Source organism: Salmo salar, chromosome ssa13, assembly GCF_905237065.1.
Source record: "Salmo salar chromosome ssa13, Ssal_v3.1, whole genome shotgun sequence".
Lineage (NCBI taxonomy): Eukaryota > Metazoa > Chordata > Actinopteri > Salmoniformes > Salmonidae > Salmo > Salmo salar.
The window spans coordinates 57,028,203-57,172,381 of NC_059454.1; the positions used below are offsets into that span (position 1 = coordinate 57,028,203).

General features: G+C 43.6%; 1 protein-coding gene across 3 annotated transcripts; it reads right to left on the minus strand.

Annotated features, from left to right (window-relative positions):
- Positions 1 to 900: 900 nt before the first annotated feature.
- LOC106567493 (rho GTPase-activating protein 26) lies at positions 901 to 118,881 on the minus strand. Of its 3 annotated transcripts, XM_014136786.2 has the most exons (24): positions 118,265 to 118,881; positions 62,546 to 62,641; positions 61,753 to 61,814; positions 61,517 to 61,588; positions 59,892 to 59,993; positions 59,119 to 59,229; positions 58,625 to 58,729; positions 45,628 to 45,757; positions 45,151 to 45,251; positions 39,587 to 39,681; positions 38,699 to 38,777; positions 38,331 to 38,367; positions 38,027 to 38,092; positions 37,813 to 37,887; positions 36,914 to 36,998; positions 36,473 to 36,531; positions 25,951 to 26,056; positions 23,740 to 23,899; positions 22,894 to 23,041; positions 22,391 to 22,637; positions 5,315 to 5,350; positions 4,786 to 4,881; positions 3,866 to 3,957; positions 901 to 2,020 (listed from the first exon to the last, which is right to left on the minus strand). In XM_014136786.2, the coding sequence occupies exons 1-24, from the start codon at positions 118,416 to 118,418 to the stop codon at positions 1,932 to 1,934; spliced, it is 2,403 nt and encodes an 800-aa protein (XP_013992261.1). In that variant the 5' UTR covers positions 118,419 to 118,881; the 3' UTR covers positions 901 to 1,931. The 3 variants fall into 3 exon arrangements, with proteins under 3 accessions (XP_013992261.1, XP_013992262.1, XP_045549351.1); XM_014136787.2 differs by lacking the exon at positions 4,786 to 4,881; XM_045693395.1 differs by lacking the exons at positions 4,786 to 4,881; positions 5,315 to 5,350.
- Positions 118,882 to 144,179: the final 25,298 nt, after the last annotated feature.

Below are 144,179 nucleotides of genomic sequence, written 5' to 3' on the forward strand. Positions count from 1 at the left end.
CCCCAGTTCTCTTGAACGCACCATACATTGCTAACATAGCTTGTTTGAAGTCTGAGGTCATGGATAGGAGGTGTGTTATCTGGAGCATGCGAACAGGGAATCTACAACGTCCATTATGAGGTGCATTTTTTTATTCCGGTGAAGTGTCGCTTTTATCTCAGCCAGCTCTGTAATCACAATCCTATTCTGTCATATTTAGTTGGGCACAATGTATCAACATTTTGCAAACCTATTTTTTTTTTTTTTTGGGGGGGGGGTTCCTATTGAACATCTTCAGGTGGTCCCTCCCTGTTTCAGGGCTTGATTCAAACCATATCGAGGAAGATCTGCGGTATAGCACGATTGAAATTTAAAGGCAATGTTCGCACGTTCACATAGACTGCATTCCCCGTAAATGCTGCATATGTCAGCTCAATTGAAAATTACCTTTACATTTCAATCGTGCTATTGAATCGAGCTCATAGTCCGTTTTGTTCTGTTTGGTGCCTAATGAATATGACCCAGGTGTGTCTTGCGATAGCTGGAGATCGAATTTCAATATTGAAACAATGTTGCACATGTCAGCGAGACAGACAGCAAGGTTAATACAAATCTGAAAATCAAATGCTAGTCTAAAAGAAATGGGTGATAATGTCTAGATGCTTTTTACAGTGTAGAGCTAGTCTTTAAATTGCCTGGCTGGGATGAGACAGTAGATTGCGCACTCAGATGGAACAGAGTAAATAGGCATTTCAACGTCATAAATTTAGCCGGTGGTAACTTGTTGAGTAGACACCGGCTGGAATGTGTTTTTTAACCATTCAGCATTAGACCCACCCGTTGTATGAAGTAGGGTTAGCATTACTTAGAACAGGTCTATAAAATCCAAGGCACCGAGACATGAAGAAACTAGGACAGCTCTGCCAGTTTGTTTATCTTTAATAGATGACATTCTGTACAACCTTTTGTTCATGATTTATTTGATCAGAAAGAATATTAAGGCTCCCAATGGCCATGAACCAAATGACGACAAATTTAGCAACTGAGATGCTAAAATTAACTTAGTATGCTACAATACAAAATATAAAATTTGCTAGTTAAAAAATGTGATCTTATCAAATGTCATGTATTTACAAATGTTATTACACCCCAAAAGAATACAGTTCAGGATCTCATCTTTGAAAATTATTATAAATACGAGGCTTACATATGAACAAAGTAGTCTAGTTTCACATAACACTCCCCATTTATATACATGTTAAGAAATGAAAATAAAATACAAAAAAATGTTTATTATCCTAAATGAAAACAGTTCTGTTAACTTCCTTTCCAGGTTTATCGAGACAATTTCACCTAGTAGTTCTGAGCAAAAAAAAGCTATTACAAAATCTGTCAAACAGGGAGTAAAGACATTCAGGATGCTCCCACCTCTATAATGTGCAGGTAGGTAAACAGCAGTTGTGTTCTGTCTTGTCTAGGGGAATACCGGGCAAGGCAGCAAGTGCTCACATTTATAGCAGTATTCACTGAAAAACACCCCCCATCATTTAGAGATGAAAGCTCCCTACACAATCATCTTCATTCCTACAGACTGTACTGTACACTGGAAGAGAAGTAGGGCTGCAGAGTGAACTTTTCCCCTTTTCGTATCCCAAAACTAAAATGTCTTCCGAAGCCCCTCCCAACTGATAATAGAAGACGCTAAAAGAAGTGGCAGTGCATTTTAATGACACAAGGACTGTCTGAATATGGGAATGAGCCTTCGTCGCAACAACTCGAATGCATCTCATGCATGCACGCACGCGCACACACACACATCAGTCTGCTGCTGAATTCCAGATTCATGACCATGCACAGCAGGAAGCGCTCTGTGCTCCAGACTCATCCAATAAGTTGTAGGGGCACAGTGCAACTGCGTGGTCTCCCCATTCCAGTACAGTCCTGGTCCAGGGCTACAGAAACTCCACGTAGTTCTCTGGAATCAGGCCCTTCCTGCCGTCTAGGATGCCTTCCAGCCAGCCAGGCTCCCTCGAGGGATGAACTAAGGGACCAGAGACAGATGCACATAGCTTAGCTGTTCTCAACAGTTAACTGCCTTGCGTTATTCAACAGGACAGTTAGAGTCCCCATTTGAAAGCAGAGATCCATATGGTGAGTGGCTACTGACAGCTGGGATGGTTGCACTCGGGTGTCTTTGGGAAGAACGGGAGAAGGGGCGACACACACCGCTACGTACCTTTTTGTGAAGACGGTATAGGATGAACAAGACCCCAGTGTACAACTGTGACCCCTAGCAGCACTGAGACCCCAAGCCACCCTCTTCCTGAAATAACCCAAGCTAGTATGACGTGTGAAACCTGAAGAGCCATATCGGGCTGGCTATAGATAGAATTTACAACTTACAGGGGTAATTAAAATTGTAAATGTCTCATTTAGCCTGTGTTTTCTATATATTTTTTTTTCAAAAACATTTTGAACAAATCAAATATAGGGACTGATAAATGACAGGTTTACTCAGCGTTAAGAGAACTTTTGCAAACAAATGAATGTGTAAACTCTCGATTCGGTCTTGACTGACATAGGGCTCTATTCAATATGTATCACTGAAGAGTTACAGATTAGTTACAGAAATGTAAAGGTCATTTCCTATTGAGCCGACATCTGCAGCGTTTGCCGTGAATGCAGTCACCGCTAATGTGGGAACATTGCCTTTAAATTTCAATCACACTGTAACGCTGAATTTCCACGATACGGATTGAATAGAGCCCCTAGTCTTGTTTTGGTACCTAGGAAGGCTTCGGCAAACCCTCCCCAGAGCTATGGACCTAGGGTGTGCCTCAAATGGGATCCTATCCCCAATATCGGGTAGGCAACTAGATTCAGCCGCGGGACAATTTTTGTCGGGGGGCCGGAACATAATTATATGAATTTGTACGCTGCAAATTGACCACAACTAAGCCCAAAAAGATATTGCATTTGAAAATAACAATTTCATACCTTGATTACATTGAGACACGATCACATATCTATTTTTATTCGTGGGAATACTTGGTAAACAGATTTACTAAATGAAATTCATTTTTATTTTTTGCCCCAAAACTAAAATCTCTCATGGGCTGGTTTTGGCCCACGGGCCACCTGTTGCCAACCCCTGTCCTATATAGTGCACTACTTTTGACCAAGGCATCATTCAATCATTTTTTCATCTTTCTTCCTGCACCTCAGCAACCTGGGTGGGTGTGTGGCTGATTCCCACGCTGCTAAACTCTGCTGTTCCCTAAGCATAAGACCCGGGACACAACCAGATATACACTATAATCCTTCTGGTACTAAGAGACCTGTGAAGACAGTCTACACTGGGTTTTAACATTCACACAGTGTATTTCATAAAATCAAAATAACTATTTTCATCTATAACCCTACTCGCTCAAATTGCAGCTCTGTCTACAGTAAATGTCATTCTGATTGGTGAGAGGTAAATCTCTCCTCAGCTAGCTTTAATATTATTTGTATCTATTTTAATAAGAACATTGGGAAAAAATTAAGACAGAGGCGTGATTCAGTGTAAATAAGGCTGTGGTTGCGGGATGATTAAGATAAGGCACGAGTGGATCACTGGATCCTGGAAGCCTGGCTAGGATCAGATTCATCCCTGGAGAAGATTTTATAAAAAAAGGTAAGGCAAGGTAATGACAAGCCTCAGCCTGGCCCTCCTTGCTGCTGCTGGTCCTCCTCCACCACACACTGGTACCAGGGAGGACGAAGAAGAGGAGGAGGAGGACTACTCACATTGCAGGCCAGCAATCTGACCAATCAATGTAAGGTTTTAGAATAATACCATCCCACATTTTTCACTTAGATAACAGTCACAGTGGTCCATACTCACCATTTTCAAAGATGGTCCCTGCGATGAATGAGAGCTCAGAGATGTGCTCCGCCTTGCAGGCGTAGAGGGCCCTAGCCTTCCTGCCTGGGACACTAAAAAGGGAGAGGAAGAATGACATGTTATAATCCAACTCACCAGGATATCACATTGGGCACTTTGAGTGTCCCTCCACTCCTAGCTATCTCTTGGGAGCAATGAAAGGTAAAGCACCGACTGTATCAGTGTCTCATAACGTCGTCATTGCTCCCGTATGGAAAGTCTTGGTGTGATTACAATTCACTTTTCCCCCATAATCATCGAGCCATATAAATACATTTATATAGTTGGACAAGAAAATATGTCCTTGTAAAGCAAAATGCAGCAATGAATATGCTATAAATCTGGCTGCAAGAGTTACCGTCAGTAGACTTATTTTCCGACAGATATTTACACAGCTTCTAAAAAATGGCCCAAGGTTATTCTAAACCTGTCTAGACCTGACTCAAGGTATTTATAATCTGGAGTTCATCTGAATTACCTGGCTACATGCATAGAAACCTTTGGAAGTCTGATAGACTGGCTGTAAAGTGCATTAACCAAAGATGAGCCCTTGATCCACGTTACTAATACCTTTTTCACACTACTGAGCTGAGCCAAGCTGTACTTTGCAGGCCTGGTTACACATCTGCCGTAGTTGCTGGATTCTTGTTGGGAAGGAAATAATGAATCCGAGCTAGTACAGTGCCGTTCAAGTTGGCATGATAGTGTGAAAAGGGTAAGCCTCTCAGAGTGATCAGGAACTGTCTGTCAGTTATCATGCACGGTGGTGGGGGAGAAGAGGAGGGTGTGCGGCAGTGCAAAGGTCCAGAATTAGCATTGTGGGTAGGAGGTGTGAGCGAAGCTGGAGTGGTGGGCAGAATTGGCGTGTCGTGGTGACACACCTGATGGGGGAGGAGTCACTGGAGGTGGAGGAGGCCGGCTGGGGGCTGGAGGATGCAGAGAACATCGGCCAGGAGGGGGAGCGCGGTGAGGCTGGGCTGAGAGACACACAAACAACAGCCACAATGACTACAGTGACAGCATGAAGTGGCTATACCCAGTATCGAGTGCAGGGACGTGAGGCAAACTGGACAGGCCACATACAGGCATAAAGTGGAACTAATCATCAGCTGGAAGTTGGTTGTTGTTTGTTGGTTTTATATGATGACAATTCCCACTACACTAGAGTGGTTGTAGTTTGATGGCATCTGATATATCTGATTGTGGTCAGGGTGCATTTGAATTATAGATCAGTATGTGTGGGTTGGGGGTGTTGGAACTGGTAAGTGCTTGCAATACTGATGCTAGGTGATGTGTTATTGTGACTGCACAGACACATCTTGCCTCATGCAATAACTGAATTGTCGTGTTATTTGTGATGGATTTGCGTCATTGGTTAGTGACGAAAGGGCGTGAAGAACACATCCATACCTCATTGGGATACTGGTGCGGCTCTTTGGGTTCAGCCTGGAGTCACAAAAGGAGGAGATCGAGTTAGTCATGCTTCTTCACAAATCAGTTGAATACAGTGGTTATATAAGGCATGCCGAAGCCTATATTTAATATATGGGCACTGTGCTTTTACACAGTATATGCTGTCAGATTTAGAAACACGTCCATCGGTGACAACAGTGCAGACCACGAATAACACTTCCCACATAGCTTCCACATAGCTAGCTTTGCCTGCTGCAACATAACACCCTTCAGCAAACTCACTGACCCAATCTGCCCTGCGTGAAATGCCCCAGGACACACAGATACACCAACATAGCAGGCATGTGGCTAGATGGCTGCGAGCCATTCACCATTCAATGAAGGGTTTGTTTGCTGGTATGTGTTAGAGCATGCGCACCACTGCCAAACAGAATAAAAATAGAGTGGAGAATAGTAAGGGTCATCCTCCCTATGCCTCCAGTCATCTCTCCATCCCTCTCTCCCCCCAGTCATCCCTCCTTCCCAGCAATGGAGCTGGAGATTCACTGTGAACCACTTGGAATTCCATCTTCCAGCCAGTGCACAGTCATATTCTCTCTCTCTCTCTCTCTCTCTCTCTCTCTACAGGAGTGTGATATCGACATGCAACCTCCTCCATCCGTCAGTGAGCGCGGTGACATGGGGATGGGCCCTGTCGAGATTGCCAACATGAGAGGTGGTGGGGGAGGGTTGTGCACCAAGGAGCAGGAGAGGGGAGGGGAGGGAAGAGAGGGTTCCCAGCACACACACAGAGCTCACTGTGGGTTGAGACCCGACACTAGAGCAGCACACTAATTTACACTCTACAACCAAATTTCAAATCAAATTTATTTTTATATAGCCCTTCGTACATCAGCTGATATTCTCAAAGTGCTGTACAGAAACCCAGCCTAAAACCCCAAACAGCAAGCAAGAAAGAAGCAACCCTAATTTGTAGAGGTCTTTCAGAGAGCACACCATTCACTAAGTGTGGAGACCATTGATTTAAATAATTACACCATAGAATCTATAGGTAGCCTATATGGGTGTCCAATATATTGCCATTGATGTACAGATCAAGGATAATTCAATTCATACACATCTATTCCCATTATTTATAGGCTGCAACTGATCCCTCTTCAGTGATTCTAGCTAGTGTTGCCATGGTGATGACATTAAGTAATTTAGTGATGAACTCAAACACACTAAATCACATACCAAGGTGTACAGATCAATTTATTTTTTTTACATTTTTTTAAAGATTTTAAACAAATGTTATAATCTACATCAGGTACATCTCTCCCTTTGTTTGTCTACCATGTTTAATTTAAAGCAGCGTCTTTTGAATGCATCTTTCAACACCACTGTATATATCTCTAGCCTCGCAGCACATTTCTCCTCCTCCTGCCAGAGCGGCACGCTACCCCTGAGCTGGCTTAATGAAATTGATCCCACGCTTTTTTTCACAGACTCCATCAATCTCGACCAAATCATTAAATTACATAGTGCCAGGCCCAGAGAGCTTTATAAGATGGGGTTTCAACACTGCCAGACTAAATAAAAATGACCCCCTTACTCAGCTGTCTCTGGTCAAATGTAATGCTGGATATTACTGCTCAGGGTGCCTTGTTGCATGAATAGGGAGGACACAGGAAGGGGATGGCGGGACATACAATTACCAATAGATGTCATGTTTATTTTGATAAATACACTACAGTACCTTGCTGGCCATTCGTCAGGCATTTTGTGATACTCTTTCAATGTCCAAATAGACATTTATTTCTGTACACTAGCTACTGTTTTACTGGGCCATTATGGCTACATTATGGACATTTATTTCTGTACCCTAGCTACTATTTTACTGGGTCATTATGGCTACATTATGGAGTAGAGTACAGTGATGCACTTGAAAGCTAGTATTTCATTTGACACAGGGGGTTTCCATCTCTCTGTTGACCACATAATGATGCTGTGCAGATGTCATACACTGCTCATTGGAATTTATCTGGAAACGTCTTGGTTCTAAATGCTGGACCTGTGTTAATTTGTGGTCGCATTAGACATTGGTCTCCTATGATCTATGAGCTCTACATTACACAGAGCATACAACATTTCAACACTGATAACGCAATAATACTGGTTTATATCTACTGTATATAGTGCTTTCCACTAAGTCTCAAAGGAAGGTGGATCATTTTAAATATGCTATTGGAAGATAAAGAAATGCGGTTAATTCATCTATATGGTCCAAATAATGATGACCCACACTTCTTCTAAAATATTTACTAATCTATCGAGCTCACAAGCAACAAATTACAGTCGTGGCCAAAAGTTTTGAGAATGACACAAATATAAGTTTTCACAAAGTCTGCTGCCTCAGTTTGTATGATGGCAATTTGCATATACTCCAGAATGTTATGAAGCGTGATCAGATGAATTGCAATTAATTGCAAAGTCCCTGTTTGCCATGCAAATGAACTAAATCCCCCAAAAACATTTCCACTGCATTTCATCCCTGCCACAAGAGGACCAGCTGACATCATGTCAGTGATTCTCTCGTTAACACAGGTGTGAGTGTTGATGAGGACAAGGCTGGAGATCACTCTGTCATGCTTATTGAGTTCGAATAACAGACTGAAAGCTTCAAAAGGAGGGTGGTGCTTGGAATCATTGTTCTTCCTCTGTCAACCATGGTTACCTGCAAGGAAACACATGCCGTCATCATTGCTTTGCACAAAAAGGGCTTCACAGGCAAGGATATTGCTGCCAGTAAAATTGCACCTAAATCAACCATTTATCAGATCATCAAGAACTTCAAGGAGAGTGGTTCAATTGTTGTGAAGAAGGCTTCAGGGCGCCCAAGAAAGTCCAGCAAGCGCCAGGACCGTCTCCTAAAGTTGATTCAGCTGCGGGATCGGGGCACCACCAGTACAGTGCTTGCCCAGGAATGGCAGCAGGCAGGTGTGAGTACATCTGCACGCACAGTGAGGCGAAGACTTTTGGAGGATGGCCTGGTGTCAAGAAGGGCAGCAAAGAAGCACTTCTCTCCAGGAAAAACATCAGAGACAGACTGATATTCTGCAAAAGGTACAGGGATTGGACTGCTGAGGACTGGGGTAGAGTCATTTTCTCTGATGAATCCCCTTTCCGATTGTTTGGGGCATCCGGAAAAAAGCTTGTCCGGAAAATACAAGGTGAGCGCTACCATCCTGCCAACAGTAAAGCATCCTGAGACCATTCATGTGTGGGGTTGGTTCTCAGCCAAGGGAGTGGGCTCACTCACAATTTTGCCTAAGAACACAGCCATGAATAAAGAATGGTACCAACACATCCTCCGAGAGCGAGAGCAACTTCTCCCAACCATCCAGGAACAGTTTGGTGACGAACAATGCCTTTTCCAGCATGATGGAGCACATTGCCATAAGGCAAAAGTGATAACTAAGTGGCTCGGGGAACAAAACATCGATATTTTGGGTCCATGGCCAGGAAACTTCCCAGACCTTAATCCCATTGAGAACTTGTGGTCAATCCTCAAGAGGCGGGTGGATAAACAAAAACCCACAAATTCTGACAAACTCCAAGCATTGATTATGCAAGAATGGGCTGCCATCAGTCAGGATGTGGCCCAGAAGTTAATTGACAGCATGCCAGGGCGGATTGCAGAGGTCTTGAAAAAGAAGGGTCAACACTGAAAATATTGACTCTTTGCATCAACTTCATGTAATTGTCAATAAAAGCCTTTGACACTTACGAAATGCTTGGAATTATACTTCAGTATTCCATAGTAACATCTGACAAAAAATATCTAAAGACACTGAATCAGCAAACTTTGTGGAAATTAATATTTGTGTCATTCTCAAAACTTTTGGCCACGACTGTACTCTATTATTATGGTGGGAGATTATAATACAGAATTTTCTCTTTTCAGTCTCTTCCATTTCCACTAACTGAAGTTAACTGTAACGATTTTTCTACTAATAATAGTGTAAAATCAACAGCTGCACAGAAAGACTTGTGTGAGGGCCAAATTGCAGAGGAACTTCTTGATGCAATTACAGTCTTTAGGCCAGGGAAAACTCCAGGGCTGGATGGCATACCAGTTGAGGTATATGAAACTTAAAAGAATTAAAAATATTTAACTAGGCAAGTCAGTTAAGAACAAATTCTTCTTCACAGTGACGGCCTACCCTGGACAACGCTGGGCCAATTGCGCTGGGCCAAAGATGTTATACAGCCTAGATTTGAACCAGGGACTGTAGTGACACTTCCTGCACTGAGATGCAGGGCCTTAGACCACTGCACCACTTGGGATTTTTGATCACTATGTTTTAACCACTCCTATAAAAACAGTAAACTAGCATGGACACAGCAAGTAGGTTTGATTTCACTATCACTGAAACAGGATCCATGTGGTAAGTATAAAGATCCAGTCAATCCAAAAAGCTGGAGGCCCCTTACAATTCAGTGTTGTGAAGCAAAAATCCTAGCAAAATGCTTTAATGAATTAAAAATGAATTAAAAATGAATTTAAAAGCTGTTGTCGAATATTATTCATCCTGATCAGACAGGTTTTTTACATGGAAGATAATATAGACAAGTACATGAAACAATAAAACACTATAAAAAAAATATAGGTAACCAGGTCTGGTATTCATAGCAGATTTTGAAAAGGCTTTTGATAAAGTACGTCTATAATTTAGATACAAATGCCTGGACTATTTTAATTTTGGAGAATCTCTTATACAATGGGTAAAAGTTATGCATAGTAACTCCAGGTGTAAAATACCACTCAAATGTCCTCTTAAATCCGCAATCTGGATCCCTGCACAGCCTATCTGGATTACAATCAAACGTATTGGATCTTATTGGATCACAGCATTTTTTACTTTTACATAACCGTGTAGTTTACTGATAAAATGGTCTGACGGTGAAGTGGACATACTCGGTATTCATATACCTAAAGAAATAAAGGAACATACTACAACACATTTTTACAGAAAGTTTGCAAGAATAGATGAGATCTTGCTACCATGGAAAAGTAAATATCTGTCTATTTGTGGAAAAATCGCCCTGATTAATTATTTAGTCATTTCCCAGTTTACCTATTTACTTACGGCCCTGCCTACACCGAAGAATTTGGCTTTTAAATGATTTGAGCAAAAACTATTTCACTTTATTTGGAATGGCAAGTAATGAATATGAGTTTGGTATTGGTATTTTATTAGGATCCCCATTAGCTGTTGCAAAAGCAGCAGCTACTCTTCCTGGGGTCCACACAAAACATGAAACATGACATAATACAGAACATTAATAGACAAGAACAGAATTACATAAAGAAATAAAAAATAAATACAGTGCCTTCAGGAAGCATTAAGATCCCTTGACTTTTTCCACATTTTGTTACATTACAGCCTTATTCTAAAATGTACTAAATAAAAAAATCCTCAACAATCTACACACAATACCCCATAATGCGAAAACAGGTTTTTAGAATTTTGATCAAATCTATGAATTTTTTAAAACAGTAATACCTTATTTACATAAGTATTCAGACCCTTTGCTACGAGACTCAAAATGTAGTTCAGGTACATCCTGTTTCCATTGATCATCCTTAAGATGTTTCTACAACTTGATTGGAGTCCACCTGTGGTAAACTCATTTGATTGGACATGATTTGGAAAGGAACACACCTGTTTATATAAGGTCCCACATCTGACACTGCATGTCAGAGCAAAAACCAAGCCATTAGTTTGAGTGAATTGTCCGTAGAGCTCCGAGACAGGATTGTGTTGAGGCACATATCCGGGGAAGGGTACCAAAGCATTTCTGCAGAATTGAAGGTCTCAAAGAACACAGTGGTTTCCATCATTCTTAACTGGAAGAAGTTTGGAATCACCAAGACTCTTCCTAGAGCTGGCCACCCGGCTAAACTGAGCAATTTTGGTCAGGGATGTAAACGAGAACCCATTGTCACTCTGCCAGAGCTCTAGAGTTCCTCTGTGGAGATGGGAGAACCTTCCAGAAGGACCAACCTCTCTGCAGCACTCCACCAATCAGGCCTTTATGGTAGAGTGGCCAGACGGAAGCCACTCCTCAGTAAATGGCCAGCTTGGAGTTTGCCAAAAGGCACCTAAATACTCTCAGACCATGAGAAACAAGATTCTCTGGTCTGATGAAACCAAGATTGAACCCTTTGGCCAGAATGCCAAGCGTCACGTCTGGAGGAAACCTGGCACCATCCCTATGGTGAAGCATGGTGGTGGAAGAATCATGCTGTTTTCAGCGGCAGGGACGGGGAGACTAGTCAGGATCGAGGCACGGATGAACGGAGCAAAGTACAGAGACACTTAATGAAAACCTGCTCCAAAACTCTCAGGACCTCAGACTGAGGTGAAGGTTCACCTTCCAACAGGACAACAACCCTAAGCACACAGCCAAGACAATGCAGGAATGGCTTCGGGACAAGTCTCTGAATGTCCTTGAGTGGCCCAGCCAGAGCCCGGACTTTAACCAGATCGAACATCTCTGGAGAGACCTGAAAATAGCTGTGCCTCAACGCTCCCGATCCAACCTGACAGAGCTTGAGAGGATCTGCAGAGAAGAATGGGAGAAATTCCCCAAATACAGGTGTGCCAAGCTTGTAGCGTCATACCCAAGAAGACTCGAGGCTGTAATTGCTGCCAAAGGTGATTCAACAAAGTACTATAAAGGGTCTGAATACTTATGTAAATGTAATATTTCCGGTTTTTATTTTATTATAAATTCTAAAAACCTGTTTTTGCTTTGTCATTATGGGGTATTGTGTGTAGTTTGACGAGGGAAAAAAACGATTTAATACATTTTAGAATAAGGCTGTAACCTAACAAAATGTGGCATGTCTTGTGGGGTAAGTGTTGGTGTCAGATCTGTGTGTAATTTGACTATGCAAACAATTTGGGATTTTCATCACAATAATGTTTCTTATGATACAGTCAGTCTCCTCAACTCTTAGCCAAGAGAGACTGGCATGCATAGTATTTATATCAGCCCTCTGATTAAAATGAAGAGCAAGACGTGTCGCTTTGTTCTGGGCCAGCTGCAGCTTAACTAGGTCTTTCCTAGCAGCACTCGACCACACGACTGGACAATAATCAAGATATGACAAAACTAGAGCCTGCAGGACTTGCTTTTTGGAGTGTGGTGTCAAAAAAGCAGAGCATCTCTTTATTACGGACAGACCTCTCCCCATATTTACAACCGTTGAATCTATGTTTTGACCATGACAGTTTACAATCTAAGGTAAAGCCAAGTCATTTAGTCTCCTCAACTTGTCCAACAGCCACATCATTCATTACCAGATTCAGCTGAGGTCTAGAACTTAAGGAATTATTTCTACCAAATACAATGCACCAATTTGTAAGTCGCTCTGGATAAGAGCGTCTGCTAAATGACTTAAATGTAAATGTAATGTAAATGAGGAATAGGCAATTTATGCAACTGTTATTGAGGCTTTGACTGGCCCTGTTGATTGATGTCTCTGTGTACAACTGGCTGAGTGGGAGAAAAGGAAATGGTTGAGGTCTGAGTCACCAGGTACTTGTTTTTTCTCTTCCTTGCTCTACAGCCCTCCTAATAAAACATAATAGATGAGGAAGAAACAATAACAGCTGAGATCCCCAGAGGAAAAGACCTTGACCCTGCCATGGGGTCATCGCTGAGGCCAACCAAAGGACCTGTAAGGTTCAACTTAACCAAAACAGACAGATGGTTTTCTGAGGTTTGCATAAAATCATAACTTCGCCATCTGATAAAACTACAAATACGACCGAGACGAAACTGAAGGTGCATTAGTAAAAGTTGTATCACTTTCAGAGGCTGTTTTGGATGGCCTGAACCTTTGACCCCTAAGTATGCCTCTTTACTGAGGTTTCCACTGAGGTCAGGGGCAAGCTTTTCCTAGTACTTCTTAGCGTTACCAGGATTACTATTTCTGAGCCATGGTACTGTTAAACAGCTTATCAGATTTAAAGGTTCCAGGGTCTCTGTCTTCATTCAGAAAATCTAATCAAAATCTTTGTATAGTCAAACAAGTGCTGTGTTAAAATAACTTGTATGGCAGTTCGTGGTGCCAACCGTTCACTGTCTAGCATCCTGGCTATTTTGAAGCAGTCTTTGAAGGGTAGTATTGGATCTGATTGGCTAATGGCTAGGTTTTCCCAGACTTGACCACTGTCACTTGACAGGTTTCAAAGAGAGACCCTTTCAGCCACCATGTAAAAGCCAGCTATTAAAGAACAACTCCGCTCCTTTTAACACTTGGGTTGTTATCATGAAGTCTTTAATGATTTCCTACACAGTTTTAGTGTAATTTTATGATTTCATGTCTATTGACTGTTTATTGATGAGCAAAACCAGAAATTGCTGAGATGACTAATACAATAAATTATGGACAGTCATTCTCAGCGATCAATATAACCCGTCGGTAGTTTTATGATCATATTGGAACTCCCTGCTATATGTTGCTCTGGTTGTCTTTGTCTAATAACATCTGTAATTATTTTAAATAGATGCTCAAAAACCTATAGAATGATATCAGAGAGGAAGGGGTGAAGCGAGAGGGATATCTGGGCCCCAAAAAGTTTTTTAATTTTTTTCTTGATGAGGAGTTTTTGTATGGAGGTCAATGAGAGACTGTCGAATTTGGTTAACAAAACATATAATGGCTTATTTGCTACGTGTGGCTTAGTTGATCTAATAGAAGTTTCGTAATGATTAGGTTGTTATGAGTGTACTGATATAAGTAGGACCTGTGACATCCTAGCAACTTTGAGAAAAAACACTTGATATCGGAGTTGTGCCTGGTCGTCACTAGTTACCACAGCCACAAAGTAATAAACCCTGCCTAGTTCTACAATTTTTCTTCTTAGAATTTGATTTTAAACCTAACCTTAATCACACTGCGAACCTAACCTTAACCTTAATTTCCCCACTGTTCTAAACTTTTTAGAAATGGCAAGTTAATTTTATCATCCATAAATGCATCTCAAGTGCAAATACCGTTCAGCAGCTCAAATCAGCAGGATGAGGGGCATTTTTATTAGGATGGACGTCTACCATGGATTGCTAAAATGATGATTATGATTACACTTCCTCAATTGAAATACTATGGGGACACCTATACATTTGGCAGCCGAGCACGAATGATCAGTGTAGCTTTTTATCGTCTAGACCTGATGTTGAAGTATCTTCACGCCTACAATAAAAACCTCCACTCCAGGTTTCCGTCATGAGAGTCAACTGAATGAAAATAAATAAAATGATTACAGGGGGCTGTAGTTAAGACGTCTCTATAGTAATGCAACGTCTCTTTCATAATTACGTGAAACTGTCAATTACTATGGAAATGCTGCGATGTGTTTTTCTATGAATGTGATGTTTAATGCAACTATGATGCAACTATGATGTTGATACTACATGGATTACAATTATCATCATGAATTCTACGGCTACACTCCACTTCATGTTACACACATAGACACTCAGCCATGCATATTGGCTGGGTTATTATTTATTTAGACATCACACATTATAGTCTTACTCTTATCCAGACATCATACACACTCACTAAATCCAATATCACACACATCAATCTACTCAGATCTACTACACACAAAATATTATTACTCAATTTTCTAACATCTGTGGCATTGGCTCACAGGCAAGGGAATAAAAAAAACTAAAAGCGAACAAAAAGAACATGAAAACACCATTTTCTTTGTGAAAATTAACTTGCTAATATTGCTAATACCTGTTTCTTGAATTCTAAACATTAGACATTTGAAATCTCTGTTTTTGACCGTCATGATACCTCTTATGGCAGTAATTTTACAAGCACTAATTATGGTCAATTTAAACTGAGAATAGTATCTAGTTATGGTAAGGGGTGAAATAAGTATAGCCAGTTATAATTGTAACGGCTTAGCAGATTAATAGAAAAGGAATATAACTGGCTATACTTACTACTTTTGATTATGAAAGTGGATGAAAAACAGATTTGGCTCATTAATCTATTTGGTCCAAATCAGGATGATCCACACTTCTTCTAAAACATTTTTACCAATCTATTGTACTTGCACAATCAAATCATTATGGTTGAAGACTATAACACAGTGTTAGGTACCTCATGGAGGTACCTGGACTGTAAAGGAAATCACTCTACAAACTATCATCAATGTGCCCTTAAGGAGATCACAAATATTATGGACACATTAGAAATAGTGGATATTTGGAAACTAAAAAATACTGACCTAGTGAGATATACAGTACATGGAGGATACTTAATCAAACTAGTCGTCTTGAGTACTTTGTCACTTTCTTTCGTGTATCAAATCTTTAAAAAAGTATTGATAGGAGACAGAATGAGATCGGATCACCATCTAACTTGAATCAAAGTCTACTGGAGAACAACTTGTTCTTAACTAAAACAAAATCATTTATGACAGACTTTCTCCAGTACAATATAGGTTCAGCAAATCCCCTTATTGTTTGGGATACCTTTAAATGTACAGTCGTGGCCAAAAGTTTTGAGAATGACACAAATATTAATTTCCACAAAGTTTGCTGATTCAGTGTCTTTAGATATTTTTTGTCAGATGTTACTATGGAATACTGAAGTATAATTCCAAGCATTTCATGTGTCAAAGGCTTTTATTGACAATTACATGAAGTTGATGCAAAGAGTCAATATTTGCAGTGTTCACCCTTCTTTTTCAAGACCTCTGCAATCTGCCCTGGCATGCTGTCAATTAACTTTTGGGCCACATCCTGACTGATGGCAGCCCATTCTTGCATAATAAATACTTGGAGTTTGTCAGAATTTGTGGGTTTTTGTTTGTCCACCTGCCTCTTGAGGATTGACCACAAGTTCTCAATGGGATTAAGGTCTGGGGAGTTTCCTGGTCATGGACCCAAAATATCGATGTTTTGTTCCCCAAGCCACTTAGTTATCACTTTTGCCTTATGGCAAGGTCCATCATGCTGGAAAAGGCATTGTTCGTCACCAAACTGTTCCTGGATGGTTGGGAGAAGTTGCTCTCTGAGGATGTGTTCTTAGGAAAAATTGTGAGTGAGCCCACTCCCTTGGCTGAGAAGCAACCCCACACATGAATGGTCTCAGGATGTTTCCTTGCAGGTAACCATGGTTGACAGAGGAAGAACAATGATTCCAAGCACCACCCTCCTTTTGAAGCTTCCAGTCCGTTATTCAGACTCAATCAGTATGACAGCGTGATCTCCAGCCTTGTCCTCGTCAACACTCACACCTGTGTTAATGAGAGAATCACTGACATGATGTCAGCTGGTCCTTTTGTGGCAGGGATGAAATGCAGTGGAAATGTTTGTTTTTTTGAGATTCAGTTCATTTGCATGGCAAACAGGGACTTTGCAATTAATTGCAATTCATCTGATCACTCTTCATAACATTCTGGAGTATATGCAAATTGCCATCATACAAACTGAGGCAGCAGACTTTGTGAAAATTTCTATTTGTGTCATTTTCAAAACTTTTGGCCACGACTGTAGACGAGGTCATTTGCGTTCCATCAGAGGAAATGTTAGAATTATGTACTAAAGAACAGCTGTTGAAGATCGCTGAACACTACCAGGTTGAAATTAGTGATAAACATCTAAAAAAATTCTGTTAAGTTGATATTGAAGGCCAATCTGATGGAGAGTGGTATACTCGTAGTTAACGCTGAGGCAGCCTCTGCCGAGGACTCCCCCCTCCCCCAGCTGTCTCCCCGTTTCGCTACAATGGCCGATCCGTCTGTTAGCCATAGTAGTCTTCCTTTTGAACAGCAGAAAAAAACTGCTTATGTTACAGCTAGAGCATGATCGTGTTAAGCTAGAAGAGCATGATCGTGCTAAGTATGAAAATGAATTGGAATTTAAACAGGATTTGGAGCGTTAAAATCAAGCTGCAACAAGAGCGGCTGGAATTGGTTAGGGATGGAAAGCTCTCGGGGGAGAGTTTGCTTAGGGAAGGTGACCCTGATTTACCTGGGGGTCGCTCCTCTCTCGGTCGTACCCCGGACACATTTGATATTGTTGGAAACATATATCTGTTGCCAAAATTTAATGAGAAGGACCCAGATAATTATTTTGTTGTTGTTTGAGTGTGTTGCTGACACTAGGAGTTGGCCTGATTCTGATCGCACTTTAATGTTGCAGTGTGTGTTGACTGGTAAAGTGCAGGAAGCATATTCAGCTCTTGATGTAGCCGACAGCATCAGCTATGCTAAGGTTAAAATGGCTGTGTTACAGATTTACAAATTGGTTCCTGAGGCTTACCACCAACAATTTAAAACTTTAAAAAGGGCTGATAAACAGACTCATGTTGAGTTTAATCGCTGGTGTTCTGCCTCTGCAGTTAAGACTTTCCAGGGGCTGTGTGATCTGATTATCCTAGAGCCATTTAAGGACACAATCCCTGATCGAATAGTGACGTATATTAACGAACGAAAAGTGATGACTGTCTCTGAAGCTGCGGTTTTGGCGGACAAGTATGTTTTGACTCACAAAAGTGTCTTTGCAGAGCCACGTATTCGGAGTGAGTGGGAGCGTTCGGAGAGATTTTGTTTTTGCCCACCGAGACACTCTGGTTCACGGGCAGAGCTTCATTCATCTAGGGTTGAGCCTGGCTCCCGTGGTAAAGCTGGCTTCTGTCAAGAGTGTCACTACTGTCAGGGTTCAGGTCATTGGAAAAACTAAGGTCCTGTTCTCAGGGCTAAGGGTAAATGTAGTATTTGCACTGTCCCACATCCGTTCTCTCCTTTCACTCCGTCTCATGCCCAGGTACATGTGAAAGTCCCAATTGACCCAGATTATTTACCTTTCATTACAGATGGTTTTGTGTCTCTGTTAGGAAGTAACAACCCAGTGCCAGTGAAGATCCTGAGGGACACAGGTGCCTCCGAGTCGTTTGTGTTAGAGTCTTTTTTACCCTTCTCTGATGAAACTGATTCGGGAACAGTGTTTAAATTAGGGGAATTGGGTTGAACACTGTCAATTCCCTTGCATAAACTGATGTTGGATTCTGAACTGGTGAAAGGCAAGGTTGTTGTAGGGGTGCGTCCATCATTGCCTGTTGAGGGTATCAACGTTATCCTTGGGAATAACTTGGCTGGAGAGCGTGTTTGGCCTGTTGTGTCTCCACCTCCAGTGGTTTCCGCTAAGCCGTCATTTGTAAGGATTCCCGATGAGAGCACGCAGAGTGTTCTCTGCGCGAGCGATGCCGCCTTCCATGAGCTGTGGCGACCTGGTCACTGCGCCGGCTAACAATAATGTTCTAAAGAAATCTGTCACTACTTTCCCTGTTATCCCGTTATCAGTGCTCCGCTCCGATCTAATCAAGGAGCATTTGGCTGACCCCAGATTATAATCGTTGCGTGACCAAATTGTGCTTGCCGAACAGTTGGGAGATGGTGCCCATGGCTATTTTCTCCAGGATGATGTCCTGATGAGAAAATAGGTGCCTCATAGTAGTTGTTTTGTGGGGGAGGCTATTAGTCAGGTTGTTGTACCAGTTAACTTTCATGAGTTGGTGTTGAGAACTTCCCACGATGATGTTGCTGGACATCTGGGCATGAGGAATACCTACAATTGCATATTGATACATTTCTTTCGGCCTAGGTTAAAGAGTGATGTTTCTGCGTTCATCAAAACCTGTCAATTAACGGGTAAACCTAATCAAGCTATTAAGCCGGTACTGCGGTTTCCTATTCCCGTAGTCAGCCAGCCTTTTGAGTATCTGATTGTTCACTGTGTTGCCCATCTCGCTCTAAGAATGGTAGTAGTTAACTGTTCACTGTGACGTGTCGGACCACTAGGTTTCCTGCTGCCTATCCTCTCTGGGCTATCACGGCTAAATCCGTGCTAAAAGATTTGACTCAGTTTATCTTGCTGTTTGGAATCCTTAAGGTTATTCAGAGTGACCGAGGTTCTAATTTCACCTCTAATCTGTTTGGTCAGGTTCTCCAACAGCACCATATTAAACACAATTTGGCTAGCGCCTATCATGTGCAGAGTCAAGGAGCGCTGGAACGTTTCCATCAAACACTTAAGTCTTTGTTGAGAGCTTATTGTACAGAGATGGATAAGGATTGGGAGGAGGGGTTGCCATGGTTACTGTTAGCCGCCAGGGAGGTTTCACAGGAGAGCACAGGTTTCAGTCCAAACGACCTAGTGTTCAGACATAGTGTGTCTGGGCTTCTAGCAGTGCTCCAGGATGGTTGGAAGTCTCCCAAGCCACCTCAGTCCCTGTTATCTTTTGTGTGTGATTTCCGGTGATGCCTGATTTCCGGTCACGCCGGTGAGATGGCCAAAGAGAAGCTGTCATCTTCACAGGGGAGGATGAAAGGAATATTTGATCAGCGAGCTGAGTCTCGTCACTTTAGTCCAGATGACCAGGTTCTTGCTCTGCTGCCAATTGTTGGTTCTCTTTTTCAAGGTCCATATACGGTTGTGCGCCAGTGTACTCAGCAAAACTATCTAGTTGCCACTCTGAGAATGGAGGAAAGCGCACCAACTGTGCCATGTAAATCTACTAAAACCCTATTATGCACGTTCCTCTGGGGCCGAACAGTGAGAGTCCGCAGAGGACGTTAAACCGGTTCTTTTGGCCGGTACTGATACATCGCTGGGTTCTTCTGTTTGTCATGCTGTGTCCGTGCATGTTGAGGAGGAAGTCCCTGGTCCCGACGATTGCGTACCACAGAGTAGATTGACAAATTCAGAGTCACTGGATGTTTTGGATAGCCTTCTCAGTCCAGTCATGTACTTTGAGAGCTGTCATGGTATTGGCTTGAGGGGGAATATACATGGCTGTGACGATAACCGAAGAAAATTCTCTAGGGAGGTAATGCGGTCGGCACTTCATTGTAAGGTATTCTAGATTGGGTGAACAAAAGGACTTACCACAATCACACCATGAGTAGCTAATCATGAAACATACACCTCCACCTTTCTTCTTCCCGGAGAGAACTTTATTCCTATCCACACGATGTATGGACGGAGACAGTATATCCGGAGTGAGCTATGATCCGTGACACAGAGTATGCTACAGTCCCTGATGTCTCTCTGGAAGGAGATCCTCGACCTGAGCTTGTCTACTTTATTGTCCAGGGACTGAACATTAGCGAGTAATATACTCAGAAGCGGTGGATGGTGTGCACGCCTCCTGAGTTGGACTAAAAGTCCACTCCGAATACGCCGGCAGCATCTTGGAGCAGCCTCTGGCATAAGTTCAATCTCCTTGGAAGGTACAAACAAAGGATCCAACTCAGGAAAGTCGTATTCCTGGTCGAAATGCTGGTAAGTTACCGCCTCTATGATATTCAAAAGTTCTTTCCAGCTATATTTAATAATGCAAAGAAAGTTCTGGGCTAATAACATGAGAAATATACTTTTTTTTAAATACTGCAAAATTTGCTTAGGAGCCTGAAACAAGGTGGCCATGTCAATCGGTGCCATCTAGCTCCTCCTCAGATTTACATGAGCACAAGTTACATCAAGAAGGGATCATAGCTTTCACCTGAATTCAAGGAAAGAACCGGTGTCCTTAATGTTTTGTACACTCAGTGTCTATCTGGGGAAGAGTGTAAAACAATTTCTAGAGTGTGGAAAGATTCCAAGAGCACAATGGTCGCCATCATTGGGAAATGAAAAAAATATGGAACTACACAGACTCTGCCTAGAGCTGGCCATCTGACCAAACTGAGTAACCGGGAAAGAAGGACCTTGGTCAGGGAAGTGACCAAGAACCCAATGACCACTCTGTCAGAACTGCAGAGTTCCTTAGCTGGCATTGGCGAAACCTGCCAGAAGGACAACAGTCTCTACAGCACTTCACTAATCTGGGTGACCAGATGGAAGCCACATGACATCCGTTAGTGGCTCAAAATGTATTTCTTATTCAATCTGCCGTGTCCACCTCCTATTCTGAGCAAGGGAGAGTGAGACTTGTGGTCAGACTCGCTCAGGTGAATCACACTTTTTTAAATGCTGATTTGAATGTCATTGACGAAACAGAAAAGTGTCAAAGAATCTTTTCACAAACATCCTTTCTGAATTTAAAAGTAATCCTAGAAGTAATCATCTACTTTTTCAAAAGTATCTGTAATATGGTTACAATATTTTAGCCTGTAACGTAATGGATTACAATTCCAGTATTTTTAATTATCAGAGAGGACGCACACGTGCCGTGGGTGGGTACCTGTAGTATGTGTAGGTTGAATGTGCCAGAGGCTGCCTTTATGAACACATATCACATCTCCCAGTGAGCAATATTACTTTTGTCTACCCTTGGGAGATTTCACAAGACAAGATCAAATTCCATCAAACATGTCTTCTATCATCACTTGAATTGGTATTATGTCAGACTGTTAAACAGCCATCACTAGCACAGAGCGGCTGCTGCCTACATACAGACTTGAAATCATTGGCCACTTTAATAAATGGAACACTAGTCACTTTAATAATGCCACTTTAATAACGTTTACATATCTTGCATTACTCATCTCATATGTATATACTGTATTCTATACTATTTATTGCATCTTATCCTATGCCGCTCTGACATTGCTCATCCATATATTTATATTTATATATTCTTATTCCATTCCTTACTTAGCTTTGTGTGTATTAGGTACTTGTTGTGGAACTGTTAGATATTACTTGTTAGATATTGCTGCACTGTCGAAACTAGAAGCACAAGCATTTCGCTACACTCGCAATAACATCTGCTAACCATGTGTATGTGACCAAAAAAATGTTGTTTTGATGTCAACGCAGAGAATCCCCCTTGTCTGGTGAGGAGAAGGAGAAAGAAAGAAAGAAAGAAAGAAAGAAAGAAAGAAAGAAAGAAAGAAAGAAAGAAAGAAAGCTGAAGAAAGAAAGAAAGAAAGCTGAAGAAAGAAAGAGAGAGGAGGGGGGAAGAAAGAGAGCTTGTGTGTGTGTGTGTGTGTCTGTGTGAGCGTGCGCATGTGTGTTTGTGCATCGTGCTTATGCATGTGTACTCACAGTGAGTTAGGGCGGCTCTGTGAGTTCTGCCTGGCCATCAGGCCCCCGTCCTGATCTCCGTCAGTGCTGGTCAGGCTGTTGCGTTGGGTACAGCTGTGGCCGTGGCTGCCGCTGCTGTTATGGTTGACCGCTGCTGTGGAGGAAGAGCGGGTGGCTGATGGGTTGTTGTGGGGGGCATTGGCCTGGGCCGGCTGAAGCTGCTGGGGCTCTGGAGTAGAGTTCACTACCACGCTGTTCCTCTTCTCCACTACGTAACAGCAAGAAGAAGATGTACACTGAGTATACAAAACGTGAGTGGCTGAGGAGGATATTTAAGATTGGCGATCAATGTGTCAGCCGCTAAAGTAAATGCTGTCAATAGATGTTTTTCCGCTAATAAAGTCATTTCTTATAAGGAGGACGAACAAATCTCAGGCAATGTGGATGTCTCCTGTCCCGACTGACACTTTGAACATCGAAGAAGGGTGTGTGTGGTAAAGAGACTGTGTTGTGCTCCTGCCTACCTTTCTGGGTGTGTGTGGGTGTGTGGAAGAGGGTGAGGGGTCTCTCGCTGCAGGATGGGGCCTTGCTCTCTGTGCTTTTCCTCCGAGGCTGCAGGTTGAGCTGTAGGTTGGCCGGGCCACCTCCCGGAACTGGCATATCCTTGAATATCTGCACACACAGGACTGGCAAATTCAACCTACACATACACAGAATACCCGTACCCACCCATGGCTAATATAATTACTCACACAACTAACTATACATTAGTTCACACTACTATAAATAGTTTGACAGTCCTATAGTAGGGCCTTTGTGAGAAGAGAGGAGACTAGAATGAGCAGTTATACATAGTGTAATACTTTCCATTTCACTCCCACAATGGTTTCAGTTTTTCAGAGATGTTATCAGCAAGAAATACTGTTGATGCTTATGTTCCCAACACTGTCTTGCAGTCTACATTCCTCTGACAACATTGCTCCCGTTCCATTCAGATAATCAAATCAAAACTCTGGGGCTGATGAATCTCAGATCAATCACTGCTCATGTAAAAGTGGGTCATTAGTTTTCACCGGTATGCTTAGTGAGAAATACTCCTCCACCCTGGCTAACCAGATTATAGTTGTGATTTTTCTCACCCTTCCTCCCTTCCTCACGTGTGCCCTTTTTCAGAATGTGCTTGACTTACAAACAACTTTAGGTACTGGGTATTGGACAGAGGTTGAACAGTTGCCCAACACACCATTGTGTATGTCCAGGGAAAGAGAAATGTGGTAAGCGGTGAGTGATAGGGGCTGGGATTTAGAGACTAGCGCTGTCAACCATAACTGGGTGTTGGACTGTGTTGAACAACTGACTGTCTGACTCACCCTCTCATGGTTCTCGATGAGGATCTCTACCACAATGTTCTGGAACTTGATGTCCATGATGGCGGCCACAGTCTCCTCCTGGGGCCTCAGCAGAGTGGGGCCGAACACCACGCCCAGGTTGGCCACAGTCATCAGGTTCTGCTGGTGGTGACTGGCCACACTGGGGGAGGGAGGGAAGAGCAGGGAGGGAGGGGAAAGAAAGGAGAAAGATGAAGAGGTGTGTTTGTGTGTGTGTGAGAGAGAGAGAAAGAGAGAGAGAGAGACACAGAGAGAGACAGACAGAGAGAGACAGAGAGAGAGAGAGAGAGAACGAGATAGGGAGACAAAGAGAACGAGACAGAGAGAGAAGGAGAGGGAGAGAGAGAGAGAGATGCCCAAGGCATGTTTTTGCATATGATTTTGGGCCCAGAGGTCCTCCCATTCTGGGATCAGGTTTTAATGTCTTTATCCACCATTGTTGCTAAAAAAATACCCTTTTCACCAACAACAATCAATGACGATTCTTCCATGGAACTTACCGGTAGCGAAAAACCAATATGGCTAGCCGGACTTACAGCAGCCAAAAAGATGGTTGTGTTGTGTTGGCAAGAGCCTTACTCTCTGTCAAAGGGCGCTTTCATTTATGGACCCAGCTAACATGGGACTTTCTGTGCCCCATATGCATGGTGCTAAAGAGACAAATGTTGATATCTTCAGTAAATGGGGTCCTGTGTGGGAATGGGTGGGTGCTCAGTTTTTTGTCTGTGTTACCATAAATGTAATTAAATACAATAAATTGATCATCCCAACAACAACAACATCTCGCTAGTGTGCAATAAAAGGAATCGAGTGCCATTTAAGACACAAAATAAGTGATTCTTATTAGAATCTAAGTCTTTCAGCGAGCTGGCTTATTTGGCTCTGTTTAGCTAAAAGAGATGTTAATGTGGCTTCCAAACGGCTCTTTATTCAGTAGCGCTTAAAATATACCTAAAACCATGTTATGTCCGATTGTGACATGCAAGTTCAAATACCTTTTTACCTGACCAAATTACTAGATGGCCTGCAAAACAAATACGTATGCACTGTAAAAATGTGTGGACCAGAAAAGGGCTCTCTCCTCACTATATATTGTTCCTTCAGTGAGGAATTGCAATCTTTAGTGAATGTTTTTATAACTCATTTGCAGATAATTGTTGTTTGGAGCTCAAAAAGCGGTAGTTAAAGTATGCAAATTAGGGAGACAAATGAACGGCTCTTTCAAAGACGCGATTTGGTACCCGACAATCACAAAAAATAGCCGTTCAAAAAGAGCCGTTCGTTAGCGAACGACCCATCACTATCACTGATGTGTTCTTTAATTGCAACACATATCACTAATGCCAGTTGCCAGTTGGCCAAAAACACTGCTGCATCATAGTGCACATGCCAACAAAGTCAAGCCCTTCTTTTAGCTAAGTTTCGAACACTTCAACACTGTTATTATCCAACATCTGCCCATTTCGATCTATAGAAACACTGAAATGTACGATTTCTGGACTTACCATCTCATATGTAACAGCACATGAAATGCAAATAGATATTTAAATAGACATGGTGTATGCAAGTGAAATCTAACCCATGTAGACCAGTTTGGGATTATCCATAATCCTATCTCAGCATGCTGGACAACAACAAAAGAGGGTAAGAGTTTTAGGTCTGCAGCCTGCCTTTGACAGTAACCTACCGTCACCCTGACATAATCCTAATGCTGGAGGATCACTTGAGACAGACAGATGGCTCCACTGCCTCAATTGGACAACAATACCCAAAAGGATAGAATGAGGCCACGACCAAACTAATGCTGTGTGTAAGGGGGGAACACAGGGGAAAGCTAGGAGCCATTAATGCTTACTGCTGTCAACAATACAGTGCAGAGTTCATAACCAAGCCAATCCTCTTATAGGCGTGGTCATGGTCATGGCCGGACCCTTTTACGGTGTTACAAATCCCCCTGACTGTACAGCGCTGATGACCACGACTACAACTGAGTCCCAAATTGCCCCTTATTCCCTATTGAGTGCACAACTTTTGACCAGGCCCCATATGGCTCTGGTGAAAGGTAGTGCACTGTATAGGGAAAAGGGTGCCATTTGGGACTCAGTTGTAGTCGTGGTCATCAGCGCAGTACGGTCAGGGGGATTTGTAACACAGTAAAAGGGTCCGTGGACCCCGGGCCTAAAGTTAACCTACTTTGCCAAGTGTTTGGTAAGCAGGTCCAGCATCTGGCGGTTTTTCTCTGGGAGCCGGTGGATGATGCTGTGGATCTCTGTGATCCTCGCCTCCTGATTGTCCAGTTCTACAGAGAGAGAGGGGGGGAGAGATGGAGGGGGAGAGATGGAGAGAGAGAGATAGAGGAGGGGAGAGGTAGAAAAGAGATGGAGGGGGAGAGAGTGCGAGAGAGAGAGAGAGAGAGAGAGAGAGAGATGGAGGGGAGGGGAGGGATGGAGGGGGAGAGATGGAGAGAGAGAGAGATAGAGGAGGGGAGAGGTAGAAAAGAGATGGAGGGGGGACAGAGTGTGTGAGAGAGAGAGAGAGATGGAGGGGAGGGAAGAGATGGAGCGGAGGGGGAGAGATGAAGGTGAGGTTAGTAAGGACACTGGCTTCCGGTAATCCTCTGTCTAAATAACAGTGACAACTTCATGTATAACACTCTTTTCGCCATTATCATAACATTGGCGCTGTTGCATTTACCAGAAGCCTGGTGAAAATAATACTATAATACCCTGCCCTTTGTTCAATTCACCTTTAACTGCCCACACGGCCAATATACTATACTGCTGCTTACCACAAGAGCTTATCATACTACAGATTTGATCAAAGCACTTATTCCTTGGAGACTGAGTTAAACATACTATCGGTTACAACCTGCACGTAGCTTCTGAATGCAGTCAGCATTATCATTATCCTCCATTAACCTGAGAGCGGTTTGCCTCAGAACACCTTCACTACTGAACCCTACAGTACCTCTGTTCTAGTCTCGTGATACCAGAACAGTCAACACTGAACAACAGCTGGAGTTGAGGCTACCTCTCCCTCTCTCTTCTAGTGTCTTCTGGACTGGGACAGGGCTGCCCAACCGGGTTCAAATAGAATAGAATCAAATCGAATTGGTTACCTTCCAAATAACTTGAGCATATAGTTATATACCATTGGTTCAATTGTGCCAGCCAGGCAAACACAATGAAAAGCAGCTGATGTTCGAAACACAGATACATTTGAAATAAGACAAATGCCATTTGAACCCAGGACTGCAGGTCAGTGCACAAACGGGTCACTGGGCAGGTCTGTGTGTCTGCAGGTCAGTGCACTGTGCTGTCTCCTGGGCTCTGAATCAGTGTGGTCCAGCCAGCTAGGTTCCAGCCAGAGAGCCAGCCAGGCCTCGGGGAGCAGACAGCTGATGGATGGCCCTCATCAGTCACCACAGAGCCAGTTGACAGAGCGTTCACAGGGGAAGACACTACATCATACCCCCACTGTCATCTCCCCACCGCAATCGACTCCCAGTGTCTTCGCATACACACATACCTGCGCGCGTACACACACTCACAGTTTTTTATTGAACATTTAAATAGGCAAGTCAGTTAAGAACAAATTCTTATTTACAATGACGGCCTACCAAAAGGCAAAAGGCATCCTGCGGGGACAGGGGCCTGGGATAAAAAATAAAATAAAAAATACAATATAAATATAGGACAAAACACACATCACAACAAGAGAGACAACACAACACTACATAAAGAGAGACCTAAGACAACATCATAGCAAGGCAGCAACACATGACAACAAAGCATGGTAACAACACAACATAACAACAACACGGTAGCAACACAACATGGTAGCAGCACAAAACATGGTACAAACATTATTGGGCACAGTCAACAGAACAAAGGGCAAGAAGGTAGAGACAACAATACATAACACAAAGCAGCCACAACTGTCAGTAAGAGTGTCCATGATTGAGTCTTTGAACGAAAAGAGATAAAGCTGTCCAGTTTGAGTGTTTGTTGCAGCTCGTTCCAGTCGCTAGCTGCAGTGAACTGAAAAGATGAGTGACCCAGGGATGTGTGTGCTTTGTGGACCTTTAACAGAATATGACTGGCAGAACGGGTGTTGTATGTGGAGGATGAGGGCTGCAGTAGATATCTCAGAGAGGGGGGAGTGAGGCTTAAGAGGGTTTTATAAATAAGCATCAACCAGTGGGTCTTGAGACGGGTATACAGAGATTACCAGTTTGCAGAGGAGTATAGAGTGCAGTGATGTGTCCTATAAGGAGCATTGGTGGCAAATCTGATGGCTGAATGGTAAAGAACATCTAGCCGCTCGAGAGCACCCTTACCTGCCGATCTATAAATTATGTCTCTGTAATCTAGGATGGGTAGGATGGTCATCTGAATCAGGGTTAGTTTGGCAGCTGGGGTGAAAGAGGAGCGATTACGATAGAGGAAACCAAGTCTAGATGTATCTTTAGCCTGCAGCTTTGATATGTGCTGAGAGAAGGACAGTGCACCGTCTATCCATACTCCCAAGTACTTGTATGACTTGACTACCTCAAGCTCTAAACCCTCAGAGGTAGTAATAACACCTGTGGAGGGGCATTATTTTTACCAAACCGCATGACCTTTGTTTTGGAGGTGTTCAGAACAAGGTTAAGGGTAGAGAAATCTTGTTGGACACTAAGAAAGCTTTGTTGTAAAGCATTTAACACAAAATCCGGCGAGGGGCCAGCTGAGTATAAGACTGTTTCATCTGCATATAAATGGATGAGAAAGCTTCCTACTGCCTGAGCTATGTTGTTGATGTAATTTGAGAAGAGCGTGGGGCCTGGGATTGGACCCTTGGGGTACTTCCTTGGTGACAGGACACCTGTTTTTTTTCCTGTTTCCGGTCACAACTTGCAGACTTGTTTACGTGCTGCTTTGCGTTTTGTTGCCGATCTTACTTTGCTACCTGACTACTTCACGGTTTTTACTTTTTAATTACCGTTTATATTTTTAGTTTTTCCCTCACTCAACTTTTTTCATTCAACTTTTTCACCCCGGAGGTTCTATCTGGACATGGTTCGTCAGGACTTCAAACAGCCGAAGCTAAGTAACATTAACATGATGCCTTCTAATTGCAGTCGTTGTACTTATAATATACAGGAGAACGATCGCCTTACGGCGAGGATAGCTGTGCTGCAAGCCCAGCTTCAGCCGCAATCGTTAGGCAAGGGCAATTTCAGTGTAGGAAAGGATGAAACAGCGTCTGTGCCACCAGTAAGTTCAGATAGTAACATTAGTATAAACCCCCTCGCACGGTCCCCGCAGCCGGACAGCTTTCTCATGGCTTCTGGAGGGAAACGCTGTAGGAATGCTCAACCGGTGTCGCTTATTCAGCCGACAGAAACTTTCAACCGGTACTCCCCATTAAGCGAGTCGGAGTCAGAGGCTGAGACTTCTCTGGTCTCTGCTCCTCCCGTTGTGGGGTCTGAGACGCCGAAGCCTCTCACCATTAGCTCTGACAAATTGAAAACCCTAGTCATTGGCGACTCCATTACCCGCAGTATTAGACTAAAAACGAATCATCCAGCGATCATACACTGTTTACCAGGGTGCAGACCTACCAGCGTAAAGGCTAATCTGAAGATGGTGCTGGCTAAGGCTAAAACTGGCGAGTGTAGAGAGTATAGAGATATTGTTATCCACGTCGGCACCAACGATGTTAGGATGAAACAGTCAGAGGTCACCAAGCGCAACATAGCTTCAGCGTGTAAATCAGCTAGAAAGATGTGTCGGCATCGATTAATTGTCTCTGGCCCCCTCCCAGTTAGGGGGAGTGATGAGCTCTACAGCAGAGTCTTACAACTCAATCGCTGGTTGAAAACTGTTTTCTGCCCCTCCCAAAAGATAGAATTTGTAGATAATTGGCCCTCTTTCTGGGACTCACCCACAAACAGGACCAAGCCTGGCCTGTTGAGGAGTGACGGACTCCATCCTAGCTGGCGGGGTGCTCTCATCTTATCTACGAACATAGACAGGGCTCTAACTCCGCTAGCTCCACAATGAAATAGGGTGCAGGCCAGGCAGCAGGCTGTTAGCCAGCCTGCCAGCTTAGTGGAGTCTGCCACTAGCACAGTCAGTGTAGTCAGCTCAGCTATCCCCATTGAGACCGTGTCCGTGCCTCGATCTAGGTTGAGCAAAATTAAAGATGGCGGTGTTCGCTTTAGCAATCTCACTAGTATAAAGACCTCCTCCATCCCTGCCATTATTGAAAGAGATTGTGATACCTCACATCTCAAAATAGGGCTACTTAATGTTAGATCCCTCACTTCCAAGGCAGTTATAGTCAATGAACTAATCACTGATCATAATCTTGATGTGATTGGCCTGACTGAAACATGGCTTAAGCCTGATGAATTTACTGTGTTAAATGAGGCCTCACCCCCTGGTTACACTAGTGACCATATCCCCCGCGCATCCCGCAAAGGCGGAGGTGTTGCTAACATTTATGATAGCAAATTTAAATTTACCAACAAAAAAAACAACAATGACGTTTTCGTCTTTTGAGCTTCTAGTCATGAAATCTATGCAGCCTACTCAATCACTTTTTATAGCTACTGTTTACAGGCCTCCTGGGCCATATGCAGCATTCCTCACTGAGTTCCCTGAATTCCTATCAGACCTTGTAGTCATCACAGATAATATTCAAATTTTTGGTGACTTTAATATTCACATGGAAAAGTTCACAGACCCACTCCAAAAGGCTTTCGGAGCCATCATCGACTCAGTGGGTTTTGTCCAACATGTCTCTGGACCTACTCACTGCCACAGTCATACTCTGGACCTAGTTTTGTCCCATGGAATAAATGTTGTGGATCTTAATGTTTTTCCTCATAACCCTGGACTATCGGACCACCATTTTATTACATTCGCAATCACAACAAATAATCTGCTCAGACCCCAACCAAGAAGCATTAAAAGTCGTGCTATAAATTCTCAGACAACCCAAAGATTCCTTGATGCCCTTCCAGACTCCCTCTGCCTACCCAAGGACGTCAGAGGACAAAAATCAGTTAACCACCTAACCGAGTAACTCAATTTAACCTTGCGCAATACCATAGATGCAGTTGCACCCCTAAAAACTAAAAACATTTGTCATAAGAAACTAGCTCCCTGGTATACAGAAAATACACGAGCTCTGAAGCAAGCTTCCAGAACATTGGAACGGAAATGGCGCCACACCAAACTGGAAGTCTTCCGACTGGCTTGGAAAGACAGTACCGTGCAGTATCGAAGAGCCCTCACTGCTGCTCGATCATCCTATTTTTCAAACTTAATTGAGGAAAATAAGAACAATCCGAAATGTATTTTTGATACTGTCGCAAAGTTAACTAAAAAGCAGCATTCCCCAAGAGAGGATGGCTCTCACTTCAGCAGTGATGAATTCATGAACTTCTTTGAGGAAAAGATCATGATCATTAGAAAGCAAATTACGGACTCCTCTTTAAATCTGCGTTTTCCTCCAAAGCTCCGTTGTCCTGCGTCTGCACAACCCTGCCAGGACCTAGGATCAAGGGAGACACTAAAGTGCTTTAGTACTATATCTCTTGACACAATGATGAAAATAATCATGGCCTCTAAACCTTCAAGCTGCATACTGGATCCTATTCCAACTAAACTACTGAAAGAGCTGCTTTCTGTGCTTGGCCCTCAAATGTTGAACATAATAAACGGCTATCTATCCACCGGATGTGTACCAAACTCACTAAAAGTGGCAGTAATAAAGCCTCTCTTGAAAAAGCCAAATCTTGACCTCGAAGACCTTAGAAAGGCAGGGTAGGATGGATATAGGTCTGTAGCAATTTGGGTCAAGAGTGTCACCTCCTTTGAAGAGGGGGATGACAGCAGCTGCTTTCCAATCTATGGGAATCTCAGACGACACGAAAGAGAGGTTGAACAGGCTAGTAATAGGGGTTGCAATAATTTCGGCAGATAATTTTAGAAAGAAAGGGTCCAGATTGTCAAGCCCAGCTGATTTGTAGGGGTCCAGATTTTGCAGCTCTTTCAGAACATCAGCTGAATGGATTTGGGAGAAGGAGAAATGGGGGAGGCTTGGGCGAGTAGCTGTGGGGGGTGCAGTGCTGTTGAATGCAGTAGGGGTAGTTAGGTGGAAAGCATGGCCAGCCGTAGAAAAATGCTTATTGAAATTCTCAATTACAGTGGGCTTATCTGAGTTTCCTATCCTCAGTGCAGTGGGCAGTTGGGAGGAGGTGTTCTTATTCTCCATGGACTTTACAGTGTCCCAGAACTTTTTAGAGTTTGAGTTGCAGGAAGCAAATTTCTGTTTGAAAAAGCTAGCCTTGGCGTTTCTAACTGCCTGTGTGTATTGGTTTCTAACTTCTCTGAAAAGTTGCATATCGCGGGGGCAGTTCGATGCTAATGCAGAACGCCACAGGATATTTTTGTGTTGGTTAAGGGCAGTCAGGTCTGGGGAGAACCAAGGGCTATATCTGTTCCTGGTTCTACATTTCTTGAAAGGGGCATGCTTATTTAAGATGGTGAGGAAGGCATTTTTTTTAAATAACCAGGCATCCTCTACTGACGGGATGAGGTCAATATCTTTCCAGGATACCAGGGCCAGGTCGATTAGAAAGGCTTGCTCCTTCGAAATGTTTCAGGGAGCGTTTGACAGTGATGAGTGGAGGTCGTTTGACCTTTGAACCATTACGGGTGCAGGCAATGAGGCAGTGATCGCTGAGATCTTGGTTGAAAACAGCAGAGGTGTATTTAGAGGGCACGTTGGTTAGGATGATATCTATGAGGGTGCCAGTGTTTGCGGCTTTGGGGTTGTACCTGGTGGGTTCATTAATAATTTGTGTGAGATTGAGGGCATCAAGCTTGGATTGTAGGATGGCTGGGGTGTTAAGCATGTCCCAGTTTAGGTCACCTAGTAGCATGAGCTCTGAAGATAGATGGGGGGCAATCAGTTCACATATGGTGTCCAGAGCACAGCAAGGGGCCGAGGGGGGTCTATAGCAGGCGGCGACGGTAAGAGACTTGTTTTTGGAGAGGTGGATTTTTAAAAGTAGAAGTTCAAATTGTTTGGGTACAGACCTGGATAGCAGGACAGAGCTCTGCAGGCTATCTCTGCAGTAGATTGCAACACAGCCCCCTTTGGTCGTTCTATCTTGTCTGAAAACGTTGTAGTTAGGGATGAAGATTTCAGAGTTTTTGGTGGACTTCCTAAGCCAAGATTCAGACACAGCTAGGACATCCGGGTTGGCAGAGTGTGCTAAAGCAGTGAATAAAACAAACTTAGGGAGGAGGCTTCTAATGTTAACATGCATGAAACCAAGGCTATTACGGTTACAGAAGTCATCAAAAGAGAGTGCCTGGGGAGTAGGAGTGGAGCCAGGCACTGCAGGGCCTGGATTCACCTCTACATCCCCAGAGGAGCAGAGAAGAATGAGTATAAGGGTACGGCTAAAAGCTATAAGAATTGGTCGTCTGTGACATCCAGAATAGAGAGAAAAAGGAGCAGGTTTCTGGGGGCGATAAAATAGCTTCAAGGTATAATGTACAGACAAAGTTATGGTGGGATGTGAATACAGAGGAGGTAAACCTAGACATTTAGTGATGATGAGAGAGATATTGTCTCTAGAAACATCATTGAAACCAGAAGATGTCATAGCATGTGTGGGTGGATGAACTGAGAGGTTGGATAAAGTATAATGAGCAGGACTAGAGGCTCTACAGTGAAATAAGCCAATAAACACTAACCAGAACAGCAATGGACATTGCATATTGACATTGAGGAGAGGCATGCTTAGCCGAGTGATCAAAGGGTCCAGTGAGATTCAGACAGCTAGTCGGGCCATAGGTAGCAAGCTGGTGGAAGATGGAGGGAGGTCTGTTTTTAGCCACCTCGTGCGTTTCCGTCTGTGGGTTAGTGGGGTTCCGTGTGGAAGGGGGGACCAGTCCAAGTTGGCAAAATAGTTAGTTATAGTGGCCCAAGAAAAGTGTCCGAATAGACCTAATTCAGATCTCAGCCGATAAGACAGCTAATGATTAACGATTAGTGGTCCGCAGATGGGCGATCATGTTACGTCGCGACGGAGGGGCCAGTTGGATAACTCCCTCGGGCAGATAACGTCGGTGGTCCAGTCGTGAAGGCCCGATGGGGCTCCGCATCGGCAGTAAAGCGGGTCAGGATAGGTGATTGTAGCCCAGGGGACACTTCAGCTGGCTAACTCAGGAAAAGCCCACGAGTGGCTGACGGAACTCTTCAGCTGGCTAGCTCCGGGATAATGTGTATTAATTCCGGGACCGACGTTGCCAATAGTCACTCAGGTAGCAGCTAGTTAGCTGCAAGATCCAGGTGTAAATGTCCAGAGCCTGCGGTAGAAATCGGGGAAAGGAGAGAGAATAGGTCCGGTGAGCTCTGGTCTGAGTCGCGCTGTACGAAAACTGGCGATAGCTTTCGAGCTAATGGATAGCTGAGGACAGCTAACCGTGGCTAGCTGAACTCCAACGTTAGCCAGTGAAAATGGCTAACCTCTGGCTAGCTTCTGTTGTGGATTTCGGATTTGAGGTAAATAATACTTTCTTTTTTAAATTGGTGAGGCGGGTTGCAGGAGAGTGCTTTGAGGTTGAGTTTTAGAAGAAAAAATGTAAAAAGATAATGCGACGAAAAATATGTAAATATATATATACACGGGACACGACAAGAGGAGGGTAAAGGACGTCTGAACTGCTACGCCATCTTGGATTTTTTGTAGATGCCAGGCAGACCAGTTTGTGTCAAGAACTGCAACGCTGCTGAGTCCCATTTCTCTAATCACCATAACTATTATAAATGTTTATACTGTTACTGTTGACGTCATTATCTCACATCACTTTAGCAACAGTGGCTTTGTCATTTATGCTAATAAAGCTTATCTGAATCTAAGATGAAGGATATGAAGTCTAAGAAGAAAGCAAGATAGCAAGACTCAGAGACTGGGTTGGGAGGTAGGGTGATTCCCTGTGTGTGTGTGTGTGTGTGTGTGTGTGTGTGTGTGTGTGTGTGTGTGTGTGTGTGTGTGTGTGTGTGTGTGTGTGGGACATGTTTAACTATACTTGTGGGGGCCAGAAGTCCCCACGAGTATAGTAAACAAACAAAAGTTTGACCAACTGGGGACATTTTGTTAGTCCCCACAAGGTCAAATGCTATTTCTAGGGGGTTAGGGTTAAGGTTAGAATTAGTGGTAAGGGGCCTCCCAAGTGACGCAGCAGTCTAAGGCATTGCATCGCAGTGCTAGAGGCATTACTACAGATCCGGGTTCGATCCCGGGCTGTATCGCAGCCGGCCGCGACCGGGAGACCCATGAGGTGGCGCACAATTGGACCAGCGTCGTCTGGGTTAGGGATGGTATGGCCGGCCCGGGATGTCCTTGTCCCACCACGCACTAGCGACTCCTGTGGCGCGCCGGGCGCTTGCACGCTGACACGGTCGCCAGTTGGACGGTGTTTCCTCCAACACATTGGTGCGGCTGGCTTCCGGGTTAAGCGAGCAGTGTGTCAAGAAGCAGGGTCGTGTAACGGAGGACGCATGGCTCTCGACCTTCGCCTCTCCCGAGTCTGTACGGGAGTTGCAGCGATGGGATATCATGAAATTGGGGAGAAAAATGGTTAAACGTTTTTTTTCTTATGAAAGAAAATATTTAGTGGTAAGGTTAGAATTAGGTTTAGGGTTAAGTTTTCGGGTTAAGATTAAGATTAGTGTGTGGTGTGTGTCTGTGGTCATTTAAGTGAGTTTGTGTGTGACAGAAAGTGTATGAGTATGAGTGTTCGTGTCTGGTAGGTGTGTGTTTTCCTGCTGGTGCATGCCTCAGACTAGGTTCCTGATTGCACACAGCCTTCCCTCCCAAAACCGAAGTAGAGCAAAGAGGGGCGGGTGGCTCGGGAGGAGGAAGAGGAGGTGCTCGTAAAACAGAGTTCATCTCGGGGCAATGGCCTGATGTCAACAAGCATGCAGTGCCTGGAGGAAACAGACATCTCAGGGCAGGCAGGTAGGCGGCAGCCAATGACACAGCAGATATGAACGGGGAGAGAGGGAGAGCGGGGGAAGAGAGAGGGGGATGGGGTGAGAGAGAGAGAGAGAGAGGGGGAGGAAAAGAGGAAGAGAGATGGGCTGTAGAGGGAAGGGGATGGAGAGAGAGAGAGAAAAAGGAAGAGAAGGAGAAAATGCAGCTCTGGCTAATGTAAGGACCAATTAGGGGACAGGGAGATGGCAAAGGGAAGTTTGGGGGAGGGGGCAATAAATATATTATAGGCTATATTTGTTGTTGGTTATCTTTCCCATCCTCCATCATCCCAGCTGGCCCCACTGTAAAGCCATTTCCTTTATGGCTTGCCAAGGACACACCCTTACGTCCTGCTTCTCCTTCACACGTCAACCCCACTACTGCCCAACGGAGCTAAACCAGGCCATCAAATTCAAAACCAGACTGGTTTATCAAAACAAAGTCAGCGGAGCTGCTATCAGGAAGAGGAAGATGGCAAAAGAAGTGGAACCAGATCAACTGTTATGAGAGAGAGACAGAGAGAGAGAAAGAGAGAGAGAGAGGAAGAGGGCAAAAGAAATGGAACCAGATCAACTGTTATGAGAGAGAGAGACAGAGAGAGAGAAAGAGAGAGAGAGAAAGAGAGAGAGGAAGGAGGAGGAGAGAAAAGACAACGGAGAAAAGACTCACTGGCTGCCTTGATGAAGCTCCTTTGATACTGATAAGTCATAAGGGGCGCGGGCAGCATTCTGAGGAGAGAAGATACAGAGAGTCAATGGGCACAGCGGCAGGCAGGCAGAGAGTCATGGCCCTCCACTCATCAGGCTGATTTCCCTCTTCATTAGGCAGGCGTAAAACTGGGCTGTTTGTGTATGTGGGTCTCCTCAGTCCTAGCCCTCTACCCCCTCCTCCTCTCTCATCTCCTCTTCTTTATACTAACCCCTCTGCGCTCTCCCATGGCCCTCGATCCTGTCCTCCTTAGCTCTACTCAGCAGGCCAAGGCCATATTGATCAACCACATGCTCTCAGCCCTCTCTCACTCAGTGCAGTACTCATAGAGAGCCTGTGTTCCTTTACTATCTTTAGTCATTTCCATGACTAGACCTGGGCAATGGATTCACAGTACTGTACCTAAGGTAGTACTTGATTGCGCTGGTGATGGTCTTGATCTCCCATTCTGTACTGTCCAGCTCCACGTCAGCACAGGTTTTAGGATCTGTCAGAGGGAGAGGAAAGATGTCATCATCTGTCATTTGAGGAGCTTTGAGACTTCAGACATTTGTGATTGAATCTATCTATTGCATTCTATTTTCCAGTTGTCAGTATATTCTCTCATCCAGTCCTCTACCAGGTCTATGGTCTCCTCCTCCTGTGTTTTTCTGTCTGTCAGTCTCAGAGCTACAGTATATCTACAGTAATTCAACTTGTTTTGCATTATTTATACAGTTGCATAAATTGCCTATTCCCCATAGCTATTCACATAAATCCGCAGGATGGTTTTCTACTGTTTTCTACTACAGTATAGACTCCCCTAACAGGAGGAGCAGGAGATTCCGGCTATCAGAATAAGACAGGTTGTGCAAATAAAACTAATGCATAAATGTTAATTAAGTTCGATTCAATCTTGCCCCGAAATATTACCTGTTTGGATTTGTTTTTGCGGCAAGGACTCAATCTTTCTCTAACACACTCCCTGGGATGCTCTGTTTCTGTTTGTCGAGTCAATAAAGCACTGGAAGAGTGTAGCAGTGAGAGTGTTGTGTTTGTGTGCGTTTCCCTCTAAAACTATTTTCTAGGTTGCTTCGCCGATGATAGTAATGAGGCAAGCAGGGGTGTGACCCAATCCTTACATGACCTGCTTTCATCACTCATCAAACAACACACAAACACACACACACACACACACACACACACACACACACACACACACACACACACACACACACACACACACACACACACACACACACACACACACACACACACACACACACACACACACACACAGCTCCATTATCTCTCTGTCTTACCCATGGCAAGACCCAGGAGTTTCTGCACCCTGGAGTTTACTCCAACAATCCTGTACAGGCCCTGCTCGTCAATGCCTGTGGGACAGGACAGAACAGGACAGATATCTATAAAGATTGTATAGGACCTGTAAGAGTGACCAGTGACACCAGGTTCACAATACAGTAGTACTAGAGACCTGTGAAGCCTGTAAGCAGCCAAGCCTTAGTTCATTACCTCTGGTCTCCACGGCGTAGATGAACTTCTTCACAACATTGAAGCCAACCACATCCAGCTGGGCCACTGAAAGATGGAGAGAGAGGGTGGGGGGGGGGGGAGAGGTAGCGTGAGACAGTGGGAGAGGGAGAGGACGAGAGAGAGAAAGGTAAAGAGAGAAAGAGTGGGAGGAAGAGCGATAGGTGGAGAGAAAAATAGAGGGAGAAACGGAGATAGAGAAGTGAATGAATCCCATCAATTATCAGGGTGCATTCATATGGACAGATGGTAGAGTAAAGCAAATTAATACCAATGTGTCACTTACGGCCTTCACTCTGGCTGTCTCTGTTTAAGTTATAGACCTGGAAGGAACAGAGACACCCAGTTACCACGGTTACACAGCTTAGCGTTACCGCCATCAACCACCACCACCGGTCACAAACACCTATCTGTGAACTGAACACAGGTCGTACTTGCATAAGCCCATGTACACTAGGCTGTAATAAACAGTGTTGTACACAGCATGCCACACTGCCTGCCTGGTGAGTAGTAGTACGGTACATTGACATCAATGGAAGTTGGTACGGACTGAAGTGGCTTCCTAAAGGAGGTGGTGGGCGATGTGGTGGGCTATACGCATATGAGTACACACACACATACGCACAGGATGAGTGAGTAACCCTGGCAACGTACCGGTTCTCTCCCATCCATAGCTTCCATCCACAGCCTGCGGTCTTCCTCCGATAGAGCTTGCATGGTGATCACCCCTGGCCTGCAACACACACAAGTCAATCTGCTGCTTCCACCACAACCATCCCAACACAGACTGACACCTCTGTCAATCCACCCCGGCCCTATCCGAAACTCCAATTAAGCTCATCTCTGGCCAGCATTACCATATTTCACCTGGCCCTGTCAGCAGGCTCACCTTCAGCTGTCAACACAGTACTCCATTAAAACCACACACACACACACACACACACACACACACACACACACACACACACACACACACACACACACACACACACACACACACACACACACTCTCTGGGCAGAGAACACCATAACGCACTCTCTCACTAACAGTCACTCTCAAGTTATGTCTTTGCGATGCCCTTGCGTGCTGAAGCATGTTGAGGCCAGCTTTTACTTTCCTGCTGCTAACAACAACAGTGCACTGCATCTAGCAAACACACACCAACACACACACATACATAAACACTCTGGGCAGAGGACAAACAAACACCATGAATAAATGACGAGGGTTGAGTGAAGGAATGGGCCGATGCAGGAGGAGGGAGATCGTAGAGCTAGCGTTAAGAGTTAGGGAGTCACTGGCTCTGCTGCTTTATATACAGTCAGACAACACCCTTCTACGACCGGGCTGGAGAGGTGGCAGATATCTCACTTAGCGTTCGTCATCTAACATCCACCGCTTGCCAATCCCTATTAAGATCCTCTGTGTTGAGCTCCGACCCACAGTCAGTCAGCCACAGCCTCAGCCCAGCAAGACTCGTGAGCACCACCATGTGGTTGTAATGGGTAACAGCAAGCTAGTAGCCAGCAGCAATGACTCACCTGTCTACTGCCTCCACATCGAAACAGAACCTTTTCTCTATAGAATCCGTCTTCCGCCTTGTGCAGGACTTCAGAGTGAAGCTCTCTTCCTCCCCCTGAAAGACAGCGGAAACCTTAATCAACCTTTAAGAAGAGACATTTATGACACTCAAGTTCAATCAATGTGAAGTGCCTTTCGCAACGTGTATGGAACCAAGTCATTTTAAGATACATGTCTTTGATTCTCATAGTGAATTGTGGACAAGGATGGATGGACTCAAAGGATCTAGGAAAAAACAGATGAGAAACTTTGATGTAGGTTATTTCAGTGCAACCATTTCACAGCCCATCTCCTCCCCATCTCCCTGTCATTCCCTCTCCTCCCCACCTCCTCGCTCCTTCAAAGGGAGTGCATTAGCAACTGAAGTGTCACCACTGTTTGCACAGAGAATCCTGGGAGACACATGGCAGCAATCCTGAGACGGAGCATCAAGCCACGACTCTGATGTGTTCTGAATGATACCTCCTCTCCTCTCGGATCCTTCCTCTCATGTCCATTATCCTTTTCTGCCCTTTCTACTTTACTCCTCTGCTCTCCCACCATCACCTCTCTCCTCCCCTGCTCTTTCTCCTCTCATGTTTTATCCTCTATCCCCTCTTCTGCCCTTTGTCCTCTTGCTCCATCACCTCATCGCCCTCTTTCTGCCATCCTTTTCTCCACAGTACACTTCAATCAGTGTGAGAGGACGAGAGGAACAGTGAAATGAGGAGCGATATACTACCACTGAGTGTTTGTCCTTGCCCACTGACAGTGACAATACTGAGGTGTCAGGGGAAGATGTGTCTACCTACAATCACTATTTCAGATGCATTTTTAAATTTACACTGAACAAAAATATAAAAGCAAACATGTCAAATGTTGGTCCCATGTTTCATGAGCTGAAATAAAAGATCCGGGGAAATGTTCCATACGCACAAAAAAGCGTATTTCTTTCAAATGTTGTTCACAAAAGTTTACATCCCTGTTAGTGAGCATTTCTCCTTTGCCAGGATTCTTTCCACCTGACAGGTGTGGCATATCAAGAAGCTGATTAAACAGCATGATCATTACACAGGTGCATCTTGTGATGGGGACAATAAAAGGCCATTCTAAATTGTGCAGTATTGTCACACAACACAATGCCACAGTTTTGAGGGAGCGTGCAATTGGCATGCTGCCTGCAGGAGTGTCCACCAGAGCTATTGCCAGAGAATTGAATGTTCACTTCTCTACCATAAACCGCCTCCAATGTAGTTTTAGAGAATTTGGCAGTACGTCCAACCGGCTCTCACAACCACAGACCGCGTGTATGGCGTTGTGTTGGCGAGCGGTTTGCTGATGTCAACATTGTGAACAGAGTGCCCCATGGGGCAATTGCCTTTTATCGATGGAAATTTGAATGTACAGAGACACTGTACCGTGACAAGATCCTGAGGCCCCATTGTGAGGCCCATTTTTTAAGGTATCAGTGACCAAAAGATGCATATCTGTATTTCCATTCATGTGAAATCCATAGATTAGGGCCTAATGAATTTAATTCAATTGACTGATTTCCTTATATGAGCTGTAACTCAGTAAACTCTTTGAAAATCCTTGCATGTTGTGTTTATATTTTTTGTCAGTATATATTTGTATTAGTATTTTCTCTTTATTGAGACAGAAAGTCACAAACGAATGGGGAAGACATTCAGGTAAAGGAATACAGATATGAAGGCGTAGGCAGGGTTTGAACCCATACCACAAAGGTCAAGTTACAGTCTGGAGTCGGCAGCACTACCACAAGGCCAGACTCCAGCACACAGATGTATTATGAAGCACTAATCAACTGCAGTCATTCAAATATGTAGAGACAGATGTCACACATGATTTCTGCTTGAAATCATGACTGGGAGGCTGATGCCCCAGCCCTTAGCTCAAAGGATGCCAACATTTCTCTCTCTTCTCCCTCTCTCTCTGCTCCAACAACTACAAGGTCACACGGCATGGTAGAGTGGCATTTGGGGTAGGTAAACAAACAGTCAACCACAAATGATCCATTATATTGACCAGATACTCAAGTAGTTGTTTTAATGTCACGTGCCTTTCTTACAAGCTCAAACCCAACAATGCATTAATCAATATCAATGTAACACTCAAAATAACATAAGGTTAAACAAAAACACATAAGAAATAGAAGAAGATGGAAGAAGAACATGAGAAAGTAAGAAGCTATATACAGGGTCAGTTCCAATACCATATTTACAATGTGCAAGAATACTGGACTGATAGAGGTGCTTCCTTTCCCATTAAATTAATGGATTTGGATATATCAGCCACACCCATTGCTGACAGGTGTAGAAAACTGAGCACACAGCCATGCTATCTCCATAGACAAACATTGGAAGTAGAATGGACTTACTGAAGAGCTCAGTGACTTTCAATGTGGCACCGTCATAGAATGCCACCTTTCCAACAAGTCAGTTCGTCAAATTTCACCATGTCCTACTGGAGCTGCCCGGGTCAACTGTAAGTGCTGTTATTGTGAGGTGGAAACATCCAGTCGCAAAAGTGGTAGGCCACACAAGCTCACAGAACAGGTCCACCAAGTGCTGAAGCGTGTAGCGTGTGAAAGTCTTCTATCCTCGGTTGCAACACTCACTACCAAGTTCCAAACTGCCTCTGGAAGCAACGTCAGCACAAGAACTGTTCGTCGGGAGCTTCATGAAATGGGATTCCATGGCCGAGCAGCCGCACACAAACCTAAGATCACCATGCGCAATGTAAAACGTCTCCTGGAGTGGTGTAAAGCTCGCCGCCATTGAACTCTGGAGAAGTGGAAACGCGTTCTCTGGAGTGATGAATCACGCTTAACCATCTGGCAGTCCGATGGACAAATCTCGGTTTGGCGGATGCATAGTATGCCCCAATGCATAGTGCCAACTGTAAAGTTTGGTGGAGGAGGAACAATGGTCTGGGGCTGTTTGTCATGGTTCGGGCTAGGCCCCTTAATTCCAGGGAAGGTACATCTTACCGCTACAGCATTCAATGACATTCTAGACAATTCTGTGCTTCGAACTTTGTGGTAACAGTTTGGGGAAGGCCCTTTAATGTTTCAGCATGACAATGCCCCCGTGCACAAAGCGAGGTACATACAAAAATGGTTTGTCGAGATCTGTGTGGAAGAACTTGACTGGCCTGCACAGAGCCCTGGCCTCAACCCCATCGAACACCTTTTGGATGAATTGGAACGCCAACTGCGAGCCAGGCCTAATCACCCAACATCAGTGCCCGACTTCACTAATGCTCTGTGGCAGAATGGAAGCAAGTCCCCCAGCAATGTTCCAACATCTAGTGGAAAGCCTTCCTAGAAGAGTGGAGGATGTTATAGCACCAAAGGGGAACTAACTCCATATTAATGCCCATGATTTTGGAATGACATGTTCGACGAGCAGGTGTCCACATACTTTCATGTAGTGTATGTATAGGGCTAAGGTGACGAGGCATCAGGATATATGATAAACAGAGTAGCAGCAGCAGCGTATATGATGAATATGTGTGTGTGTGTGTGCGTGCGTGTGTGCGTATGTGTAGAGTAATTAGAAATGTGAGTGCATGTTATGTGTGTGTGAGCAAATGAAGTGAGTGTTGGAATGTCAGTGTGCGTGAGTGTTTAGATTCCTGTGAGTGTGCATAGAGACAGTGCAACAACAACAAAAAGTACAAGGGTCAACTCAGATTTAGCTATTTAGCAGTCTTATAGCTTGGGGATAGAAGCTGTTCAGGAGCCTGTTGGTGTCAAGCTTGATGCACCTGTACCGCTTGCCATGCGGAAGCAGAGAGAACAGTCTATGGCTTGGGTGGCTGGAGACTAATTTTCCGGGGCTTCCTTTCACACCGCCTGATATAGAGGTCCTGGATGGCAGGGAGCTCGGACCCAGTGATGTACTGGGAGGTCCGCACTACCCTCTGTAGCGCTATGTGATTGATGGCGGTCCTGTTGCCATACCAAGCAGTAATGTAGCCAGTCAAGATGCTCTCAATGGTGCAACTGTAGAACTTTGTGAGGATTTGAGGGCCCACCTTTTCAGCCTCCTGAGGGGGACTAAACACACACCCCTGTGGGGCCCCCGTGTTGAGAGTCAGAGTGGTGGAGATGATGTTGCCTACCCTCACCACACCACCTTGGGGCGGCCCGTCAGGAAGTCCAGGATCCAGTTGCAGAGGGAGGTGTTCAGTCCCAGGGTCCTAAGCTTGGTGATGAGCTTGAAGGGGACAATGGTGTTTAACGCTGAGCTGTGGTCAACGAACAGCATTTCACATAGGTATTCCTCTTATCTAGGTGGGTGAGGGCAGTGTGGAGTGTAATTGAGATTGCGTCGTCTATGGATCTGTTGGGGCAGGATGCAAATTGGAGTGGGTCTAGGGTGTCTGGGATGATGTGTGCCATAACCAGACTTTCAAACCACTTCATGATTACAGATGTGTGCTACAGGGATGTACTCATTATAACATGAAGCCTTGGAGTTCTCAGGGGACAGGAATGATGGTGGTCATCTTAAAACATGTGCGGATTACAGACTGGGACAAGGAGATGTTGAAAATTACCGTGAATATGCCTGTCAGCTGTTCTGAGTCTGCTCTGAGAATTTTGTTAAGTGCTAGCTTGTTATTTTTCTTGTCCTTAGGTGGAATGTATACAACAGTCACGATAACAGCTGAAAACTCCCTCGGGAGGTAGAAGGGTCGGAATTTGACCATCAGGTATTCCAAGACGGGTGAACAATAGGTTGAGACTTTCACTGCGCTTGAGTCAGCACACCATTTGTTGTTGATGAAGAGGCAAATCCCTCCCCCTCTCAATTTCTCTGACTCCAATGTCCTCTCCGCTTGGTGAATGGAGAATCCATCAAGTTGGATAGCCATGGGGGGTATCTTGCTCGAAAGCCATGTTTCAGAAAAGCAGAGAATATTGAAGTGACAAGAGTCCCGTTGGTAGCAAATCCGCGATCGGAGGTCATCCATCTTATTATTAAGTGGCCAATAGAATGGAGGGAAGAGGTGTCCGGAATTTCCCTTCACCTTAATCTCGCCAGGACTCCCCCTCTCTTGCCTCTGTAACGCCGGAATTGGAATTACAGAAAGAGCCCAGGGCAGATGAGTCGAAGTTGAAGCTGGGATTGAGGTAACTAATTGCCGATCTGATGTTCAAAAGTTATTGTCGGTTATAATAAATAATAGCGGATACATTTAGTCAGGAGGAGGCAAGATCAGGTGGGACCATTCTAGACAATGAGTGTGCCGATACGAGTGTGAACAACAAGTGTTTTATCTCAATGTTGTCACGTGTCCTACTTATATCAGTACACTCCTGACAAACTAAGCATTATGAAGCTTCTATTTGATCAAATAAAGCTATACGTAGCAATCAAGCCGTTACATTTTTTTGTTAACCAAATTCGACACTCTCTCATTGACCTCCATACAAAAACTCCTTGCTGCTGGAAAAGACAGATTTTGGGCCCAGTTATGCCTCTGGCTTTACCTCTTCCTCTCTGAGTCAACTCACCACTTTGCCACCAGACTTCTGGTCGAACAGGACCATGGTGACTCGTTTGGGCTCTCGATGGTAGGTGCAGTAGTGCTTGACCCAGGTTGACACGAAAGAGCCTGAGAGAGGGAAGAGAGAGGAACAGATTGAGAAGCAGAGAGGGGGGAGTATTGAACACATTTTGTGGGTTACCATGGTTATTGCACACGCTGGGTCCCCCGTCACCTCTAAGAGCATGATATTCTCATCCTGAATACAATTACTCTTGTTGTTTCTATGGGGAAATTGAAATCTATTTCAAACAACACTGGTGTCTAAACAACATTGGTGTGACTAAAGCGATAGTCGTGACGTTACCGCCACCATGCTTTTCTAAGTGGTAAAAATAAATCACTGAGTAGTGAAATTGTATCCTATTGCAGCATGAGAGAGAGAGAGAGAGAGAGAGAGAGAGAGAGAGAGAGAGAGAGAGAGATAGCAGGATGGGACACTCACGTTTCTCCTGTACAAACAGGTATCCCTCCATGGTGTCATGGCTGATACTCTTGTGCTCATGGGGGTTCTCCTTCATCTTCCTCATCAGACACTCCACCTCAGACCGTGTGCTTTCAAAACGGTTCCGCGTCTGAACGGGGCAGGAAAGGAGACAGACACTGATGGAAACATCCTAACACCCTGCATTCTGTGCAATTCACCGTTGTCTGCAGTCAGTGTGTTAGGGCTAGGTCAAAACCTTATATCACAATATTTATCACATTTATTATGGTATTTTATGTTTTTTAATAATAAAAGTTCTAAATATGCTTTATGAGTAGTTCATGACCCTAGAGTGGCAAAACAAACATTATAATTGATTGTAATTGGGCTTTCTCAATTTTGATGGTTTTATACTGTTCCAACTAAATACATTTTCAGCATTTTCTACCACTTCTGTATTTCCTGTACTTTTGTAATAATTTCCACACTGTGCCACGCAGAGATGCATGATATGGGCAAAACATCTAGGCCTAGTTAAAAGCTGAACTGTTGGAATCATGGAAATAAAATGATTATTCTAATTCTATAGTTCAAATAAAGTGGCAGCACATTGAATGCATTGTTGTTTGACATGACAATGAATGAATAAGCCAGGGAGGAATTATTGACAGGGTAGGAACCAAAGTGTTGGCCAATGTTTCCAGGGGACCCTAATTAGTGAGAGATTAGCAAACTTAGGCATGTCATAACAACAACAAACTCTAAACTTACTTATCCATTCATAACTGACCAAATTATGAAAGACAAGCATTGTCATTTTGAATTCTGTAAAGTGAGTGTTAAAGAGGTGAAATAATTATTGTTGTCTATCAACAATGACAAGCCATCTGGGTCTGACAACTTGGATGGAAAATTACTGCGGATGACAACAGACTATATCTCTCCAATCTAAATCTACAGGAAAGTGTGTGCTCTCAGGCCTGGAGGGAGAAAAAGTCATTCCGCTACCTAAGAAAAGCAAAGCACCCTTTACTGGCTCAAACAGCCAACCAATCAGCCTGCTACCAATCCTTAGTAAACCTTTGGGAAAAAATGTGTTTGACCAGACACAATTATATTTCATAGTAAACAAATGACTGAAAAGAAATTAGCTGAAGGAAATTGATAATAAGAAGCTGTTTTGTTAGACCGATCATAATTTGCTGCTGGAAAAACGTATGTGTTATGGCTTCACATACCCTGCTATATTGTTGATTGAGAGTTACCTGTCTAATATAAAACAGAGGGGGCTCTTCAATGGAAGCCTCTCCAACAAAATCCAGGTAGAGTTGGGAATTCCTCAGGGAAGTTGTCTTGGCTGCTTACTGTTTAAAATATTAACTAATGACCTGCCACTGGCACTGAGTAAAGCCTGTGTACCTACAGTGCATTCGGAAGTTATTCAGCCCGCTTGACTTTTTCCACATTTTGTTGCATAACAGCCTTATTCTAAAATTGATTAAATATATACCCCATAGTGATGAAGCAAAGAAAGGTTTTTTAGAAATGTTTGCAAAATCTTTATATAAAAAAACCTGAAATATCACATTTACATAAGTATTCAGACCCTTTACTCAGTACTTTGTTCAAGCACCTTTGGAAGCGATTACAGCCTAGAGTCTTCTTGGGTATGATGCTACAAGCTTGGCTCACCTGTATTTGGGGAGTTTGTGTACTTTACTCTGTTCATCTTTCCCTCGATCCTGACTAGTCTCCCAGTCCCTGCCGCTGAAAAACATCCCCACAGCATGATGCTGCCACCACCATGCTTCACAGTAAGGATGGTGGCAGGTTTCCTCCAGACGTGATGCTTGGTATTCAGGCCAAAGAGTTGAATCTTGGTTTCAGACCAGAGAATCTTGTTTCTCATGGTCTGAGTGTTCTTTAGGTGCCTTTTGGCAAACTCCAAGCAGGCTGTCATGTGCCTTTTACTGAGGAGTGGCTTCTGCCTGGCCACTCTACCATAAAGGCCTGATTGGTGGAGTGCTGCAGAGATGATTGTCCTTCTGGAAGATTCTCCCATCTCCACAGAGGAACTCTGGAGCTCTGTCAGGGTGACCATCGGGTTCTTGGTCACCTCCCTGACCAAGTCCCTTCTCCCCCGATTGCTCAGCTTGGCTGGGCGGCCAGCTCTAGGAAGAGTCTTGGTGGTTCCAAACTTCTTCCATTTAAGAATTATGAAGGCCACCCGGACTATTTACATTGAACCCCCGTCTTTGTTTTTACACTGTTGCTACTCGCTGTTTATTATCTATGCATAGTCACTCTACAAATTACCTCGATTAACCTGTACCCCCGCACATTGACTCGGTACCGGTACCCCCTGTATATAGCCTTGTTATTGTTATGGAAATGTATTATGTTACTTTTTGATTGATTAGATTTTTTTACTTTAGATTATTTAGCAAATATTTTATTAACTCTATTTCTTGAACTGCATTGTTGGTTAAGGGCTTGTAGGTAAGCGTTTCACGGTAAGTTCTACACCTGTTGTATTCGGCGCATGTGACATAACATTTGATTTGATTTGTGTTCTTGGGGACCTTCAATGCTGCAGACATATTTTGGTAACCTTTCCCCAGATCTGTGCTTCGACACAATCCTGTCTCCGAGCTCTACGGACAATTCCTGCAACCTCATGGCTTGGTTTTTGCTCTGACATGCACTGTCAACTGTGGGACCTTATATAGACAGGTGTGTGCCTTTCCAAATCATGTCAATTCAATCAATTCAATTAACCACACGTGGACTCCAATCAAGTTGTAGAAACCTCTCAAGGATGATCAATGGAAACAGGATGCACCTGAGCTCAATTTTGAGTCTCATAGCAAAGGGTCTGAATACTTATATAAATAAGGTATGTGTTTTCTATTTTTAAGAAATTTGCTAACATTTCTAAAAACCTGTTTTGTCTTTGTCATTATGGGGTATTGTGTGTAGATTGATGACGATTTATTTTGGAATAAGGCTATAACGTAACAAAATGTGAAAAAAGTAAATGGGTCTGAATACTTTCCGAATGAACTGTATGTACGCCATGACTCAACATTATACACATCAGCTACCACAGCAAGTGAAATCACTGCAACATAACCTTTTCACGTGGGAATTCCAAATGTCTCTAACGGTCACCGTACAGTCAGCTGTTTTATGTGTGTGCTGTCAGAATGCACTCACTGTTCCAAAATGTGATTGTTACGCAACAGGACAGTTAACCCGTGCTGCCCTCAAACCAGGGCACGCTGCCTGCTAATTATCTATAAGCTATGTTTAAACTGGTCAATTTAAAATTATTTTCGAACAACAGTTCGAATTGATCTGTGTTCCGTCTCCTCATTAATTCACATAAGAAGTAGCCCATTTCACTGTTGCAGACAATTTATGTTTGAGGCTTTATTGAGCTGGCCAAGCCCAAGCACTTCCCCAGTGTTTCCCCAGATCAAGTATGAAGACAATGTGCATCTCTAGTCAGAACACATTTTCTGTCTGGCGCCTGCATTGCCTTCATTGTTATTTTCCTTAAAAATAATAACTTTGGTAATGTGTCCGTTCCTATCAAAGTAAATGCCTTATTTTCTGTATATCGTGTTGTTGTTTCTACTGTAGCATACCGTATATCTTTATGGAGCATAATGTATTTACAGTTTTTTTCACGTTTTCATGTACTGGTGACAAATCATACATTCCAATTCTTGCATATATTGTAATGGAAACATGATGTGTGTAAAATACGTTTTTGAAGACTGCACTGATTATGATGAGCTAATGCTAAGCTATTTGCCAGCTATGTGTGGCACCATGTTTGTTTACATCATTCAATACATTCTGGTCTGTCAGACCAAAGATGTTATAAAAAATTAGGTGAAGGGATAGTTCCCTTGACTGACTGAAGGTGCTTTCAAGACAACTGGGAACTTTGAAAAATACAAGGTCAAATCACGATGTCCGTGATCTTCAGGTTGGAAAGTCAGAGCTCTAGAAAGAGGTCCAAGTTGCCGAGTTGGAGTTCTGAGTTGGATAACCATTCAAAATGATTTGTCCCAGTCAGAGCTTGTTTTTTCCGAATTCCCAGTTGTCTTGAACGCACTTAAGTCTGAAGTTGGACATTTCCGAGTTCCCAGTTGTTTTGAACGCGGCATCAGATTGTAACTATGGTACCTCAGGGTTGCCAGCTTAGACCCCCCCTTTCCAAGGGTTGTATTTTTATTTAGAATATACAGTTGAAGTCGGAAGTTTACATAACTTAGGTTGGAGTCATTAAAACTTCACAAATTTCATGTTAACAAACTATAGTTTTGGCAAGTCGGTTAGGACATCTACTTTGTGCATGACACAAGTAATTTTTCCAGCAATTGTTTACAGACAGATTATTTCACTTATAATTCACTGTATCACAATTCCAGTGGGTCAGAAGTTTACATACACTAAGTTGACTGTGCCTTTAAACAGCTTGGAAAATTCCAGAAAATGATATCATGGCTTTAGAAGCTTCTGACAGGCTAATTGACATAATTTGAGTCAATTGGAGGAGTACCTGTGGATGTATTTCAAGGCCTACCTTCAAACTCAGTGCCTCTTTGCTTGCCATCATGGGAAAATCAAAATAAATCAGCCAAGACCTCAGAAAAAAAAAGTAAACTTCCACACATCTGGTTCATCCTTGGGAGCAATTTCCAAATGCATGAAGGTACCACGTTCATCTGTACAAACAATAGTACGCAAATATAAACACCATGGGACCACACAGCCGTCACACCGCTCAGGAAGGAGACACGTTCTGTCTCCTAGAGATTAATGTACTTTGGTGCAAAAAGTGCAAATCAATCCCAGAACAACAGCAAAGGACCTTGTGAAGACACTGGAGGAAACAGGTACAAAATTATCTATATCCACAGTAAAACAAGTCCTATATCGACATAACCTGAGGCTTGCAAGCCGAAGAACACCATCCCAACCGTGATGCACGAAGGTGGCAGCATCATGTTGTGGGGGTGCTTTGCTGCAGGAGGGACTGGTGCACTTCACAAAATAGATGGCATCATGAGGGAGGAAAAGTATGTGGATATATTGAAGCAACATCTCAAGACATCAGTCAGGAAGTTGAAGCTTGGTCGCAAATGGGTCTTCCAAATGGACAATGACCCCAAGCATACTTCTAAAGTTGTGGCAAAATGGCTTAAGGACAACAAAGTCAAGGTATTGGAGTGGCCATCACAAACCCATAGAAAATGTGTGGGCAGAACTGAAAAAGTGTGTGCGAGCAAGGAGGCCTACAAACCTGACTGAGTTACACCAGCTCTGTCAGGAGGAATGGGCCAAAATTCACCTAACTTATTGTGGGAAGCTTTTGGAAGGCTACCCGAAACGTTTCACCCAAGTTAAACAATTTAAAGGCAATACACTCAATTAGTATTTGGTAGCATGTAAACTTCTGACCCACTGGGAATGTGATGAAAGAAATAAAAGCTGAAATAAATAATTCTCTCTACTATTATTCTGACATTTCACATTCTTAAAATAAAGTGGTGATCCTAACTGACCTAAGACTATAATTGTACTAAGATTAAATGTCAGCAATTGTGAAAAACTTATTTTAAATGTATTTGGCTAAGGTGTATGTAAACTTCCGACTTCAACTGTACATATGAAATGAGTAAAGCAGTATGTAAGTATCATTAAAGTGACTAGTGTTCCATTATTAAAGTGGCAAGTGATTCCGTGTCTATGTATATAGGGCAGCAGCCCTATTTAAAATAAAGTGATGATCCTAACTGACCTAAAACAGGGACTTTTTACTAGGATTAAATGTCAGGAATTGTGAAAAACTGAGTTTAAATGTATTTGGCTAAGGTGTATGTAAACCCTCCGACTTCAACTGTAAACTTATCCTGTGTTTGCACCACATTTATTGATAAATCCCCCATCATAGTAATATTTCCTGCATCATATCCCCCCACGATACCTTCCCCCATTTCTATACCCCATGGACTTGAAAACCCCCCCACAAACCCCCCCTAAAATGGTTTCATCCCTATTTGGTTTGATGATCTGTGGGATCTGTCAAAAACTGTAAACGACTTGTCAAGTAATGTGCTCCGGTACTTGTATACACTGTAACAAGTACATTGAAGATTTGTAATATGCTGAAAAGTGGGCAAACTAAGTTAATATTTTTCAGGCAATGGGCGCACCCATCTTTGATTTTGGCTTTGTTTATTTGGGTCTTATAGCAAATAGCATTCTGGGATTAGGGAGTTTCGCTTGTCAAACATAAACAAACATGGCTGCCATCATAAAGAATTTAGCTGCTGTTAGCTTAGCTGATATGCGTCTCTTTTCTAAACAATATTACATTTCTCCCTTGTGCGCACCAGAGATGTGGTACATTGTAAACAAGTCTAACTGTTAGGTCGCTAACTTGTTTTGTTTTTTTGTCAGCGCAACCTGTTATTTATTCTGGTTTATTGAATGAGTTAACCTGTCTGGGCTAAAGGGCAGTATTGTCACGGCCGGATAAAAAACGTACCCGATTTAAACGCTCTTTCCCAGAAACGAGAATATCCATATTATTAGTAGATTTGGATAGAAAACACTCTGAAGTTTCTAAAACTGTTTGAATGGTGTCTGTGAGTATAACAGAACTCATATGGCAGGCAAAAACCTGAGAAAATTCCAAGCAGGAAGTGGTCTGTCTGCGATTTTGTAGTTCTCCCTTTGCTTCTCTATCGAAACTACAGTGCCCATGGCGTTATGTGGCACTTTCTAAGGCTTCCATTGGCTCTCTAAAGCGTTCAGAAAGCGGATTGACGCATCGCCTGTCTCTGGGCAGATAACAGCAGCAGAGTTTGTCAGTGGACTGCCTGGTGACAGAGAGATTGGAGATGCGAGACCTCGCCATTTTTTCTCTTCTTTTTTTTGAATGAATACAGCATTGTCCGGTTGGAATAATATCGCTATTTTACGAGAAAAATACCATAAAAATGTATTTTAAACAGCGTTTGACATGCTTCTAAGTACGGTAAAGGAACATTTTGAATTTTTTTTGTCTCAAAATGCGCTCGCGCGTTACCCTTTGGATAGTGACCTGAACGCACAAACAAAACGGGGGTATTTGCACATAACTATGGATTATTTGGAACAAAAACAACATTTGTTGTGGAAGTAGCAGTCCTGGGAGTGCATTCTGACGAAGAACAGCAAAGGTAATCCAATTTTTCTAATAGTAATTCTGAGTTTAGTGACCCCCGAACTTGGCGGGTGTCAAATTAGCTAGCCGTGATGGCTGAGTTATGTACTCAGAATGTTGCAAAATGTGCTTTCGCCGAAAAGCTATTTTAAAATTTGACATAGCGATTGCATAAAGGAGTTCTGTATCTATAATTCTTAAAATAATTTATGTATTTTGTCAACGTTTATCATGAGTAATTTAGTAAATTCACCGGAAGTTTTGGATGGGAATGCTAGTTCTGAACATCACATGCTAATGTAAAAAGCTGGTTTTTGATATAAATATGAACTTGATTGAACAAAACATGCATGTATTGTATAACATAATGTCCTAGGAGTGTCATCTGATGAAGATCATCAAAGGTTAGTGCTGCATTTAGCTGTGTTTTGGGTTTTTGTGACATATATGCTTGCTTCAAAAATGGCTGTGTTATTTGTGTCTATGTACTCTCCTAACATAATCTAATGTTTTGCTTTCGCTGTAAAGCTTTTTTGAAATCGGACAATGTGGTTAGATTAACGAGAGCCTTATCTTTCAAATGGTGTAAAATAGTCGTATGTTTGAAATATTGAAATTATTGCATTTTTGAGGTATTTGTATTTCGCGCCACGCGATTCCACTGGCTGTTGAATAGAGTGGGACTAGCCCATAGAGGTTAAGCTGTGGAAGTGTTCTTTGTGATGTTTGGATGATAAAGTTCATTTATCTTTTACAATAAAAGGTGAAATTTACGAAAAAATTATGAAGACCTTTATTTCCCATCGGTACAAAACACTGTTTAGATGCTTTTGTGACAACAATGCTGTTTAGATGCATTTGTTGCATCATATGTTCTGTTGCTACTGTTCCAATCACAGATTTGCGATGGTACACAGCAGGGACCACTCAACAATGATCACAAATATGTGATCGTACCCGTCAAAGGGTTAACAAAGAGCTGCAGTCGGATTTAAAATGGGTGACAAGTAATAAGCTCGTACTAAATATTTAAAAAACTAAAAGCTTTGTATTTGGGACAAACCATTCCCTAAACCTCAACTAAATATTTTAATGAATGTGGAAATTGAGCAAGTTGAGGAAACCAAACTGCTTGGCGCAACCACAATTGTGCTATTGTGTGTGTTTCTTTTGTTGCGTTATTTGTAACTTATTTTGCACATAATGTTTCTGCCACCGTCTCTTATGACCGAAAGGAGCTTCTGGATATCAGGGCAGCGATTACTCACCTCGTACTGGATGAAGATATTTTCTTTAACGAGTCGGACGCAAAGGATTTACTTCAGACACCCGACAAGGCCCAAAGCCCTGTGATTTGCATGAGCAAGAGACGGCAATATCGGGGACGTAGGTTGGGGTGCCTAGCAAGGATCCGAATGTGAGTACGTAATCTGCCTCTACCATCAGTCCTATTAGCCAATGTACATTCATTGGATAACAAAATAGACGAACTACGATCACGGATATCCTACCAACGGGACAGTGAAAACTGTAATATCTTATCTTTCACCGAGTCGTAGCTGAACGACAACATGAATAACATACAGCTGGCGGGGTTTACGCTGCATCGGCAAGATAGAACAGCCGCATCCGGTAAGACAATGGGTGGCGGTCTGTGTATATTTGTAAACAACAGCTGGTGCACGAAATCTAATAGTAAGGAAGACTCAAGGTTTTGTTCACCTGAGGTAGAGTATCTCATGATAAGCTGTAAACCACACTATTTACTAAGAGAGTTTTCATCTATATTCTTCGTAGCTGTTTATTTACCACCACAAAACGATGCTGGCACTAAGACCGCACCCAATGAGCTGTATAAGGCCATAAGCAAACAGTAGCCGGGGAATTGAATGCAGGGAAACTTAAATCCATTTTACCTAATTTCTACTAGCATGTTAAATGTGCAACCAGAGGGAAAACATTTTTTTTAGATCAACTTTACTCCACACACAGAGACGCACACGTACAACGCTCTCCCTCTGACTCCATTTGGCAAATCTGACCAAACCTGCCTACAAGAAAAAACTAAAGCAGGAAGCACCAGTGACTCGGTCAATAAAGAAGTGGTCAGATGACGCAGATGCTAAACTACAGGATTGTTTTTCTAACACAGACTGGAATATGTTCTGGGATTCTTCCGATGGCATTGAGGAGTACACCACATCAGTCATTGGCTTCATCAATAAATGCATCGATGACATCATCCCCACAGTGACTGTATGTACATACCCCAACCAAAAGCTATGGATCACGGGCAACATCCGCACTGAGTTAAAGGGTAGAGCTGCCGCTTTCAAGGAGTGGGACTCTAACCGGGAAGCGTATAAGAAATCCCACTATGCCGTCCGACGAACCATCAAACAGGTAAAGCGTCAATACAGGACTAAGATTGAATCGTACTACACCGGCTCCGACGCTCGTCGGATGTGGCAGTGTTTGCAAACTATTACAGACTACAAAGGGAAGCACAGCCGAGAGCTGCCCAGTGAGTCGAGCCTACCAGATGAGCTAAATTACTGCTATGCTCACTTCGAGGCAAGCAACACTGAAGCATGCATGAGAGCATCAGCTGTTCCGGACGACAGTGTGATCACAGTGAGTAAGACCTTTAAACAGGTCAACATTCACAAGGCCGCAGGGCCAGACAGATTACCAGGAGGTGTACTTCGAGTATGCGCGTACCAACTGGCAAGTGTCTTCAAAATACTTTTTCAACTTGTCCCTGACTGAGTCTGAAATACCAACATGTTTCAAGCAAAGCACCATAGTCCCTGTGCCCAAGAACACTAAGGTAACCTGCTTAAATGACTACCGACCCGTAGCACTCACGTCTGTAGCCATGAAGTGCTTTGAAAGGCTGGTCATGGCTCACTTCAACACCATTATCCCAGAAACCCTAGACCCACTCCAATTTGCATACCACCCCAACAGATCCACAGATGATGCCAGCTCCATTGCACTCCACACTGCCCTTTCCCACCTGGTCAAAAGGAACACCTATGTGAGAATACTATTCATTGACTACAGCTCAGCGTTCAACACCATTGCGCCCTCAAAGCTCATCACTAATCGAAGGAACCTGGGACTAAACACCTACCACTGCAACTGGATCCTGGACTTTCTGACGGGCCGCCCCCAGGTGGTAAGGATAGGTAGCAACACATCTGCCACACTGATTCTCAACACGGGGGCCGCTCAGGAGTGCGTGCTCAGTCCCCTCCTGGCACGGCACAACTCCAACACCATCATTAAGTTTGCCAACAACAAAACAGTGGTAGGCCTGATCACTGACAATGATGAGACAGTCTACAGGGAGGAGGTCAGAGACCTGGCCATGTGGTGCCAGGATAACAACCTCTCCCTCAACGTGATCAAGACAAAGGAGGTTATTGTGAACTACAGGAAAAGGAGGGCCGAGCACGCCCACATTCTCATCGACAGGGCTGTAATGGAGCAGGTTGAGAGCTTCAAGTTCCTTGATGTCCACATCACCAACAAATTATCATGGTCCAAACACACCAAGACAGTCGGGAAGAGGGCATGACAAAGCCTATTCCCCCTCAGCAGACTGAAAAGATTTGCCCTGGGTCCTCAGATCCTCAAAAAGTTCTACAGCTGCACCATCGAGAGCATCCTGACTGGTTGCATCACTACCTGGTACGGCAACTGCTCAGCCTCTGAACGCAAGGCACTACAGAGGATAGTGCGTACAGCCCAGTACCAATCACTGGGGCCAAGCTTCCTGCCATCCAGGACCTCTACACCAGGCGGTGTCAGAGGAAGGCCCTAAAAATTGTCAAAGACTCCAGCCACCCTAGTCATAGACTGTTCTCTCTGCTACTGCACAGCAAGCGGTTCCGGAGCTCCAAGTCTAGGTAAAAGGCTTAACAGCTTTTTCAGTTCTGCCCACAAATTTTCTATGGGATTGAGGTCAGGGCTTTGTGATGGCCACTCTAATACCTTGACTTTGTTGTCCTTAAGCCATTTTGCCACAACTTTGGAAGTATGTTTTGGGTCATTGTCCATTTGGAAGACCATTTGCAACCAAGCTTTAACTTCCTGACTAATATCTTGAGATGTTGCTTCAATATATCCACAAAATTTTCCTCCCTCATGATGCCATCTATTTTGTCAAGTGCACCATTCCCTCCTGCAGCAAAGCACCCCCACAGCATGATGCTGCCACCCCGTGCTTCAAGGTTGGGATGGTGTTCTTCGGCTTGCAAGCTTCCCCCTTTTTCCTCCAAACATAACGATGGTCATTATGACATCAGACCAGAGGACATTTCTCCAAAAATTACGAGCGTGGTCCCCATGTGCTGTTGCAAACCGTAGTCTGGCTTTTTTATGGCGGTTTTGGAGAATTGGCTTCTTCCTTGATGAGCGGCCTTTCGATATAGGACTCGTTTGACTGTGGATATAGATACTTTTGTACCTGTTTCCTCCGGGTGTCCTTCCTGAGCGTTATGACGGCTGCGTGGTCCCATGGTGTTTATACATGCGTACTATTGTTTGTACAGATGAACGTGGTACCTTCAGGCATTTGGAAATTCCTCCCAAGGTTGAATCAGACTTGTGAAGGTCTACAATTTTTTGCTGAGGTCTTGGCTGATTTCTTTTGATTTTCCTTTGATGTTAAGCAAAGAGGCACTGAGTTTGAAGGTAGGCCTTGAAATAGGTACAGTCAAGTTAGTGTATGTAAACTTCTGACCCACTGGAATTGTGATACAGTGAATTATAAGTGAAATAATCTGTCTGTAAACAATTGTTGGAAAAATGACTTGTCATCCACAAAGTAGATGTCCTAACCGACTTGCCAAAACACACAGGCACAGAAACACATTTTAATATTGTTGTATGGTATTGTACATTTTGTGTTGTGGATATGTAGTGGTGTGGTGATGTTATGTGATGTACTGTTTTATTTTGTTTTTTGTTTATTTATTTTGTGATGTGCCTTAATGTGTCTGAACCCCAAGAAGAGTAGCTGCTCCTTGGCAGCAGTTAATGGGGGTCCATAATAAATACAAATAAAACATAGCTAACATATTCATGTTTCACCTATTCCTCTCTGATTTAAGATACAGTTGCACAAACAACATTCTTATCTAGGCCTAGACCAGCATTAGTACCAGGCTGTATTTATTAGCTATCTACATTTGCTCTGACTCTTAGTACATTTAGCAAGCTTGCTAACTAGTGTTTAGCATTAGCGGCTAACCAGATGTATTTTAGCCACAACTTGCTAAGAAAAGATGAACTAGCAGACTGTAGTTTGCAAACAGTAAGATACACAAACTAATAGTGTAATTGTAGAACGCTTGTGGAAAGCAGCATTGTTTACACCAACATCTTGTTGCATCTATCTTCCCATGCAGACCGCGGCAAGAAAGTGTTTGCAACTCTGTGGTCGAACAACTGCTCTCTCCTTGAGTGACAGGCGGCAGGGCTTGGTGTAGGAAGAGGCATACAGCAGGAGGAGGGAGAAAGACAACTCAAATAGCAAACGGAGTAAACTATAAAAACTGACATAACATGTGCGGAGCTGCGTATCACATTTAACAAACCAAACATTGAAATACCGTTATTGAAGGTAAAGTAAAAACCCAAACCGGTCCATGCATCAATACGGGTATATAGTAAAATACAATATACCGCCCAGCCCAGCCTTGAAATGTCTTTGGTGTGGCAAAATATTATATCTCACCAGCACCTAATGGCTGTAATGTATGGCATTGATATGTATCTTACATTCTGAATGCTGATAGTGAGGTCTGTCTTGAAGTGGTTGAAGTCTTTGGCCAACTCGTACCCATGGTGATAGTAAGTAAACAGCCCTTGAAGAAATGCCAGCAACTAGAATTGATACAAAGGACGAAACGGAAAGGAAACGTGGTTGAGAAACGTAATTCAATTCCATCAACCTAATCTACTGTAATTTGATTTGAAAGGTACTTGTTGTCAGCTATATTTATTCTGTAGACAGTGTCATGGAGAGATGACTAAGCATGTAAGGTGTATAGAGTACAGTAACAGTATTAGGGTTGCAAAACTCCAGTAACCGTCCCAAAATTCCCAGATTTTCCAAAAATCCTGGTTGGAAGATTACCTGAATCAGGAGGGAATAAGCAGGAAATCGGGAGACTTCCTACCAGGATTTCTGGAAAACCTTGGAAGTTTAGGAAAGTTCATGGAATTTTGCAACCCTAAACAGTATAGACAGCGAGATTGACATGCTCACTCACCGGCTCTACGAAGTCAAACATCTTCCTCTCCTGGACCTCCTGCACCTTGAACACGTACTCCAGAGACACCTCGTAGAAATGCTGCCGCACGTGGTCCACCTGACTGTCTGCCTGCACCACACACAAAATGATGGGGTGCTGTTTTAAATGACTTTCAGGTGAAACACTCAGTGAAGTAACGCTGTTTGCTCTCCCATCTGAATGGTCGTGCTATACACCACAAAGCCCGCCACATTATCTCCACCCACTTCAACTTTGCTTTGATCTCCTCCCATTTAGGTGTGAGATACCGGACAACTCTGAGGCGCACTGTGCGTTTCGGGAGGAGTTTCATTCCGAGGGCTATCACCATAGAGAACAATTCCATGTCATTTCTCCCATGGACGGGGGGGGAGAGAGGGGAGACTATTCCTGACTGGCTGTTGCTTGTTTCTTCCATGTTTCATATTTGTTTTAAGTATCTATGTGTGAGCTGTGACAAGATTTTCCTCTTGTAGGACAATAAACGTGATTCTGACTCTGTTTGAACTGACTTACAGCGCACACACACACACACACACACACACACACACACACACATACACACACACATACACACACACACACACACACACACACACACACACACACACACACACACACACACACACACACACACACACACACACACACACACACATACACAAACACATGCATCTTAACATAAACACACGTAATGACTAGCCAACTCTAGCCCATTTTGATTGTGGGAAAGGGGAACAATGTATGCTTACTTCATGAAGATGTGCTTCTTTCTTCTTTGCTGATAGGCTTAGGTGCTTCTCCAGGACAGCACAGTACTTCTCTGTCTCTTTGTCGTATTTCTTCTTGGCTTCCTGTGATAGACAGTCAAAAGGTCACCAACAGTCACCTTGTTTCCAAGTCCTGGACACCACATAGTACAATTAATATTGACATTTTATTGAAGAGGATGTCCCATTGAGGTCAAAAGACCTCTTTCTCAGGGGAAACCTCTATATAACACATAGAGCTCTGTTTCGGCATCATCACTGCCGCCTTCCAATAGAACATCCTTTCCAACGAGTCATGGGTATTCTGGTATGTCCAGGGCTTAGCTTTACAGACAGATTTAGAGGAAAATATTGTGAGACGCAGGTTGAAATCACATCTCCTCTAGTGCTGCTGAAGCCAACAGAGACAGCCCACAGCTGGTGGGAAAACAATAGAGCACTATAAACCCGCACTTTAGACAGACAGACGGACAGACATAACAGGATGTCTCTCCCAGCCTCTCGCACATACTGTAATCAGACAGACAAGACAGACCAAGGTGTCTCTCCCAGCCTCTCTCACAGACAGACGGATAGATAGAGCAGGGTGTGTCAGTAACATACAGTACAGCACTCCTCACCCTGGGGTGCACTGACTGTGTCCACACCTACTACTGACTGATGTCATCATGATCCCTGTCCACCCGGTCGCATGACCCGGCCTTTCATCGCCAGCCAGTTTCCACAGGACGTAGAACCAACCCTCCTCAGAACAGAAGGACGACTACCAACAGCTGCACAACACATCATTACAGAGCATCCTAATGTAAGTAACAAAGGACCCTTCAATTTGCTCTAACCCTTAATAATAAATTAACCCATATCATGTCTGTTATACACTGCAAACATGTTCCAATGTGGGCTCTTTGAGTTCAAGTATCCCTTTTTGGAACAATAAATTATTCTTCAAACATTTAATTAATCTACACATTCTTTTAACTTAGACTTCAAAATAATGATGTGGTGAGAGGTAAAATCAGAAAGAGTTATATCAATACGTAATAAAGTTCACTAACATTTCTTCATTGACAATCAACCAAGTAAATCCTGATGCCCTTTATGTGACACCTGTATTGACCAGATGGTGGCAGTGTCTTATCACAACAGGCCTGTCAGCTCTGGCAGACAGAGCAGAGAGCAGTTTAGACTCAGAGGTACAGTATAGGGAGAGCTCTGAATGCTGTCATCAATGGGGATTTAATAAAGGGATGCTATTCCTTGTGGTGTATACATTTTAGACCTACACAAATGTAACTTCTGGAACCAGAACAACCAGGACAAAGTCAGTTACCTGCCAGACTGAGGGGGAAACTGCTAATATTTGAGTGATCAGTGCATTTCTTAAAAATCTGGTACTGTAGCAGCGGATAGGTTCAAATGTCCCTTGTCTTTCAAGGTTTAAGAGGGATTATGAGATGGCGACATAACCCAAAAAAGACTATAATCCACTTTATACTCCACAAGGGATTGTAAAATCACACAATGACCCAGTAGTAGGGATTATCGGGACATTTAGAGGGGGATACCCCACCCCAGCATGGGGGAGTCAAATCATAATATCTCCTTACCTTGGCAGCACTGATCTGCTCCTTCCTGAACCGCTCCAGTGGCATGATCAGCACATCATCGGCATTCTCAATCTGAGGAGAGATACAGAAAGTCACAAGACAGCTGACAGGAAGACACTCTACTGACATACTGTATAAAAACAGATAGGCCTGCTGCCAAACCTTCACTTATTGGTTATACAACACTTGAATTCCAAAGCAGTGAGCCCATGCTCCAGCATATATCTGACACTCACCATCCGCGTTCTCTCATCCTCCAGGTTCTGCAAAACTCCAGCAAACTCCTGTAGAGACTTTGCTGTAGATGGATAGAGATAAACAGGCCAGCCAGACAGACAGACAGGGGCAGAGAGGGAATACAGAGAGAGGATAACAATATATAATGAGTCAGTGGTCATCATTTGGCTCCATACAAAATCTACCATTCCACATTTGTGCCCTTGCTTGCATAACAAGGCTTTTAATTTGAAATCCTAGGTTACATGCTTGCTTTAGACCATAGTGTGTTTTCAACTAGCAAGCTATTGCCTGTTCCCTTCCCTGCTCTAGGTCTAGCCAAGAATGACTGCATTGTTTTGGGTCAGAGTTTCCACTTGAGATGCCACAATCCTGTTCCAACATTTCCACTTGACAGAATAGTACTCTCCAAATGTAGACCTCAAGTCACTTATAACTTTGAATTCCTACTGTGAAAAATATTCCAGGAATGTACTTTCAACATAATGGCAAGTTTATTCGAGGTTATTACATTTCATCCAACTCCATCCAATGAGCCTAATTGTGTTTATAACAGCCTTCCTGTACCAATTAGGTGCACTATAAGTGCAATTAGGTAGAACAAGACAGCTAGGCCAGAATGTGTACAGCTGAGTGCAGACTAATGGAGTGCATTAGCACTACTACAGTTGATCTGAATGTAGTGCAGCCGTTGGTTACAGTCGAGGGTGGTAACTGTTAATACACAACAATAGCATGCAGGACAGTTGAGTGTGGTACAGCTGAATGTGATGGAGGGCGTTACTAGCTCACCGATACATATCTCGTCGTCCGTCTCTGCGTCTCCTATGCACTGGAACTTAAACTCATTGAGAGACTCCGCAAACTTCCTCTTGGCTGTGGACAGATCTGAACAGGGACAGAGAAAGGGCAAGTCACGTTAACAAAAAGAGGGAGGCATGTGGGCATCTTTAAAAAGAAATGCACGAGATGCTAAAGGCTCCAGCTATTTTGCTCTACTTTGCACAGGTTTTGTGTCAACCATTCTCACACAGCCAGAGAGAGAGAGGGAGGGAGGGACAGAAATTGGCCATGCTTGTGTAAATAGCATGAGCCCTTCCTGCGGCCCTATGTGCGGAAAGATTTACAATCTCTTGCCAGTCCGAATAAATGAAACACAGGCCCTTGCACTTTTTCATAAATACTGGATGCCTCAGCATTTCAAGTAAGCTCTCACCTCAGGAGAGAGACTTCGGCACTGGCTATAAAACGCCAATTGGTTCAGAGTTCACTCTCGTAAAAAGTGAGTCACAACGTGTCGCTGGTATGAAAGCTGATGTACCTCAGGCAGGCCACCTGATCCAACACCAGTTCCTTGTCATGTTTCACTACACCTCTGAAATGGCTCAAATTAGGTACTGTTGTTTCTCGGTAAGGGGAATGTTGGAGACTGTTGAAGAAGGATTAGGTGAGTGACAGACTGTGCTGTAGAGGATAGGTAAGCCAAACACCCTGTCACACAAATAGCAGTACGGGGTAACAGATGTGAGAAAGACTTGGAGCTAGGGCTGGGAAAGGCCTGACTTTTCCGCTGTAGATATATCAGACAGCAGGCCTGTCATGTCATGCCACCTCTCCTCCGTGAGGTTTTCCACACATTTCTCCAGCACGTCCTTCACTGAATCCCTCGCTGGATCTCTCTGTCTCCCTCTCTGTCTCTATCCTGTCTCTCTCGCTCTCTCTGCTTTTCGTCAACTTCAGACTTTTATTGTCACTCTGTAGGCTGCATGACAACATCAACTGAGTGTACAAAACATTAGGAACACCTTCCTAATATTGAGTTGCACTCCCTTTTGCCCTCAAAACAGCTTCCATTTGTTAGGGCATGGACTCTACAAGGAGTTGAAAGCATTCCACAGGAATGATGGCCCATGTTGACTCCAATGCTTCCCACAGTTTTGTGTCAAGTTGTCTGGATGTCTTTTGGGTGATGGACCATTCTTGATACACAGAGGAAACTGTTCAGCGTGAAAAATCCAGCAGCGTTGCAGTTCTTGACACACTCAAACCGGTGCGGCTGGCACCTACTGTACTGCCATACCCCGTTCAAAGGAACGTAAATCTTTTGTCTTGCCCATTCACCCTCTGAATGGCACACATACACAATCCATGTCTCAATTGTCTCAAGGCTTAACAATCCTTCTTTAACCTGTCTTTTCCACTTCATCTACACTGATTGAAGTGGATTTGTACACTCAGTGTTTTGTACACTCAGTGTATATGTTTGGTATGACAATGAACATGACATAGTTAGCTAATGCACAAACAGATTTCTTAACCTTCTTAAACCATCCCCACCCAGGTCGTGACCAGGAGAGTCCCAGCACGGAGCTTCATGGCCAGGGTAACCCAGCTCCTGCACCCCCTACCCCAGGCCCCATACCCAGACTGGATATTGGCATGGCCGTGGCGGCCTGAGACATGGATTGGATGTTACAATTTATACGAGCATTAAAAACTCAGCCTGCTCCAGAAAGTATGCTGCCATAAAACAGGCTTCCAGGACTTCCTTGAGAGGTTGATTCATTGGGAGAGGTCTGGTCAACGTTTACGACAATAGGTCTCTTAATGGGTTATTTCATGCACCTATGCATTTCTGGGAGTGTCTACACTCTTAGAAAAAAGGGTTCCAAAAGGTTTCTTCGGCAGTCCCCATAGGACAACACTTTTTGGTTCCAGGTAGAACCCTTTTGGGTTCCATGTAGAACCATCTGTGGAAAGGGTTCTACATGGAACCCAAAAGTGTTCAACCTGGAACCAAAAAGTGTTGTCCTTTGGGGACTGCCGAAGAAACCTTTTAGGTTATAGATAGCACCTTTTTTTCTAAGTGTGTAGGGCCCTGTCTGACATATTGGCACTAGGGTTGAGCTTCTACGACATGCCACTCCAAATATCGCGATATCCAATATAATTGTTTTGCGCATTTACTAAGTAAATAATTCCTGACTGCAATATTTGTGCTTATTTACGATATTATAGTCGCATTCTCATTAAATAATCTTTGTGTGACTAAAAAATAAGGCTTAGTTAATTGTTTAGACTTAATTTTCAACATATTGATACAGGCAAACTGATAAAACTGCACAGTTTTGATTTGTAAAGTTCAAATACAGTAAAGTCTAGCACATCACGATATAGCGTCAACGTCAAATGTCACAATATCGATTTAATCCTATATCGGCCCAACCCAAATTGGCATATGACCCGATGAAGTAAAATAAACATCCAATACGTTCTGGCTAATGGACAGCGACACATCTCAGTCACACTAGCATTATTCTGTGTATTGGCATCAATACATATACACACTACATTTTACCAGAAGAATCACTCATCGTCAAGAGAACTGAGATGCATGCTGAACTCACAATGTTTTTCCCAAATCAAAACCACATTGTTGGCGCATCCGGTTCATTCTAGCCATTTACAATCGTTCCAACACAAATGAAATAATATGAATCACCTCTGCAGCCAGTTGGGTTTTTTGGAAAGAGATCCCTTGTGAGAGATGCTCTAACTCAATCACAGTGCAAAGGAAAACACCATCAACAAATGAGTCCCATGTGTCCAGCTGGATAACTGCCTGGATAACTGGCTCATACAGAGAGGAGCATTGATAACACTGTCTGGGATTTCTGTTCATTGCAAACTATGGATCTATCTATACAGTATATGTCAATTGCCCTGTTTACCTAAGCGCAACATTAGCATTAAGCTAACTGCTGCCACTGCTGTTCCGCCACTGGACGTCTGGATGTCCTGAGAGGCCAGAGGAGGAAGGATAGCGGCCAGGGACACTCGCTAAAAATAAATGACCCTATTGACACCCGCCTCTCCAGCCCTCTTCCCCCACTTCAGCAACAAAATTACCCCCATTCTTCTCCTACGCTATTCTCTGCTTCCTGATCTCCGGCCCGCGACACAATGGTGCCGCACAGTCCCGCTCTCTAGCCCCCGGAACACATTCTCACAGTGACAGACACAGGCCGGGAGAGAGGGAGAGAACGGGAATCCGCCAGAGTGCCTGCACCCAGAACAAAGAAACGTAAAATATGACAAACGATAGCAGCAGTACACATTGACCGTGTCAGTGAAAGTCAGTCCGCAGCAGGGTGGAGTGGGAGCAGCGTGTGTGGGGTGTATGAGAGAAACATGGATGAATCTTATCACAACTCTTTAGGCTGTGCGTGTTTTAGGCTGGACTGGTTAGGGAGTGGTTAGGGGCCTGGTAGTACCAGCAGCGCTGTGTGGTTCAGGCCCTGATATGCCCTTTCAAATGTGTGTGTGTGTGTGTGTGTGTGTGTGTGTGTTTGTGCACGTTTGAGATATGGCCATGGTTCGTTAATGATGTCCCCATCTATAGTTCACCACACAGTTGGTCTAATCTCACCCTCAGTGCACCCTCAATGAGCATGGCCCCTGTGTTGCAGATGCATGACATAGAGTTGAAGTCGGAAGTTTACATACACCTTAGCCAAATACATTTCAGTTTTTCACAATTCCTGACATTTAATCCAAGTAAAAATTCCCTGTTTTAGGTCAGTTAGGATCACCACTTTATTTTAAGAATGTGAGCTTCAGCTTTTAGTTCTTTCATCACATTCCCAGTAGGTCAGAAGTTTACATACACTCAATTAGTATTTGGTAGCATTGCCTTTAAATTGTTTAACTTGGGTCAAATGCTTCGGGTAGCCTTCCACAAGCTTCCCACAATAACTTGGGTGAATTTTGGCCCATTCCTCCTGATAGAGCTGGTGTAACTGAGTCAGGTTTGTAGGCCTCCTTGCTCGCACATGCTTTTTCCAGTTCTGCCCACAAATTTTCTATGGGATTGAGGTCAGGGCTTGGGTATTGGCCACTCCAATACCTTGACTTTGTTGTCCTTAAGCCATAACTTTGGAAGTATGTTTGGGGTCATTGTCCATTTGGAAGACCCATTTGCGATCAAGCTTTAACTTCCTGACTGATGTCTTGAGATGTTGCTTCAATATATCCACATAATTTTCCTGCCTCATGATGCCATCTATTTTGTGAAGTGCCCCAGTCCCTCCTGCAGCAAAGCACCCCCACAACATGATGCTGCCACCCCCATGCTTCACGGTTGGGATGGTGTTCTTCGGCTTGCAAGCCTCCCCCTTTTCCCTCCAAACATAACGATGGTCATTATTACCAAACAGTTCTATTTTTGTTTCATCAGACCAGAAGATATTTCTTCAAAAAGTATGATCTTTGTCCACATGTGCAGTTGTAAACCGTAGTCTGACTTTTTTATGGCGGTTTTGGAGCAGTGGCTTCTTCCGCATCTTTGCTGAGCGGCCTTTCAGGTTATGTCGATATAGGACTCGTTTTACTGTGGATATAGATACTTTTGTACCTGTTTCCTCCAGCATCTTCACAAGGTCCTTTGCTGTTGTCTGGGATTGATTTGCACTTTTTTTTGGAATTGTGATACAGTGAATTATAAGTGAAATAATCAGTCTGTAAACAATTGTTGGAAAAATTACTTGTGTCATGCAAAAAGTAGATGTCCTAACCGACTTGCCAAAACTATAGTTTGTTAACAAGAAATTTGTGGAGTGGTTGAAAAACTAGTTTTAATGACACCAACCTAACTGTATGTAAACTTCCGACTTCAACTGTACCACAGACACACACATGCGCGTACACACACGCACGGATACACACACACACGCTCCCTGCTGCTGGCCTAGCTCTGTATCATTAAAGATTGCTGGGGAAATACCAGTGAAACAAATACAGTGCTGTCTGTGAGTATGTGCATGTCCGTGCATGCGCGTGTATGTGTCTGTACAGAGGCTCCCTCAGTATAAAGCCCGGGCCCTGTAACCATATCAACAGGATATCCACAAGTACCCAGAGTCCTATGCAGCGCTTTGTTGCACACGGATCTGAATAGCAGCACTATTCATTTAGGAAAACAAAGGCATATTACAGCAGCAACTAGGGCTGTCGCGGTGACCGTATTACCGCCACACTGGCAGTCATGAGTCAATTCCACATGACCGTTGAGTCACGGTAATCTCCTGTTATGCACTCTGGACATGCTTTGGTAATAACTATCAAGCCCTGATGGCCTGGTGCTCAGGGCTCTGTTGTCCCTATAACTACTCTGACATCAATGCAAATGCAATGGTAAGTCACATCAAACACTTCTCATCAAAACAGTATCATGCTTTTAAAACTCCCGTCACTGTGATGATCAATTTGAAGAAATGTTCAACTGCAGGTTGAAACAGTGGAAAACATGGTCGTTGTGGACGTTGTTTCAAAGCCTAACAGAACGAATTTGACAGCTTTCTAAGGTGAGGATTCATTCAAAACACTCATATGTATACTAGAGCTTATGCATAGGCTTATGAGCCCAAGCCCGAAAAAAATAAAAAAATAAATAAAAAATCTGATTGTGCCGTTATACAATACATAGCCTACCACATATCACGAATGGTAGAAAAAGATCAAACAAAACTGATTTAAGATGTCTTTTGCACATAATTGGCCTAGCCTTTACTCCAAAATTATACAAATTAGAGTAATCGCCTTTGTGTGTAGACTATGTTACTGTGCATAATGGATGGACTGATTACCTTATGCTATGCTCCAAAATGTCTATCCCTGAGTCTGGGAGAGAACAAATAGCCCTAGGTGATGCTGTTGGTTCATTGATTGTGCAGGGCAATTTTGAATAGCCTGGTAATAGAGAATGTCTTATATTTTCAGAATTAATAGGGTGACACATTACCTTTAGGTACAGAATATGTCACCATCTCCTCCTCCCTCTCCTTTATTCCGTTCTCCAGCATGCAGAGGGGCTGTCAAAAGTTTTGTGAAATATGTTTCATTGCAAAAAACATGTTACTGTCAATGTTCGATTAGATTTCACTTGGTTTCCCAAATGAAGCACCGGGTACCTGCAGGAACAGGGTTGGAGAGCCCATGGCATACAGAGTACTGGGTACCTGCAGGAACAGGGTTGGAGAGCCCATGGCATACAGAGTACTGGGTACCTGCAGGAACAGGGTTGGAGAGCCCATGGCATACAGAGTACTGGGTACCTGCAGGAACAGGGTTGGAGAGCCCATGGCATACAGAGTACTGGGTACCTGCAGGAACAGGGTTGGAGAGCCCATGGCATACAGAGTACTGGGTACCTGCAGGAACAGGGTTGGAGAGCCCATGGCATACAGAGTACTGGGTACCTGCAGGAACAGGGTTGGAGAGCCCATGGCATACAGAGTACTGGGAACCTGCAGGAACAGGGCTGGAGAGCCCATGGCATACAGAGTACTGGGTACCTGCAGGAACAGGGTTGGAGAGCCCATGGCATACAGAGTACTGGGTACCTGCAGGAACAGGGCTGGAGAGCCCATGGCATACAGAGTACTGGGAACCTGCAGGAACAGGGTTGGAGAGCCCATGGCATACAGAGTACTGGGTAGCTGCAGGAACAGGGTTGGAGAGCCCATGGCATACAGAGTACTGGTAACCTGCAGGAACAGGGTTGGAAAGCCCATGGCATACAGAGTACTGGGTACCTGCAGGAACAGGGTTGGAGAGCCCATGGCATACAGAGTACTGGGAACCTGCAGGAACAGGGTTGGAGAGCCCATGGCATACAGAGTTTAGACGGAATATCACCTGTTGCGCAGAAAAAAAGTGATTGATGCTTGGAGTGAAATAAGTGTTGTTATATTTATTTCTCAGCTGCTCATATAAAGCACATGCTCTGCTATAAAACTGAAGCAGCCTACCAGGCATCGTTGAAAAATGGACCGGCGGGGAAGCACGCGGCCTCCATTCCCTATTCGAGTGCATACAGATTACACATATTTTTTCCCCTGCTCCTGTTCATGCCATTTGATAAAGGGACATTCTAAATAAAAACTCATTTTACATATTAGTAAAGAGAAGATTGCATTTATAATAGTCTGATCATCAATAGCCTTTAGTCGCATCATGCAGCCCATATATGTTTTGATTTCTAAGACATTCCAAGGTTTGTGTCATTCAGAACTAAAGTTGCCAAATAAGTCACTGGACAGTTGTACGGCATTGTCCAGTCCCAGCCTGCCCGCCTGGCAGTGACGGTCGACCAGGAAATATCCTTGTCTGAACTCTTTGAGAAGCTTTTTTTTTGCTACTTTCTCAAATCATCAATAGTCTATAGTCATGCAGCCCATATATGTTTGGATTTTCTAAGACATTCTAAGGTTTGTGTCATTCACAACTAAAGTTTCCAAATAACTAAATCTAGCATATAGGACCTGTTTCAAATGATCACTTTTATGCTCAACATAGCCAGTTCATACGCTCACTTGCTCTGGAATGGGAAAAATATCCTTTCTATTTTACTCAGATAAGTTCAAATATATTCTTCTTACTATAAAATCATATAATATAAAATAATGACACGGGAGTTAAAAGCATATCTTGCCAGCTAAACGAACAAGCCTATAGCCTATGGCATGGAGCATAGCCAGATAACATACAGTATGCCAACTCATATTCTGTTCTTCTGAAATACATTTTCTTCATACCATAATGATTCTTTAGACCTGACAAAAATACATAAATGGATTTATTGTGGTGGTGTATATTCAATTGATTTATTATACTTTTTTAAATAGATGTTGCAAAGGTGCGATTACAGCTTGTATGGGTGGAGGTCTGAAGATACTAAACGTGGTTATGTTAATCAACGGTCAATTACTGTGAGACTGGCAGGCTTTTGCATGACAATAACCAGCTGACAGAATTTCATGACCGCCACAGCCCTAGCAGCAACACAGCATTGGATGTGGCTCAACTTCCGACTTGACCCAGACAGCTAAGGAAACATGAGAACAGTGCTAAGCTGAAGGAAGGGTGGCTACATCACAGTCATTTCAGTTAGGGCTTAGATATGTGACTACAGTCACTTCAGCTAGGGCTTGGAAATGTGACTACAGTCATTTCAGTTAAGGCTTGGATATGTGACTGCAGTCATTTCAGTTAGGGCTTGGATATGTGACTACAGTCCTTTCAGTTAGGGCTTGGATATGTTACTACAGTCATTTCAGTTAAGGCTTGGATATGTGACTGCAGTCATTTCAGTTAGGGCTTGGATATGTGACTGCAGTCATTTTAGTTAGGGCTTGGATATGTGACTACAGTCCTTTCAGTTAGGGCTTGGATATGTGACTACAGTCATTTCAGTTAAGGCTTGGATATGTGACTGCAGTCATTTCAGTTAGGGCTTGGATATGTGACTACAGTCCTTTCAGTTAGGGCTTGGATATGTGACTACAGTCCTTTCAGTTAGGGCTTGGATATGTGACTACATTCACTTCTGTTTGGGCTTGGCAATACAGTTGGGTGAAAAAGAAAGATAAGACCACAGTCTTAGGGCTAATACAAGGAATAGCATCAGCACTGTGACATTCTAGGACACACATTGAAAAGTACACTACATGTCCAAAGGTATGTGGACACCCCTTCTAATTAGTGGATTTGGCTATTTCAGCCACACCCATTGCTGACAGGTGTATAAAATCGAGCACACCGCCATGCAATCTCCATAGACAAACATTGGCAGTAGAATGGCCCATACTGAGTGACTTTCAACGTGGCACTGTCATAGGATGCCACCTTTCCAACAAGTCAGTTCGTCAAAATTCTGCCTTGCTAGAGCTGCCCCGAAGTGGTAGGCCACACAAGCTCACAGAGCGCCGAGTGCTGAAGAGTGTCGCGCCTAAAAAACAACTGTCCTCGGCTGCAACACTCACTACCAAGTTCCAAACTGTCTCTGGAAAAACCGTCAGCACAAGAACAGTTCGTCTGGAGTTTCATGAAATGTGTTTCCATGTCCGAGGGACCGCACAAAAGCCTAAGATCATCATGCGCAATGCCAAGCGCATGGAGTGGTGTAAAGCTCACTGCCATTGGACTCTGGAGCAGTGAAAATGTGTTCTCTGGAGTGATGAATCACTCTTCACCATCTGGCAGTCCGACAAACAACTCTGGGTTTGGCAGATGCCAGGACAATGCTACCTGCCCCAATGCATAGTGCCAACTGTAAAGTTTGGTGGAGGAGGAATAATGGACTGGGGCTGTTTGTCATGGTTCAGGCTCCTTAGTTCCAGTTAAGGGAAATCTTAATGCTACAGCATACAATTACATTCTAGACGATTCTGTGCGTCCAACTTTGTGGCAAAAGTTTGGGGAAGGCCCTTTCCTGTTTCAGCATGACAATGCCTCGTGCACAAAGTGAAGTCCATACAGAAATGTTTTGTCAAGATCAGTGTAGAAGAACTTGACTGGCCTGAACAGAGCCCTGACCTCAACCACAGCGAACACCTTTGGGATGAATTGGAACGCTGACTGCGAGCCAGACCATATCGCACAACATCAGTGCCGACCTCACTAATGCTCTTGTGAATGGAAGCAAGTCGCCACAGAAATGTTCCAACATCTAGTGGAAAGCCTTCCCAGACGTGTGGAGGCTGTTATAGCAGCAAACGGGGGACCAACTCCATATTAATGCTCATGATTTTGGAATGAGATTATTCAACGAGCAGGTGTCCACATACTTTTGGTCATGTAGTGTATCAAGGCGTAGATAGTTATAGAATTTCAGAATATCACAGAATTTCCTGAAAATTATCCTCACAGTGTGTCCCTAAGCTGTCACTCAGATAGAATACCAACATGAACCAAAATCATCTCGTGTTACTTCCAGCTGACAATTACAGATTTCTCTGACGTTTGTTCATTTAAACCCACATTTCTATACATAGACCTTCCATCAAACAAAGGAACATAACACATAATGAGTATTCTAACACCCATCAAGCTAAACAAGAGCATCGCCACCCAGTCCCTCTAATCATATCTTGCTGACTTCAAACTGACTGAGCAGAAATTGCAGCGCTGTGAAATTGACCCAAAAACAACACAGCCCAATTCCACAGTTTCCTCTCCAGAGAGAGCAAGGGAGAAAGGGAAGGAGGGGTGAGACAACAGACAACTTTGTTCTTCCTCCTCAATCTCTATGGCAATGACCTTAGCATCCCATTAACTTAAGGAAACATGTAATGTATCTACAAGTATATACAAGTACAATCTTGGAGTTTTTTGAGTCCTTTCGTTTGTATCTGTTTGTCAGAATGATGATTATAAACTGATCTGGACACAGACAACACGTGTTTCTGTGACGTGGCCCAGGGAGGAAACAGAGGTCTCAGAGCTGTTCTCAGAGACAAATGGGAGGTAAGATGGAGTGGAAATGAGTGTATTCCACTTCTGGGATGTGCCAGGTGACCCTGCCAACAGGAAGTAAGGGGTCAGGGGACATCATTATATTCTGCTCTGTCAGCTCTATCAGTCACAGCCAGCTCTCTCTCTCTCTCTCTCTCTCTCTCTCTCTCTCTCTCTCTCTCTCTCTCTCTCTCTCTCTCTCTCTCTCTCTCTCTCTCAAGAGGAGGCTGGTTACATGAATGGGGAGAAGTCAGTGTTGGGCCTGTGCTCTCTTTTTGTGGGATTGTGACCTTCTCATTACCCAGGACATGATGCACAGGAAATTCCCCCAGGGCCGTTTCTAGCTTTTATGGAGCCCTAAGTGAGATTTGGTTGGGGCCCACCCCATCTTGCAGGCACCCTAGCAGTGGCCGCTTATGTTGCTTATGCCTAGAAACGGCACTGACTTCCCTTTATATGACCCCAGGATGACTGAGTTCAAACTGTGTAAAAGAGAACAGCATAACATGCCACCAGTCCCAAGTAGGGCTGGCACAATTACTGTATAACTGTGTAACCGACAGTTCTCTTTCGTTTTCGTAACGGGTCGCCATATGACCTATGGGAACTCTTTCCCCTTCACGCGATGTGATTGAGATGCTTAATAGCCTAGTGGTTAGAGCATTGGGCCAGTAACTGAAAGGTGGCTAGATCAAATCCCAGAGCTGATAAGGTAAAAATCTGTTGTTCTGCCCCTGAACAAGGCAGTTAACCCACTATTCCTAGGCTGTCATCGTAAATAACAATTTGTTCTTAACTGACCTGCCTAGTTAAATAAAGGTAAAACAAATAAAAAAATATCAAAGATGTTTACAGTCACGCTACACCCTTACTGTACCCACATGACCTGTCACTATAAAAGGAGGTGTGGTGTGAAATACTGTCTTTTCATCACTGTCACGTTTATGTGTTTTATAATCCGAGATTGCTATTAATCCCTTTCAGACTACTTTCTTATGGAATTACAAGTTGATTTTTTTTATCTAAACTACTCCCCCTCTCCCTCGTTATTGTGCCTTCCCATTCTAGCTATTTTTTAGTGCTTTTTGTCAAGCAGTTCTATCTTTGTGTGTTAGCTACTGTAGTTAGCTGGTTAGCTTCGGGCCTATCCTGTTACTTCAGAAGTTAGCTCGTAGCTAGCTAGCTAAATTAGCCACACATAGCTACTGTAGCTAGTTAGCTTGTTGTACATGTTGTTAGCACTTTTCGTGCCAGGCCCCGCTTGAATGAAACACCAGCCTGTTGATCAAGCATTACCACTCCCTCACTTGGAGTTTTGCTGTGATCATGGAGCTCAGCGGTGCTGTAGGCTACCTGTCCTTGCTTGACAGAGTCCACCAACGCCAAACCTGACAGTCCACGCAACCTCAGGAGGCTGAAGAAATTCGGCTTGTCACCAAAACAGTCACAAACTTTTACAGATGCACAATCGCGAGCATCCTGTCGGGCTGTATCACTGCCTGGTATGGTAACTGCTCCGCCCATAACTGTCAGGCTCTCCAGAGGGTAGTGAGGTCTGCACAACGCATCACCGGGGGAAAACTACCTGCCCTCCAGGACACCTACACCACCCGATGTCACAGGAAGGCCAAAAAGATCATCAAGGACAACAACCACCCGAGCCACTGCCTGTTCACCCCACTATCATCCAGAAGGCGAGGTCAGTACAGGTGCATCAAAGCAGGGACCGAGAGACTGAAAAATAGCTTCTATCTCAAGGCCATCAGACTGTTAAACAACCATCACTAACATTGAGTGGCTGCTGCCAACATACTGACTCAACTCCAGCCACTTTAATACTGGAAAAATTGATGTAATATATGTATCACTAGCCACTTTAAACAATGCCACTTCATATAATGTTTACATACACTACATTACTCATCTCATATGAATATACTGTACTCTATACCATCTACTGCATCTTGCCTATGCTGTTCGGCCATCGCTCATTCATATATTTTTTTATGTACATATTCTTATTCATTCCTTTACACTTGTGTGTATAAGGTATTTGATTTGATTTGAACAGCTCATGTTATAGACAGAAGCATGCGACATGGCAGACCAATCCGAACTCATCTCTCGGCATGTCCAGCCCATCCATTATCTCAGCCAATCATGGCTAGCAGGAAAGTTCCTGTCATTTTCTGTGGCCAAATAGTATTCGTATTTACAGATGGCAATCAAGGCATTTTTTTAAATTACGTTTAAATGCCTCTCCTGTGAAGTACTGTCGTGACGTGTGAGATACGCCTAGCTTTTTGAAACATGTCAGACGCTTATTACGGTGACCACAGTCATTTGGCTAACCAATAAACGTCATCCAAAATTCTATGAGCGTCACAGCCCTAGTCTATTTAACTTCCTGTAATATGATTTGCATGCACATGTATTATAAGTCATATTAATACCTCCAGATAATCAGGGTTCCGATGAGGCTCTTAGCTAAATGTATGTGGGTTGATTTCTAATCCTGATATTTAATTCAGATGCCCAGTCTTAGATTCTCTCCCTCTCTCTCTCTAGTAGCTGATTTCCTAAAGCAAAACTATCCATGCTAATATAAATATAGCTCTCTACCCTCTTCCCTCGTGTGCCAATCACATCCAGGCTCCCATGCTCTCCCTGTGCCCTTGTTGAGAGAGTAGTGTGGGTATACAAAACACATTGTTACTGTTTGGTGTTGCTTCGTAGCCTCCTCCGGACTCGAAGGAAAGGAGAAGTGGAAGGAATGAGACTCATTTCCCATCATCACCTGCCGGGGTCAGAGCAGCATGTTTCAAAAGACACAGGTCTTGCCAAAATACTCAAGGTCCTGTACGCCTAACTCCCCTTCCCCTCTTCCCTCTTCTCCCCACTTGCTCCCCAGTGTTCTCACACTACGGCCTTGCCAAACCAGAGAGCAGAGTTGAGAAAAGCGCAGAGAACAAATTAGCAGAGCCCAGAGGAGAGTAGAAGCACCCCCTGTTTCGCTCTGCTCCACCGCGCCCACTACAGCACAGGCCGAAACACGCTACACACACAGTGACACATGCTACACAAACACACACAGACACACACTCATTCACTTCTCACACACACTGACACACACACACACACACACACACACACACGTTACACACATACCTCTCAATAAAACGCTAATTATTCTCACTTGTGTCAATATCCCGCTGATGGTTTGACTGCAGCGTGAGACACAGGCCCGAGGTGAACTCCCTGAGGCCAGGCAGAGAGAGGGAGGGAGAGAGAGAGAGAGAGAGAGCACTACAGATGACAGAACAATTACCTGAATGTTCATGAAGACAGTGAGAAGGTAAGGTTAGTCATAGAGCTATGGCACAGATGCACTGTGGTTCTCCCCCACAGGGAATGAATGGATGCGCTCTACACAGAGGCCTTCAGTGTAGTCTGTCCAGTGAAGTCAGTCCACACAGCACATACATCAGTATAGTCTCACACTGCCACACTTTCAAACAAATGCAAGAAAGACGGAAGGAAATCAAGGTTCAGGAGATTATAATATGTCACAATGAACCAATTACTAAAACTTGATTAACGTTAAAGTGGCATCCACTTTAAGAGGGTCAAGAGAGGGCAGAACTTGACTTAGCAGACTTAAAGCCAGGACACACAGATAGTACAGTACAGTACATGTACACAAACACATGCAGGAACTCTGGCAGGGGCGCAGTGACCTATACAGTGACCTACACATGCAGGGCTCTCCAGAGGGTGGTGCGGTCTGCCCAACGCATCCCCGGGGGCACACCCTCCAGGACACCTACAGCACCTGATGTCACATGAAGGCCAAAAATATCTTCAAGGACATAAACCACCTGAGCCACGGCCTGTTCACCCCGCCATCATCCAGAAAGCGAGGTCAGTACAGGTGCATCAAAGCTGGGACAGAAAGACTGAAAAACAGCTTCTATCTCATGGCCATCAGACTGTTAAATAGCCATCACTAGCCGGCTCCCACCCGGTTACGCAACCCTGTACCTTAGAGGCTGCTGCCCTATATACATAGACACGGAATCACTGGCCACTTTAATAATGGAACACTAGTCACTTTAATGATGCTTACATTCTGCTTTACTCATTTCATATGTACAGTTGAAGTCGGAAGTTTACATACACCTTAGCCAAATACATTTAAACTCAGTTTTTCACAATTCCTGACATTTAATCCTAGTAAAATTAAAGTCTTAGGTCAGTTAGGATCATCACTTTATTTTAAGAATGGGAAATGTCAGAAAAATAGTAGAAAGAATGATTTATTTCAGCTTTTATTTCTTTCATCACATTCCCAGTGGGTCAGAGGTTTACATACACTCAATTAGTACTTGGTAGCACTGCCTTTAAATTGTTTAACTTGGGTCAAACATTTCGGGTAGCCTTCCACAAGCTTCCCACAATACGTTGGGTGAATTTTGTCCCATTCCTCCTGACAGAGTTGGTGTAACTGAGTCAGATTTGTAGGCCTCCTTGCTCGCACACGCTTTTTCAGTTCTGCCCACACATTTTCTATTGGATTGCGATCAGGGCTTTGTGATGGCCACTCCAATACCTTGACATTGTTGTCCTTTGGAAGTATGCTTGGGGTCATTGTCCAGTTGGAAGACCCATTTGCGACCAAGCTTTAAGGTCCTGACTGATGTCTTGAGATGTTGCTTCAATATATCCACATAATTTTCCTGCCTCATGATGCCATCTATTTTGTGAAGTGCACCAGTCCCTCCTGCAGCAAAGCACCCCCACAACATGATGCTGCCACCCCCGTGCTTCACGGTTGGGATGGTGTTCTTCGGCTTGCAAGCCTCCCCCTTTTTCCTCCAAACATAACGATGTTCATTATGGCCAAACAGTTCTATTTTTGTTTCATCAGACCAGAAGACATTTCTCCAAAAAGTACGATCTTTGTCCCCATGTGCAGTTGCAAACCGTAGTCTGGCTTTTTTATGGAGGTTTTGGAGCTGTGGCTTCTTCCTTGCTGAGCGGCCTTTCAGGTTATGTCGATATAGGACTCATTTTACTGTGGATATAGATACTTTTGGACCTGTTTCCTCCAGCATCTTCACAAGGTCCTTTGCTATTGTTCTAGGATTAATTTGCTCTTTCGTACCAAACTACCTTCATCTCTAGGAGACAGAACGTCTCCTTCCTGAGCGGTATGACGGCTGCTTGGTCCAATGGTGTTTATACTTGCGTACTATTATTTGTACAGATGAACGTGGTACCTTCAGGCGTTTGGAAATTGCTCCCAAGGATGAACCAGACATGTGGAGGTCTACAATTTTTTTTCTGAGGTCTTGGCTGATTTCTTTTGATTTTCTCATAATGTCAAGCAAAGAGGCACTGAGTTTGAGGTAGGCCTTGAAATACATCCACAGGTACACCTCCAATTGACTCAAATGATGTCAATTAGCCTATTAGGAGCTTCTAAAGCCATGACATCATTTGCTGGAATTTTCCAAGCTGTTTAAAGATACAGTCAACTTAGTGTATGTAAACTTCTGACACACTGGAATTGCGATACAGTGAATTATAAGTGAAATAATCTGTCTGTAAACAATTGTTGGAAAAATTACTTGTGTCATGCACAAAGTAGATGTCCTAACTGACTTGCCAAAACTATAGTTTGTTAACAAGAAATTTGTGGAGTGGTTGAAAAACGAGTTTTAATGACTCCAACCTAAGTGTACGTAAACTTCAGACTTTAACTGTATATACTACTATATACTATATTCTACTGTATTTTAGTCTATGCCTCTCCGACCTTGCTCGTTCTAATATTTATATATTTCTCAATTCATTTTTTTTACTTTCAGATTTGTGTGTATTGTTGTGAATTGTTAGATACTACTGCACTGTTGGAGCTAGGAACACAAGCATTTCGCTACACCCGCAATAACATCTGCTAAATATGTGTATGTGACCAATACAATTTGATTTGATTTTATTAGTTACAATAGCAAACAGGGCAGCTCATGACACAGCGCTGGCTGACAAAATAGAGCCCTTGAACAAATACACTGGAAACACGCCCTTTGTCTCTCTGAACAGCTGGCTTTCATCACATCTGCATGTGTCAGCATGCAGAATGAAGGCATGGGAGTGTGTGTGTGTGTGTGTGTGTGTGTGTGTGTGTGTGTGTGTGTGTGTGTGTGTGTGTGTGTGTGTGTGTGTGTGTGTGTGTCTAAAGTTTGATGAGTGATGAAAGCAGGTCATGTGAGGATTGGGTCACACCCTGCTTGCCTCATTACTATCATCAGCGAAGCAACCTAGAAAATAGTTTTAGAGGGAAACGCACACAAACACAACACTCTCACTGCTACACTCTTCCAGTGCTTTATTGACTGACAAACAGAAACAGAGCATCCCAGGGAGTCAATCAGAAAAAAACTAATGAGACAAAGACTGTTAGCATTTTAGTGGCTGCTGTTTCCCCCCTGAAAGCTGAAGCCTCATCAGAAACAGAATGCTCCTTGGAACCAAACAAAGAGTTGTAACAATTGCTAACTCAAACCAAGACGACAATGGATCAGTACCACAAAGGCCCTGCTAGGAAGCCCAGAGAAATGGGGAGGAACAGTGAGAATGTATGTCAGTTATTGGGAACTAAAATAAAAAGTTAAGAGCCCAGTTCAGAGTGATTTTCAGAAGTAGAGAACAAGGAACACAGGAGGACTGTCCCGCTAAGAACAGAATGACAGCAACGTTTTTTGGACATCTTTATTTGATCCTGTCAGGACCGGCTGTCTTTTTTTGGTCATTTTCTGGTGCGGTCCGGACCAGCCTTGATTTCAAAGTCCAAGGATGTTGATTTTTGGTCTAGTCAATGTTTGGTTCAGATTTGGTCTGGTCTGGACCAGCCTTGATTTGGCCCCGAACCTAGACGTCTATGTTTGGTCTACTCTACTGTACTGACCAAACTTGTGAAACAAGCTTCTGATTTAGTCCGGTCTGGACCGGGCCAAATCTGAAGCTTGTTTCACAAGTTTGGTCAGTACAGTAGAGTAGAGCACAATAGAGTACAGCCCCAGAGGTTTCTCCTCTTTCCACTGCTTTCTTTCTTTCTTCCTTTCTCTGTTCGGTGTCTGTTCTCTTGTCCGAAACCAGGCTCAATGTTTGGACACATAGCTCGTTCCGTCTCCTATCAATGGGCACAACAAAGGCTACCATGAAGAACAGGAAGAATTCTTAATTTTGTCTCTTCCAAAGATACAGCAAGTAGAGAAACCGGGTATCAACGAAATCATCCAACGACTACCACAAAAACAGCAGTGCAGCAAGCAGCACATTAACATTAAAAATGAGATACACAGAAACCATAGAATGGAAACCACTTCCTCTGTGCGTCCATGACGTTTCATGTGGTGCAGCAGCGATAATTTAACTGTGACCCCCCTCTTGAAAACAGGAAGTCATATGGCCCCAAAAAGCTTGTTTTCTTCCAGGACAGCAGAGAGAGAGAGAGAGAGAGAGAGAGAGATAGAGAGAGAGAGAGAGAGAGAGAGAGAGTAAAAAGATCTATTAAAGAGCGAGACTGCGACACAAGTCAACACATGGCTGCTGAGGAACATACAACAAAGTGTTTCTCCTCGTTTTTAGCACTGTGAGGTTCTTTTGGGCACTTCACAAAATATAAAATGCCAGAGAGGGGGGGGCGAGAGGGGGGTTGGAGGGATAAGTTGCTGCATATCACAAACCAGATTAGTCCAGGGCCATTTCCAAAAAGCCAGCCTCTCTAGCTACCACAAACTTGACCTTGGCTTCAGCCACTTACTAACAGACATAAACACTATGCATGATTCATTTTGGGAGCCAGAAACAAAAGTGTACATTTATTTGTGAAAAACGAGAGACTAAAATAAAACGGTAAAACGGTTTTCAACCGTCATTCAACAACCCAGGGATCACCCTGTGCTGGTTTCAAGTGTATTTAGACCAGTTAGAGGCTGCTGATGGGATGACGACTCATAATAATGGCTGCAATGGAGTCAATGGAGCACGTGGTTTCCATGTGGTTGATACCATTCCATTATACTCCATTCCAGCCATTATTATGAGCCGTCCTCATCCCAGCATCCCCCACTGATTCAGACACAGCTAGAACATTGTAGTAAGGACAGGAGGGCCTCTCAGTTTGCTGTTGAAACACAACAGAAACAGCAGACATAGATTGGTACAACAAAGAACTCTGAGACACTCCTTCTGTCACACATGGAGCAGGTCATAGCAGTGAGGTCACTTACACGGAGGTCACCGCAGAGACTTAGCAAGAGGGCTCCGCCTTCTTGGACGTAAACAATCAAACTGATTGGTTTCAAATAGTTCACTGCAAATACAATTGGCTGTAAGAGTAGCTGCTGCTTCAACAACAGCTAATGGGGATCCTAATAAAATACTAAATACTAGTGACAGCCGTGTCAACACCAGTTCATTGATAAATGCACTTATAAGGACACTGTTCTAGTTCAAAGACCTTGATAATAGGCTATCTTCTAAAGCCAAACCCAGGCCTCGTGTTATGTTACATACGTTCTTCTTCTGACTGTTTACTGTAACATCCAGTCTGGAACAGTGTGGCTAAGTGGTGCTAGTTTGGTTGTACTACTTCTCAGCATTCCAGCACATTGCATACAGACACAGCAGTGGCCCTTTGTGTGACATTTGACCTGAAAATTGACCGTTTCCGGGTTGATTGGTTGCCAAGGCGATCATCTGACCCCATTCCATCAGCTCTCATTGTGGGCAAAGCCTGTGGGACGGAGCCTTGAAAGAGACTGAGAGGAGAGGAGAGGAGAGGAGAGGAGAGGAGAGGAGAGGAGAGGAGAGGAGAGGAGAGGAGAGGAGAGGAGAGGAGAGGAGAGGAGAAGAGGAGAGGAGAGGAGAGGAGAGGAGAGGAGAGGAGAGGAGAGGAGAGGAGAGGAGAGGAGAGGAGAGGAGAGGAGAGGAGAGGATGGAAGAGAGCAAGGCTGAAGACAGCCACGAGACAGTTAGACTGACTGACAGGAGAGAAAGGGCAGTGAGTTTGAGTGGTAAGGAGGGCAAGGCTCAAGGCTGCATAAGGCGGGCAGGCCCGGAGGTGTACAGCAGGCTGACAGCATGGGGAGAGAGCTGGGAGTAAGACTGAAGTAGTCAGACAGGATACTGACAGACATGAAGAGATAGAAAGCAGTGAGCTACAAATGGAGTTGTACAATAGCCAGTCAGACAAGGGAGAGACAGATATGTGAAGAGAGAGAGAGAGAGAGTGCACTGATGGGAGGCAAGGGGGGGTGCAGGGTGGTGCAGTGGACCAGAGCTAAGGCTCTGTAAGACAGCCAATGTGTAAGATGTACTAACCAAACGAGGTGTGAGGCCGTCATTGTAGTGATATTCAATCAGATATTCCTCAGCCTGAAATCTCAGGAGGTTTCAGCCCAGGGCAGGAAGTGCACAACAGGAAGTGATTTCCACACTCACAGCCAATCAAAACAGAAGTCCATCTATGACCATAGAGGGACCAGTGATGTAATTCCATTACAGGGTATAAATCCACTTACCTTACTGTAGATCAATAACCAAAATAGATTTTTTTCAAAGTCAAGGTGTCATGTCATAGCTAACACCCCATTCTTTCTTGAATCTTAGTGTGTTTGTCACACTTGGTCCCTTTCAGCCAATTTTTGTGAACTCATTGCAGTTCGCTTAATTTTTTGTTGAGTGTGAACACTCCAAAGGAACTCAGACCCCTCAAAAGAGCCCCCTGAAGCCAACCGAACTGAGACCATCTCGAGAGGTGGTCTGAGTTCGGTTCGCTTGAATTCCGCGGACCGGTTCCCATTTTTAGGGCAATGTGAACACAAAGCTCACCAGGTTCACTTGTCGTTATTCCCGCACCACAAACTAGACTACTGCAAGGTCTGGTATTCATAGACTGTGTATGAATATGAAACATTATTAGTGACACACAAGTGATGAATGTGAAGAATTACTGCATTTTCATCCATCCACACAGACAGACTAGTACTAGTGAAAGTGAAGAGGCAAACACTGGGTCTACTGTGTCCCCTATAGGCCTTGGTCAAAAGTAGTACACTTTAGATGGAATAGGATGCCATTTGGGACGCAACCTATCACTACTGATAGAGCTCCACAACAACAAAGTCGTCTCACTCTAAAGCTGATTAAACGACTCAGTGAACACGGAGGCATCACGACAGCTCTGGAGAACGTGTCATGACACAAAGGAATCCTTTTGGTGTGTTTCCAATTCGATCTGACATTTACCAGTCCTGACAGCTAGGCTTATACCCAGCCCTGGCAGCATGGTTCATTGATTATATTCTACTGAAGGGCATTTCCATGTAAAAGGACCCATGAACCCATGAAATGAAAGCTAATACTCTATAAAAAAAATAAAAAATTAAGGCATATTTACATTTTTCAACCATTTACCATCCTAAAAATGTGGAATAAGCAAAGGCTTTGATTTCTGGTCAAACAAATGGAAAAGGGGTCTTATACAGCATCTACTAGAAAAAGTCTTAAAATGTACTAAAAATACATCAAAACACATTCATGTTGAAGTAAAAGACCCCCGCCAACTAATATCAACACTTACATTATGATTTGCCTTCTGTAAGTTTAAGAAACATTGCCTTGTAATTCCATTACCAAAAACTGACATAATGTATCTTCAAGTTTTTTTTCAAATTTTTCTCCCTCATGAGGAGGGAGGATAATGAAAGTTCACAAAGGTAACAAGTAAAGCTAGACGTACCAATTAGTTATAATGTTTTAACTGATATCAAGTTTGTACATGAATTATTCAGTGATTGAAACTCGTAATTCAGTTACTAAACCATTGGCTACAATGGGACATCATAGTAGTCACAAACCACAGTTGGGTCCCCTGCTACCGTCCTCTATGGATGGGCATTTGAAACTATTCCAATAATAGCATCCATTTTTTTTTAGATATCTGGATAGTCTCAGAAGAAAAAAAAAATTCAAGTGTGACCAATCAGAATGACGCAAAATGCCACAACAGCAGACAGTGTGCAGTAGTTTCTCCTTCCTTTCCTTTCTTCCAGTGAGACTGACCAGAGAGAAGGAACACCGTCTTCCACCTGATGGCGAAACGTGAGTCACACCGCATCTGCCTCATGCACAAATTCATGTTGTTCCTATGACCAGAGAGAGTGAAATATTCCTTGACATTAAATAGACACGACACTAATAATGATAATAAAAACCCAGGGCTATCGACACTCTTGGCAACTCATTTATTACAGCTGCGGCGCGAATGCATTAACATATTCCTTTTTCATTCTAAATAAAAATCTGCTGATGGTCCTGTGTGTGTGTGTGTGTGTGTGTGTGTGTGTGTGTGTGTGTGTGTGTGTGTGTGTGTGTGTGTGTGTGTGTGTGTGTGTGTGTGTGTGTGTGAATATATAGCGCGACTTTGGATTTCAGCCCTGTCTCATAATCTAATGCTTTAGACTAGGGTTCCTCAACTGGCAGCCTGCGGGACAGATTTTTGTTAATAGTTGGACATAAAAGACTGTAAAAACAATCAGGAAATCAGCTCCAAGTGATTTTAATTTAAGAAATCTGTTCCCAAGTATTCCCACGCTCAACAGAGAGACACGTGATCGTATACATTTGAACCGGGGACCGATGTGTATCAGTGAATCGTTACATTCCTACTAGACGTCTATGTTTTACGAGTTTGGACAACACAATACAGTACAGTAGAGCAAAGTAAAGTACAGTAGAGTACAGAACAGTAATGTCAAGAAAAGTAGAGTACAGTATCACTGCGCTTACTACTGTGATGTCCAAACTTGTGATACATAGACGTCTGGACCAACCAAAATTTGGTTCAGTTTGGGGCGGATGTCATTAGAATAGTAGCCAGAGTGTAGAATAATCCCCAAATGAGGATATTGCATATTTTTACCTTTGTGACCCTATTCAGGATGCATCACCATTTTATTTAACTAGGCAAATCAGTTAAGAACAAATTCTTACTTTCAATGACAGCCTAGGAACAGTGGGATAACAGCCTTGTTCAGGGGCAGAATGACAGATTTGTACCTTGTCAGCTCAGGGATTCGATCTTGCAACCTTTCGGTTACTAGTCCAACACTCTAACCACTAGGCTACGCTGCTGCCCCTGCTCACCATGAAGTTAATTATATTTATATCCATGATTAATTATAATAATATCCATGATTAACATTTCTGTACAGTACAGATCAGATCGGACCAATGATGTAATTCCATTACAGGGTATAAATCCACTTACCTTACTGTAGATCAATAACCAAAATAGATTTTTTCAAAGTCAAGGTGTCATGTCATAGCTAACACCCCATTCTTTCTTGAATCTTAGTGTGTTTGTCACACTTGGTCCCTTTCAGCCAATTTTTGTGAACTCATTGCAGTTCGCTTAATTTTTTGTTGAGTGTGAACACTACAAAGGAACTCAGACCCCTCAAAAGAGCCCCCTGAAGCCAACCGAACTGAGACCATCTCGAGAGGTGGTCTGAGTTCGGTTCGCTTGAATTCCGCGGACCGGTTCCCATTTTTAGGGCAATGTGATCACAAAGCTCACCAGGTTCACTTGTCATTATTCCCGCACCACAAACTAGACTACTGCAACACCTTTTCCCCTGCTATAACCCCTCATGATGGTGCCACAAACGACAAAAGATGATGGTGTGCAGGTTCACAGAAAAAAAGGTGTGCTGTTTTTTGTTAGGCCTATTGATTAGCGATTGTCAGGGATGCACAGAAACTCCAAAACGTGTGCAGTTTTTAGTTCAGATTATTTCTTTGCAAGATGTGATCTATAGGCTAAGAGAGCTTCATAAGCTAGGGTTTGAATAGTGAGAAGACACCAACATATTTTGTGAGAATCACAACATAGGGTACAAAATCTATTCTAGCTCTTAAAGGGACAGTAGCCGACATTGGGTATACAATTTTCAATTACAGCATTATTTAATCTGCATTTATTATACTGCTATTTATTCTGTTACCAATAATATTTACATGTTAATAATATCTTCTGATTACAATTATTATGTCTCATCCTTTAACTAAAAACAATCTATTAGTTCCCAAAATGTACTGTACGTAGCTGTCCGATAACACATTCTGATGGAAGGGCTTGTCCTGCACTTTGTAAAAACACAGAGTGCATTGAATGAATGTTGGAAAAAGATCTTGGTTCCTTTCTAAACATAGCAATGTGAATGCAAAGAGGACTTGGAACACAAAATAAGTGAAGTGAACTGGCAAAAGCATTGAGTACTCATTCAAAGGCAAAGGCAGTGTGAATACAAAGATCTGAGTTCTTTAGTTTTTTTTTACCCCAGAGTTCGCTTTAAAGAGGACTGAGATTGGTTCTTTTAAAGAGGAATATATGTGAAAACACCCTTAAGGAGATATTTAACATAGTTTTGGGAAAACGACATCACATAAAAAACTGAGGGAGATTTTAACAAAATTCTGTTACCAAATATTGCATCTGCACAGTTCTTCCAGTAAACGTGTTATTGTAAAATATTCAGTGGAAATTGTTAAAATGAGTCCTTGCGCATAGAGTTGTTGTATGGATTATTAAACTTTGAAATCAATGGTTTTTGTTTGGGTAAGATTCCGTTACCATGGAATTGCCATAAAGCGGCAAATAATTTGTTGTTAAGGAGATAATGATGCTGAAATCCCACTTCAAACAGAACTTGAGCTTGTAAATCAGAATGCACTTTGATCCTCTTCAGACCCATCAGCGCATCCCCACAGCATGAGAGAGAAGAGAGACAGGGCATTAAGCATTCAAATTATTAATTGGCTGCATCTCTAGACCATCTTTCCCCTAAAACAGCCAGTCTCTGAGGCAGAGTGTGCCAGGCATGGCGGTCCCACAGAGACCAGGATACAGGAGCATCTCTCATTCCCCGGAGGTGTGGCGGCTGCAGGGGACCGGACTTGGTATTCCCATCTTTCTCTCTCTCCTGCTTTCTCTTTCTCTCTTCTCATCCTCCTCTCTCCCGCTCTCTCTTCTCATCCTCTCTCTCTCTCTCCTTCTCCTCCTTTCACCTCATTCGCCACCCTTCACTTCATCCTCTCCCTCTCCGTCTCCCTCTCCCTCTCCTCTCCTCCGTGCCTGGGGTTGCCAGGGAGGATTGCTGGTCAGCAGGATAATCTTATTATTACAGCATGTCGTGACGGTTAACTTTAAACCCCTAAGTGCTCGCTTCTGTGTGTGTTACAAAGAGCGAGTGAGGGTGCAAAGGGGGGGTAGGGAAACACACAGATGAGAGAGGAAAAGAGAGAGAGAGACAAAGGAGAATAAAGCGTGTTTTTGTGTTTGTGGGTCTAAGCGTGGCTGTCTATGAGCACTTATGGACTGTGTGTGTCTTTGTTTGTTTGCGTTTTTGCTGATCTGGTGTGTGTGTGTGTTTGTGCTGTTAGGGCCTCTAAACACATTTCACAGGTTTTGGCCAGCCGCAGGGAGCTATGGGTTGAGCTGTAAAGGGGTGAGTGGAGCAGTGGAGCAGGCGGGCAGGTTTGTTATCTGGGCTCGGCAGACAGCGTGGTGGGGGAGGGAGGCTGGGAGGCTGGGAGAGGCTAGGATACGTATTGCAATTCTCACAATTCTCCGAATTCTACTGTAAATGTATTGCGATTCGATACTGCGATTTTATTGCGATTTGATCTTCCAAACATATTGCTCACTATATGTCTGCATTAGAGACACAAGAGAGAGCATGACTGTGACTCTGCAACTGGATCATGGACTTCCTGACGGGCCGCCCCCAGGTGGTAAGGGTACGTAACAACACATCCACCACGCTGATCCTCAACACGGGGGCCCCTCAGGGGTGCGTGCTCAGTCCCCTCCTGTACTCCCTGTTCACTCATGATTGCACGGCCAGGCACGACTCCAACACCATCATTAAGTTTTCTGATGACACAACAGTTGTAGGTCTGATCACAGACAACGATGAGACAGCCTATAAGGAGGAGGTCAGAGACCTGGCTGTGTAGTGCCAGGACAACAACCTCTCCCTCAACGTAATCAAGACAAAGGAGATGATTGTGGAATACAGGAAGAAGAGGACCGAGCACACCCACATTCTCATCGACGGGGCTGCAGTGGAGCAGGTTGAGTGCTTCAGGTTCCTTGGTGTCCACATCACCAACAAACTTACATTGTCCAAGCACACCAAGACAGTCATGAAGAGGGCACGACAAAACCTATTCCCCCTCAGGAGACTGAAAAGACTTGGCATGGGTCCTCAGATCCTCAAAAGGTTCTACAGCTGCACCATCGAGAACATCTTGACTGGTTGCATCACTGCCTGTTATGGCAACTGCTCGCCTCCGACCGCAAGGCACTACAGAGAGTAGTGCGAACGGCCGAGTACATCACTGGGACCAAGCTTCCTGCCATCCAGGACCTCTATACCAGGCGGTGTCAGAGGAAGGCCCTAAAAATTGTCAAAGACTCCAGCCACCCTAGTCATAGACTGTTCTCTCTGCTACCGCACGGAAAGTGGTACCGGAGCGTCAAGTCTAGGCCCAAGAGGCTTCTAAACAGCTTCCTTTCCCCAAGCCTTAAGACTCCTGAACATCTAGTCAAATGGCTACCCAGACTATTTGCATTGCCCCCCTCGCTCCCCTCTCCCCCTGTTTACACCACTGCTACTCTCTGTTGTCATCTATGCATAGTCACTTTAATAACTCTACCTACATGTACATACTACCTCAACTAACCGGTGCCCCCGCACATTGACTCTGTATCGGTACCCCCATGTATCTCTTATTCTTATCTGTATTTTTTTTTTTTAACTGCATTTTTGGTTAGGGGCTCGTAAAGTAAGCATTTTACTGTAAGGTCTACACCTGTTGAATTCGGCGCATGTGACTAATAACATTTGATTTGATTTGACAAAACGAGGGGAAATAAAAGTGGGAAATGAAAGTGCTGAAGACATGTTGGCTCGCTAATTAAAAAGAAGATGGAGAACAAGCTACATGATGAAAATGTTTTGCCGCAGGTACAACCAACTTGCACTAACTAACGCTACCTACAGTAGAATAAGTATTATTATTATAAATGTTTCTAAAAATGTCGATATAAATCGTCCAAAAATGATATTGCAATATGTAACTGTACCGATGAATTACAGGAGGAAATTTGGGATCAGGGAGAAGACAATATAACAGTACAGTCAGAAAGGCTTAGATATGTACAGCCAGTACAGTGGACAGCACTCTGGGACATAATATGAGGAGAAAATGGACACGATGTGGCACAGTGAGTGTACACTCCAGTATCCTTCAACTCTGTGAGAGCCCTATGGCTGTTTGGCAGGCCAGCCTAAGCCCAGCCACTCTCCCTCTCCCTCCCAGTCCTAGTCTCTCTCTAACAGCCTCTAACTGGGAGCTCAAAACTGCCCTCTGGCATCAGCAGCCTTAGCAACGTTCTAAACCATTAACTCTCAATCCCAGCCAATGTGGCAAGGGAGTCAGAGTGGCCCGACATAGAGAGAGGCCAGACCATGATGCAGGCCAGGCATTCACTCCATTGTGATTGACCTATTATAGTCTGGGACTCTGCGTTAGCACCGCTAGCTATCTCCACTCCGGAGTCAGTTTAAATCAAGGATGCCTGTGGACATGCATGGTGGTCTTTAGTTGGTGGCAGACAGTGCTTTACTATCCCTGACAAAGAGAGAGAGATAGAGAGAGCGAGTGAGAGAGACAGTAAAAAGAGAGAGACAAAGGCAGGTAGAAACCTTTCCTTTAAAGCCCAAGAAATACAGAGGGAGGGAGAGGGGTAAACATTTCGGGAGGGGGTCCCAAAGACGGACAGACAGTACAGACCATAAGGAGGGAGACAGAGCCAGACGATAGGCGGGGAAAGAACGGGAACGGAGGGAAAGAAGAGGATGATAGAGGGATGACAGGAGGACAGGACATACAGTTGCCCAGATGGCCTACAGAGCCTGGAGCTTCTCAGAAAAGGCTACATACATTAAAGCACTAATACAAAAGATGTCCTCTATCCTGCACTACAAGTACAACCCTATACACTGAGTGTACAAAACATTAAGGACACCTGCTCTTTCCATGACATAGACTGACCAGGTGAATCCAGATGAAAGCTATGATCCCTTATTGATGTGAATTGTTAAATCCACTTCAATCCGTGTAGATGAAGGGGATGAGACAGGTTAAAGAAGGATTTTTAAGCCTTGACACAATTGAGACAAGGATTGTGTATGTGTGCTATTCAGAGGGCAGAGCCCCACCTGTTTTGAGCACCACCTGTTTAGCTTTTTTTTTGTTGCCTGTGTTGCATGTTATTTTGTCATTAATACGTGTCACATATCAATTTGCAAACAATGTAAAAAAAAAAATTATTGAGTTAATAAAGCCGCATCCAAAATGGTCTCTTTAATTCTTTCTTGAGTAAGGCAGTTCCAAAATGCAGGTGCTTCAGCCTAGCTCAGTGCTTTCTGTGGTGGTGAGGCAGCCAGCGGAAAATACATAGCGTAGGGTTTTGTAATATTCTCTAGTTGAGTTCTGCCACTCATGGGGACACTACGTCACTGCACAATCTACGGAGAGAGCAAAACAATTCAAGCCTCTTGGGTGCTGCCATAGAGTTACATTATAAGTGCCAATCCAAGAAGGCTCAAGGTCAATGGCAACAGATAAAATGACGTCAAATCACGTTATATCTACAGTAGCTTTGATTGGACTGATCATGTCAACGTCATACTTTCAAAATCTTAGCTAGCAGTCATCGTCATGAATCACGTCGACAATCTACTGGCAAATCCCTTTCAATCCTTGTCATATGAAGAGAAATGATAGATAAAATGTATCGGTGCATCATCGGCCATGAACATTACACAACAAGTTGGAAATCGCAAATTCAACAATGAGTGGTTTGGAAGGAATCAGTGGCTAACTGCAAGTGTTGTAAAGCAATCACTAGCTTCAATAATTTCACTTCTATTCAGTGGAGAGGGTTTGTGGTCCAAGTCTGGGTTTAAGGGTCTCTTTTCCAAGCTTAAAAGGATAAACATTCACATGCCATGGGCCAGAAAAGGTTGAATACATTGGTCATGCTGTCAATCCAGAATGACTTCTGCTGCGTTCAAAACAACTGGAAACTCGGAACTGGGAAATCTCAGACTTCAGTGAGTTCAAGACAACTGGGAACTCTGAAAAAAATTTGCTCCAACTGGGAAAATACGTTTTGAATGGTCATCCAACTCGGAATTCCAAGTCGGGAACTCTGGCCTCTAGCTTCAACCTAAAGATCATGATTCGACCTTGTTTTTTCCCAAGTTCCCAGTTTTCTTGAAAGCACCATAAATCCAGAGAATGCCAGACTTTGATGACGAAATTTCCCCACAAGAAGGACCGCCGCACCACCTTCCTGTTCAAGTGAGCACAGCACAACAAAGTGAGTCCAAAAATGTCTTGTATGCTACTGCATAAATTATGTAATATGCCAGGGAAGATATGTATACTGTAGCTAAGAAAGTAATACTAAGTGAATGTTGTGTAGTAAGCTGTTATTATCCCATGTGCGTCACCCTAATAACTTGGTCCCTTTCCCCCTCATAACTTATCCTACTGTTCTGACTTGGTGGTGAACATGTAGCCTATAGCCTGTTTTAGAGAAATGTAATCATTGAATATTGTAAGCGCTTTCATTGTCTGCTTATATGCCCCCTTTATTTATCCTACGGTTCTGACTTGGTATACAGGGAGATTACGGTAATAACGGTCGATGTTCTGAATTCTGTCGCTGTACATTTCAAAAGTGCTCAACAAATAGTTATATTGACTACATTCGTCCTAGCTCGCTCATTAATGTCTTAATCGAAATTACGGATTGCCTCTTATCCGCTCGTCGTCCCCTTATGGTATAGTTTGTACATCTCAATTGTCCGTAGAAACCACATTTGTTTAAGCAAGTCAGCCATATCAACGATGCAGTAAATGAGGCTGAATGAACTGTTTCGCTGCCAGACAAGGCTCAGCTGATAGTCAGGTGTAGCAGTGGTAAGGATTCACTCCATGGTGCTGAAAAGAAAGCTCTGCTGTTGGGACAGCTTAATATAGGCCCTAACAGTTTGTGGGCACTGTTTGTCACCGTTATAGTGCAATTAATGTGTTGTTTATTGTTGCATTGTGTAGTGGCTTTGCTGGCATGCATAAAAAAAAAATGTTTTTTTAGTTTGCCCAACTAAGATGTACATGCTAAAATCACCACTGGTAGTAGGTGCCAGGCTCACCGGTTCGTGTCAAGAACTGCAACGCTGATGGGTTTTTCACACTCAACAGTTTCCCATGTGTATCAAGAATGGTTCACCACCCAAAGGACATCCAGCCAACTTGAAAACAACAGCATTGGAGTCAACATGGGCCAGCATCCCATGTGGTGGTGGTGGTGGGGGGAGTGCAAGTCATGGTCAGCAGAGGCAAAATTCTGTGTCAGTGACAGGCTAGAGTCGTTCACTGTAAAAACAACTAAACAGATAGTATCATCATAATAAAATGTGAGGTGACCTGAACACTGACTAGTAATGTTCCAGTATCATGGTTTCTTTTATGTGCCTTTACGAGGTATTCATGTCACAAGGCAATATAAAGACATCATGAAAGTAGTGGTGTAATAAAATATGCTCAATTTGCCAAGAGTTATACAATCAAATCACATAAATCTGATTTCATCTCACATGACAAGTCATATTTCACTGTTGATTTTTAAACCATGGAATGTAGACAATAGGCAGAATCTACCGCACACCCAAAGCTGATTTGTGAAGGTGCTGGAGGCATAAGGCAAAACTGGATTAACAGGAAAATAGTCTTTGCACACTTCCAGTCAGATGCAAATGTATCTTAATATAGCTGAGCCTTCATCAGAGCATATCTCCACCAACAATAGTGGGAAACCACTTGACTTTACACAATCTTCTCCATTGTTATACCAAGATTGTTACAACAAGAAAGTCTAAGACATCTAACTTCTTGGGTTACTCAATTGCCTATATTTAGATTGGATGTCCTTTAACTAAATAAAGGACTTATCTATAAGACCATAACCCAATCACATCTTCAAAGCTTTCACTGTTTTCTCCTGGAGCAAAACACACTTATATCCATGTCTGGAGATACATCTTACACAGCAATCTAGATGGACCCTCTTTGACCTCAGTCTCGCGTTACAAGTCCACAACAACTTATAACGTTGCAGAGCCATCACTGCTTCAACATGGCCTGCTGTAGTGTAACAGTATCACTGGCCTAATAAAACAGGCAGACAGGGTGATGACACAGTCAATGATAAAGGGATATTCTAATGGTTACAGAAACCAGCAGTCACACACACACAGAGATTAGCATAGCCCGGTCCCAGACCTGTATGTGCTTTAGCCAACATATGCTACATGGGGTGGCAGGTAGCCTAGTGGTTAGAGCTTTGGGCCAGTAACCGAAAGGTTGCTGGGTTGAATCCCCGAGCTGACAAGGTAAAAATGTGTCTGCCCCTGAACAAGGCACTGTTGCCTGGTAGGCTGTCACTGTAAATAAGAATTGACTTGCCTAGAACTGACTTGCCTAGTTAAATAAAGGTTAAATAAAACAATAACAGCCATAGCCAGAGGAGTTGGCTTAAAAATAAAGCACATACTAGGCTACAGATCTGATCTGGGCACAGGCCGGTTGATGAAGGGACCATTAGAAGGTGATCTGTGTCGTGACGGAGTGAGAGATTAAAGGTTTATCATGGTGGTTAGAGAGGAGATGTTCAGGATCAGTCAGTCTACCATGTAGGACACACTCTAACCTCCTCACCCCACTGTCATCCCCCTCTCTCCATCCAACAGCCCCCCTAGTCCATGCTAGGCTCCCGTTAGCCCCCCCACCCAGATTACCCACTAAGCCTGAATTTGAACAATACCTAGGCCTGCCTGCGCCTCCCCACTCACCCCAGCAGAGAGTGGGCGGCCCGGGGATTAAATATTGTTAGCGGGGGTTATTTTTGGAGTTGGCTGGAGGAAACGGCCGGAAGCTCACAAACACAGTCACTCACACACTCTCTCGCTCTCTAGCTGCCAGTGTGTTGTGTTTGTTTGAGTTGACCCAGGCAGTGCCAGAGACGGCTCTTCCCTCTCCAGACCGAAGCGGTGCGCGCACACCCACGCACACACTCACACACAGGGAGAAAAATAACCCCAGCATGACCTGCAGCAGTGCTGAGGAAGACTGATAATCTGGTAATTCATCAAAGGCTGTGAAGGAGGGGAGGGTGGAAGCCTGGAAGGTGGTAGTGTGGAAGACTGCAGAAAGGGAGTAGGGTGGAAGATGGTAGGGTGGATGAGGTGTTACGATGGATGGCTGTGGGGAGGAAGGATGGGAGGTTGTGGGGTGTTGGTGGGAAGCCATCTGCCATCTCCATAGGTTACTCTGACAGTGAGTCTCTGACAAAAAGAGTGAGCTGAGCAATGCTGCTGAAACTACTGCAACAGTGGGTATGAAGATAAGCGATATGTGCTGCCGTTATACTCCTCTCACCAGATGGAGTCAAGTTAACATGACATTATGGTCATGGCTATCATATTACCAGACAAGGATCTTACTGTCCCAGTAAGACTGGACACACCTACTCATTCAAGGGTTTTTCTTTATTTGTACTATTTTCTACATTGCAAAATAATAGTGAAGACATCACAACTATGAAAGAACACATATTGAATCGTGTAGTAACCAAAAAAGTGTTAAACAAATCAAAAGTGTTAAATCAATTATATTTCAGATTCTTAAAATTAGCCACGCTTTGCCTTGATGACAGTTATGCACACTCTTGGCATTAATCTCAACCAGCTTCATGAGGAATGCTTTTCCAACAGTCTTGAAGGAGTTCCCACATATGCTGAGCACTTGTTGGCTACTTTCCCTTCACTCTGCTGTACAACTCATCCCAAACCATCTCAATTAGGTTGAGATCGGTTGATTGACGCAGCACTCCATCACTCTCCTTGGTCAAATAGCTGCAGAATGCTGTGGTAGCCATGATGGTTAAGTGTGCCTTGAATTCTAAATAAATCACAGACAGTGCCACCAGCATAGCACCCCCACACCATCACACCTCCTCCTCCATGCTTCCAGGAACCATATATGCAGAGATCATCCATTCACCTACTCTGCGTCTCACAAAGACACGGCGGTTGGAACCAAAAATCTTACATTTGGACTCATCAGACCAAATGACAGATTTCCAATGGTCTAAGTCTCTTCTTCTTATTGGTGTCCTTTAGTAGTGGTTTCTTTGCAGCAATTCAACCATGGCCTGATTCACACAGTCTCCTCTGAACAGTTGATGTTGTGCTGTGTCTGTTACTTGAACTCTGTGAAGCATTTATTTGGGCTGTAATTTCTGAGGCTGGTATCTCTAATGAACTTATCTTCTGCAGCAGAGATATCTCTGGGTCTTCCTTTCCTGTGGCGGTCCTCATAAGAGACAGTTTCATCATAGCACATGAAGGTTTTTGCGACTGCACTTGAAGAAACTTTCAAAGTTCTTGAAATTTTCCGCATTGACTGACCTTCGTGTCTTCAAGTAATGATGGACTGTCGTTTCTCTTTGCTTGTTTGAGTTGTTCTTGCCATAATATGGACTTGGTCTGTTACCAAATAGGGTTATCTTCTGTATACCACCCCTACCTTGTCACAACACAACTGATTGGCTCAAACGCATTAGGAAGGAAAGAAATTCCACAAATTAACTTTTAACAAGGCACACCTGTGAATGTAAATGCATTCCAGGTGACTACATCATGAAGCTGGTTGAGAAAATGCCAAGAGTGTGCAAACCTGTCATCAAGGCAAAGAGTAGCTACTTTGAAGAATCTCAAATATAAAATATATTTTGATATGTTTAACCTGTTATGGCTAGGGGGCAGTATTTTCACGGCTGGATAAAAAACGTACCCGATTTAATCTGGTTACTACTCCTGCCCAGTAACTACAATATGCATATAATTATTGGCTTTGGATAGAAAACACTCCAAAGTTTCTAAAACTGTTTGAATGGTGTCTGTGAGTATAACAGAACTCAAATGGCAGGTCAAAACCTGCCATTTGACCTGCCAATGACATCTCATTCCATTACAAAGGATCTCTGCGGTAACGTGACACTTCCCATGGCTCCAATAGGCTCTCAGAGCCCGGGAAAAACCTGAATGTCGTCATTCCAGCCCCAGGCTGAAACACATTATCGCCTTTCTCAAGTGGCCGATCAAGGGACTGTGGGCTTAGGCGCGTGCACTGGCTGCCCCCGTCTTTGTGTTTTTTCCTCTGTCTACCGAAAAGGAGATTCCCGGTCGGAATATTATTGCTTTTTTACGAGATAAATTGCATAAAAATTTATTTTAAACAGCGGTTGACATGCTTCGAAGTACGGTAATGGAATATTTAGAATTTTTTTGTCACGAAATGCGCCATGCGCACGACCCTGCTTTACCATTTCGGATAGTTTCTGGAACGCACGAACAAAACGCCGCTATTCGGATATAACGATGGATTATTTTGGACCAAACCAACATTTGTTATTGAAGTAGCAGTCCTGGGAGTGCATTCTGACGAAGACAACAAAAGGTAATCAAACTTTTGTAACAGTAAATCTGATTTTGGTGAAGGCTAAACTTGCCGGGTGTCTAAATAGCTAGCCCGTGATGGCAGGGCTATGTACTTAGAATATTGCAAAATGTGCTTTCACCAAAAAGCTATTTTAAAATCGGACATATCGAGTGCATAGAGGAGTTCTGTATCTATAATTCTTAAAATAATTGTTATGCTTTTTGTGAACGTTTATCGTGAGTAATTTAGTAAATTGTTAGTAAATTCCCCGGAAGTTTGCGGGGGGGTATGCTAGTTCTGAACGTCACATGCTAATGTAAAAAGCTGTTTTTTGATATAAATATGAACTTGATTGAACAAAACATGCATGTATTGTATAACATAATGTCCTAGGTGTGTCATCTGATGAAGATCATCAAAGGTTAGTGCTGCATTTAGCTGTCTTCTGGGTTTTTGTGACATTATATACTAGCTTGAAAAATGGGTGTCTGATTATTTCTGGCTGGGTACTCGGCTGACATAATCTAATGTTTTGCTTTCGCTGTAAAGCCTTTTTGAAATCGGACAGTGTGGTTAGATAAAGGAGAGTCTTGTCTTTAAAATGCTGTGAAATAGTCATATGTTTGAAAAATTGAAGTTTTTGTATTTTTGAGGAATTTGTAATTCGCGCCACGCCTATCATTGGATATTGGAGCAGGTGTTCCGCTAGCGGAACGTCTAGATGTAAGAGGTTAACACTTTTTTGGTGACTACATGATTCCATATGCATTATTTCAGAGTTTTGATGTCTTCACTATTACAATGTAGAAAATAGTAAAAATAAAGAAAAACCCTGGAATGAGTAGGTGTGTCCAAACTTTTGACTAGTACTGTACTATAGATGTCCCTCTATTGTTCCAGACAGTGTATATGTGCCTGGTGGTGAAGCTCAGACAATAAGAGTGTGGCTATATCTAAAAGGTCAAGCGACCCACCCATCGATCTGTTCTCGGACTTGGACTGCTGATAGTGATAGTTTTTCAACCACTCCACAAATTTCTTGTTAACAAACTAGAGTTTTGGCAAGTCGGTTAGCACATCTACTTTGTGCATGACACAAGTAATTTTTCCAACAATTGTTTACAGACAGATTAGTCACTTATAATTCACTGTTTCACAATTCCAGTGGGTCAGAAGTGTACATACACTAAGTTGACTGTGCCTTTAAACAGCTTGGAAAAATCCAGAAGATAATGTCATGGCTTTAGAAGCTTATAATAGGCTAATTGACATCATTTGAGTCAATTGGAGGTGTACCTGTGGATGTATTTCAAGGCCTACCTTCAAACTCAGTGCCTCTTTGCTTGACATCATGGTCTGATGAAACAAAAATAGAACTGTTTGGCCATAATGACAATCGTTATGTTTGGAGGAAAAAGGGGGATGCTTGCAAGCCAAAGAACACCATCCTAACTGTGAAGAAGAGGGGTGGCAGCATCATGTTGTGGGGGTGCTTTGCTGCAGGAGGGACTGGTGCACTTCACAAAATAGATGGCATCATGAGGCAGGAAAATTATGTGGATATATTGAAGCAACATCTCAAGACATCAGTCAGGAAGTTAAAGCTTGGTCGCAAATGGGTCTTCCAAATGGACAATGACCCCAAGCATACTTCCAAAGTTGTGGCAAAACGGCTTAAGGACAACAAAGTCAAGGTATTGGAGTGGCCATGACAAAACCCTGACCTCAATCCTATAGAAAATAGTGCGTGCGAGCAAGGAGGCCTACACACCTGACTCAGTTACACCAGCTCTGTCAGGAGGAATGGGCCAAAATGTACCCAACTTATTGTGGGAAGCTTGTGGAAGGCTACCTGAAATGTTTGACCCAAGTTAAACAATTTAAAGGCAATGCTACCAAGTACTAATTGAGTGTATGTAAACTTCTGACCCACTGGGAATGTGATGAAAGAAATAAAAGCTGAAATAAATCATTCTCTCTACTCTTATTCTGACATTTCACATTCTTAAAATAAAGTGGTGATCCTAACTGACCTAAAACAGGGATTTTCTACTAGGATTAAATGTCAGGAATTGTGAAAAACTGAGTTTAAATGTATTTGGCTAAGGTGAGAGTAGAGACAGAGACAGAGAGAGGGAGGCCACATAGAGGCGGGACCTCTGCAACCCAACCAGTTAAGACCACTGGTTAATTATTCAGCATCGGCCTCCTGAATGGTGCAGCGGTCAGTGCTAGAGGCATCACTACAGATCCGGGTTCGATCCGGGCTGTGTCGAGGCTGGCCGCGACCGGGAGACCCATGAGGCGGTGTACAATTGACCAAGCGTCATCCGGGTTAGAGGAGGGTTTGGCCGGCTGGGATCCCCTTGTCCCGTCACGCTCTAACGACTCCTTGTGGTGGCCGGGCAAATACAGGCTGACTTCGGTCGCCAGCTGTACGGTGTTTCCTCCGACACATTGGTGCGGCTGGCTTCCTGGGAAGCAGTGTGTCAAGAAGCAGCGCGGCTTGGCGGGGTACCGTGTTTCGGAGGACACATGGCTCTCGACCTTCGCCTCTCCCGAGTCCGCACGGGAGTTGCAGCGATGGGACAAGACTGTAACTACCAAATTGGATATCATGAAATTGAGGAGAAAAAGGGGTAGAAAATACAATAAATAAAATAAAATAAATTATTCAGCATCACCACCACTTCTCTCTCTCCACACCACCACTTCTTCCTGCAGCCACTTTACAGTCACCAACCACTCTCACAATACATCACCATGTTCAGTAGAGCTCTGGGTGTAACTGAGGGAACTATCTGACCAAGCTGTGCGCTTTCCAAATCATTCCAACATACAGTTTCTATAGTTATTAAACTAAAGAGGTATTCAGGGGTCGGTAAGAGTTATTTATTAGTGGAGTGTAAACCAAACCGTGGCGTGAGCGTGCAGATTTGTGTGTTCAGCGAAGAATGCACTTATTAGCAGGGGGAAAGAGTAAGAGCGCACAGAGGACAGGGAACGTCTGGCTCCATATTACCACAGCACTGCTCCTGCCTCTGTGTTACAAAACGAACACACATTCCAGTAGTAACGATTACAAGGCTTGTCCTGGATCACAATTATTAATGTATTTATGGCTACTGGCTCTTAGATAGAACATCAATAAAAAGACAGGCAAGCTTCAGATGGAGGATATAAAAAGAGGGGAACCTCGATTTCCAGAACTCCTCACATTCAAGACTAGAGATGGGAAAGAGGGGCACGAGAGAGAGAGAGAGAAAAGAAAAGAAAAGAAAACATAAGCTGGCCTGCCATGACACCAAACCTCTCTCTTTCTCTGGGTGGAGTGGAACACTGTCTTGCTGTCTCTCTGCCTTCCTCAGTCTTTCTTCTCTGTTCCCTCTCTCTGCCCTCTCCTATCCATCCCCTCTCTGGCCCTCATTGAGTGGACAGCAGCAGACATAAGCCTGTCTTCAGCAGACAGAGCAGACACAGAGCCCACTGACTGCAATGGGTGAAAAGGCCTGCCCACACAATGACCACCATTCATAGAGGGGGAGAGGTGGTAGAGGGGGAAATCACACAGACCAAAGGCCGCTGCCAACAGCCTTGTTTTGGGGGGAGAGGATGAAGGAAGGGAGGGGGCCATACACCTGTCCTCAGGTCTATCTTAATAGTTTTAGTTACTCAGCTCCGTGGTCCTGGAATTATCTCCAGAACATTTAAACATTTATTGGTGGAGTTTAAACACTTGATCGATATAAATATCATAGAAGAGTGTAATTGTCTTTAGGACAGGTGTTTTTTAGTCAAGACATTCGTGTTTTTTTTAACGTATTAAGTAATTGTTGTACTGTATGTCTGTCTATAGTTTTGTTTAATGCTGTGTATGTAAGTTGTTTTGTCTGAAACTTTGTTCCCCCTGCTGCTATTGGGCCAGGTCTCTCTTGAAAAAGAGATGTTATCTCAATGAGAAAAGCCTGTATAAATAAAGGTTAAATAAAAAAGTAAAAAATATGGAGGGGAGCATAATGCAAAGCTATGTGATGATGATGATGATGATGATGACGACGAATGGTGAGAAATTGAGCCCAACTTGCTATACTAACCAAAGTTAGTTATTTTTTGTTTTCTTGGTGGCAGACGAATGGCAATTCCATGGTAGCAGAATGACGCTAAGATTCCGATTTTTTCTTTAAAAGTATTTCAAACAAAAACCATTGATTTCAAATTTAAACACAACGACTACTTTTAACAATTTCCACTGAACATTTGACAAAAAAACACATTTACTCGAAGAACAGTGCAGATGTAAAGTTTGGTAACAGAATGACAGTAAAAATTGCCCTTAGTTTTTTATGTGCTGAAGTTTTCCAAAACTTAAATATCTACTCCGAATTAAGATTCTAATATGTCTGCTGAAAGAATGGGGTGTCAGCTATGAAATTACATCTTGAGTCAAAAAAAAAGAAGAAATGTTGGTTACTGAACTACAGCACATGAAGTGGATATACACCCGGTAACAGAATGATGGTAACAGAATGACTCCATAGGCCCCTGATCTGTACAATACAGAAATTAGCAGGTGACCCAACAGTGGTTTGTGAATAATATGATTTCACATTGTAGCCAATTCAGTTGCAGTCATTCTGTTACAGATTTTTCTGAAAACTAGCTGCAAATTTTTTAGCACTTGATAAATCAAAAAACAAATTGTTATTAGTAAAAACACTATAACTATTTGGTAGGTCTTCCTTTACTTGTTAGTTATGTGAACTTTCATTATCCTCCCTCCTCATGAGGGAGAGAAATTAGAAAATATCTTTAAGATACTGTATGTGGGTTTTTGGTAACGGAATTACAAGGCACAAGGCAATGTTTCTTAAACATATTAAAGGCAAATAATTTATCCCAAAATAAATATAAGTAAGTATTGATATTAATTGGCAGGATTTTTTACTTCACTATTAATGTGTTTTGATGTATTTCTAATACCTTTCGACGGTCCAATAAAGCCGTTTTTATCTCAATATTAAATCATTTCTGGGTAACAATTAAGTACCTTACTGTGATTATGTTTAATTAAAATTGTCAAAAATTATCAAAAATAGCATCTTTGCAAGGAGCAATTTCTCAAGCAAGAATTCTGCTAGGGCTGCCTGGAAGTGGTCTGAGTGGGGAGGGAAAACTGAAAACTAGCTGTTATTGACAGAGAGGTTTGGAACTCGCTTTCTTATTGGTTTATTAACCAATGTCCCACCTGGTGATGTCACCAGGCAGGCCAAAACTCCATTCCACCAAAACAGGCTGACATATCAGGCAGTCTTTTCAAACAGCTCTTACATTAACATGGCATTATCATAATTTGTACAATTTCACAGTATTATTCCAACCTCAGTGTGGAAATTTATATTTTTTAAACACAGGGAAATCATGTTTTTGACTGCACTGGGCCTGCATGGGGTGGCAGGTAGCCTAGTGGTTAGAGCGTTGGGCCAGTAACCAAAAGGTTGCTAGATCGAATCACTGAGCTGACAAAGTAAAAATCTGTCCTTCTGCCCCTGAACAAGGCAGTTAACTCACTGTTCCCAGGCTGTCATTGTAAATAAGAATTTGTTTTTAGCTGACTTGCCAAGTTAAATAAATAAAATCAATTAAGACTTTTTCTGCTAGATGTTTTACAAGACCCGTTTTCTATCTGTTTGAAAAGAAATCAAAGGCTTTGCTTATTTCACATATTTGGGATGGAAAATGGTAGAAAAATGTTCTAGCCTTACTTATTAAAAACAAATAAAAAAATACTCTTAGCTTTCATTTGACATAAAATGTGATGTGCTCCTATACACTTCACACAATTATTTATTCAAAAGAATGTCAAACAAAAACCATTGATTGCAAATTTAAACAAACCACCGTCTCTATGCACAACGACTACTTTTAACAATTTCCACTCAACGTTTTACAAAAAACACATTTAGTCAAAGAACAGTGCAGATGTAAAGTTTGGTAACTGGAAAAATGTATGGAAAATGGTAGAAAAATGTTTTTGCCTTAATTATAAGTCAAATAAAAATACTCTTAGCTTTCACTTGACACCAAATTTGATGTGCTCCTATGAACTTCACATGTTAGTGCTCATGGTTAATTTTACATGAAAATGCCCCTAACCTACATGGAGATAAAATATTACTGTTACAATAGCCCACAACTGAATGTTTTGTTTTAGGATACCCATGTTTGTTATATGGATACCATCAACTACGCTCTATGGCACTTTGTGGTTCTTTATGAGCACTCACACAAACATATTAGGCTTGAGCGGTATACCATCTACCGGGGTATTTAGAAATAGCCACTGGATGGTTTTTCAATACCGTCAATACCGTTGAAACTATTTTTTATTTTTTATAAATTGTTATATTTGTAGCTACTTTTTAAGTAAATACCTGTAGTCAACTTGTGCAATACGTTAGGAGACAAAGAAGATTGTGTTCTTCATTTCACCTGTCACATACAGTGCCTTGCAAAAGTATTCATCTCCCTTGGGGTTTTTCCTATTTTGTTGCATTACAACCTGTCATTTAAATAGATTTTTATTTGGATTTCATCTAATGGACATATACAAAATAGTCCAAATTGGTGAAGTGAAATGAAAAAAATTACTTGTTTCAAAGAATTCTAAAAAATTAAAAACGGAAAAGTGGTGAGTGCATATGTATTCACCCCCTTTGCTATGAAGCCCCTAAATAATATCTGGTGCAACCAATTACACAATGAGTTAAATAAAGTCCACCTGTGTGCAATCTAAGTGTCACACAATTTCAGTATATATAAACCTGTTCTGAAAGGCCCCAGAGTCTGCAACACCGCTAAGCAAGGGGCACCACCAAGCATGCGGCAATATGAAGACCAAGGAGCTCTCCAAACAGGTCAGAGACAAAGTTGTGGAGAAGTACAGATCAGGGTTGGGTTATAAAAAAATATCAGAAACTTTGAACATCCCACGGAGCACCATTAAATCCGTTATTAAAAAATGGAAAGAATATGGCACCACAACAAACCTGCCAAGAGAGGGCCGCCCACCAAAACTCACGGACCACTCAAGGAGGGTATTAATCAGAGAGGCAACAAAGAGACCAAAGATAACCCTGAAGGAGCTGCAAAGCTCCACAGCGGAGATTGGACTATCTGTCCATAGGACCACTTTAAGCCATACACTCCACAGAGCTGGGTTTTAAGGAAGTGTGGCCAGAAAAAGCCATTGCTTAAAGAAAAAAAATAAGCAAACACGTTTGGTATACACCAAAAGGCATGCGGGAGACTCCCCAAACATATGGAAGAAGGTACTCTGGTCAGATAAGACAAAAATGTAGCTTTTTGGCCATCAAGGAAAACGCTATGTCTGGCGCAAACCCAACACCTTGTATCACCCCGAGAACACCAACCCCACAGTGAAGCATGGTGGTGGCAGCATCATGCTGTGGGGATGTTTTTCCATCGGCAGGGACTGGGAAACTGTTCAGAATTGAAGGAACAATGGATGGCACTAAATACAGGGAAATTCTTGAGGGAAACCTGTTTCAGTCTTCCAGAGATTTGAGACTGGGACAGAGGTTCACCTTCCAGCAGGACAATGACCCTAAGCATACTGTTAAAGCAACACTCAAGTGGTTTAAGGGAAAACATGTAAATGTCTTGGAATGGCCTAGTCAAAGCCCAGACCTCAATCCAACTGAGAATCTGTGGTATGACTTAAATATTGCTGTACACCAGCGGAACCCATCCAACTTGAAGCAGCTGGAGCAGTTTTGCCTTGAAGAATGGGCAAAAATCCCAGTGGCTAGATGTGCCAAGCTTATAGAGACATACCCCTGGAGACTTTCAGCTGTAATTGCTGCAAAGGGTGGCTCTACAAAGTATTGACTTTGGGGGGGTGAATAGTTATGCACAATCAAAAAAATATTTTGTATCTTCAAAGTGGTAGGCATGTTGTGTAAATCAAATGATACAACCCCCCCCCACACACAAAAATTCAATTTTAATTCCAGGTTGTAAGGCAGGCAACAAAATAGGAAAAATGCCAAGGGGGTGAATACTTTCGCAAGCCACTGTAATTGTTCATTATGAAGCTTACCGGTAGTCCCATGTCACGTGATGTTTGTTTACAAGCACACAACGACGAGTGACCGGAGCCTTGTGAGTGTGTTGTGCAATATGCGCCAGGTGATCTAGGTACAGTATGGAATTCACAACTAAATGTTTTCCAGCTAGTTATCTTATAACTATTAAGTTAACTATCTAAAATGTGCTAAATGCTCTGCAGTTGTGCATTTGGTTTGCTAATTTACTACGTTATCTAGCTAAGCAGATAGCTTCTTCCAAAATCAAGGTTCGCTTGGTAACGGCAGAGAATCCCCTCTTGAATCAAGAGCCTTGCTGTCTAATATATGTTTGTGCGTGCAGCAAACTGTGAGTAGCATTTTGTTACTTGTATAACTTTATGAGCTGGGATGTCTGTCTTGCAAATACTTCAGTTCAGAGACCGTATAAAATGTTGGCAATGCGCTCGTTTAGCATTTAGTTAGCCAGCTAGAACAGCCGGTATTACCGCCACTGAATATAAGACATGAACAAAATGCATCAGTGACTTGTGTTTTAACGCAACTTTCTGAAATGGCACAGGAATGCCCCTGTCTGTGTGTATGTGTATGGTGCTTGCTTATGTCTATAATTTGTGTAGCCGTTAGCGATAATGCAAATGATCACCTTCTTCTGATGGAGATGGAAAGGCTTTCCTAAAAACCTTCTCAATTAAATTGTGACTACAAAGTAGCCTACCTGGCAGAATAATATTAAGATTATTTTCATCAAACCAAGTGGCAATTTGTTTTGCAAACTGCAATCACATGAGCACTATAGCAACACCGCTTAAAGGGATAGTTCGTGATTTTGGCAATGATGCCCTTTATCTACTTCCCCAGAGTCAGATGAATGGTAAAATGGCCTCATTGCCAAAATCCCAAAGAATCCCTTTAACCAAACAATGGTCTCTTCCTGATGTGCACTTGCATTAAAGGGTAGTTACCACAAAATCGACATTTCTTCCATTTTTGCCAGACCTAAAAAAATTGTCTCTTGATGTGGTTTAAACATTGTTTTAGATTTAGAACATTCCATTTTGTTGTTTTTCTGTTTAAAAAAGTGTGATTTTGAGAGCGAAATCCTGAAAGAACAGAAACCTGGAAAAACAACTAAGTAAATGGAATTTGGGAAAAAACTAAACAAAATCAGGCAAAAAAAATCTGATGTATTTTATAGGCCCTACACCACGTCATCCCTCAAATCAGAGCAACTCCTACAATAAACATTCCGGAGACAGCCAGAGATAGAACAGCCTGATGATGACTATACAGTAGGTTGTGTGTGTGCGCATGTGCGCGTGCAGGTGCGTGTGCGCGTGCGTGGTGACAAAGAGCCAGAGGTAGGGCAGCCTAATCACCATAGATACGGTAGATCAGATGGAACAGTGAAATAACAAGGGTAGTTGCCAATGAAATTCTTTAGGCTATTATAAGGTTGTAACAACCATTTTGGTTTGCTCTAAACGTCAAAACAACAATTGCAATGCCTTTTAAAGCAACTAAACCAAGTATACTTTACTGCTACCTATTCAGATTGAACCATGTGTTCTGTTTCAGATCTTAACCTTGTTCCTTCTTTATGACCACACATTATCAGATAACCTCCAGGAGATTGTAAACAGGCCTTCCTCCTTCAGAACTTTCCTGTTCCTGACCTGCACTGTTCTATTCCCCCAGTCTTTTATGATGTTTCCGCAGAAAGAGAATGTTGGAAGTCAGCACACAGATCCAATCAATGTGTATCAAAGCACAAAGTACAGAAACACCCAAATGACACAAAGCACAGCTTATATTATGGAGAGTCCCCTGAATGACCCTAGCCTGCCTTTGGTGTCACAACAACTGGACTCTACACGACTACATTACACAGTACATCTATACTGAACCAAAAAATAAACGCTACATGTATAGTGTTGGTCACATGTTTCAAGATCTCATAAATGTTCCATACGCACAAAAAGCGTAGTTTTGTGGTAAGCTATGGACAATGAACACAATTGCATTTTGTCGATGGCAATTTGAATGCACAGAGATACCGGGACAAGATACTGAGGCTCATTGTCATATCATTCATAATAATGCACGTCCTCATGTCGCAAGGATCCGTACACAATTCCTGGAAGCTGAAAATGTCCCAGTTCTTCTATGGCCTACATACTCAGCAGACACCCATTGAGCATGTTTGGGATGCTCTGGATCGACGTATATGACAGCATGTTTCTGTTCCGCCAATATCCAGAAACTTCACAGAGTCATTAAAGAGGGGTGGGACAACATTCCACAGGCCACAATCAACAGCCTGATCAACACTATGTGAAGGAGATGCGTCGCACTGCATGAGGCAAATGGTGGTCACACTGGTTTTCTGATCCACGCCCCTACTTTCTTTTAAGGTATCTGTGATTTACAGCGCCCTGTGCTCTTCACAGATGAAAGCAGGTTCACACTGAGCACGTGACAGACGTGACAGAGCCTGGAGACGCTGTGGAGAACGTTCTGCTGCCTGCAACATCCTCCAGCATGACCGGTTTGGCGGTGGGTCAGTCATGGTGTGGGGTGGCATTTCTTTGGGGGGCCGCACAGCCCTCCATGTGCTCTCCAGAGGTAGCCTGACTGCCATTAGGTACCGAGATGAGATCCTCAGACCCCTTGTGAGACCATATGCTGGTGCGGTTGGCCCTGGGTTCCTCCTAATGCAAGACAATGCTAGACCTCATGCGGCTGGAGTGTGTCAGCAGTTCCTGCAAGAGGAAGGCATTGATGCTATGGACTGGCCCGCCTGTTCCCCAGACCTGAATCCAATTGAGCACATCTGGGACATCATGTCTCGCTCCATCCACCAACGCCACGTTGCACCACAGACTGTCCAGGAGTTGGCGGATGCTTTAGTCCAGGTCTGGGAGGAGATCCCTCAGGAGACCATCTGTCACCTCATCAGGAGCATGCCCAGGTGTTGTAGGGAGGTCATACAGGCACGTGGAGGCCACACACACTACTGAGCCTCATTTTGACTTGTTTTAAGGACATTACATCAAAGTTGGATCAGCCTGTAGTGTGGTTTTCCACTTTAATTTTGAGTGTGACTCCAAATCCAGACCTCCATGGGTTGATAAATTGGATTTCCATTGATTATTTTTGTGTGATTTTGTTGTCAGCACATTCAACTATGTAAAGAAAAAAGTATTTCATAAGATTATTTCTTTCATTCAGATCTAGGATGTGTTGTTTAAGTGTTCCCTTTATTTTTTTGAGCAGTATATTTTTGTTCAGTGTATATAGTGTCACTGACACCCACAATATCAAAGGAGCTATCAGTATAACTGTGACTTGTCCCATGACACACACAAACAAGTATGTCCTTAAACACGCTGCATGACGGAACACTTTGTGTACACAAGTCACGCTGGTATAAAGGATTTTGGAGACAGGCGCAGGAATACACAATAGGGTTTTTTAATACACCCAAAACAAACACGTATACAAAAACACTTGGCTGGACCTAAACAAAAGAGCGAGGATAAACCTTGTTGACCGACACTGGACGATACACGTAATACACAATATATATACGTAGCATGCAGCATAACAGCTGCACCAACACATCGGTACTCACACCACCAACGGACATGGGAACAATAATCGACAGCACCATGGTAAACAAAGGGCACATATATACAAATACAATCAGTGGGAATAGGGGCCAGGTGTGCTCAATGCAGTGGCGTTGGACGGACCGGTTGTGGCGGGGTCGGACGGGCCAGTTGTGGCTGCTTAAGTTGCGGCGGTGCCAGATGGACCAGTTGCAGCGTCGGATGGGCCATTCCCGCTGTCTCCCTCAATGGTCGATTATTCTGTCACGTTGGTATGAATTGATTTGGGAGACAGACGCAGGAATGCGTAATAGGGTTTTTTATTAAGACCCAAATTACGGCGTGCCGTGTAAAGGCACGGGGAAGAAGACCAAACAAACATGTTACAAAAACACAGGGTTGAAACACAGGGCATCACGCACTCCAATCATCCATTACGCACACATCAACGATATTGAACTCACCTGGACTCACTCAACACCTTTTACTACCTCCCCTATATTTGTCAGTTCCCCAGCTCTGTTCTCCGCTTCTGCATTGATTGTTTTTTGTCTTTGTTTTCTTGTATGCTGATGCTGTTCCTATCTTGTTCCTTGTCCGTTCTTTATTAAATGTTTTACTCCCTGTACCTGCTTCGTCTCTCCAGCGTCAACTCATGTGACAAAAACACACATCACAGGCACTGACACGCACCAACGGACATAGTAACAATAATCGACAACACCATGGTGAACAAAGGGCACATATATACAAATACAATCAGTGGGAATAGGGACCAGGTGTGCGCAATGAAAGTTCAAGAGGGATCTGTGACAACACACACTCATGTCTTTCTCTATTGGTCTAGTAAGGGTTCTATTTTTCAAAGAAGACTTACTGTAAGAAGCAATAATGCTAAAGGAGGACTAGAACCAGGATAGAGGGTAGCTAGGGTGAGAATGATTCAGTGTAGCCAATGTCTACAGTTAAAGTCGGGAAGTTTACATACACCTTAGCCAAATACATTTAAACTCAGTTTTCACAATTCCTGACATTTAATCCTAGTAAAAAGTCCATGTCTTAGGTCAGTTAGGATCACCACTTTATATTAAGAATGTGAAATGTCAGAATAAGAGTAGAGAGAATGATTTATTTCAGCTTTTATTTCTTTCATCACATTCCCAGTGGGTCAGAAGTGTACATACACTCAATTAGTATTTGGTAGCATTGCCTTTAAATTGTTTAACTTGGGTCAAACGTTTCGGGTAGCCTTCCACAAGCTTCCCACAATAACTTGGGTGAATTTTGGCCCATTCCTCCTGACAGAGCTGGTGTAACTGAGTCAGGTTTGTAGGCCTCCTTGCTCGCACACGCTTTTTCAGTTCTGCCCACAAATATTCAATAGGATTGAGGTCAGGGCTTTGTGATGGCCACTCCAATACCTTGACTTTGTTGTCCTTAAGCCGTTTTGCCACAACTGGAAGCATGCTTGGGGTCATTGTCCATTTGGAAGACCCATTTGCGACCCAGCTTTAAATTCATGACTGATGTCTTGAAATGTTGCTTCAATATATCCACATAATTTTCCTGCCTCATGATGCCATCTATTTTGTGAAGTGCACCAGTCCCTCCTGCAGCAAAGCACCCCCACAACATGATGCTACCACCCCCGTGCTTCACGGTTGGGATGGTGTTCTTCTTCTTGCAAGCCTCCCCCTTTTTCCTCCAAACATAACGATGGTCATTATGGCCAAACAGTTCTATTTTTGTTTCATCAGACCAGAGGACATTTCTCCAAAAAGTACAATATTTGTCCCCATGTGCAGTTGCAAACCGTAGTCCGGCTTTTTTATGACGGTTTTGGAGCAGTGGCTTCTTCCTTGCTGAGCAGCCTTTCAGGTTATGTCAATATAGGACTCGTTTTACAGTGGATATAGATACTTTTGTACCTGTTTCCTCCAGCATCTTCACAAGGTCCTTTGTTGTTGTTGTTCCTGGGATTGATTTGCACTTCGCACCAAAGTACGTTCATCTCTAGGAGACAGAACGCGTCTCCTTCCTGAGCGGTATGACGGCTGCGTGGTCCCAAGGTGTTTATACTTGCGTACTATTATTTGTACAGATGAATGTGGTACCTTCAGGCGTTTGGAAGTTGCTCCCAAGGATGAACCAGACTTGTGGAGGTCTACAATTTTTTTGTAGACCTCCTTGTGGAGGTCTTGGCTGATTTCTTTTGATTTTCCCATGATGTCAAGCAGAGGCACTGAGTTTGAAGGTAGGCCTTGAAATACATCCACAGGTAGACCTCCAATTGACTCAAATGATGTCAATTAGCCTGTCAGAAGCTTCTAAAGCTATGACATCATTTTCTGGAATTTTCCAAGCTGTTTAAAGGCACAGTCAACTTAGTGTATGTAAACTTCTGACCACTGGAATTGTGATACAGTGAATTATAAGTGAACTAGTCTGTCTGTAAACAATTGTTGGAAAAATTACTTGTGTCATTCACAAAGTAGACGTCCTAACCGACTTGCCAAAACTATAGTTTGTTAACAAGAAATGTGTGGAGTGGTTGAAAAATGAGTTTTAATGACTCCAACCTAAGTGTATGTAAACTTCTGACTTCAACTGTATGAGTGTGTTTGTGTGAAGAAACTATGTGAAGAATTCACACAGCTCTGTATGTAACTAAAGGGGAACCATTGGCTGAAATCTCTCACTGACGTTATTTTCGCCATTAAGAAGAAAAAGGCTCATTTTCATTAGAAATGGCCTAGTTCAAGAGTGGGAGCCCTAAAAATAAACTCCACGTAGTATGTGTAAATCCCACTTCCTCTTACCCGGTTAGGAGGCCAGAGTGGAGACCAGCTCAGGAACCATAGCCTCTGTGCTTACTTTCGCCAGATGGAAAATGTTCATGTTTCTAAAAAGAACCAAACAGGCTTTAATGGTTTTCAATTCCCCTTTTCTTGTACCTTTTATCCTCTCTCTTTCGCTCTTTTTATATGTCCTCTTTAAGTGTGTCCCCTACTGACATTGTCATTGGGTCATCAATAGTGCCTCCAGTACTTGTGCTCTCCTGCACACAGAGAGAGGCCAGCTATGTTTCACTCACAACATTTATGTGAAGGCCGCTTGGAAGAAGTCCACCTGCACAAAACAAAATAGGCCTGAATTCATGGCAGGAGGTTTGCAGGGCAGGCTAATGGTTTACAATTTCAGTAACACTATCCTGTAGAAAAATGAACAACAAGCGGAATGTGGTGGAAAAAACAACCAACATGTGCATACATTTATATGTATATGGCCTATAGAGAGAATTAGACTGGTGCATACCATGGAAATAAGTTTCACGTCTTTGTGAGTGGAAACACATGAAGGAATATGCCTGAACACAAACTGCTGAGTGGCTGAATGACTATGCAATTATGAAGCATGTAACTAAATAAAGCTTCTAAAGTTCAAATATTTACCAACTCTGTGTCCACCTGGATTGTGTTAGCTCATCTTGGTAGAAAGCCAAAATAAGCCAAACACATGATTGGACCCTCTGAGCATACGTGATAAGTGCAGCTCTGCCACTGTAGGTTCAGGGCTCAAAGAAGCATTCCCTGACAAACAAATGGCAATAATAGACAGAGCTATGTGGTGTGGGTGCCCTAATTTCCCCGCCTTTACGTCACTGCTTAAGGAATACCGCTCATGCCAACCCCCACCGCCCCCCTTTCTCCCCCCATCTCACACACACGCACACACTTGCGCTGACATACGTGCACGCATATATTTCTTGTCCTTTGTTCCCATTTGATGCATTCAGTAGAATGCCCTGAGACGCGATGACACCCCCCACTCCTCACGACACCGCCCCCCTACTCACGACACCCCCCCACTCCTCACGACACCGCCCCCTCCTCACGACACCGCCCCACTCCTCACGACACCCCCCACTCCTCACGACACCGCCCCACTCCTCACGACACCCCCCACTCCTCACGACACCGCCCCACTCCTCACGACACCGCCCCACTCCTCACGACACCCCCCCACTCCTCACGACACCCCCCCACTCCTCACGACACCGCCCCACTCCTCACGACACCCCCCACTCCTCACGACACCGCCCCACTCCTCACGACACCGCCCACTCCTCACGACACCCCCCACTCCTCACGACACCCCCCACTCCTCACGACACCGCCCCACTCCTCACGACACCCCCCCACTCCTCACGACACCGCCCCACTCCTCACGACACCGCCCCACTCCTCACGACACCGCCCCACTCCTCACGACACCCCCCACTCCTCACGACACCGCCCCACTCCTCACGACACCGCCCCACTCCTCACGACACCCCCCACTCCTCACGACACCGCCCCACTCCTCACGACACCGCCCCACTCCTCACGACACCCCCCACTCCTCACGACACCCCCCACTCCTCACGACACCGCCCCACTCCTCACGACACCGCCCCACTCCTCACGACACCCCCCACTCCTCACGACACCCCCCCACTCCTCACGACACCCCCCACTCCTGACGACACCGCCCCACTCCTCACGACACCGCCCCACTCCTCACGACACCCCCCACTCCTCACGACACCCCCCACTCCTCACAACACCCCCCCACTCCTCACAACACCCCCCTAGTCCTCACAACACCCCTCACTCCTCACGACACCCCCCCACTCCTCACGACACCCCCCCACTCCTCATGTAACCACCCACTCCTCTCTCCCTCCCGCAGGCAGACTGGGATAATGTGACTCTGTTCTGAAAGGCAAGAGCCCCCCACTCACACACACACGCACACGCACACACACATCTGAAATGGCCTACAGCGAAAGAGACTGCCTGGGCTAGTAGTGTGTGTATATTAGTCACAGTCACATTGTGTGGCTGCACTGGGTTCATCCATCACCACAGTAGAGAGATAGTAATTTACCAGCTCTATCATCACTACTCATAAAACACACTGGGGGACCTCCAAGCAGAGTGCTCTTGAGGTAGGCCTAACTTCTGTCCTGGGGATTCTCACTCTGCTTCTCAGAGGGTTGGAGATGCTTCTACAGGGGAACATAGTGGAGTAGATTGTTTAGAGCAACTGTTTATAGGGGACTGTTTCTATAGCTGAACCTGGATGTTTAACGGCTACGTGAAAGAATGCAGGGACCATTTCACTTTCTCTTAGCTGCATTCACTTCACAACAGCATCAACTAAACAAACACTGGCACCCTATCCCCTATTACAGTGCACTACTTTTGACAAGGTCCCATAGGACCTGTAGTGCACTACATAGGGAATAGGGTTCCATTAGGAACCAAGCATAAGTACATCCTTGTGGGACAGAGTGTGTAGGTGAGAAAGGTAACACCTACCTACAGCAAATACTGCAATAATAACTATGTAACTCCAATAACTATGTAACTACAATATCCTAAAATGTATAATTTGGTCATCTGATCCTAATAATACCAGTCGTCGACAGTGTGAGAGGACATCATCTCATGTAAGGTGGAAAAATATAAACCGTTAACTATGAGAAACAGCCTGCTGAGTTTCTGAGGGGGAAACTCAGGCATACTCCCTAATCCTCCATTTGGGGTCATTTCATCATTCCACTGTAGGACAGAATGCATGTAAACTCAGGTTTCATAGGCCTTGGACTCACACTCACGAAAGACTCCTTTAGAAGACAGTCCATAAAAATCTGCAACAGGAGACATTCATTTCACCTCTCCTCGCTGAAATGCTGTGTCTGTTGTTAAATGATTTAAACCGTGTGGAAATCGATATATGCTTCTCAGTCATCGCCGTGTAAAAATACTCAAGGGGCTGAAGCATTGTTCACCTCAGAAAACCCCTGTGACAACTTTGCCATTCTAGACAATGATGACCTCACACTAAAATTGCAAACGCCTGTGTGTTCGAGCTATGTTATTGTGACAGTGGCATACCGCAGTAGGTGAACCAATGGCAGGGGTTAAACTAAAGAGCCGTTCCTTTTACACAAAGCAAACTCAAACAAAACCTGGTTTTCATTTTATCCCATTTACTCAAAACAGGCAACATTTAATGTCCAAATATGCAGCCTTCCTATCCACAGAACAGCGCCGGTAAACCCTCATTTGGGTTCATTTGAGTGATTAACGAAATGTCATGTTTAAGGTCAGGTGTAAGACGTTTCACCTGGATCCCTAATGACAGGTTGCCCTTTGCTTACAGAACATCCATCGTGCACCAGAGGCTGGCTGGTTGTGGACTACGGCTGGTGTTGGTGCTCTGTGAAGTCTGTGACTGACTGTAGGCCTGGCCCACAGGAACCACACTCCAACCAACAGGATGGGGAGGCGGTAAATGACACTGATATTTCAGATGTGACAGGAAGTTGAATAGTAGCCTGAAGTCACTCCTCAGGTGTAACGTATGGTTTACTTTCTCTTGTGGTGAGCAGTGGCACACATGTATGTTAGAGGTTACAAACATGTACTTGTTGTTGTGGAATCACCGCTAGCAACCAGAACAAGGATTGACAAGTTGATTCTGGATTCAATTCTCACTAAAGTAGAGCGCTTCAAAATAATGTGAAAAGGGAACTGTAACATAGGCTTACATTATTCACATGTAATACGCAATTAAAACACATTTTATATGGCCTGTGGTTTCTGCAGCTACACAACCAGCAGTAGCTACAATAGTTGACGATCCCTAACCCCAGTTCCCCTCTGACCTGGGACTAGGGTCAATACGGGTCGTTCTGTTTGATTTCTAGATGTCCCTGATAGACAAAAGCAGAACTGTCCAGACTGTGAATGTTAGCTGACAGCGGACTGTTCAGAAGAGCATGGAGTTTATTGGACGGTTTTGAACATCTATCATGAGTTAGAGTGGAGTGGAAACTTCAGGTAATGTATAGTAGTGTAGTAACAGTGTGTTACTGTGCGAGGCAAGAGTAGCTAAATGTAAAGATTAGCTCTTGTACTTCACACTAGCTGCCTGGTGACTTGTGAACATGGGACTTTTGTTTGAGGCTTGATGCTGTAGATTGGTTCAAATCCCAACTCTGACCAGCAAGCACGTGTTAACTCATGCAGGGTTCTACTCCCCTCTATCTGAACCGTCACTGACTGATGATGTTTAATGACTAAGTCCTTCATCTTACATCTTAGTATTCTGCAGGAAAATAATAATAATGGAAATGTTTCACGTTACCATACACACTTTATATATACACAATACACAGTGCATTCGGTAGGCCGTCATTGTAAAATAAGAAATTATTCTTAACTGACTTGCCTAGTTAAATAAAGGTAAAATAAAATAAAATAAATACCAAATTCGGAAAGTATTCAGACCCATTGACTTTTTCCACATTTTGTTACCATACAGCCTTATTCTAAAATTGATTGTAATAGTTTTTTTCCCCTCATCAATCTACACACAATTCCCCATAATGACAAAGTAAAAACTGATTTTTAGAAATTGAAACTAAAATATCAAATTTTCATAAGTATTCAGAGCCTTTACTAAGTACTTTGTTGAAGCACCTTTGGAAGAGGACATCAAGTCTTCTAGGGTATGACGCTACAAGCTTGGCACACCTGTATTTGGGGAGTTTCTCCCATTCTTCTCTGCAGATCCTCTCTGTCAGCTATTTTCAGGTCTCTCCAGAGATGTTCGATCGGGTTCATGTCCAGGCTCTGGCTGGGCCACTCAAGGACATTCAGAGCCTTGTCCCGAAGCCACTCCTGCATTGTGTTGGCTGTGTGCTTACATGCTGACCACATCGCTTGTGTCGCATGCATGAGCGTTACAAAATAAATGTACACATACATGTTATTCAATCATTGCACTCACAATGCTCGCGCGTGTCTGTGTGGACAGGCGCTAAAATAGAACGTGGTTCTATTTGTGACGCTTAACGCGCTGCAAGTCCCGCCTCTCCCATCTCCTCATTGGTTTTTAGGAACATATACCCACGTGCCATCTCCTCATTGGTTTTTAGGAACATATACCCATGCGGGTGATTGAAAGATGAACTGAGGTCCACACTCCAGTCCAGTCGGTAGTGGTAATGCACCTTAAAGTTGGTTGCCAACTGCCGTATAAAGTCCAAAGAAGAAGAAGAAACCTGAAGGAGGAGAGATAACTAGAAAACAAACCTTTTTACCCTTTTATTTGTGGATTAATTGTCAAAGTAGAGGACCTTGTGCATTTCAGGTAAAATAACAAACCAATGTTTATATCCCTGGACAAATTAGCTAGCAACAGCAAGCTAGCTAGCTAGCTAAATTGCCATAAATGTTTGCTTATCGACCTGTCCCCAAATTAATATAATTGGTTGAGAGTTCATTTTGATATTTCAACCTGCGTGTCCTGATCGCGTCTGGTGTGGGCGGACAAAATCAAAATGCGTGTGATGGCGCACGCAGACAGGTCTGGTCAGCATGTTAGGGTCGTTGTCCTGTTGGAAGGTGAACCTTCACCCCGTCTGAGGTCCTGAGCGCTCTAGAGCAGGTTTTCATCAAGGATCTCTCTGTACTTTTCTCGGTTCATCTTTCCCTCAATCCTGACTAGTTTTCCAGTCCCTGCCTCAGAAAAACATCCTCACAGCATGATGCTGATGCTGCCACCACCATGCTTCATCGTAGGGATGGTGCCAGGTATCCTCCAGATGTGACGCTTGGCATTCAGGCCAAAGAGTTGAATCTTGGTTTCATCAGACCTGAGAATCTTGTTTCTCATGGTCTGAGAGTCATTTAGGTGCCTTTTGGCAAACTCCAAGAGGGCTGTCATGTGCCTTTTACTGAGGAGTGGCTTCCGTCTGGCCACTCTACCATAAAGGCCTGATTGGTGGATTTCTGCAGAAATGGTTGTACTTCTGGAAGGTTCTACCATCTCCACAGAGGAACTCTGGAGCTCTGTCAGAGTGACCATTGGGTTCTTTGTCACCTCCCTGACCAAGGCCCTTCTCCCCCAATTGCTCAGTTTGGCCGGCTCTAGAAAGAGTCTTGGTGGTTCCAAACCTCTTCCATTTAAGAATGATGGAGGCCACTGTGTTCTTGGCGACCTTCAATGCTGCAGACATTTTTTGGTACCCTTCGCCATATCTGTGCCTCGACACAATCCTGTCTCGGAGCTCTACAGACAATTCCTTCGACCTCATGGTTTCGTTTATGCTCTGACATGCACTGTCAACTGTGGGACCTTATATAGACAAGTGTGTGCCTTTACAAATCATGTCCAATCAATTGAATTTAACACAGGTGGACTCCAATCAAGTTGTAGAAACATCTCAAGGATGATCAATGGAAACAGGATGAACCTGAGCTCAATTTCGAGTCTCATATTAAAGGGTCTGAATACTTACGTAAATAAGGTATTTCTGTTATTTTTAATACATTTGCAAACATTTCTAAAAACCTGTTTTCACTTTGTCATTATGGAGTATTGTGTGTAGATCAATGAGGGAAAAAAATATTTAATCAATTTCAGAATAAGGCTGTAACATAACAAAGTGTGGAAAAGTCGGGTTCTTAATACTTTCTGAATGCACTGTATGCTACTTTAAATCTAAAATCCACTATTAGTGAAAATATTTTGGGTAAACTACTTAAGATCATTAGAGAGCTAACACGTAGGTCTTTAATACATTGGGCAATGTCGTCATTCATAATTGTTTGGGAATTTAGCTGAACACAGTAGCGCAGTCATCGTCACAATAAAGTGCAACATTGTTGCAACTGTGTCAATATCATGTGTACACTCCCTTTCTTCCCCCACAAAGAGCAAATGGATGATCTTACTTTTCAGTGCTTGGATGAGCGCCTTCCCATCTTTGATCAGCTCTTTGATGAACTTATTGGTCTTGTCCAGTTCCAGTTCGTGAGACTTCAATCTGTCTCGGAACTGTGGACTGTCCAGATAGCAGTCACTAAACTCCAGAGCAGGCAGTCCCATGTTTCCTCCCAGTCCACAGTACCCGAGGTCGGAGGATGAAGAAATCTTTGACTTATGATGTGCAATCCAATTATAAGAAAGTAGCAGAACACAGAGAGCAATATTCAGATACCTAGTTACATTACACTACACACCCAATAACCTTCCTGACAACATGCAGGCGGGCAAACGTGGATCTGGCTTCTTTTAGCCTAGGATCCAAACGGCATCACCAAAAAAACTGCACGCGAAAAATTGTGCTTGTCCGGGAGGGAAGTGCTGAAATAATATTCAGTTCTTGGCTGTCAAATATCCCAGGTAAACCTTCTGTGCATTCCTCATGACAACATCATATTAGTGATGAAAAGGGGAGGAAAGCGAAACAACGAGACAAGGTAGTATTTGCGAATTCTTCGACTGGGCGATTAAATGCAGTCCCTTTCTCTCAAGCTTTGGCGTCCGTGCCAACCTACCCCGAAACAGATAATCTTATGATGGATGCGGCTGTAGACCAATAGTATTGCTGAGTTCCAAAACGGTCCGCCACACTACCAATGACTGCACTACAGTTGCAGGAGATGGGTGCGTAAAGAAAGGGCTGGTTGGTCAAGAATGCATCGAAGTCACTTCAGAAAGGGGAATTTATCTGCGGGGGTGACATCAACCTGCTCAGGCTCGGATTAGCAAAGCGACAAATTGTTGTTTAATCTTAAACTGTTTAAATTAAGAGTCCATTTAGTGAGCAAGTGTTAGGCCTTGGTAATTCCACACGTCACAGGCCTTTATTTAATCTGCTACACTTGCAAATGGAAATGTTATCAATAATGGGACCGTAAATCAATCACAAACTCAACTAATGCCTTAACTGTTTATTATAGTTTGAAACTAATACATTGGCTTGTTTATAAATGATGTATAACCCCTTTATAAATCATAGTGTGTGTGTGTGTGTGTGTGTGTGTGTGTGTGTGTGTGTGTGTGTGTGTGTGTGTGTGCGCGTGTCAGTCTAGACAGAGTCTGTGCTCTTTATCTATGTAACAAATCATCACCTCATGTCAGGGTAAAGAGTTATTTCACTTAAGATTTTAGCAGTGCAGTGGAGATACAAGTCCACACTTGTTTGTGGTTACTGTGTTGGCAACTCCAGATTTAGATGTGCAACTTCCTCCAACACAGTACGATCATGATGAATGCTAATTAGGCTACTCAGTTTCCATACAGTTTTAATTTGCAACTGCAAATAGTGCTAAAAATCTGCAACTTTAGGGATTTCATGCCGATTTGAGCCTACAAATAAGATAAGATAAAAAATGATTTATTGCTTGGGGTCTACTTTACCAATGGGTTCCATACGCGCCTAGAATGAATCATATCATTTTACATCTGTGAGGTGTAAATAAGGTGACTCTGGATCATCATTCACTTCCTTGCATGTTTATTACTTCCCCTGGAACACTATTTGCATTGACCTCCTTATTTTATTCTTATCTATTCTTATTTTTCTTGCACAGGCTCGATGTACACCCACAAACACACACACACACACACACACACACACACACACACACACACACACACACACACACACGCTGCTGCTACTCTCTGTTTATTATCTATGTATAGTTTACCCCTACCTACATGTTCATATTATCTCAATTACCTCGACTACCCCGTACCCCTGCACATTGACGCGGTACCGGTACCCCTTGTATGTACCCTCGTTATTGTTATTTTTATTGTGTTACTATTTTTCCTTTAGTTTCTTTAGCAAATTATGTTTACTTACTTTTGAAAAATTCTGTGTTGTTGGTTAAGGGCTCATAAGTAAGCATTTCACTGTAAGGTCTACACCTGTTGTATTTGGCACAGGGGACAAATCAAATTTGAATTGTTTGTTTTATATCAGTGTTCCATATCTGCTGTATAGTACAGTGTTCCATTTATTGTAGTAGTGTCCCAGTAACCCATTCTGTACACTTTTAGAAAAAAAAGGGTTCCAAAAGGGTTCAGATGTTCCCATAGGATAATAATTTTTGGTTCCAGGTAGAACCCTTTTGGGTTCCAGGTAGAATATTCTGTAGAATGGGTTCTACATGGAAGCAACAAGGGTTCTACCTGGAACCAAAAGGGTTCTACCTAGAACCAAAAAGGGTACCTCAAACGGTTCTCCTATGAATAACCCTTTCTGGACTAGGTAGCACCTTTTTTTTCTAAGAGTGTAGTAGTCTATAGTATTATATTATAGGGTGGTTTGTTCCAGCTGCTTTCAACTAAACACAGAAGGTTGGAGGCACCTTAATTGGGGAGGACGGGCTCGTGGTAATGGCTGGAACGGAATCAGTGGAATTGTATCAAACACATATATTTGATGCCATTTCATTTGCTCCGTTCCAGCTGTTATTATGAGCCGTCCTCCCCTCAGCAGCCTCCACTGCAACAATACCATAATAAACATTTACATTGAATGTTCTACAAGATGTGGGAGCAGTTTAACAAAATTGTATAGGCTAAGAATGACATTTGGAATCACATAGTTCATCCAAAATATTATTCCTTGTTGAATGAGTGGTGTGTAATCACCCATGTGGAACTCTTAACCAACCATGTCAAGAAACTAAGTACATGCACCATTCCCTGGGGCCTGAGCCAGTGACTCATACAGAGAGGAGAAAGTCTTCCCCTCTGGTTGACATACTGGGAAGGAGAATGCCCCTCTCTCTCTCCAGTCTAAACCAGGACTAGCCTGGGTAATCCAGCCCCAGCCCACTGAGAGGTAGCAAGAGACACAGTGGACCTTTGAGTCCCCCCCAGGATCCATCCAAAAGCTTTTTTCTATAGAGGGAACCTCTCACACAAGGTGGTTAGAAACCCCTATCAGGAAGTCTTGAGAGAGCTCTCTCATACACTCATCAGCCAGGCCGGCTAGGGGTGATCTCATAGCTGGGACATTTCAGCTAGGCTCCAGAACACTCATAGATGGGAAAGACACTTAAGAACCTGACATATTCTCTTCTCTTCTTTCCAGAGAAGCCAGGGGCCCATTTCTGTCATACTGTTGGGGTTAGACAATTCACAAATGGATTACACTGGGTGTCATTCACCGAAGGAAGTCTTAACGTGCCGGCCCTAAGGCATGGGCTGCGCCTCACTTATTGGTAATGACTACCTCTACTTCCTCTGCATAGTGACCCCAGAGAACACTTACTATTCATGTACAATCATCTGTGATTGGAATCTACTGTATTTACAGTATGAGGCATTTGTAAGGAGTGCTTATATTTTCATTGATGGTCTGTTTTGCCGTCTCCTGGTTGAAGTAAGTACTGCAGGGGGACTCATCAAATCCAGGACTTTCAAGTTGCTGAGGAATAAGTAGGTAAGTGTGTGTGCGTGCGTACGTGTGTGCGTGCGACTTGTGTAATAACTGCATTACTATCCAATTATAAAGCAATTTCTAAAGTCCTATCCTATGTATCAACAATGTTGCTATTGCTGTAGTGACAAATGTACTATTATGTATAAGAACTTGATGTCAAGTGTTACTGTATTACCTTATGTCGCTGTTATAGTGTGTGTGTGTGTGTGTGTGTGTGTGTGTGTGTGTGTGTGTGTGTGTGTGTGTGTGTGTGTGTGTGTGTGTGTGTGTGTGTGTGTGTGTGTGTGTGTGTGTGTGTGTGTTGCTATTAACATGCAATGATCATGATGTTTGAAGTTCACATCTCCCCCAAAGTATCCCTCTTTAACCATACTAATCAATAGCGTGATGATACACGTTCGCACCTCTCCAACACCTGTATACTGTATACATGTCAGGCCCTGGCCATAGAGAGGGTTTTATTCTCTATTTTGGTTAGGCCAGGGTGTGACTAGGGTGGGCATTCTATGTCCTTTTTTCTATGTTTTGTATTTCTTTGTTGTGGCCGGGTACGGTTCTCAATCAGGGACAGCTATATATCGTTGTCTCTGATTGGGAGCCATACTTAGGCAGCCTGTTTTCCTTTGGGTTTTGTGGGTGGTTAATTTCTGTTTAGTGTTGCAAACCTGACAGAACTGTTTGGCTGTCGGTTTTTGTTTCTTTGTTAATGTGTTCTCAGTACAATAAATACATGATGAGCACTCAACACGCTGCGCCTTGGTCTACTCCCTGCAACAGCCGTTACAATACATGTGTACGTGTGTGTCTTTCGGAGGGGTTGGGTTAAAAGAGGAAGTCAAGTTTTGGTTGGATCTTGTGTGCAATTGATCAGTAAAGTGATCTTAATCTTGATCAACTGTAACATTTCGATTTTTCTATGGAAATCTATTATGTTTGGATACACACCATTTATCCTGCCTCCAATTTAAGTCTTTAAAGCTAGAATCCTTAATTGCTACATCCATTTTTTGACTTATGAATGTATTACATATACCCATTGGTTCTTGAAGAACATGACTTATAAATATCTCATGAGCTTAGTTGAACTGTTTTACCCCATCAGAACCCAAAATATAAGCTTGTTTTACTCCAATGTTTGTAAACAAAGTAAATGTAAAAATAAACCCACTTTATAGCCTCAAAACATGGTTAAAATTATAATATTGATATCATGCATGGTCAGTCCATCCATAGCTCTGTCTATAATTTTGAGAGTGGTTACATTTCTCCGGGCCCATCCCTCAGCTTTTCACAGAAACAGATGTGTTATTGTTTCATTTAAGGATTCTAGCTTTAAAGTTGCCTGATGTATTTTCAACATTCTTTCACTTGGATCACTACATTCACTCCAAAGCCTTATGATTAAATACATATGGATGAAATACTGGCATATGCTCACCTCAGACCCAACACTCAGCCAGGAATTCAAGGAGCCCCCCAACAAACGTGCCCCCAATCTTCACAGTGGACTAGTCCAAGCCAGCTTTAACACGGTCCTAAACAAACCCTCCTTACTCCCCTGAGAGATGGAAGCTACCCTTGTGGCAATTGTGCTCAGTGCAACAACACCAAAAACAACTTGAGTTCTGACAGCCTGGGTCTGGAAAAACATACTGTGTTAAAGGTGTGGTCACATGCAACGGAAAACATTTGATTTACATTTTACGCTGTGTTTGTGACAAAATGTACTTGCGCAAGACATCCAGATGCTTGAAACAGAGAATAAGCAAACATAAGACTTGTTTCCATAAGACGCAAGGATGAACATTTTATTTTCACTCACATGCTCTCACAGTGTCTCTTCTCTACAATTCCAGAGCATTGAGAAGGTGGAAGTGTCACCAAGAAAAGAAGATAACGACCGTGTCCATACTTTAGGCACCCTACAGCCGTTAGGACTTAATGAGGATTTTAATATGATGGTCATGTTGTAAATTCCTATTGTCATCGTCTTAGCTTCATCGTATTAGGGTGTCCTGTATTCATGACGGCCTATTGGCCCGATACTTCCCCGACAGGTTACCTTAACCTTTACATTTATCTAGTTCTTTTCTAGATTTCTCCTGGCTCTACATATGTATATAGTGTTGTATAAGTGTTTACCTTTATTTATTTTTTCAGCTTTACTCTTTTTTTGAGAGTATGTGTTCCTTATACTAATTAGATAGAATATAACATATTCTAGATGTATTTCTACTAGAACAAAAACAATGTTTTTTTTTTAAATTTGTTAGTATTAGGAACCCAGTGTTTTGTTCTAGTAGAAATACATCTATAATATGTTTTTTTCTATCTAGTCTTTATATTTCTATCTAATATTATGACATCTAGTGGCCATTTTGGGTACTTTCGATTACCACAGGTGTATGTCACACCCTGACCTAAGAGAGACGTTTTATTTCTATATTTTGTTAGGTCAGGGTGTGGGGTGAGCATTCTATGTGTTATATTTCTATGTTGTCTTTTTCTTTGATTGGCCTAGTATGGTTTCCAATCAGAGGCAGCTGTCTATCGTTGTCTCTGATTGGGAATCATACTTAGGCAGCCCTTTTTCCCTCCTTCAGTGTTGGATCTTGTTTTTGTACAGCTCAGTATAGTCTACAGAACGTGACGGCCGGTTTCTGTTGTTTATTGTTTTGATTTAGTGTTCTGTGTTAAAATAAATATTTGAACATGAGCACTCACCACGCTGCACTTTGGTCTCCTCATTACGAAAACCGTCACACTATAATTATATCTGGCTCACTGTGACTGCGTTTAGACAGGCAGCCCAAATCTGAATTTTTCCACTCACTAATTGGTCTTCTCACCAATCAGATCAGCTGATCTGATGTAAAAAAATCTAATGTGATTGGTCAATAGACCAGCTAGTGGAAAAAAGATCCAAATTGGGCTGCCTGTCTAAACGCAGTCACAGTGAGCCAGATATAATTATAGTGTGACGGTTTTCGTAATGAGGAGACCAAAGTGCAGCGTGGTGAGTGCTCATGTTCAAATATTTATTTTAACACAGAACACTAAATCAAAACAATAAACAACAGAAACCGACCGTCACGTTCTGTAGACTATACTGAGCTGTACAAAAACAAGATCCCACACTGAAGGAGGGAAAAAGGGCTGCCTAAGTAGGATTCCCAATCTAAAGTACCCAAAAGGGCCACTAGATGTCCTAATGTCAGATAGAAATCTAAAAACTAGATAGAACAAAACATAAATGCAGCCTGTGTGGCTTTATTTGTCCCACTATTGTTTGTGAGGACATACTCTGATGAAGATCGACAGACCGAAAGCTCAGCCACAATTAACTACATTTGCATCTAAATGGAAGTGTGTGGAGACTTTTTATTATTTCTCTAACTTAGCCTGTATTATAAATGATTGAACATGCAGATGTAGAGTATGAATTATGGCATGGCCACAGTTTAGGAAAGCACCCTTGAAGACTTAAAGCAGCAGTCCACATGAGGCAGAGTAAATTATTAATCCAGTCTGCACTTCATATGTTGGTGACAGTGTGGCTCCACAGCAACACTCACTGCCTTGCTTCGCCTTGCCTACCACAGTAAAAATAGAAACAAGCAGAAGATAACAAGAGGTTTACTTTTCTCTTACTGAGATGTCATGGAGGGAGTTACGGTGTAACACTGTCACTCAACACTGTTTCAATTGAATGTTGTTTATGTGACGGTTTTACTTAACAGTGCCTTCAGAAAGTATTCACACCCCTTGACTTTTTCCACATTTTGCTGTGTTACTGACTGAATTTAAAATTGATTAAATTGAGATTTTATGTCACTGGCCTACACACAATATCCCATAATGTCAAAGCGGAATCGTGTTTTTAGATTTTTTTTACAAATGAATAAATCATGAAAAACGAAAATGTCTTGAGTCAATAAGTATTTAACCCCTTTGTTATGGCAAGCCTAATAAGTTCAGGAGTAGAAATTTGCTGAACAAGTCACATAATAAGTTGCATGGACTCACTCTGTGTGCAATAATAGTGTTTAACATTATTATTTTTATAACTACCTCATCTTTGCACCCCACACATGAACTCAGCAAAAAAATAAACATCCTCTCACTGACAACTGCGTTGATTTTCAGCAAACTTAACATGTGTAAATATTTATATGAACATAAGATTCAACAACTGAGACATAAACTGAACAAGTTCCACAGACATGTGACTAACAGAAATAGAATAATGTGTCCCTGAACAAAGGGGGGGTCAAAATCAAAAGTAACAGTCAGAATCTGGTGTAGCCACCAGCTGCATTAAGTACTGCAGTGCATCTCCTCCTCATGGACTGCACCAGATTTGCCAGTTCTTGCTGTGAGATGTTACCCCACTCTTCCACCAAGGCGTCTGCAAGTTCCTGGACATTTCTGGGGGGGAATGGCCCTAGCCCTCACTCTCCGATCAAACAGGTCCCAGACGTGCTCAATGGGATTGAGATTCAGGCTCTTCGCTGGCCATGGCAGAACACTGACATTCCTGTCTTGCAGGACATTACGCACAGAACAAGCAGTATGGCTGGTGGCATTGTCATGCTGGAGGGTCATGTCAGGATAAGCCTGCAGGAAGGGTACCACATGAGGGAGGAGGATGTCTTCCCTGTAACGTGCAGCGATGAGATTGCCTGCAATGACTACAAGCTCAGTCCGATGATGCTGTGACACACCGCCCCAGACCATGACGGACCCTCCACCTCCAAATCGATCCCGCTCCAGAGTACAGGCCTTGGTGTAACGCTCATTCCTTCGACGATAAACGCAAATCTGACCATCACCCCTGGTGAGACAAAACCTCAACTCATCAGTGAAGAGCCCTTTTTGCCAGTCCTGTCTGGTCCAGCGACGGTAGGTTTGTGCCCATAGGCGATGTTGTTGCCGGTGATGTCTGGTGAGGACCTGCCTTACAACAGGGCTACAAGCCCTCAGTCCAGCCTCTCTCAACCTATTGCGGACAGTCTGAGCACTGATGGAGGGATTGTGCGTTCCTGGTGTAACTCCGGCACTTGTTGTTGCCATCCTGTGCCTGTCCCGCAGGTGTGATGTTCGGATGTACCGATCCTGTGCAGGTGTTGTTACACGTGGTCTGCCACTGCGAGGACGATCAGCTGTCCATCCTGTCTCCCTGTAGCACTGTCTTAGGCGTCTCACAGTACGTACATTGCAATTTATTGCCCTGGCCACATCTGCAGTCCTCATGCCTCCTTGCAGCATGCCTAAGGGGGCATCTTTCTTTTGGAGTTTTTCAGAGTCAGTAGAAAGTTAGAGTGTTGGGCCAGTAACCAAAAGGTTGCTAGATCGAATCACTGAGCTGGCAAGGTAAAAACCTGTCTTTCATCTGAACAAGGCAGTTAACCCTCTGTTCCTAGGCCGTCAATGTAAATAAGAATTTGTTCTTAGCTGATTTGCCTAGTTAAATAACATTTCTAAAAATAGAGACTATAGCATTTATGACTATATAAACTATTGAGACAATAAATTCTGAGGGACTATAGATAGTATAGACTGACTATAGGGACTATGGATGATCAGAAACATTTCTTTAAATAATTAATCTGAGGTACAGGGAAAGAAACACTCTCTTATTGTGGTTGAATGACATCTGACATCTGTCCTGACTTTCTGGTGAAGCCTGATCACCCTCACTAGAAAGGCTAGAGACATTGGGTAATATTTAGATGTAATTTGTGAACACTGACATTAAGGAAGACGTTTATAATGTATCAATAGTCCTATGTAGAATGGTTCCGGAGAGGATGGCTGGCGTTTTACGTGCTCCTAACCAACTGTGTTATTTTGTTTGTTTTATTGTGTTGTTTGTAACTTACTTTTTTAACTTATTTTAAACATAATGTCACTGCTATCGTGTCTTATGACCGAAAATAACTTCTGGACATCAGAACAGCGATTACTCACCATGAGCTGGAAGAAGCATTTTCCTTTAACGAGTCCGAGGAGTCCGACGTGAAGGATATCCTGCTTTCCGGGGAACAGGCCCAAATCCCCGTCATTTGCGTGAAGAGAAGACGGAGAAAAAGGGGGCGGAGGTCGGACTGCCTTCTGAGAATTTGTAGGCGAGCGAGTAAACCCCCTCTGCCATCCGTCCTATTGGCCAATGTGCAATCCTTGGAAAATAAAATCGATGACCTACGAGCAAGATTAAACTACTAACGGGATATTAAAAGATGTAATATCTTATGTTTCACCGAGTCGTGGCTGAAAGACGACATGAGAACATACAGCTGGTGGGTTTTACACTGTATCGGCAGGATAGAACAGCAGCATCTGGTAAGACAAGGGGTGATAAGCTGTAGACCACACTATCTACCAAGAGAGTTTTCATCTGTATTTTCCGTAGCTGTCTACATACCACCACAGACCGATGCTGGCACTAAGACCGTACTCAATGAGCTGTATTTTGCCATAAGCAAACAGGAAAACGCTCATCCAGAGGCAGCGCTCCTAATGACCGGGGACTTTAATGCAGGGAAACTTAAATCCGTTTTACCAAATCTCTACCAGCATGTTAAATGTGCAATCAGAGGGAAAAAAATTACACCTTTACTCCACACACAGAGACGTGTACAAAGCTCTCCCTCGCTCTTATTTGCCAAATCTGACCATAATTCTATCCTCCTGATTCCTGCTTACAAGCTAAAATTTAAGCAGGAAGCACCAGTGACTCGGTCAATAAAAAAGTGGTCAGAAGAAGCAGATGCTAAGCTACAGGACTGTTTTTCTAGCACAGACTGGAATATGTTCCGGGATTCTTCCGATGGCATTGAGGTGTACACCACTTCAGTCACTGGCTTCATCAGTAAGTGCATCAATGACGTCATCCCCTCAGTGACAGTACGTACATACCCCAACCAGAAACCATGGATTGCAGGAAACATCCGCACTGAGCTAAAGGATAGAGCTGCGCTTTCAAGGAGTGAGACTCTAACCTGGAAGATACCGCTATGCCCTCCGACGAACCATCAAAAATGTAAAGCATCAATACAGGACTAAGATCGAATCATACTACACCGGCTCCGATGCTCGTCGGATGTGGCAGGACTTGCAAACTAGTACAGACTACAAAGAGAAGCTAAATTACAGACAAACTAAATTACTGCTATGCTCGCTTCGAGGCAAGTAACACTGAAACAAGCATGAGAACATCAGCTGTTCCGGACGACTGTGATCACGCTCTCTGCAGCCGACGTGAGTGAGACCTTTAAACAGGTCAACATTCACAAGGCCTCAGGGCCAGACGGATTACCAGGACGTGTACTCCGAGCATTCGCTGACCAACTGGCAAGTGTCTTCACTGGCATTTTCAACCTCACTCTGTTTGAGTCTGTAATACCTACATGTTTCAAGCAGAACACCACAGTCCATGTGCCCAAGAACACTAAAGTAACCTGCCTAAATGACTACCGACTCGTAGCACTCACGTCTGTAGCCATGAAGTGCCTTGAAAGGCTGGTCATGGCTCACATCAACACCATTATCCCAGAAACCCTAGACCCACTCCAATTTGAATACCGCCCCAACAGATCCACAGATGATGCATTCTCCGTTGCACTCCACACTGCCCTTTCCCACCTGGACAAAAGGAACACCAATGTGAGAATGCTATTCATTGACTACAGCTCAGCGTTCAACACCATAGTGCCCACAAGCTAAGGACCCTGGGACTAAACACCTCCCTCTGCAACTGGATCCTGTACTTCCTGACGGGCCGCCCCCAGGTGGTAAGGGTAGGTAACAACACATCAACCACGCTGATCCTCAACACGGGACCCCTCAGGGGTGCGCGCTCATTCCGTCCTGTACTCCCTGTTCACTCATGACTGCATGGCCAGGCATGACTCCAACACCATCAGTAAATTTGTCGATGACACAACAGTGGTAGGCCTGATCACCGACAACGACGAGACAGCCTATAGGGAGGAGGTCAGAGACCTGGCCGTGTGATACCAGGACAACAACCTCTGCAGAAGAATGAGTGCTGGAAGGGAGGGGGGTGGTCAACATGTCCATAATTGATTTAGGCTTATCCAAAATTGTTTATTTCGGGTATCAGGTTGATTGTGGAGTTCTGCACACTGCGAAATGTATAGTAATTTAGACACAAAATGCATTGAGATACCGATCCTTCATTAACATGCCACTCGCGACAAAAGCTCCAGCAGAAATGTCATAGCTAGAATCCATAAATGAAATTGTGTAATGAAGCATATGTGTAACTGCATGAAGCAAAGCTCTTAAGCTGAAACATTCTACTGCAATGGTTTTATATTTAAGCGCTATGGAACAATCTGAGTCTACAGATCCCTTGTGTGTATTTTAGATTGTGCAACCCAGAGTGAAGGGTTTGAAAGTATGAAGTGTCTGGTTTTATGTGTTGATTTTGCGTACTTTAATAGAATTATAGAACATCCTTCTGATAGAAGCTATAATCTAATGCTTACCTTAAATTTGACAATACTTTTCACAGAATCACAACAGGAGGGAATGTGAAGGAACAATTTATGTTTGTGCTTTTCCAATAACCAATTTGACTGGGTACATGCAAGTGACTGATTGATCATGCATCGGAGGAATCCTCACTATCAGTATAAGCAATTTGGCAGTATGCCCATAACATTGTTTTGAGAACGGAACAGGTTATCTCAGTTTCAAAGTCTCAGCTTGGAGAGAAGGAGCCTTGTGAGGTATTGGTCGGGCACATGCATGAGCCAAACGTAATGATGAATTAATTCTGAATAATGAATAAGCTAAATCATACAAATATAACTTGTCTGTGTAAGCAGTATATAATAAAACTAGAGATACTGCCTCAGGCAGAGCTCCCAACCGACGTGTACTATGGTGCATTAAACCTGTTGAGGACAGACGTTCAATGGAACAGCGTGGCGCGAAATACAAAAACCTCAAAAATCCAATAATTTCAATTTCTCAAACATACGACTATTTTACACTATTTTAAAGATACACTTCTCCTTAATCCAACCACATTGTTCGATTTCAAAAAGGCTTTACAGCGAAAGCAAAACATTAGATTATGTTAGGAGAGTACATAGACAAAATAATCACACAGCCATTTTCCAAGCAAGCATATATGTCACATAAACCCAAAACACAGCTAAATGAAGCACTAACCTTTGATGATCTTCATCAGATGACACTCCTAGGACATTATGTTACACAATACATGTATGTTTTGTTCAATCAAGTTCATATTTATATCCAAAAACTGCATTTTACATTGGCGCGTGATTTTCAGAAAAAGTATTCCCACCAAAAACTTCCGGTGAATTTACAAAAATATTCATCATAAACGTTGACAAAATACATAACAATTATTTAAAGAATTATAGATACAGAACTCCTTTATGCAACCGCTGTGTCAGATTTTAAAATAGCTTTACGGAGAAAGCACATTTTTCAATATTCTGAGTACATAGCTCGCCATCACGGCGAGCTATTCAGACACCCGCCAAGTTCGGGGCAACCTAAACTCAGAATTAGTATTAGAAATATGCTCTTACCTTTGCTGATCTTCGTCAGAATGCACTCCCAGGACTGCTACTTCCACAACAAATGTTGTTTTTGTTCGAAATAATCCATAGTTATGTCCAAATACCTCCGTTTTGTTAGTGCGTTCAGGTCACTATCCAAAGGGTAACGCGCGAGCGCAATTCGAGACACAAAAAGTCTAAATGTTCCATTACCGTACTTAGAAGCGTGTCAAACGCTGTTTAAAATACATTTTTATGGTATTTTTAATGTAAAATTGCGATAATATTCCAACCGGACAATAGCGTATTCATTCAAGGAGAAAAAGAAAAAACAGAGTGCTCGCGGGAATGCGCATATCCAATCCCTTTGTTGCCAGGCAGACCACTCAGTAACTGAGCTCCTATACTCTGCCCAGTGACAGGAGAAGGCTCAAACCACTTTCTGAAGGCTTTAGACAGCCAATGGAAGCCTTAGAAAGTGCAACGTAACAGCACAGATACTGTAGTTTCGAAAGGGACTAGAAAGAAGAACTACAATTCTCAGATCCTCCACTTCCTGGTTGACTTTTTCTCAGGTTTTTGCCTGCCATATGAGTTCTGTTATACTCACAGACACCATTCAAACAGTTTTAGAAACTTCAGAGTGTTTTCTATCCAAATCTACTAATAATATGCATATTCTCGTTTCTGGGCAAGAGTATTAACCAGTTTACATCGGGTACGTTTTTTCATCTGGCTGTGAAAATACTGCCCCCTATCCATATCAGGTTTGTTGAAACCTCTCCAGCTTGCTGATAATAAAGAATTATTCATTTAAGATTGACTTCAGGTGTCCCTGGTGGTAAATTCCACAACATTTGTTTTGAATTCAGGCTGTAACACAACAAAATGTGGAATATGTGAAGGGGTCTGAATACTTTCCCGAATGCACTGTGTCGTGTCTTTGGGTTACCATTAAACGGAAGATATGTTTATCAATTAGCTCCCTGTAATTATTATCACGCGATTAAACTGATTAATCGTTTAATTGTAATTAACTAGGAGATCGGGGCACCAAGGAGAATATTCAGATTACAAAGCTATAATTTTCCTAATATAACTTTCCTGTAGTATAATATTATATTCTATTATAGTATAGGCCGATTATCTTCTAGTTTCAATGGTGTATTTTACCTCTAGTCCAGTCTCATTCCAAACGTCGTAAATTGTTGTATCTGCACGAACCCAGTCTTTACTAAAATCATCCATACATCAATTGTCTTAAAATTATTTATTTACTACACTAAGTAATTAACAGAAAAACATACATGCAACTATCGTCACAAAGGATTGGTAGAGGAATGTGCCCTTGTGGGCTAAACAGGCAGGTCGGCCTGTTGAACAATGGATCATAAAATGTCAGCTGTGGCACACAGAGTTCATTAATATTAACAATTGACAATTGAAGGCTCACTCATTCGGGAACAATTGCAATCAATATATATTTACGCTCAGTGTGTCGTTCTGATTCTTGTTGGAGAGTAGTTCTGATGGAGAGTCTCTCTCTCGGTTAGAATGGATCTTTCAAAGTGACATTCATTAATGTCGTCATCGAATGGTTGTTTCGTTGGTCTTCGCGTTCGATGATATAATTTACTTAGCTGCAGACTAATAATTAATATCAAAGACTTGTTCTTATTCTGTCGGTATCAATAGTCTAAAAGTTAACCACGTGGTATGGTTCACTTTCAGTAGAGGAATTAGATGGTAGAACCTATGTGGCCACGGAGTGTAGGCCTGGTCTGGGGAAATGTAAATCAGGGGGTGTTTTATAGTGCCCATAGAACAGCTTGTCAAATGACGCCTGGTCCTGTATGGGTCCCTGGGGGCGTGCCTATGACTGAGTTAGATTTGGTTACAGAAATACAATTCTATCACATTACATCAGTACAATAGCATTTCAATGTCTTACAAAAGCTTTATCCTTATTAATACATTCCATACACCCATATGATGCAAGTCTTAAGCTGAGTCTATTATATAAACAGTTTTATGGTAATATGGCTATATTGTCTCTTCTGAGTATCACAAAATTGTACCAAGCGGATCAGTTCGTAGCTGGATTCTTCACCAATCTTCCATACCTTCTCCAGAACACAAAATGTCGCTTGGCTCTCCAATTCTATGAGTTGGAAGAATTTCCTGTGTCTCTCTATGGGCCATGTGGCCAGAGACTCTCCTGGAATTTTAGAGTTTTTACGACCCTTTACACACAGGGTGGATTGGGTGCAAAAGGGAGGGGTCAACTGTCCTCCCTGTACCAAAAGAGGCCAACGTCATGACAACTGTATCATATAATAGGTAGCATTCTCACTTCCCGGTGCAGGCCAGCATCTCTCCCTGAGTTAGTGGTTTAAATAAAGTACTACTTAAATCATTTTTTTAGGGTATCTGTACTTTACTTTAATATTTATATTTTTGACTACTTTTACTTTAACTCCACACCCAAAAGTACTCGTTACATTTCAAATGCTTAGCAGAACAGGAAAATGGTCCAATTCACACACATCATATCACAACCTAATCTGTTTCACCTGTCATTGTGATTGTCTCCACCCCCCTCCAGATGTCGCCCATCTTCCCCATTATCCCATGTACATATACCTGTGTTCTCTGTTTGTCCGTTGCCAGTTCGTCTTGTTTGTCAATTCAACCAGAATTTTGTTTCTCAGCTCCTGCTTTTTCCCAGTCTCTCTTTTCTCGCCCTCCTGGTTTTGACTCTTGCCTGTCCTGACTCCGAGCATGCCTGCCTGACCACTCTGCCTGTCTCTGACCCTGAGCCTGCCTACTGACCTGTACCTTTGCCCCCGTTGTTTTTTGGACCTCTGCTTACCCTGACCCTGAGCCTGCCTGTCGTCCGGTACCGTTGCCTCACCTGTGGTTACTAACCCCTGCCTGCCTTGACCTGTCTATTGCCTTCCCCTATTGGATCATTAAAGTATTGTTTATTCAATGTCGTCTGCATCTGGGTCTTACATTCATACTTGATAGTACGAACTGGCCATGATTGACCCAGCAGACCCGGGCCAGCTGTGCAACACCATCTCCTCCCAAGGAGCCTCCATTGGTAGGCACGAGGAGTTGCTTCATTGGCTGATGGAGGGGGTCCAAACATTGGCTGAGCGCCATGACCGGGCATTGGACATGCTGCGGGAGCAATTCCGCAGGTTAGCTGGGGGGCAGCCTACCACGGTGTTAACCCCACTGCCCCTCAGTAACTCTGCAGTTAGCAGCGCCGCCCCACCGGCCACTCCACCTTCCCGGGAGCCCCAGTTACCTCCTCCGGAACGCATTAATGGAGAGCCGAGCACCTGTCGGGTGATTTTTAGCTCAGTGTGCCCTCATTTTTGAGCTTCAGCCCTCCTCCTTCCCCTCGGATCGCTCCAGCCTACCTCATCACACTGATGTCTGGAAGGGCTCTCACCTGGGCCACCGCCGTATGGGAACAGCAGCCGACCATATGCGTGAGTCTGGAGGGGTTCGTGGGGGAGGTGAGGAAGGTTTCTGATGCCCCGCTCTCCAGGAGAGAAGCTGCCCCGAAGCTAATCCAGCTCCGGCAGGATGCCCGCACAGTGGCCGACTATGCGGTGGATTTCCACACATTTGGCAGCGTAAAGTGCGTGGAACCCGGAAGCAATGTTCAACATGTTCCTGCACGGCGTCTCGGAGGAGGTTAAGGATGAGCTTGCGGCTCGGGAATTACCCATGGATCTTGACTCCCTCATCACTTTGACCATCCACATCGATGGGAGATTGTAGGAACAACGGATGGAGAGGGAATTTGACGTCACTTGCACGTCCAGTGATTCCACCTTGCCTCCGAGTCATCCCGGAAGTCCACGAGGTTTCCCGACCTTCCTCGAGAGTCAGCAAAGAGGGCCAAGGCACTGTTTCCCGAGTCCATGCAACTAGGCAGAGCTGGGCTGTCGCCAGCGTAATGGCAACACAGGATCAGCACAAGGAGCTGTCTGTATTGCAGGACTTTTGGTCATTTTGTGTCCTCGTGCCCGGTAAAGGACCAGGCTCACCAGGGAGCGAGTACTCTGGTGGGCCATATGGAGAACGTTTCTGCTTCCTTTACTCGCACTCCTTTTCATGTCTTTCTGCTGAGGGGGAACCAGTCCAGATCTCTCCGGGTCCTCATTGACTCTGGGGCCAATGAGAGCTTTTTGGACGCCACACTGGCTTCCGAGCTGAACATCCCCACTCAGCCTCTCTCCATTCCCATGGATGTTAGAGCACTGGATTGATGCTCTATTGGTCGGTTCACCCATACTACCACTCCCATCAACCTACGTGCGTCAGGGAATCACAGCGAGACCATTCAGTTCCTGCTCATCAAGTCCCCCCAGATTCCCGTAGTGTTGGGAATCTCCTGGCTCCAGCGACACAATCCACTCATCAACTGGTCTATGGGGGCTATCATGGGCTGGAGTCCGTTCTGCCATGCCCATTGTCTGAAATCGTCGCAACCTGCCCGGGACGTCTTCCTGGGTCCTCGGAGGTGGCTCCGGACCTCTCCTCCATTCCCACGGAGTACCAGGACTCCCGGGAGGTGTTCAGCAAGGCCCGGGCCACTTCCCTTCCGCTGCTCCGCCCCATGACTGCGGGATTGGCCTTCTCTCTAGTACCACGCCGCCCCGGGGAAGTCTGTACTCACTGTCGGGACCAGAGACCAAGGCTTTGGAGAATTACATTGGGGACTCCCTAGCTACAGGATTTATTCATCCCTCCTCCTCTCTCACTGGCGCAGGGTTCTTCTTTGTGGAGAAGGACAAGACCCTGCGCCCATCCATTGACTACCGGGGACTCAATGACATCACTGTGAAAAAACGTTATCTGCTACCACTCATTTCCTCGGCCTTCAAGTCACTCCAGGGGAACACAATTTTCTTCAAGCTGGATCTACGAAATGCCTACCACCTGGTGCGGATGCAAGACGGGGACGAGTAGATGACCGCCCTCAACACGGCCAGCAGCCACTACGAATATCTGGTCATGCCCTTTGGCCTCACCAATGCCCCTGCTGTGTTCCAGGCTCTGGTGAATGATGTTCTCCACAACATGCTCAACCGGTTCGTCTTTGTCTACCTTGATGACATCCTCGTCTTCTCCTGCTCCCCCTGGGAACAGGTGCTACATGTCCGGGAAGTTCTCCAGCACCTTCTGGAGAACCAGTTGTTCTTTAAGGCGGAAAAGTGCGAGTTCCATCGCTCCCCCATTCCCTTTCTACATCATCTCTGCTGGGAGTGTCCAGATGGATCCCGAGAAGGTGAAAACGGTGGTGGGTTGGCCTCAGCCTACGTCCAGGGTGCAGCTGCAACTCTTCCTGGGGTTCGGCAACTTTTATCACTGCTTTACCCGGGGTTACAGCACCCTGGCCTCCCCCCTGTCTGCCCTCACCTCTACCAAAGTTCCGTTCACGTGGTCTACGGCCGCTGACTGGGAGTTCCGTGACCTTAAACACCGCTTCACCATGGCTCCAATCCTGGTTCATCCGAACCCTTCCCATCAGTTCATGGTGGAGGCCGATGCTTTGGATGTCGGAGTGGGGGCTGTCATGTCCCAACGTTCTGCCCTGGACCTTAAGCTGCATCCCTGTGCCTTCTTCTCCCACCGCCTCAACGACACGGAGAGGAATTACGATGTGGGGAATCGGGAACTTCTCGCGGTGAAGATGGCATTGGAGGAATGGATGCACTGGCTCGAAGGGGCGGAACATCCATTCATTGTGTGGACCGACCACAAAAACCTGGAGTGAGGGTCCCTGTTGTTTACCCGGTTCAACTTTTCCCTCTCCTACCGGCCGGGGTCCAAGAACATCAAGGCGGATGCCCTGTCTCGCCGCTACAACCCATCGGCTACCACCTCGGAGCCCAAGAACATTCTTCCCACCTCGTGCCTGGCGACGGCACTCAGCTGTGGTATTTGGAAACAGGTCCGGGTGGCGCAGTGGTCCCAGTCAAACCCTGGGGGGGTCCAGATAATCGGATTTTGTGCCTGGCGCTGTCCGCTCCGCGGTCCTGGAGTGGGCCCATTCCTCACGGCTTGCCTGCAACCCAGGCTCCCGGCTCCTGGCCTTCGTGCGACAACGCTTTTGGTGGCCTACCATGGTTCCAGACGTGGCCGCCTTTGTTGCCACCTGCACGGTCTGTGCATGGAACCAGACCCCTTGTCAACCTCCGGCTGGCCTCCTCCAGCTCTGCCCTCCTGACCATTGTGGATCGCTTTTCCAAGGCCGTCCACTTCATTCCTCTCCCCAAGTTACCCTCTTCCAAGGTGACGGCCGAGCTCATGGTGCAGCACGTCTTCCAGATCCATGAACTGCCAGTGGACATGGTCTCTGACTGCAGCCCTCGTTTCTCGTCCCGGTTCTGGAAGGCGTTCTGCACCCTCATTGGGTCGTCAGGCCAGCCTGTCCTCCGGGTTCCACCCCCAGTCTAACGGCCAGTCGGAGCGAGCCAACCAGGACCTTGAGACCACTCTGTGCTGCCTGGTCTTCGCCAACCCAACCACCTGGAGCCAGCAGCTGGTGTGGTTGGAATACGCCCGCAACACCCTTGACCCACTGATATCCCTGTGTTCCCTGGGATATCGGTCCCCGCTCTTCCCTGAGCAGGAAGAGGAGTTTGGCATACCTTCTGCCCAGATGTTTGTCCGCCGCTGTTGTCGTACCTGGAGGAGAGCCCAGGTCTGCCCTCCTTAAGACCACCTCCAGGTGTCGACAATAAGCAGATCGCCATCGGACCCCAGCTCCCCGGTATTGTCTCGGGCAGAAGGAATGGCTATCCACCCGGGATCTGCCCCTCCGGGTGGAATCCTACAAACTCTCCCATGGTTTATCGGCAACTTCCCCATTTCCATTAGCCCCTCTGCTGTTCGTCTTCTGTTGCCTCGTACCCTTTGTATACATCCCACCTTTCATGTGTCCAGAGTAAAACCCATGTCTCACAGCCCTTTGCCTCCTGTTTCCAGGATAATGTCTGAGTGTTGAGTGTGCCCCTGGCTATCTGTACATTTTAAAAACAAGGAAATCGTGCCATCTGGTTTGCTTATTATAAGAAACGTGAAATGATTTATACTTTTACTTTTGATACTTAAGTATACTCAAGTAGTATTTTACTGGGTGACTTTCACTATAACTTGCTTAATTTTCTATTAAGGTAACTTTACTTTTACTCAAGTATCCACCACTGAATATAGCTCTGACGACAGCCTGCTAAAATTGATTTTGGTGACGCTGGTCGGCCCCTGGATGATGTAGTACAAATACAGACAGTCACCCAGGCAGCCACTGCACCACAGGGGCCAGTTCTCCCAGGAGACTCACTGCTTCTTTTCCTTCTCCGGCTGTTATTGCTTGGAAAAATAGGCTTTATACGGGTAGGCCTCGCATTCCCCCTGTGGCTTTTTTTTCTGAACCAAGGCCTGATGGATTTCCAAGACATTACGGATGTGGAGTCTCGCTAACCCTGTGGATGCTAATGATAACAGGGCTACCACTGGCTACCATTCCGCTTGAAATTAAATAGGCTAGAACAAGGCTCAATGACAGCTGCACAGTGCTCTTTTTCCGGGGCATAAAACGATGAAGATTTTCACTGCAAGTCGCCTCCATTTTTTGGGTGAACGTGACAGTGCTGGCTACTGATCCGGAGCAGGAACCTAGTTGATTTTATCAGGAATCGGTCTCTAGAGGTTGGCTCCATTGCCTGATTGACTGATTAGAGTGATTGACACTACAGGTAACCTTGGAGCCAAACTGCTTGGAATAGACTGATCACCTGTGGCTGTGCATTCTGCATTAGGGCATGCCAGAGACATGTTGATATGCTGTAAAGTTGTATGACTGTGTTGTCATTCGAGTCATTTTAGAAAGCTCCTATAATGAATTTTTGTACAAATATAGCCTAATACAAATATAATTTTCTCTGAATGCTTTGCTTTCTAATGTTAATGATTTGTTAAAAATGTGTAATATTAAATCACTACCATCTGCAACTAATTTCTATGTGAATTTATTCACATTGGTTTATACAATGAAAGCAAACATGTGGTGATTTGCTCGACCCGCAACACAATCTGATTCATGCATCCTTTCGTACACAAAACAAAGGTCCATGTAAGGCAGCCGGCTTTTTATTGTAATCAAATTATAAGGCGGTTTTACATCCCCTTTATAACTTTTTTTCCCTCTTGAATAACATTTCTAAAACTTTACGCGAAACAAGAATCAACAATGGTCTGGTCGCTTGTTTGCAGCCACAGGGGCATTTAACGGGCACAGCACGTCCAGAGGCACGCTACAGAATGACGGAGGGTGAAATCACTTTACAATCATTGGGGCCAACGACACTGGATCTGTCTAAGCAAGACTGCAGACCTCTCACAAGGCTCTACTGTATGAATGGAGGACATCTTCAGATCCTACCGGGTGGAACTGTAGCGGGTGGCAGAGATGAAAACAAATATGGTGCGAAGTGTTTTTTGGAGGTACACACTACTGGACTTAGATTAGCCTACAAAAATGTATATGATTAATGTTTTGTTTTGTTTTGGTATAGACAGCATACTTCCACCTTTTGTTTACAGTTAGAGAATAGCCTATAGGCCTATAAGCTTATGGAACATTTCTTTCGGCTCATTAAACATGGGACCAACACTTTACATGTTGCATTTATATTTTTGTTCAGTATGTATATGATTCATAGCCTGTCCCATAACAAATAGCCTATACAAAGTTATTAGGTTATTATACTGATGTTACATAAGGCCTATTGAAATACTTTGTGTCGCATTCTTATTTTTTCAGAATGTACATTTGTACATTTTGTCACACTTATGTTTGTTAGTACAGAATTGTCATATTCATTGTGAATACTGAGAAGAGATGTTGAAAATGGCCATAGGGTGGCAGCATTGCATCTTGATCAATTCATTTGGCCTATTTAGGAAAACGTGTCAAAGAGGCTCACTACCGAAATAGAAGTGTTGGTTAGTATACTGAACAAAAACATCAATGCAACATGTGAAGTGTTGGCCCCATGTTTCATGAGATGAAATATACACAAAAAGCTTATTTCTCTCAAATGTTGTGCACAGATTTGTTTACATCTCTGTTAGTGAGCATTTCTCCTTTGCCAAGATAATCCATCCACCTGACAGGTGTGGCATATGAAGAAGCTGATTTCGCAGCATGGTCATTACACAGGTGCACCTTGTGCTGGGGACAATAAAAGGCCACTCTGAAATGTGCAGTTTTGTCACACAACACAATGCCACAGATGTCTCAAGTTTTGAGGGAGTGTGCAATTGGCATGCTGACTGCAGGAATGTCCAACAGAGCTGTTGCCAGAAAATGTTACATTCATTTCTCTACCGTAAGCCGCAACCAACGTCGTTTTAGAGAATTTGGCAGTACAGTACATCTAACATGCCTTACATCCACAGATCACGTGCGACCACGCCAGGCCAGGACCTCCACATCCGGCTTCTTCATCTGCAGGATTGTCTGAGACCAGCCACCCAGACAGCTGATGACACTGAGGAGTATTTCTGTCTGTAATAAAGCCCTTTTGTGGGGAATAAGTCATTCTGATTGGCTGGGCCTGGCTTCCCAGTGGGTGGGCCTATGTGCCCCCGCCCATTCATGTGAAATCCATAGATTAGGGCCTAATTTATTTATTTCAATTGAATGATTTCCATATATGAACTGTAACTCAGTAAAATCGTTGAAATTGTTGCATGTTGCATTTGTTTTGTTCAGTATAGATACAGTAATTGTAGATATCAAATCAAATCAAATGTTATTTGTCACATACGCCGAATACAACAGGTGATACCGTGAAATGCTTATGTGAAATGCTTATGGCAGTCATATGGCTTGGGGTAGAAGCTGTTAAGGAACCTTTTGGACCTAGACTTGGCGCTCCGGTACCGCTTGCCGTGTGGTAGCAGAAAGAACAGTCTATGACTTGGGTGACTGGAATCTTTGACAATTCTTTGGGCCTTCCTTTGACACCGCCTAGTATATAGGTCCTGGATGGCAGGAAGCTTGGCCCCAATGATGTACTGGGCCGTACGCATTACCCTCTGTAGCTCCTTACGGTCGGATGCCGAGCAGTTTCCGTACCAGGCAGTGATGCAACCAGTCAGGATGCTCTCGATGGTGCAGCTGTAGAACTTTTTGACGATCTGGGGACCCACGCCAAATCTATTCAGTTTCCTGAGGGGGAAAAGGTGTTGTCGCACTGTCTTCATGATTGTCTTGGTGTGTTTGGACCATGATAGTTTGTCGGTGATGTGGACACCAAGGAACTAGAATCTCTCGACCCGCTCCACTACAGCCCCGTCGATGTGAATGGGGGCCTGTTCGGCCCTTTTCCTGTAGTCCACAATCATCTTCTTTGTCTTGCATCACAATGATGAGAAAAACTGTTTCTGTTAACTTATTTTTCTGTAACAGAAAATGGTAACACTCCTCTCTTACACATTCAAATGTAGCCCTGTCCTATACAGTGAAAGTAATCAATGACTATGATTCTGCAAGCAGCAGGAGGCAGAGAGACTGAATATGGTAAACAATTACTACCATAAAGCAACTCGATTGCAATAATTCCTTATTTTTACATTTTATGTATCTACAGTTACATAAAAATAGTATTCTGCTATCCAGAGAGTGTCTATGTACTGTCTTGCTCAATAATCATACAATGTAATTATTCTAAAATGTATCAGTATCTCTTGATTAAGAGTTTATTTGCAATAAAGCAGGAAGTGATCACAAGCAGGAAGTAGGCATTACAGTATCTCCTGAGTGATTGGCCATTGCAGATATATTTTTGGCTTGGCGGTGAGCTGAAGCAGCTGAGCCAAATGGCTAACAGTACAGGTAGCTGTAGTTAAGTGTGCCCCCTGCTATTGGCCATTCTGCTCCATGTGTTAAAGGCTATGGCTGATGATAGGTTCACTGGACAATGAGACACATCCCAGGCAAGCTGGTCAGGCAGGGCCCTCTCTCTCTCTCTCTCTCTCTCTCTCTCTCTCTCTCTCTCTCTCTCTCTCTCTCTCTCTCTCTCTCTCTCTCTCTCTCTCTCTCTCTCTCTCTCTCTCTCTCTCTCTCTCTCTCTCTCTCTCTCTAATCAAATCAAATGTTATTTGTCACATGCGCAGAATACAACAGCTGTAGACCTTACAGTGAAGTGCTTACTTACAAGCCCTTAACCAACAATGCAGTTTGAAGAAAATACAAAAAAAAAGTAAGAGATAAGAATAACAAATAATTAAAGAGCAGCAATAAAAAAACAATAGCGGGGCTATATACAGGGGGTACCGGTACAGAGTCAATGTGCAGGGGCACCGGTGTCGAGGTAATTGAGGTAATATGTGTAAAAAACATAAAAGGGGTTGCAACGCAATTAGTCTGAGTAGCCATTTGATTAGATGTTCAGGAGTCTTTATGGCTTGGGGATAGAAGCTGTTTAGAAGCCTTTTGGACCTAGACTTGGTGCTCCGGTACCGCTTGCAGTGCACCGGAGGCTGGAGGCCCCGGACGCTGGAGGCACATACATGTGCACGCTTACACACGTATGCACATACTTGCACACGCACACAGTCTTGCATAACTAACCTTGTGGAGACACAGAATTCAGTCCCATTCATAAACCTAACCCTTACCCTAACACTAACCGTAACCCCAAAACCTAACCTTAACAGTAACAGTAACCCTAAACCTAACCCTGGATCCTAACCCTAACACTAATTCTAACCTTAATACTAAACCCCCTAGAAATAGCATTTGACCTTGTGGGGACTTACAAACTGTCCCCAGATGGACAAATGTTTGTTTGTTTACTATTCTTGTGGACACACACACACGCACACACACACACACACACACACACACACACACACACACACACACACACACACACACACACACACACACACACACACACACACACACACACACACACACACACACACACACACAGAGCCCTGCACCCTGGCCTCCAGCCTCCGGGGGCCGTGGCAGGAGCAGGAAGAGAGCCATTCAATGTAAACTGAACAAGCAATAGCTTCCTCTGGGACTCCCCCAGCGAGGCTGCAGCCAAGATCCCGCCACCATAAAATACTTTGACAGACCCCTGTCATGGCTGTAGACAAATCCATTGTAAATTGCACAAACACTCCTCCGTAACTCCACCTCGCTGTCTTTTTCTCTATCTTTCACCCTCTTTCTCTGTCTCTATCGCTGTCTCTCCCTGCTTGCCTTGCAATCGCCCCGTCCCGTGCCCCCAGAGGACACCTCTTCTCCTCATATTTAGCCTCTTATTATGAAAACAGAGGCGCATTGTTGACATTTATGTGTGCATGCTTTTCCTTTTACCTCTGCTGGTCCGGAAGAGAGACAAGGGATGCACGTCTGTTACCTGATTCCACTGCAATTAATGACACTGCTTTTCATCTGCTCGAGCACTTTGCAACATCCCAAGGAACTGCAAAAGCAAAAGGATGGAAGAGAGAGAGAGAGAAATATGTGGCCTCCTGCCACAACCTTGAGGGACAGACAGTGGAAAGTACAATGTAACAATAGCATTTGCCATTTTGTTTTGTGTTGTCTTTCATGTCATGCAGCCTTTCAATCATGTGATAATTAGCCTACTACAATTACTTTTACTATTATTCTCATTATCGTTGTAGTTGCTGCTAATATTGATATCATTAGCACTACTACGATTATAATTATCATTACTTTATTACTGTTAGTCCGACCATTGTATTTTTAAGTGATTTAACTTGCCA

Bases quoted from the DNA above. Each gene is read 5' to 3' on its own strand.
- LOC106567493 (XM_014136786.2), bottom strand. From the start codon at position 118,418: ATGGGACTGCCTGCTCTGGAGTTTAGTGACTGCTATCTGGACAGTCCA. The intron at 61,589-61,752 runs GTGAGTGTCAGA...ATCTCTCCTCAG, and splicing joins AGGATGAGAGAACGCGGATG to ATTGAGAATGCCGATGATGT. The intron at 58,730-59,118 runs GTGAGTGAGCAT...TATCAATTCTAG, and splicing joins TGTTTGACTTCGTAGAGCCG to TTGCTGGCATTTCTTCAAGG.